Below are 135,504 nucleotides of genomic sequence, written 5' to 3' on the forward strand. Positions count from 1 at the left end.
CCAAGGGCGATGGGTAATTTGGCTGTATGCATTAGTCTTCAATGTTGAACAGTCATTAAGGAAAAGCCTGAATGTTGTAGTAGATGCTTGCCTTTTGCATGTGTGTCTTTTTTGGTCCCAATGTACCACTGTATAATGCAGTGCTCTATGATGCTGTGTTATATGCAAAGCCTTGACCCACCTGCTAATCTCCAACCACAAATATTTGCAAGACGACGGTGACGGGTTCATAAATCTTCTCGCACAGGTGGGTCAAGGTTCTGACCCCGCTCGGCCGGACGCGTTTCCTCAGAATTGATATTCCAGACGGACACACTTCCTTAAAATGGTGTTCCAGAAGGACATGTTTCCTCGGGGGCAGTGTGGAGCAAGAGGCACAGGGGATCAGAGCAACAGGAAAGTGCTCTGGTTCACCTCCTGCAGTTTTGATTCACCGTGGGACAACCCCCACCCCCCCGCCATCCTCCCCCGAGGCCCAGCCCTGATTTATGTCACCCCTGTAGCTCAGACTGGGGGAGGGGGGTCTCCCTGGAGTGGCCGCATGTGTTTTTGGTTTGGAGGAGGGAAAGCCCCCCAAATCGCGCGGTTACATTTTTCTCGGTTTCCCATCCCTCTTTTTTCCCGGCGAGAGGAAACCAGGATGACGGACAGCAGTCTGGGTCTCTGGGAGACGCTCTGACGTGGCGTTGCTGTGCTGACACATATGGCTTCACTCACATTAACATAATTTCTCGCATATTCACCCATTGTCTGCATTTCATGCTGAATAAGGGAAAAAAGGTCTTACATAATCGTAATTTATGTGTTCTGCATAGGTCCCCATCCAGGGTGCTGTAGAGTGCACTATCCAAAAGAAACATCTCAGGGAGACAGAGCAGTTGATGTTTGGCTTTTTCTGCATTCTCAGTGATGTCTCTGTCCTGTATCTTCCATACTGATGTCCTCTGCACAGGTAAGCAGACAAAGGGATGTGTCTGGTGATAAACGCCCCCCCCCTTAACCTCACACTGATCTACCTGTGGTAACGTCCTTTTCAGATACCATGACATTACAGTCAATCTGTGTTTCACACAGGTGAGAATCTGTGTTGGGAAAGTTCACTCTGTGTAAGATGATCTCAAGATAAGATGATTCAACAACTGTCATTTACACCACACCATCTCATTAGCACACAGAAACACAGTCCCCTGGCCCCTCCCCCAACCTGGAAACCTGGGACCCCTGAGAGAGGCCCCCTCCAGGAGGAACAGGGGGTCCCTGCTATCACTGCATAATGCATTACAGGAATCCCCATCAGAAACGGCATAATGGTGCATTGAACCCTATGTTCCCATGGCCACATTAACAATGACAGTTAATTCCAGAGCAGGGCCTCAAAACAGAATATTTCATGCAAAAAAGGCTAGATGAATATGAGATTTAGTCAAATATTCATATGATACCATTTGTTCATTCATATGTATGACGGATACACTTATGTTCTGTTTTGCTGGAAGTCGCTCTGGATAAGAGCATCTGCTAAATGAATGTAATGTAATGATATCAAAATGTAAACATCTGTATATTTTACATGTACTCACTCATGTGAAGAACTGTATAAATACTCTGTACAGTGACACATGCTGTGTGAGATTTCAGGAATGACGGGACATGGAGAACAGGAAATCACGGTCCCCGAGTTTGTGTTGTAAAATAATTAACAGTAGCGTGTGTCATAAATGTGTCACCCGAATTTGGGTGAACGACATTCTCTTGTAAAGCAGCAGCTGCTCCTCTTCCTGGTCGTCTGTGAGAGGCCAGCAGGGAGCTGATTGTATGAACAGGTCAGATCTGCTGTCGCAGTGATGCAAGCTCAGGAAGACCGGCCTCGGTCATTCCGATGGGCCGGCTGCGGAGCGTCAAACTGTGGTCCTTTCCCCACTCTGACATGTATATATATATGTGTGTGTCAGAAATCTTGATACAGTACTCCAGTGATGAAAGATGAAAACACCGTGGTGTCCACGGCAACACGCTGCCAGCGAGGACACCCACTCCCCTCCCATCCTCGCGTTAGGGTGCATATTTTTTTTACCCCCTAGCCTGGGATGGCAACACTTATTAAAAATAAACATCCCTGTGAACACCCAGGGTGGGAGTGAGGTAATAGGAATCAGGTCGAGTTTTGATCCCTCCCTCCTCCCCCTCCTTATCCTCCACACACACACACACACACACACACACACGTGTGCATGCACATGTGCTAGAGGGAAAGCTAGCTCTCCTTGTTTGTTTACCCAGCACTGATGAGAATATCCTCACACACACACACACACACACACACCTCCTCCCGTCTGTGCGGCTGGACATCTCTCGCCTCCAGCGGTCTCACTTTTCCTGCCTTCCTGTCTCTGTCTGTCCACATCCCCTCTCTCCTCCTCTCCCCAGGGTGTGATTGTATGTTTGTTCTACAAGATCATTATCACAGCTGCATTCCCGAGGAGCTTCCATCACGCTCTGAGAAGAGGCATGGAGGGGACGCTCGGGCTGAGAGACTGCGGAATCACTGCTGAGTTTCACCGAATGAGGTTCCCTAGCTAAGAGGGGTCTCCATAATCTCAAACAGTGAACCAGTGGAGACCCCCGGCGTCCTGGGAAAGACAGGCCAGGCACGCAGATGCTCCAGCAGTTTCTAATCGTCTCCAATAGTGTGGACGCAGAGGGGGGTGGTTGTTATTGGCGAGGATGCTGCAAGCTGTGGATGGGGGGGTGTTTTTTTCCTCTCTTTGAAGTCAATCACATCCAAAGACTGGCATGGCCTTTTCCAAAACCCATTATGGCGGCTCCGAGGCTGCCAAGTCAGACGGGGGCGAGGCAATCGGAGCAGGAAGGTTTGGCCGGCTCTGTGCGTGTGGCACCGCGAAGGAGGCACGCAGATGTGACTTTTGGCTCCATCCCCGTTTTTTTGGTCTCCGGCAGTTTCCGAAAGAGGAACGTGTCAATTCAGACAGGTCCATGCGCTGCCCCAAAAGGGTGCTGTTTCAGACGGAACACACTGTTCTCCATCCCCGAGGCAGGGTGTTACATGCCCCAGTCTCCCACGCCGGGCGGCCTGGCTCCCTCAAAGATCTGGTTCCTTTTAAACAACAAAAGGCCAGATTTGAAAGTAAGCAGAGAGAGATCAATGCTGAATGCACAGTAGAAAGTGAGGTTAATTTGCGGTTTCAGGAGTCCCGGTGATGTTTGTGTTTTAAGATTAATGAACGGGCATGAAATGGCCCCATATAATTTAATTGTCAGTGCATGCTGGGAAACGAAGTTTATGTAAAAGAGAGCTCTCTCACTAGACAGGAAGGTCAGCAAAGGCCCCTGCATAGAAGACCCGAAGGCCGTAATTTATTCTTTTAGGCTAGGATTAAACAGCTCCTAGCCGAGACCAAAGACTGTCCAACTTTATCTGCGCCCCTCACAGAGGGCAATAAACCTACCCCTTTTAATGGACCAATGTTTTTCCAAGCAGCCTGCAACTTTTCCAGCAGCGGCAACGCTGACAACCCAATTAGAATTTATTTACTCCTTGCTGTAGCGAGACCGTGGCCAATGCACGATCTGCACAAAAGGGGATTGTTCGGCTTTTTTGGGTTTCCTTTTCATAAAGAGAAAGAGGCCAGAGCTGTAAGTCCGACACATGTGCTCCGAATTTGCCTCAGGGGGCATAATGCAGTGTTCCGTAGGGATGCCCGGCTCTGAGAGTCACACATTTCCGATCAGATGGGCCTGGTGCTGGGAACCCATCCCATCAGCACTGCTCGTGCGGGGGCCAAACTTCAACACGCAACATGACTGTAAAACGCAGATCCAGCAATGTTGCGCAAATAATTGCTGGAGGAGAGCTCTCCAAGAGGCCAAGGAGGTGTCCATCTTGCGCAAACACTCTTTCATTCGAACCATGGGAGAAAGAGAGTGGAATATTCAACTGGAAACCACCCGAAAAGCAAGACTGATCCGTGACTTACAACAAACGTTCTCTCTGTTAATTATAAATCCAGTAGGTCACGTGCACACAGCCTGATTGCGTGGGACGGTCCGAGGTGAGGGGCGCTTCTGGCACTTATGCTGCCATCCTTGTGTGTTTGCGAACAAAATCATAATAAATATCAGCGAACAAAGGCTTAAGCAGAGCCATTTCCTGCTGAATTCTGGGAAAAGCACTGAGGCCCCTGCATAATGTGTTTGTCCATGTTTTTACCACAGTGTGGGAGAGGGCGCACCTTGCTAGGGTGAACTGTCTTGAGTCCTGGCGGCAGATAAAGAGAGTGTGTCGGGGGGAGTCAGGAAGGGTTAGACAATGCTGGAAAGGGAAGAGGAATCTGGCCTCAGGTTGAACCAGGTATCATCACCTCTCCAGTGACGTGAGGCTGTTTTATGGTGATGGGGGGGGGGGGGGTGTTTGTGAGTGCCAGGCGACTCAATCGTGGCGTTACATTTCAGCGGGGCTATTTCTGTGGGCCGTGTGCAGCGCCCGCGCTCCGATCCCCGGGGTCACCACCTTCCCCTCTCCTCTGACGAGGGGAGGCTGGTGTAGAGAGCAGGCACCAAGGAGGAGGGGGGGGACGGAGGGGGGCAGAGGGGGCAGTGCTGCTTAAATTTGGATGCCACCCAAGAGCTACAAGAAAGCCTCTGGATCCAGCATCACGAGCTGCTGGAGGGACAGAGAGCAGAACAGTGGGTCTATTGAAACCAGCCAATTCTCCGGGCACTCTTTTTAAAGGGTATAAAATGAGATCACTTTTTCATATTCAGAAAAGTCAAGTAATATTAGAGGGGAAAGGAAAGGAACAGAAGCCTTTCCACCCCCCCTGCAATGGCAGCAGCGGGCGAATGTAACATTTCGGCTCAGCCTTCTGAAGTAGTGAGGGCACTACAGCTCCACCAGGTCTTTCCACCAGGCCCGGATCATCTTGATGCTCCGCTTGGGGGGGTGGAAGGAAAAAGGGGGGGTGAACGAGGAAGGTGACTGACGAAACGCTCCAACAAGCCTTTCCGTTGTGTTTCCATGTAAATCAGCATAAGATCTTATCCAGAGTGGCTTGCAAAGGCAAAGGTTCCCGAGCACAAGCGATAAGGCCACAGGAATAACAGTGCATACAGAAAATGTCAGAGCGCACCCGTCACCTTTAGGTCACTGTGCCTCTGTTTGTCATTGCTGAGCGGTCTCTAATAAGCTCCAAACACTACACACTGGCCTTTGCTCCCATAACACTAAAGAGCAGAGCTGAACATTTAAATTACCCTCATTAAATGGTGTGAGCAGCTATACCAAACACCAAGCTGGGGTGAGAGGCCCAGATAGCGTAAGAAACTTCCAAATGAGGTGCTAATGAGCTCGATCTCGCCCCGTGAAACGGGGAGATGGTGGAAAAGGGAAGAGGCTGGGTTACGAGAACATAATCGTACAGGGGGGGCAACCTTTGCATGGCCATATAGTAGCTGCCGGTTGAGTTAGTGATAAAGACCTGTGGGAAACGATTATCTCTCCAGTTAAGCCGAATTGCAGGGGAAATGTGGACTTGAATCGAACCCAGATGGATGAATGGCTCTGTGGCCAGTGAGTTCTTGGCCCTCTCTGAGACTGAAGGAACTGATTAAACATAAAAAAATGAAAACTTATAGTTCCCTCGCTCCCTGTCCGGGGCCAGCGTGTTTAACTGGCTCTCAGAGCAGCAGAATGGGTGTGATGCTACCGGCCTCACTAAGCACAAACCGTCCACAAACACCATGTGAATGTGTATAAAGACACAGGCCTATGCATGTGCGTGTGTGTGTGTGTGTGTGTGTGTGTGTGTGTGTGTGTGTGTGCGTATGCGTGCATGTGCGTGCGTGTGCATGTGAGTATGAGTGTCTGTGTGTGTGTGCATGCATGCATATATGCATGTGCACGTGATTGTGTGTCTGTGTGTGTGTATGTGCACACATGCATGTGTATGTGCATGTGAGTGTGTGTCTGTGTGTGTGTATGTGCATACATGCATGCATACATGCACGTGCATGTGTATGTCAGCGTGTGTGTGTGAGTGTGTGTGTGTGTGTGTGTGTGTGTGCGTGTGTGTGTATGCGTGTTTGTGTGTGCGTGTTTGTGTGAGATCTATAAGGCCAAAATGTAGCATTAAGTTGCATGCTACTGGAGGGAAAAATTGTTGAGTTCTTGCAGGTGGAACACAGCTCTGTGTTTCCAAAGTCAGCAAAGCGACCAGCTGCTTGATCTCAGGAAGGGACTTCAGACAGGAATTGCACCAGTTTCCGCCCATTGTTCGAGGGCATTCCTGTGCAGGCCTGGTTTGGCTTTCGCTTCCCACTGCCCAGGCATTTGAGGTGAGGCTGTGTGCCAGGAGTAGAGAATATAGGATGTGTACAGTTAAATTGCTGTCTGTCATTGTAACATCTGAATTCCACTTTCTCTGGTGAACTTTTTTTTACTCTCCAGCTACTGTTTTTTGATCATATTCTGACATATCAAGAAAAACATCTGCAGCTTATTAGTATTCTTGTTCTGTTCCCTGTTAATCACGAACTGAATTCTGAGAGTAATTCCACAGCCAGCTACCTTGTGTGGACATCTAAGTCCAATCAACAGAACAGTGTGAGAGTTACTTCAACTGCCAGCTTTCAGGGGGTTGAAATCAACAGCTCTACTGCAACAGCTATACCCAGCGCTCTCTGTGGTCATCATACATCAAACCTCTCATTGACCAGTGAAATTGAGCTTTCACTGGTCTTGCTAATGCCAATTGTCGATGGAAATCAAAAATGTCACAAAATGAAATTGTTTTACTTGCAATCTGCACATATATTGCATCATCTTTGTTCGCACTAGGAAGTCTTCTTTTAAAATAGCAGGCTAGTACTCTCCCCCTTCAGTGCAGGATAAATTATGAGTGATTAATCACTGTCTGGTGGGAACGCTTCTCTTTGCTGAAACATAAATAAATAGCACTTTTGGGCGTATATTCCTGCCACGTTGTCCAAAGGAAAACTGAAAGTTAGGTCTCTAATGGGAATATTACACGTGGAATATGATTTTAAGTAACTTTATTGTGTGTGCAATCACAGTAATTTAATGTCTTTCCTTTTCACAGAGGGAAACTGTAGAGAAATGGAGCAAACATCTATGCTGGATGCAGGTGCATTCAGTTAAACTCTGCTATTACAGTAGAGAGTCCTTCAAATCGCCATTTCAAATGAGAGCTGATATTTAGGAAAGTGTGACTGCTGAACTCTGCAAACTTGAGTAAACACATTTGCACTTCAGTGGGAGTAGTTCTGACTCAAAGGGACGTCTGCGTCGAGGGTGGCAGTTCACGCGAATGGTGGTAGTTTCCAGTGTGTCGATCAAGCACACAGGAGCCCTGGAGAAAGTAAACAGCTCCATCCGATTGTTACTAATGCCCTCCTGAGCGTGGCGCGGGTCGTGTGCTGACACGGCTTGACGCTGCAGGGGAAAAGCATCCCGTGCAAACATGTTTACAGCTCCTCGTACGCGAGGTGCCGCTCTCCGAACGTCCCAGGGGAGCAAGTGCCAGGAACAGATTCCTTTATTTCATTAAAATCCTCAGAATTTCCTGGCATGCTATGAGAAGCACTCGAGTGTTTTCGGTTTCTGAGCTTGTAAATGTTATGAAAATAAAGAAAAAACAGGCTATAAATAGCATGTGAACATCACTTAAAGTAAGTAGGTAGCACACTTCCTGGGGTGGGGGTCGAGAGTCAGTAACGAGGGTCTGCACCAGGATCGTTCCTGTTTTGGCATCTTTGGCTTTGATTATCATTTTGTGCAATAAAGAGAAATGATATCACACATGGTTTTCCCCAAATGTGGTGGTTTATTGTGCAAGCAAGCAGACAACGTTTTGACCACGTTATTCTTTGTCAGGCCTTTGCCATTCTGTGTGAGCCTTTGGGCTTCTGGACTGGTTTTCCTGGAGCCACTGTGTACAATCCTTGATGCACAGGCAGCAGCAAAACCCCAGACCCCAAGAACATTGAACCGCTGCACAGAAAATGAATGAATCAATGCAAAATTGGATTTGGCAAGCATTACACTGTGCAAGAATGCATACAGTCTCCCCTTCACTGACTGAAATCCAATGCATCGACAACGCACACCCCCTCCCCCCCAACCCCCACCCCCACCGCACTTTCCCTCAGATTGATTTTGGCCTTGTTTATTTGCCACCAGGAATTCGAAACTCCTCAAACCGAGCGAGGGTTTGGGGTCTGGCTGTTCTCTGTCCAATCCGTTCCCCTTCTCTGGCAGGGAGAATGGATCCAATTAGGCCCAGACTACTGCCGCAGTCCACATGAGGAGGCAACCCAGCTTTGCGGCCTACTAGAACTCTGGGCTCCATCGGCTGAGGTTAGGAACGCCATTCTCTCTCTCTCTTTCTCTCTCTCTCTCTCTCTCTCTCTCTCTCTCTCTCTCTCTCTCTCTCTGTCCACAGGCACCTCAGACATTGCCGGGGAACATGGCGTGACTCCTACTCTGTGGCAACCCTGCAGTTCCTCCACAAATATGAGCTCGTCTGCTGCACGAAACAGACCCGTGCTGGCCACCGTCATCGGTCCCGGGGACCGGGGCACGCGCGCGAAGTGTCCCAGAATTCCCCCTGCCGTCCTCCATGGTAATGCTGTTGCTGCTGCATTTTCACTGTGCATCCACCTCCAAACTCCCGTGACAAGGGAGAAGGAACCTCGGGGTGCTCTATAATCGAAACCAAAGCTGGGTTCACGTTCCACTGACTCTGCACAGATGCTCCTTCTGAGTGCGGCGTCGGAGGCGGCTGCGGTGAGCCAGCCAGGAGGGTGAGTCACCCCGTGGCTCCCGACCCGCATTCCCGTCCAGCGATGAGCAGCGCCTCCAGGAGGAAAGGTCGTAAAAAACGCAGAAACATCGCTGGCAGGAAGCCGCCATGCCAGTGCTCTCAGCACAGTAAAAGCTAAATTTGGTTGCGACGGGAGTATTGGTCGCAGCGTAATTTGTGCCATTGATTGTTAAAAGCAGCTGCATCCCCTTTATTATGATCCTTTTTTTTCTCTTGTTAAGGATTTTTTTTGTTTGTTTTCTTGAGTGTTGTTCTTTGATCGGATGTTTTTTTCCCTGGCTGCCTCCCGCTGCTCAGGCTCTGTAATGCGATTCAGGACTGGAGCATCTGAATCTTTTTAACCAGCTGAAAATGGCCGCCTTCTCATGATGGGGGCACTTCTGTGGCTGTTTTGACTTCGTTTTCAAAAGACACGGCCGATGCGCGGATGGGGCAGCCACGGTTAAACCGACAGTGTATAATAGTGGCTTTGTTTTATTTTTCAAGCCTCGAGGTTCGTTTGATAGGATATTTTCATAGTTCTCAGCAGCTCCAAGAGATTGCATAAGGTGTTAATTTATGTCTGAACAAAGAGAGAAAGAACTTCGCAAGGCATGGAGTGAGGCCCAGAAGAGGAGAGAATAGGACACATCATGGCTGTAAATATCTGTTGGATGGAGAGAAGGTCTCCACTGGGAACAGGGGAGGGCCTCAAATCTATATCACATCACAATGCAGTGAAACATTTCACCATGGGCATGTTTTTCTAAGGCATTTACTCTGAGAGACTTCATGAATCTCAGGAAAGCAATAACACAGTGCACAAACACGGTAACAGGCTCAGAAATAATGGCTGGAAATTCCAGCCGAATGAATGGCTGGGAGAATGCAGCAGGTGTGTGCTTTTCTCTGAGAGCTGGCGCTGATTGCAGGCAGAACGTGCTGGCGTCTGAATGAGGACAGGGGTCAGACCCGGGCCAAACCCAGGTCAGCAGAGTGCTAAGGTTGAGAAAAGGGTGAGGGATCAGGGTAGGGGACCTTCCCGAATTCAGTCAGGATGTCCACTGCAAAATGGTCCTACTGAGTCTGGGTGCAATTCCTCAAATACTAGCATAGTCCCAAGATGAAATATTCAGTATTACTAATACAGTTAGTGAATCGTGATTAACAAATAAATATACACACACACCCACACACACTCATGTGTTTACAATGTGTGTGTGTATCCCACCAATGTGGATACAAACCCTTATTTGTCCTTTCATTAAGGATCCTGTAATTTCATAACCAACCACTTGTAATCAGTGTGTGACTCCACACAGCCCCTGCAGTTAAAACTGTTTCTGCGATTAATCAAATCTTCACATCCGGATTATTTATACCGAGAATAAGCAACAGGCCCACATTCTCACTGTGTGTCTCTCTCTGCCTTATGGTGCGGTAATAACCCGTTTTTATAGCTCGCTCAGTGGTTTTTCATAAAAGCGCGTCTGGGGTCGTGCGCGTGTAGGTCATTAGCCGAATCCCCGAATCTGAGAGATGTGGTGATGTCCCCACGTGTTGGAGCAAAGCTGAAAAAACAGCAGCAAAGAGTGGCCTGGAGCCTGGAGGGGAGGCCGCCTGGGGAGGCCTGAGACTGCAGCACCAGCATCACCACAGACGAGGCCTCAAAACTCGCAGTTGCCGTGTGGAAGCTGTGGCATTGGGAAATTGTCCTAAAAGAAAAATGCAGGTCCATAAATTTCAGGAGGAAAAGAGACACAGATAATCATGATTTATACCTCGCTGTAGTATATCGCTTTCGCTGACCCAAAAGAGAACAACAAGTCGAGATGTTCAGCGAGTGAGGAGGGAGGGAACTGCTGGGAAGGGGGGAGCAGCTCTCTCAGATGTGTGGGGGCACTTCAGTTTCAAAGTGTCACTGAGGGAGTTTCGGAAATAGCTTAGAAGGTTCCTGTAACAAAAATAAACGGCTTACAGTGCAGGCGTCCATCTTAGGCGCCTTTGTACTTGAGCTGAACTTTTAAACTGTCAGTGATCACAGTCACCCCACTCCCTTAACTTGTGGGCGAGTCGTTTTTTTTTTTTTTTGCGCGGCCAGAGGGTGCTGCTTGACGATAAGGTTTTCAGATTAAAAAAAAAAACGCCCCCGGCCCCGGAGGACAGCGAGCGCCATATGGATGTTTTACGAGGGAAACCGTAGAAGCTGTGGCTTTCACGGACACCCTCTCTCCCCCTCCTCTCGGGTTACCACTGCAGAACTGGAACGCCAGCCGAGCATCAGGACTGTTAACAGGCAGCAATGCTGAGTGACAGATTGTGCTGGGAGATTGTGCTGGGAGATTGCACCGTCCTGCCCGATCCGGCGCTAATTTTGGGGTGCACCTTAGGGATGGTCTGTCTGGGACAAGGAGACATTTATTTCTTTATTTGTCTATTTGTTTGTTTTATTTATTTATATATTTATGTTTTGCTGCCTGGAGTGGAAGAGGCCTGTTTACTGCGACAGGCGGTGGAGTCGCTTGTAACACGTTTTATAGAAATAACAGACTGTGGCCTTGTATCAAAGGGTCAAATACCGAGGTTGAGCACATCGTTTCTTAAGTTAACCGTGGCAGGGAGTCAGACGTGAGGGTGTGGGGGGGTTGGGGTAGCTGTGCCTCAGCTGCCCGTGCTCTGCTGAGACCCCACCCTCCGCAGGGGTGTCTTTAGGGAGGGGGGCAGCTGTGTTTGGCCTTGTTTTCCACATGCTCCAGTGCAAGTGTGCATCCCACAGCAACTGCAGCTCAAAACAGCCCCCTCCTGCTGGGACACAGGCCCTGCCTCTTGCTCCTAGTCCCCCCCCCCCCCCCCCCCCCCTTCCCCCGCACCAGGCCCTGCAGCCGAAGGTGCAGCAGCCCCTCTCAGGAGCCCCCAGATCGCAGCATCACTCCCCGTCGCTCACTCTCTCAGGCCAGCAGGAAATTTCCGCCTTGTTTGTCTACCCCTGTGCAGAAATTCCCCCGGGCCAGCTCCAGATTCTGCTGCTTAACAATCGCCTGTGAACTTCGCTGGAAAATCATGGAGGCCCGATGCGTCTCAAGATTCCTCCAGAAACGTTCACATTCAGCCAATTTCAGCAAAGCCCACCCCATTCCAGCTCTCTCCATCTCAAATGGGAATCAGCTGTGCTTCATATCCACGGCATTAGCCGTTTTATGCGAAATGCCTTTTCTCAGCACGGCAAAAGGTTCACGTGTCAGCAGATACAGTACGGCTGCATCTGTCAGATATTATCTGTTTACTCTACACCGCATGACTAAAAGGCCTGAAATGTGATGTTGTGTTCTCACAGGGTCTAGCGGCACAGCGCACCTTCCAGCTCTGAGAGATCAGTCACAGATGAGGCATCCGCTCGTGGCTCATGGTTTGGGCTGATCCCAGCACGGAAACCGCACCCGTTCCACCCTGAGCGCGACACCGTGCTGCTGCTGCCGCCGCCCGGGAGACGGGAGGATGAGCTGAGCATCCCGATCTGGATGCTGCTGCTACCGTGGAAACCCCATGGGAGCGCTCATCGCCCCGAGGCACCTCCGCTGTCCTGTTTTGACTGATTATTCCGCACCCGGGGGCCATCCCAGTGCTTCTGCCAGCTGCATACACTTCCAGTCATTTCCACATTGAGATCAATTACACTCCAGACTAACAATGAGCGTCACAAATCATGTCACTTTAGGTGGAACACTTGGTGTCCCTCTCCTCTGCCCATGCCCCCCCCCCCCCCCCCCCTGCTTTGAGAGGAAAGGTTTCCCTTCCTAAGACCTCCTGGTACTGATTCATCAAAAACCTATTAGTGGAAATCCTCACCACCCCCCCCCCCCCCCCCCCCCCTTGACGTAAAAACTGCTCTTTAGCAGTAACTCCAACTGGCCCAGCTGCCGCGGGGATCGAGCGGCAGGTTCGTCTTTTATGAGTAAGCAGCAGTGTATTATACGAGGAGAGTCTATTTAGGTCCACACTGCTGGCACAGGCCTAGCACAGTGGCTTAAGAACTGAATGTAAGGAGAAAGAGGGGGAGAGGGAAAAGTTAGAAAGAGAGGCAGAGAGGGAGTGGGAGAGAGAGGAAGAGAGAAAGGTAGAGAGAGAGGGGGGGTTAGAAAGAGAGGGAGAGAGGGAGTGGGAGAGAGCGGAAGAGAGAAAGGTGGAGAGAGAAAGTGAGGGAGAGGGAGAGAGAGAGAGAGCGGGAAAGTTAGAAAGAGAGGGAGAGAGGAAGTGGGAGAGAGAGGAAGAGAGAAAGTGAGGGAGAGAGGGAGAGAGAGAGAGAGAGAGAGAGAGAGAGAGAGAGAGAGAGGGAGAGAGAGAGCAAGGGAGAGAGCGAACACAGCCTCTGTGGCCCTGATTTTTCCATTGCTCGATGCCTGCTTTCGCCCCGAAACTGTCGACCCCTGGAATGCAGACAAGCATAGCATGTTCTCGCCATTCTGCAAAGCTCCCTGACATTGTCATGCTTTATCTGGTGTTTTGCTATGATGGGGCACTGTGATTAGGCTGAACTGGCGCTGAGAGAGACGCTGCCAGGCTAGCTGGCTCAGGGGGACGGCCTAAGTCTGGCCGTTTTATTTTCTTACCGCTGTGATAAAAATACCTTTCTCACCCATTTCAGAAATGTTGTTTTAAAGCGGCCAGCTAGTTTGTGTTTTAGCCTTTTTCAGTCTTTTTTTATCATGTGTGATAATATGCGCATTCAGTCTTCTGGGGAAATTTAAAAAATGTGCATGAAAGCCCATCTTATTATGTGACATTTGGAGGTTTTTTTTTTTTTCAAACAATGAGTCTTTTTTCCTTTTTCCTTCTTTTCAACATGTGTTTCTAATGCAAAAGGGTAGCCTTGGAAAACACATTAGCTTCCTTATAAGAGTTTCTTTTTATGTAATGCTTCAAATTGAAATCTACTAGAGGTTTTCAAGTCTGATTAATCTGAAACAGATTGGCAATGAGATTCATAAATGTGATTATTTCACTCCAGCAGTCAGAGATCATTCAGACACGTTAGCTCCACTGACTTGTTGATACTGGCATTTTGTTAAGACCTGAATCAAAGCCCAGAGTGCCACTGTGCTGTAGTTTCTTTCAGCAATTCTTCAGCAATAACACAAACATAATCTTGTGAAACCAGCTGAGCCAGGTTCTGTTTGCCTCCATTGTATTCCACTTGTAAAAACTTTCAATCGGCATCAATGGACACATTGTGCTGCTCTGGGCTGATTCACCTGGGTGCTATGGCCTCCGGCTTTTAAAGTGCAGTAGCTTCCTTTACATTTGGCGGAATACTCACAGTTGTGTCTCCTGAGTCTTGGGCGACATGCATTACAGGAAAAAACACACAATCGCTGAAGACAATCTCCGGTTCGGGGCCAAAAGTGCCACTCTGATGGTTCTCCAAGGTGTGGTGGATGTCTGCCCTTAACGATTGCTAATTAGTCAAGGCACCTTTTGCGCTGTTGCATTTAATCCCTTAAAGCAAAACAGGTGAGCGAGGTTTTCTGTGTATGCCTGGTATTTCATCCGTAATGATTTGCCACTAAAGTATTTTATTGCCGTCTGCAAGCCATTACAGCTGGGTTACTTTTATTAAACAATGCGGCCCTCAGCGTACCTGTATTATTTTCAGTTGTAGAAGGCAGCAGGCTGTTGTGACAGGCAGAATGTATGGAGGGGCATGATCTCCACTGTGCTCGTTTTTACAGATGTCTGCTTCTGCTTCTCTGGGCTTGTAAGACAAGCACACGCACAGCAAACGTTTTGGCAGCCGCCTTCCTGTGCAGGATTCACAGGTGAGGCCTCACTAAAACCCTCCAGAGATTGACTTGTCGGGGGAGAGAGAGAGAGTATTTATGCCGGCTTCAGTCAGAACTGAAATCTCATCAACACACAAGCGCATATTTGCAGCAGGTGGGATTCTCGTTTGCTGTACCGAAGTTGGAAATAGAGACGGAACCAAAACAAGCTCTCTCTGTTGGCTTATCAAAAAGACTTACAGGGCAGTGCTGTTGGCTATGTGATGATGAATGGCTAAATGACCTTGTGCTATATTGAAGTGAATTGTGATCTGAGGCAAGGTTACGGGGTGTGATCCTCAAGATAATGAGATCAGCCAGCTCCTCTCATAGCGCTGCTGACCACAGTTAGACCCTGTGAAGTTCCTTCAGCGAGCAGCACCTTCTTGTGTTCCTCCTCCTTGTTTGCTGAGTGCTGACACAGGCTGACACAGTTTGATATGGTCTAACGTCCTGTGGAAACATCTAGAAGGTGATAATGGGCTTGGAACAGCTGGACCAACCCTTCAGGGTCTCAGGCAAGCGCCGGAATGTTTCAACCCCCATTTACTCTAGGTCCAGACTAGGTCATGTCTGTCCACTGTGACGGGGGAGGACCTTGAGCTCAGAGCCTGTGGAGTCTCTGAGGTTCAGATCCATCCGGTTTTATGACAGGAAAGCAACCTTCTGCTAGAACTGCAGTACAGCACTTGTGGCCTATACTCAGTGAATGTCACTTGCACAGTCATTTGCACATAAATGTCCCCTACCTCCTAAAAAAAAAAAAAATCTGATTTAAGACCTGCAGCTTTAACGTTGATTTGTAGCTGTGATACAGTGCAGGTAGAATTCACTGAAGGAGAAGGTGCAATACTAGAAGTGAAGATTTACTGCAGTGTGAAGTGAAATTTATTTTGAATAAGCAGGTAATAAATCAATCTAAAACAAACAGGGCGGCCAGCACATTATCTGTCCTGGAGAGGACACTAACGTCAAATAGAGGGGCATTACATAGGCATAATAGAAGGCCGTTTCATGAAATGTGGAATGTGTTGACAAAGAAAATGCATTTGCAAGGAGTAACAAAGAGAACAAATGGCTTCAGGAATGAAGACAAGATGGTTAGATATATGGATGCAGACAAATGAAAAATGTGTTCTAACACCACACAAGCAGAAGACTGTGGCTGGAGTCCAGTAATGGACATACTTTGGAATAAGAGGTAGGTGGGTAGTATAACACTCAGTAACACTAAAGGCCAGTGGAGGTATATTATTATTATTTTTTTTTATACAGTCATATAAAACCTATATGACATAACTTACACTTGTATATGGTACCATCATTACAGTACTTTTTATAGTATGGAATGGATTAATGAGCCATCTATTAGTGTAGTAATTCTGCAGAAGCTCATTACCATATATATTAGACATATGACATTTTAGGTAATGAGAATTGACTGTCCCGCCAATGGTATATCCTTCCTAACTAAACCAACTGTAACTAACAAAGACAAAACCCATCTTTTAAATTTTTCAGCAGCGGCGGCCATGTCTGCATATCGATGCACCCATATGGTACTCTTAAATCAGGTCCAGTCTCCTCTGACTCATCTGACTGGACAGAATACAGAATTGTGACGGATTTGGCGATAACGTCTGCTCATTTCACTGCTCTCAGAGTTTCCACACATATGTGGCTGATGCATAACATGGGCCCTGAGCAGAGCGCTCAGTACCCCTCTCACAGAATGCCCCCGGTTTGGATGTTTTTTTTTTTCAGTTACGTGTAAATGCATTGAAACACTGTCATTGTTGCTGATAACACTCAGCTGCAAGTTTTTTTTAATATTTGCATGTGAAACTCCATTTTTTTTTCAAGGCCATAGTTCCACTTTCCAGTTGTAATTTGCACACGAGTATTTATTAAGTCTGACCTTGATGTGTTCCCCATGCTTCCAAATGCCATTTCAATCATATCTGACTCAAATTATCCTTACAGCACATGAATTGGAATTATTGTCTTTGTGTGCCTACTGTAAAGGGCAGCTTATTCATGAGGAACAAGTGAGCAGTACAGGTGGTGGAGGAAACTCAACAAGATTTGTTCATTGTTAAAATCACTGTTGAAATAGTTAACCATTTTACAAATTGCATTGGTTGCACATTCAAATAATGCACACAATCCCCTGTAAAAATTCCACAAAAATATAATTGAAGTTCCTGTGACTTTCTGAGCTTCAGCTGTTGTAAACGAGAACTGAAAAGTATTGGAGATTATGGGACATTGACCCCAACTCATTATGCAATTTTTCGGCCCATAAAACTTCAGATTAAGACCATGTTTGAGTATTAAGGACACCGAGATTCCATTTGTGTTTAATTTTACATCTCATAACCTAGCCATCAAAAGAATGTCATTTGTCATTTTACTGCTTCTGTGAGTTTTGTGAGTAGTTTTCAGAAAAATTGGTAATTCAGTCCTGTAATGGTTTGATTTGCACTCTGTCCTTTCATACTCCCAGTTCTGCAGAAACTTGGTCTGACACTGTTGCTCATTAAACTTGAATGGATACACTTCTGTTCTTTTGTGTTGGAAGTCACTCTAGATAAGAATGGATGGGTGAATGGATGTATTGTAATGAAAAAATCTTAACCCTTCCCTTTAAATTGTTCCGCCATATCTGCACTGCTTGGTTGCAACTCAGTTGAAAGGGCTTATATAAAAAGACTGGGGCCTGTAATCGAATATCAGTGCTTTGTAGATTCTGAACAGGTGCCTGGACGCCGTGGGAGGCAACAGGACGCTGAATTTGGGAGCTGACGTGAGATTTGACGGTAGTTGGTGACCTGGCCACCGCGCCCGGCCATCACCGGGCAGAAAAAGGGGAACATGGCATTGGTAGGCTTGCTCCATGACGAGGCCGCGGGAAGCGCCGCCCCGAGCCCCTGTCCCTTCCACAGACCAGCATCTGGACAATGCTCCCAGCCTCTGAGTGCAACTGAAAAACAGACATGCTCTTCGATGTGTGTGACAGATATCTTAATACGAGCTGGCAGGGATCGCCCGACTCGAATTCCGCACTGCCTTTGCCAAGCGCACAACAAGAGAAGGTGCCATTTTACGAGACCTAGTTTTTCGTTCTCAAAAGCCCAGATTTAGCTTTGTCGATTAAGCTGCATATTTTTTTTCCACCAAGCAGCATGCTATCGCATTTCAAACATCTATTCCTTAACGAGAGGCAGGCCTGAGAGGAGCGACTGAAAAACACGAGCCAAAAACGAGGCAAACAAAGTGAAGAGGGTGAAAGCTCAGCTCATGTTTTGCTCGCTGTGAAACTGTAAATCTCCACCATAAATCTCCACCACAAATATAAATAATAAAGCCATTATTGAGGAAAGATAAATAAAATCGCTGCAGCTATGTGAGCGAGTTAGCTGCAATGCTGGAACTGTAAACCCTGGTGACATTCATTAACGTGCATGTGAAGAGGCAGCCGCGGCCAGTGCTCTGTTAAAGTCCACAATATTTTTTCAATCATTATTGCACAATAGAAACAATATCTCCAGTTACACAGTGCTTAAAACCTTGGACTGCTCCGGCTGATTTTCTGCACCAGTTCTCCACTAAAAGAAATCCCATCGAATAAAAGATAGAAGATACCCCAGGGACGGAAACTGAAAGTAAAACAAGCCAATGGAAGAAAATAGTTCCAGATTGTTCCCACAATGAGTTTCTGCAATAGACAGATATTACGCAAAGGTGTGTTTTAGCCAAAGGAGTAAATTCTGTGAGCTAAAACTATGAGCAGGCTTATACTGCCTTTGCTAACTCTTGTTCAGCTCTGACAATTGTAAAAAAAAAAAAACAAGTTGAAAAACTCCAAGTTGAAAATCCTTCAATGAAACTAGACGTCACAATACTTTCTGTGTCTATTTTCCCATGACAAATTGAACTAAACAAATAACTGCAGTTTGTAGTTCATATGAACACCTACATGTTTTGTCTTTTGCTCATCAATTCCAGCTACACTTCTCTGCAGAGACCCCTGCGTGCGTCTGAAGAAGTGATCGTGCTAAACTGGCCGAGTCTGTAAAAGCGAAATTGGGCAAATGAGCTGGCAGGGCCTGAGAGCAAAGGCAGTGAACACAGTGCTGAGGTAATGAGTCCGCCTCGGCCTGCATCTTTACCGAGGCCCAGGCCCACTTTGATATTCGGGAACCACTGCTGTTGGCAGCAGAATGCCCTCTGATTCACACTTTGTCTTTCCTCTGTGCTGCAATAATACAGTTAATCATTGGTCGCATTTCCGTGTTTTCTTTTTTTTTTATTGCACATTGAGGGAGAGGCTGTTTCAGCAGTGTGTCTAAAAGGAGGGACCTCGGGGATCTGAGTTGATCTGGTCTTTGAGGTTCACAGCGGGTACTCCTGGAGACCGCTGCATGCCCTGTCAAGAGGGCAGACAGCTCCAACAGGTGTGCAGGGCGGAGGGAACGTGTTCTTTTAACCGGTCGCAGATGGGGAAAGTGGTGTCGGGAGGCACCAACCAAAATAACCTGCTGCACATAACTGGACTATGCTGGTACTCTGGGGTAAGGGGGCCCTGGTGGGGGGGGGGGTGTATCTGATTTTCCCAGCTAATTCTCAGGCTGTTGGAGTCGGTGCCAGGCAGCGAGATGAAAAGGGTACGAACACAGCACTGTGGTCACGTGTACCACAGTGACCGCCACTCCACATTCTCTGCCAGTGTGGGACACGCGAATCTGCTAAAGTCTTAGAGCTGCGGCACTTTATTCTGGTGATTAATCTGATTCCATGAATGGATTATCGAATGTGCAAGTTGTGAAAGCATCAAAAGTCCCTCTGGATGAATGTCTCTGATTAACACATAATGATGAACAAATTAAATCAATCAAATTTTAATGATATAAGTGCTCTTAATAAAAGAACTCCATTCCATATTATCAGTCAATGTGACGGCCTCTGTGAATGCCTCAGATACATCAAGATATTATATAAGCAATATGATATAAATGATTTAAATAAAATAAATTATGTGAATGATTGTTGTTGAGAGGACCAAAAAGCCATAAAAACCCTTAACATCGGAGAGGAAAAAAATTGGAAAGCTTTCTTTCAGTCCCAAAGTTAGAACTTAAAGAGGGAATCTACTTCATCTCTTTGGGTGGGCTAATATAACTGTGCTAAGTGAGGAAGAATTTAAGCTTCAGCAGACCCAAATGATGAATAATGCCTTACCATTCCGACATTGTCTCAGCCATAAAGCATTAAGCATCGGTAGTTCACAAAAGCGTTTCTTTGTTCTGGTTTTAAAACCATACCAGCATTTCCTCGTGCTAAACAGAGACAAACTGTCCAGTGAGAATATCTCCTTCTGTGGTGGTATTTTAGCTATGAGGCCAAGTGGTACCGAACAGCTGTAACCTTCTGTGCTGTCCTATCAACGACATCACACAAAGTTATGGATTCCTTCACGGGCTTTTTGTCCGTGACTGTTCAGAGCAGAGCGTTCCCTCAAACTCCAGGTTTGAATTACAGCATGAATTCATGTCATTGCTTGCAGCTAATGGGAACATTTCATCATGGCTGCTGTTTATTTCCTTCCTGGTGCATTATATATTCCCCTTCATATATTCCTGATGTTGGTTCAGCTGGAGAGTAACCCAAAGCCCTACTGGAGCCTCAGGGAAATGTTATCTGGCGATGTTGGAGGACGCCTTCAGCTGGCAAGCTCATTTTTACACAGCAACTTGGCTGTCAAGACCCCCACATAATCAGGATATTTGTAGGTATTCGAGGACGGTAATGGCTTGCTCATGGGATTTGAAATGTGCGACTGATACATTTCTAAGTTCGCTAGCAGTGCTGCTCAGAAACTGTTCATGTCAATGCTCCACAGAGCCTGACAGAAATGTTCTGGCAGGAAAGGATTCAGAGTGGACCGTTAGTGCGTCGGTCCGCAGAAAGAGCAGATCCGTCTTCTTGAATACTTCACGACACAGAAGTAATGAAATACAACACCTTTCATCCACCTGTGTTTCCTATCAGGGTAAAACTGTAATAAATATAAACCCTGATAAATTTTACGAAGGGTAGTGTGGTGTTTTCCCAGGGTTACTCGGGCATGTGTTCCCACATGCCCGAGTAAAGGACAGCCATGGAAATATGATTTTATGGAGGGCCTCTACATCCAGGTGTAGGCCTGTTACTGACTGATCCTCTGCCTCGCTAACAGAAAAATGTATTTAACGCTTGACACTTCAATTACAATTGGAAAAAGTGAGGAAAAACAGGTCCTGAACTTAATTAAAGATCTACTTGTAATTGCCACGTTAGGCAGATTGACAAGCGAGTAACTTTGCAAAAGTTCAACACCCTTTGGCAAAAACAGGTCCTCAGCTCTCACCTGATTGAACACACATTGCCACTCAGCACGAACACATGATACTCTTCCTGTCATCCGATACTGTCTTCTGAATGTTGTGCAAAGGCACATACTGTGAAAAACAACTCGGCTGACACCCCATACATCTTTGCAGTGTTAAAAGGAAACCATTTGCTTTTGCATTGCTGGGCCATTCTTATTTTTTTTATTTCAGTCTTTCTTGCAACTGCGGGGTGATGTGTATCAAACCAGCCTGGCTCCTCATACTGTTCTTTGATTGTAACGTATTTACAAAGACCCTCCAAATGTACGTATTGACAGTGAAATGTATTGCATTCCTCTCCTTGTCTCTGTTTTGTGATGTGATTTTGGCTGTCTTTTTTTCCTTGCAAAGACACAATATATCTTCAATGCAGCTTCAGAGGATTGCTGGGAAGAGCTCCAATCTGGCAGTTTGAATAGTTTCTACAGAATATCTTTTTTCTCCTGCCTTCTTGGCCTTTGGCGGTTGGGTATGTAAGGAATTCCTGAATAAAGGCCAGACGGCTAACTGCCACACATGGCCTTTTGATGCAAACAACTTGGAAAAATATAATGATGTTAAAATATGAACAAGCAGTACTACTTTGAGTAATCCCTTCACATGGATGCGGTGATGGCGAATTCCTCTCGCTTTGCATGTATGTTGGAGCACTCCTTCAGGGTTTTAAATGTCAGATTTCAGCACTAGGAAACGGATGACTCCATGGAAACTTCCCAGGCCGACGCATAATTTGACCCACCTCCATTTCGGCAGGCACCACGGAGTCAGGAACACGCTGCCTTTCCGCGTGGGTCACCCTGTCCAGGAGGCCCTGCCAGCGGGGCCTGGACCCTCTCATGTAAGGTCTCACACCTGTGTCTCCCGGCTCTCTCGCCCATTCTCTCTCCCCCTGGCACTGCCCCTGGGTGTTTTCCCCCAACTGTTTTCAGTGGAAACAGCCACCGAGCACCACCTGACAGGAAAACGCAGCAGACTTCGGAAAATATAGCAGGCTGAAAATGGGACACGAAGACAATGTAGAGCTTGTGCTGCTGCAAACCTGTTATGCATTGGTTCTCTGGCAGCCCTGCCTTCAGTCTTGGAGCACACTTTTGCATTTATTTTTATTTATTTATTCATTTATTTTTTTTTAACAGTGAGTGATGCCAAGTTCTTTACAAGCTCTATTTGTGTATTGCTTTTTTTAATCTCTCCTTCTCAAAACAAGTTCATAATTTCTATTTTTTTTCCATCTCTGGTTTGCACTTCAAAGCTGTTGTTTTTCTTTGTGGTCTATTTTGTCCATTTTAATTTTTTGTTTCCGACATAATTCTTCCTCTTTTCTGTTTCATATGGAATTATTAAAAAAAAAAACTGACATAAAAGTCTCTGTCTCTTTTTTTTTGCTCTCTCTGTTTCATAACAACCTTTTCAGTACTTACAGTGATGTCTTCTCACGTCGGTGCTATAAATAAAATGACAGCTTTAGAAAACCTCAACTTCCTCTTCGTGGCTTTCTGAATCTTCTGAAGAACTTGTATGTTCTCGATCAGGCATGCTTCTTCTATCTAGATAAACCACACATTCTACAGGATATACCATAAATATGCAAAATGTGTATACGATGGTGAAATTTGCTAATAAACTGGAATAGTCTCATTTTGCTGTGATTAACCACAAACACTCCTAAATGACATAATTTTGTTACTAATGGATGCTACTGGAGTGCTCAATATCTAACATCTAACATGCAATGAGTCTGGAATTTTTTCTGGTTTTCAGTGGCGGCGGGTGAGCTGGAAACAGGGGTAGCGGAAACATTACCTTTAAATCTATCATTACTTTCAGCCTGTTCCCCTTTATCCTCCTTGATTAACAATAAAACAAATCATTCAAAGAATAATTGACACCAATTGTAAATAGAGCAAATGATTATGCTTGAGAAACAGCGTAGATTGTCTGTAGTTTGTGTGCTGGCGAAAGTGACAACGTGAGATTGTATAATTAACAAGGACGGCATTTATCGATTTAAGTTACTATAAATGCTCAAAATAACAAGGATGGCAATTTGAATAATTAAGTGGCAAGTAATCCCAAAGCTTTCTCTTAAATGTTTCAAATTATAGCTTTCTTGTGTTAAAAAATTCAAATTACAAAACGGAGCTAAATTTAGTTAAATTGGTTTAAATTACTGAGAATAAACTTTCAGGTTAGGTTGAGTTCAATGAACAATAACAGACCTCACAAAAGCTGTGATGTGTCTTGAACGTAATTTACATCGATAAATGCCATCCTTGTTAATTATACAATCTCACGTTGTCGCTTTCGCAAGCACACAAACTACAGACAATCTGCGCTGTTTCGTGAGCATAGCATAATCATTTGCTCTATTTACAATTGGTGTCAATTATTCTGTGAATGATTTGTTTTATTGTTAATCAAGGAGGATAAAGGGGAACAGGTTGAAATCAATGATAGATTTAAAGGTAATGTTTCCGCTACCCCTGTTTCCAGCTCACCCGCCGCCACTGCTGGGTTTTCCTAGTTATTATTCTGGTTTGATTTTTCTGAGTTTACTGTGCGTGTATGTGTGTGTGTGTGTGTGCGTGTGTGTGTGTGTGTGTGTCTGTCAGCATGATTTATGGAAGCACATGTTCAAGCATGTGCTTTTGTTAATCAGGTTACCTATTGAAGCTGTTTATAGTTCCAGCTGTTGGTCAAAATGATCAGGGCTGCGATACGTAAGGTGCATCACAACTACAACACATTGCTACAGATTTGTTAAAACTTTATATGTAGTGTAGTACAACACTGAAACATTACAGTAGCTATTTCTTTTCGGTGAACCATGACACTGTGAGACTGATATATCTGCACTTTAAGTGTGCACTGCTCAAGGTTTCGTCTACTTCCTGGCTGCATTTCCGGATTCATTTCAGCAAATGCGCAAATATTTGCTTTCAATTGCAAGAGCGAGGTAGTGTCACTATAACCTCAACCAGAGGATTGACACGTGTCTCTTCGAGGTTCCACCTGGTGAAAATGGGTGGCTTGGAATAAATATTGTGCACGTCACACGCACAAAAAGAATGTTACAGGATAGCCACCTGGCAAACTTAATATTACGGTTTTTCCGACACTCATCATCGAAATACTTCGATAAAGTCAACCTTACATAACGCTGAAAACGTGTTTAATTTAAGTTACTCTGTGCTGGCGGTCTAAAACCCCGGAAAGAAAATTCTGAAACGACTCAGCATGATCCACGATCCTCTCATAATACATTTAGTTAAACGAAACCACTTTCTTTAATATTTCAGTAGGAAAAGCGTTTGACGGGATCGCGCACGCTGGTTCTCTTGTGGTGTGGGATAAGCATCGTGCGCCTCTGTGTCTTTAAAGGCGAAGGGGGCGTGTGTGTGTGCGATAAGTTGTTTGACAGGGAAAACCAGAAAAACCAGGAAGGAAATTTGACCTCTCGTTTGCGCTCCAGCGCAGCATTGCACTGGTGGACCATTGCGCACGGCCGAGGGGGTTAGCTAGCCATCTACCCGCTAACTGGGTTGAGCGCCTAAGCTTTGTCTTCATTCCTCGCACGTATGGTGTCAGCTTACTATGTGACAACAACAAAAAATAAAGGCAGGCTTTCCGCGTGCATTTATTTTTGCACAGGGTCAAGTGTAATCAAACGGATGATATCCCTGGCAAGTTAACGTTAACGATCGCGAAGAGAAACGGCTAACCGTATTTACGGTAGCTAGCTACCTAGCTAGTTAGCTAACCAGTGCCAAACGGCGATAGAAACACTTCATCCGATCTCAGGGAGGAAGCACGACTAAACCCAAACCGAGGTAAGCGTTTTTGGTGTTGAGTGTGGCCCCCTTATTAACTAATGCGGCCATTCGGATAGTTCATTTAACAAATTATATGATATTGATTGCTAGCATGCTAGCTAGATAGCTATCCATCCACCAGCACACGCTGTTTTGTAGGAATCGGTTTAATCTTTGCAGGCTTGTTTTGCAGAGCTAAGGTAAGTATGGACGGGCGGTCGTTGATATCTGTGGGAATCATCTCGTCGAGTCGTCGACAGCAAGCTTATTAACTAACGAAACTTAAGTTACATAGTTATTAAATTATAATGGCAAGATAGATGGGCAGCCGTCTGTTGAACTGGAGTCTTGGATGCCAGTCGATATGCAGCTAGCTAGTGTTCCCACAGGCTATACAATTGTGGAGGAAAAACAAGGCCTAACAAACAAATCCTAGCTAGGTAACGCTAACAAGCTAACGTTAATTGCCCGAGCATAGCGACTTGTTCCGGTTTTCTTCTAGTTAACTGATAACAATGTTTTCATGGATGAAATTTTGATTTCTTTAGTTTGCATGCTAGATAACCAGACAACGTTAAATGTCCAGGCACATAGAGATTTAATGTAGTCAAATCACTATGCCTGGTAGCTGGTAGCTAGCCTGGTAACTACCATGTGTTAGCGGAGTAACTTAGATGCTAGTCGCAGGTTATTGTTTAATTTTTGCCTAGGTTTAGCAGGCCAGTGGTACGTTGCTAAAGTGTGCTAGCTAGTTAGCCGCTGATGTCATGCCTAAATGTATTTCACGTTCGCTATCATGGCATTCAGGCGTCTGATAAATAGTGGCTTACTTTAATGCTACTTGGCTACGAAACGCAACGTGTGTAGTTTCCCGCAGTAGAGTGGACGTTTGAGTGAATTTATATTTTAGTATGTCACGGTAATAGCAGCCAGTTTTCCTTGCTGGTCAGTATGGAACTGGGTAGTTGTACAGATATCAGAATATAGCGAATTTATGGAATGCTTAGCATCACCTAGCAAAGAACAGCACATAATCGAAACCAAAAGCAGTAGCTAGCTAGACTGGCTAACTAGCGTGGTAGCTAGCGACCCGATCTCCATTTGCAATCGGTTAGTTACATTTTAACAGCTCGACGGGGTGCAGCGTTTGATGTCTGAAACATTGTAGCTAACCGGTGGTAAGTCGATCCGACCCAAATGTTAGGCGATGACGGGCAAGGGGCCCGGTTCCATTTTGGCCGATGGTCAGTTAGTGATCAGGGGGGAGATGGATTGCTGTGCAACTACATGTCTTATGGCTACAAGTAGATTGCGGAATAATTTGCGGGCTCTTTCCTTTTCGTCCCTAGCCGTCAGAAGAATGGCGCCATTTGTGCACGGTGTCAAACATTGCTTCTTTGCAAAAACAAGTCACCACGAAAATATCCATTGAAATCCAGGTCAAACTATACACATAGGAACGCGTGTATTGGTGGCTGCGGGTGGAGAACGTGGCTTTGCCAGTTGTGTGTTCTTTACAACACCGTACAAGCTTCATCCTGTCGAAGAATGTTATTTATGTCGTGGTCAGTGGCAGTACTCTCCATTTCGCTCATACTTGAACCAAGGACCAAAAATAGGACCTTCTGCATTATAACCCTGCACAGAGAGGCACGTCGCTGTTAATGCGTTACAACTGTGCGTCTCTTTCACAGAGAACATGGCTTGGGATATTTCTTTTAAGTTTTGCCTTGATAGTATAAGTAAAAGATCCAATGATTCTTTTTTACTTTCTCTTACTCAGAGAACATTTTTTGGCCAGGTTTAGCTTGTAATGAAACCGAAAGTGTTGTATATGTCACGGACAGCACCAGTGTTAACACTTTCTTCAAACAAAATTCAGAGTTTAGGCTCAACAGCTTGTCATAAGAATTGTATAATAGCATAAATCAAAGGTCACAACTGTGTCCAGGTGCAGGGACTCAAAAGCATGACAGACCCCCCCCCCCCCCAGTCTGCGTTGTTCAGTACTAGGGGTTTTTCCAGGCATTGCACAGACATTTCACTGCATGGGTGACGTGGGTGGGCAAGGTGTAGTTCAGTGTTGATTCATAAGGTCCAGAGTTCTTCCACCCTAGTCCTGCTCCCATCTCCCCGAGCAGCTGCCTCTGAGCGTCACTTTAAGGCATTTTCAGCGCGGTGCGGAGGTAGGGTTTGCTTTCACGTCGTAGGCCTCCATTGTGTGGATTTCCTCTTCCTGCGGCGAGCGATCTGAGTCAGAGGAAGCTGTGCATCTGCTGCCGCCATTGCAGCGCTGCCCGCTCCGCTCTATCAGCTGTGCTGCCTATTTATGGCGATGCTGTGGCATATTTTTCTTATGCTCCACGCATGCCTGACACACATCAGCCAACGCCAATGTAAACAGGGTCCATTACACAGGGAGGGATGGTCAGTTTGCTTATGTGCCGAGTATAACAATAAGTTCCGTCTGTGCTTTTGAGTAAAAAGGCAAACCTGCATTTCATCCCACGAAAAAGTAGCTCAGCCTTTTGGTTCCCTGTGACGTGAGGTTGTTGAACGGTCTGCGATGTGGGTATGGATGACATTAAAGTGGATGAAGACACTACAGCTGTTCCCCTCCTCAGCAGTGAGTGGGGAGGATGCGTCTGATTGGGGTAGAATGGAAAGGTCAAAGGGCACTTGTAAAGGTGGTTATCTATTCAGACTCAGCTCAGCACACAGGATCAAGAGTGCCTCTCCTTAACTTAGTGCTTGTGACTCCAGGATCCTTTTTTTTCCTGTGTGTGTTTGGATTTGAGTTTAAAAAGGGCACCACACAGGCATACATGTTTATATTCGACAGTGTAGCATAGTGGTGAGGAGCAGAACTCGTAACCGAAAGGCTGCTGGTTCGATTCCCCACTGGGGCACTGCTGCCATACCGTTGGGCAAAGTATGTAACCCACAAATGCCTCAGGAAATATACAGCTGTATAAATGGGTAACATGTTAAAAAAACTGTAACCTATGTAAGTCGCTCTGGATAAGAGCACCTGCTAAATGCCAGTAATGTAATGTAATGCAATTCTGTGGATGCACTAATCTTAATATGTGTCTATTATCAAAAATAGAAACTAGGGATTAGCATGAAGGCTCAAAAAAGATAACCCGCGATATGTCACACACACTGCATTGTAAATGAATGTGCCCCCGGGCAACATGAGGTAAAAACTTGCATGTTGGTGTAAACTTGTTATCTGAAGGCACCCGCAGATTTTGTGAATGCATGTGATCATGGCCTGAATTGCAAGACCACAGGCTGATGCAGGGCCATGCCAAACAGGGCATAGTGGCACTTTGGAGATCTATGCATGCTATACAGGATAGAGGCCTGAACCAAAACAAGAGGTGTAATTAAAGGCTCATGTTGTACAGTGACCGCTTCTCTTTTTCTCTTTAAAGCTCAATAGTGCTGTTAAGCACTGTTATGTTTGGGTGCTCTTTTAAGCCCAGATTTTCTCTTGTGTGCAGTTGTGGCTGGTGCATGTCTTTATGATGCACATTTCCTTCTTCACCTGAAGTATATTCTTTAACAGGTGCTTGGGCAGTGGCTGAAAGTGTGGAGTGTGAAGTGTTACTATCCAAATATATTTCATTGACAATTCATGAGAATTCATTCACAGTAGCGCAGACATGACTGAATTATCTCAAGCTGTCATTGTGTTGTTATCCTGTCTGTATTGTTTAACTCTGCATTGATGAGCTGGACTGTGGTGTTACTGCAGTATAAATCCAGGGTATTGCAATGGAGTACACCAAGTCATCATTGTGCACAATAATTTAATAAACGAGGGTTTGGTCTTGCCATGGAAAACAGACTGGATTCATTGGGTTGTTGGCTTTCGGTTACTTTGTGAGTTTTGCTGCATCATAATTTAAGATATTTACACTTTCATTTATCAGCGACACAAACCGCAGAGCTGTCAGTGGCAGTTTCTTGGAACTTTCCCAGGGTTCAACATTAACAGCCAGTGACTCGCCTGATCAAACGAATGACAATTCAAAGGAAATTTAGCATTTTAGTTCACAAAAGTCATGGTTTCTGTGTGCCTGCCCTCAGCAATTGTGTTTCGGAAGAGGACCAAGGCGGGTCCTGCTGCCAGTAATACCTTAGCTCTTGACCAATAACTAGCCACCTGTGGCAGTGGAAGTGGACTAAATCAACCGCCTACCGTCAGAGTGCTAAAAAGTGCTGTTTTGTCTGCCCTCTGTGCCTATCAAAGCTGCTTACAAGGGTCCACCTTGTGGTCCCCCATTGGCCAGAAAATTCTCCAATAACTCTCAAGGACTTGATTGGGACCCAGAACGCACTGTGGTAGTTGCTCTGCTGGCTTGCATGAGAAAACTCCCTATGTTAATGTTTATGAATTAACAATAAGTGAAAGATTTAATCAAATGACTGATCAGCAGTGGCATTTACTACTGCATCACAGGACTCATTTTTGACATCGACTGGCTTACAGAAAGTTACAGGTGCAGCAAGCCACCTTGGTAGTTTTATAGCCATCTACGTATTAGAGGTTAGCTCAGCCAGTTAGCGAGATATGTATTATAGCTAGCAAGCAAGTTATTTTCTGTAGCAGAAGGTGACTGTCTGTGAGAGAGGTTTAAACAGTGTGGATTCGCGTACAGCCAGAGTCTGGGCATGCGGACACTGCTCACTAAGACACCTAATGTGGTTTCCAACAATTCACAACTGTGAAGCCGGATTTTCCACATTTGTGTATCTGAAAAGAGATGCTGCCCAATCCAGCTTGATTGAATTGCCGGACCTGTGTGCATCATGTTGGAAGAAATTAGTTTTGACGTCAGGTTCAGCTCTCCTGCTCTGTATTTACAACATATAAAGTCACTGGCAACATGCCTGAAAAAAAAAAAAGCTCTAGCTAGCAGATGTAACCATAAACTAGCTGGCTAGCTACCACTCCGCCAGCTGGGACAAGTTGAATGAATCTGGGGAGAAGAAATTAGTCATTTTCATTTTTTACATGCCTTATATCACAGTTAAACTATGACACATCCGGGCAAGTAGGTATTTATAAAATAAGTAGGTTTCGGACCAATTTGCCGAATAGGGCAAAAGAGGGAAAAAAAAAACCCTAATGTTGAACGCTGCCTTTCTAAACAGTCTTAGCTTATTGTTTTTTTTGTGTCTTTGTGGGCTGGTTTCAATGTCTTTAATTAGCTTGTGGCCGTTTGCTTCAGACTGCCTTTAGCACCTTGTTTCATATGCAGAAGTGCGGGTAGAGGAGAGATGCAGCCTCCTGATTGGTGGAAGCTGTTTTGCCGGAGCTGAGACACAGATGATTGGCTGTTGGCTGTGAATGCCGTGAGACACTGCTGAGAACACTGTGAATTGGAACACGGTGTGGTGTGAATGCATCCAGCTTGTCAAGCTTGGTCATTTTTTTTTTTGTTTTTGAACTGCTCTGTTGAATTTTTGTCAATATTATTTTTGCCAAATGTTGCATAGTGGGTTTCATGGTAATATGAAAAGATTGTGGATGGTGTGGAGTGCACATGGTCTCTGAGGCGATGTTAATTCATGCAAACTTATCAGGAGGTAACAACCAGGTGGGAGCATGCATACAAGGCCCACAGTTACCGCTTTGAAAATGCGTGTGGTCGGCAGTGTAGCATGGTGGTAAGCTTAACTTAAAGGTTGCTGGTTTGAGTCCCCGCTGGGGCACTGCTGCTGTACCCTTGGACAAAATACTTATTCTAGAACTGTCTCAGTAAATATCTAGCTGTATAAATGGATGGCGTGTAAAAAACGTAACTTATATAAGCTGGCCATTACTAAGAGTGCTCAGAGTGTCTGCTGAATGATGATAATGTACTGTGAAGGGCTGGCATTCATGCTCTCTCTGAAGGCACGAACTGGATGCGTAAATCTGCCTGGTAATATCAAAGGCAACACCTTTATGGGTGTGTTCGCATAAAACATTTGCATCTGTCTTTGCTTACTAGCTTGTGATGGTGGAAGAAATCTAAAGTTTTTGGAGAGTCGATAGGAAAACAGGATTACTGTGGGCGATGCTGATTATAAGGCAGACCTGCTCGGAGAGCATGGGAAGTAAATGTGTGTTTATTCTCCCGCCTGCACTAACAGTAAACAGTAAACAGGACAATGCTCCCCAGGTGGTGGTAAACAAGCACTGCATTTTCTGGCTACAGTGTTTTATGGGATAAAAATGACTACTTGCTGATGACTCGCTTGCAATCGGGGTAATTATCTCTCTCTCTCTGGGGTTGGCCAAAGGACTGCCGGCCCAGCTCAGCTGCAGTATAGCTGATCTACAGCAAAGACGGTGTGGTAGAAACACGTCTCTGTCCTCCTCTTTACCAGGCTGTTTTCACCTGGTTCATTTGCATCAGTTCAGAGTAGGTACTGCTTGGCTCAGCCAATTTACATATCAAAAGGATGGGCGAGTAGTGGGCATAGAAAAATGTGTTTCATTCCTTTTATTGTGAGGTGCAATGGACCTGCACAGGTCCTTCTCCAAACCGATAGGCATTAGTGCCTGCACAGGGAACTCCCTAGGAGTCCGTGAACAATATCTTGTGGATACGGTGTGTAAAGCTGAATTCTGTAGGGCATGGGTGGAGCAGGATTCTGTAAGGTCTGAGAACTCTATGCGTTTATAATACTGTGCAAACAGTGATCCACTGCCTATCGTCCCCAGGCTGTTCAGATTGTTTCACATAATGCATTTTAATTGCCTTCATGGATGTTGGAAACAAACAGGCCATATGGTGCATATACCTTAAATGGGAAGTGGCCGATGTTTCACCAAAGCGATTTCAGCTAAACGTTTCCGTTTAACCTCGGCGTTCATGGAGTTACTTTAAGATTGCTGTCGTGCAAAACCAACAGCCCTCCTGAGGCTGAAGGCAAATCAGGCTCGAGCCGAGCCGCACAGGGAGCCAGCCTCCATTCAAAGAGTGCTCTGTGATTCAGGACTTTCGGGTAAATTTGCCAGGCAGGGCTCTGAGACAGCCTTTCACTTCTGTTTACTGAGCGCCATAAACCGGCCTGTGTGAAGAAAATTATTTAAACAATTTTTTATTTTTTGGAGGTCTCTGTGCTTGTGTGGTTGCATGCCAAGAAGACTGGTGACCCCATCCGCCAAAGACACTGTAGGCTGTGCCAGGCCTGGGGGGGGGGGGGGGGGGGGCCTACAGGGTGAGCGTTTAGGTCTTTCAGTGAGCTCATTATTTTGGGAAGGAAAGTCGTCTGGTGCTCCACCTGTAAAACAGTTGATAACTGAAAGGTAGCTCAGCGACTGGACTGGTGTGGGAAATGAGCTCAGGCTGTAAAGATACCTGCCCTCCATCGGACGCTCAGGGGATTTTGTACTTGTCCCTTGCAGATAAGGGCGTAAATAAATGACCCGCTGCCGTCCCTGGCCTCCAGCTTTGCCTGTCCCTGCTCCTCTCCATCTTGGAAGAGAAGCCACCATGTTTGTGTCGTGGTGGTTAATGATCTACAGGTGTGTAAATCACGAGCCTCGGTGCGCGGTGCCTTTTTCCGAAAGTTAGAGCTCCCCCCTATGCATGTTTCTCTTCGGCCACTGAAACTACTGCCGTTATGCAGAAAGCGTTCAAGTTGCCGGCCCTGTCTCTCAGAGGAAGAGAGGTGGATTAAAATGCCTCTGTTCTGGTCGGAGGGAGTGTCACCTCGAGCATCCGAACTGTATTCGGGAGGCAGTGTGAGGCAGCCATTTTGGCCACCGCCCCCGCCTTGGATACGCCTCGTGTCGAACAAGGCCGCACTGTGCACTTAATCTCAGTGGTGCCGCTGGGTCAGGAATAGTCTCCCGGTCCAGGAACGTGTCTGAGATAACCCAGCCCGCTGAGTGGAAGAACACAAAATGATGGCTGCTATTTCCTGTTTTGAAATATAAAAAGCAAAAGTAATACTAATTGAGTAAATGTGATTAATTTTTAATAACTGCACAGTAACGTTTGGAAGTGTCAGTTGTGTTGGTCTGTTGGAAGAGGGCAGCTGCAGGGGTTTGGATGGAAGGCAAATGCAGGTGGTTTATCTCTGTAACGGCTCAGAAGATGACGGAGCAGTGCATATGTGTGTGCGAGTGCGTGTACGTATGCAACCTGTGTGCATGTGTGTGCGTGCACATGATGTGTGCAGGTGTGTGTGTATTAGGCGTGCAGGTACGTCTTTGTATGAGCGTGAATCTGTGTGCGTATGAGGTGTGCGGGTACCCGTGTGTGCGATGTCTTTGTATGAGCGTGTGTGTGTGTATGAGGTGTGCAGGTACGTGTCTGTGTGTGATGTCTTTGTATGAGTGTGTGTGTGAGGTGTGCGGGTACACGTGTGTGTGATGTCTTTGTATGAGCGCGCGTGTGTGTGCGCGTGCGTGTGTGTGCGCGTGCGTGTGTGTGCGCGTGCGTGTGTGTGCGCGTGCGTGTGTGTGCGCGTGCGCGTGTGTGTGCGTGTGCGTTTCCTTCCCCCACAGCCGTTTTGAGTTCCACACCCATTGTCTCCAGCCGCTGTCAGCCTCAGTGAAATAAACAGGTGAAAGGCGGTGAAGCAGCTGTCTCTGTGCGAGGCGGGGCATGTGGGGGTATGATTAGCCCAGATGCTTGCTGCTGACTTTTTTAGACATTATAATCCCTATGATTAGGCTGCCACACACACGGCCCCCATGCTGGGACAGCTGCCCTCAGTTATCATTTGCGTGGCTCTTCTGTACCGAAATGGATACCAGCAGTACCCTACATACCCCCCCAACCCCCCCCGCCCCAGGCGCTTAACATCAAGAATGATGCCGTTGACCCTGGTAAGATAAACCAGTTTCTCATTAAGACGTGGTGAATCTCATATGCAGAGGGGGTTGCAGTTTGAGCCACGAGTTGGACCGCAGTCTACCCGTAAGTTTCAAATAGCGCGTAGAAACCTTTTATTTTCAGCCTTATGAAACGGGCTCAGTAACAGTCCAGAGCAGATGTCTGAGGGCTTTTTGGGTTTCAGACGGGCTTTCTGTATCATCTGAAACTCCTCAGAAGAGTCCTCTTCCTCCCGTGAGGAGCTTTAGCCGCTTTGCAGCTCACAGGCCGGTCGTCTGCGCGCGGACTCGGTCGCCTTCCAAAAGATAAACATAATGACTTGCTTAAATTTCACAACATTTTCATCATGCGTCTGAGTCACAATGTAATTTTTCCATCATGGGCACTCGGAGCTGCAGAGGCCACTCCTAGAATGTGCGCGTTAGGGGAAAAGTCTGTCCGCAGCCGCAAATACTGCGCAGCCGGAGCCAAAAACAACTCCCACGCGAAAAAAAAGAAAAGAGGGAGAAAAAAAAAGAAAGAAGCATACAGCAGCTAAAGGGGATCCGTTTCAATATCCTGCAGAAGAGAGAGAAGGGCAGGGACACGCTCGGACCACCAGATGCTGAGCAAAGACTCCCCGTCTCTTTAAGGATTCTGTTTAATGTCGGCTCTGCAGTTTCCCCCCCAGCTAAATCCACTCAAATGTTTGTCGAAATGAAATGGCAATTATTTGAGCCTCACGGTATTCGGAGGAGATCCGCTTGCATGGCTCTTCCTTAATGGAGACCCTATGAGCGCAGTAGCAGAGACAGGGACACACCATCTGTACTTGTATGTTGAATTGTGATAATGTGAATAAATTATGTAAATATACCGAGCAAAGCCTTTCAGGAATTTTGCTCTCAAAGGGCCTGAGAAACATACCAGGGTATTTGGCATTAATTAAAACATTCTATTCTGGTTTGGTTGCTCATACTGCATTCTTGCAGCAAGAAGTGGTGTGTTAAGTTCAGTTCACAGACAGCTCATTAGGCTGTCCAGAATCAGTCCACAGCCCTGCTGCTCAAGTTCTGACAACATGGCTGCAAGACAAGATTCAAGGTTATATCAGTTTTTTCCCAAATTAATTAATTTTACAGCTGGAATCCTTAGATGAAGGGTAGTAACTCAATATCCAAAATATTCAGAAGTGACCTTATAAGAACATAAATATGAAATGTAGATAACACTTATTTATAATGATATGGTGTATTATATTGTAATCGTTCCATATAGCATTATCGGTGAAGCTGACTGTCACAGAAAGGGTCATAGGTTTTTCTGAATTATCTGGTTCTTGTTTCTGTTCTGTCATCAAACCTTCATATCTTTGTGTTAATATTTATGTAGAATAAAGTACACTTGGGTCTAGTTGCAGTACTGTTGTGCAAATAATCACTAGAATTCCACAAAAAAAGAATTCGTTTGGCATAACCTAAATGCAGGCTGTCAGCATATTTTACTGAAAAATGTTATTTTTAATAAGTAACTCCCTTTTTTTGTTTGTTTATCCATCCACTAAAATGCATGTTAGGGGCAAAGAGCTGCCAGATCACTCCAGAATTAAATTGCTTCCTCATAATCTCCCAAGGATTAGACTAATATTAGCAATATCTTGGGACAAAAATGATTGTTTTTAAATGCCACAGTTTGGATTAGTACGTGCCATTTGTAGGCAGTGCAGCCAGTCGATATGTTTGTGTGAAATCAGATTTCTCCACTCAGTGGCTACTCTGTTGACATCTGAAACTAGAGGGAGAAGCAGAGTCTTGCCTTGTGCTGAGCCCTCTGTGTGAGATAACCCATAAATGTGTGGTAAATTTGAAAGAAAACGACAATATCCAGGTATGCTTGTTGGTCTTAGCATAAAAGGGAAAGGCGAGTCCCGTGCTCCCAGATGCTGGTCTTAATCTGTAGTTCATGGCTCATTTCAGCATCGTCTTCATAGTGCGAGTTGTTGTTTTAATGGTCTGTGCTGGTTGATTGTCAGTTTGAGATCTCTGCGGACAGTACTCTGTTGTAACTTTATATAATGCTGTCAAACATCCCAATAAATGTCAGCCATCAACATCTCTTAGATACCATTCATTAACTCCTCTACGAGGTACTTCATAAATTCATATAGCATAAATCATGCCATTTACAGGCTGTGCTGTGATTGTGTGGCAGCCAGCAAAGAGCAGGGTCTCCTTTATCCTCTCGTCCTTCAAAGCTGTGGTTCTTTAATTGTGCTCAGAAGGAAAGAACAAAGTCTAATCGCAGCACATGAATAAGAATTTGAATGTTTAATGATGTTGCAGAGGGTGGAGCAGCCCGCAAACACTGCAGTTTACACAGCACTAACGCCATAATCAGCGCAGGCAACAATAACCAGGAACAAAGCTGCTGAAACGCTTCCCCCTTTTCCTTTATCTTTCTTGAAGGCCTCTGTCCGTGTATTTTTAGCTGCCGTTTTTCCAGAGGCCTGACGGTTTCTGTCGACTGGCGGTAGTGCTGTACTGCATGGGTCCGGTTTTGGAGGGAGGGGCGATTCCTGCTGGCAGTGATGGTGGATACTTTTTTTCAGACCCAACCCTCACCCGCTCTAGAAATACTTTGATGATTACGAAGGGCCTTTTGCATGACAGGGTCATGAACCCATATTGTTCATATAGGTTTTTTTTCTTCTTTTTTTTTGAGACAAGGCTCCTGTGGAATTCTGGGCACAGACACCTCTGACTGAAATGTTACAGGCCCAAATCTTTTGGCGCGTAGTTTCGAGCAAGAAATGCCACCTTAAGTGACAAAATGACAAAACATGTATCATGGAATAAGTACGGTCTGAGTCAGCAGGGTAAGGGGGGGGAAGTTGGCGTTGAAAACCAATGAATACTTCCTGGATGTTGGGGGAGAAAAAGGTGTTCTTTAGTGTAACATATTTTTCTTTTAATGGAGTGAGTGGTTTGTCCTCTTGAGCGCATGGTTTTCCAAAGGCAGTTTGCCTTGAAAGAAAAGCCAGTAAAAGAGAGAGTGAATTCGTCAGCGCATGCATTCCTTGAAGGTGTTTTCTTAACGCTTTGCACTCTCACTGGATGAAAGCTCGAGTTCTTATGAGCCAAGCGCACTTGCACTAGCATCTCTTCTAATTGGCTTTTTCTGACGGGCGTTTGCCAACATATCTGTGGCTTAGAGTAGAAAATATGATTCTCTCTGCTCGTTCCTGGCCCTCTAGCTTTACCTAGTCTTTAGCTTCTCTTCCGTATTTCTGCACTGTAGATTTTTAATCTTTCTAAAGAAATGCTCTTGTATGTTTTGTTGGTGTTTTCCTCTTGAAATGGTACCTAGCAACAGTTTCCTCATTTCCCATGATTCCCTGTGGTGGCTGCTGCCGAGCCAGATGTTCTGTTTGCAGTTCGGCTTCTGGCAGCCTGGTCATTGTGATTTACTGTTGGATTCGCCATTTTCCTTTCTCTTCCTCGCCCTAATTAGTTAAATGATTTAAGAGGACGCATCTGACTGAAATGAATCGATCTTGCAGACTGCATTTTAAGAAGTTGCCAAGAGCGCTTTAGATGTTGCAATTTGTAGCGCAGTGACATTTAATGAAAAATATTGGTATTTGTGGCATAGATGATATTTTTCTGTGTATCGTCCCCAAAGAGGAGCGTCGTCATTACATGGTGTTTAAATGGTAATAACAGCCCTGGGCAGTTCCCGGCACGTTCACCCTTGTGTTAATGCGTCCCACATGAGTGTGCAGTGTGCTGTGAGCGAGGGAAGTATAGTTTAACAGGCGTGTTCGTGTCAGAGTGTTAACGTTTTCTCCTTCTTCCCCTCTGTGTTCTGACAGCCACATTTGAAGGAGGCGGCCTACAGGGATGTCCAAGGCGACCAAATCCCCCTCCCGCTCTCGGTCCGGCTCCGGGTCCCGCTCCCGGTCCCGGTCCTTCACCCGGTCCCGGTCCAGAAGCCGCTCGCGGTCCCGCTCCAGGAAGCACCGCTACAGGTACCTGCCTCCTTCCACCTGGCTCACCTGCTCCCCTGTCCCTAATCAAAGGGAGGCACCAGCTTGCCGAGGGTGTTGGTTGTCCTCAGGGTCTCAGACTCGTGGTCTCTATGCGTGCCGTTAATAGTGTGTGACGACTCCCTCTCTCTCTGGGGAGATCTGTGTAATACATGAAAATACAGTGTGTGTACGAGGTGGTGCGGGTTTGTATTCTCCGGGAGTGTGTCGTCTCTGTCTGATGGTCAGTGTGATAAAAATGAACACCATCAGACAAATGTTTGATTTGAATGCATGTAGATGTAGATGCATTGATAAGATGTTGCATTTATAAAAATGGGCTTAAATTAGCAAATATTTTACAATGGCTGAAGTTGTGGAATGGTAAAAAAAAATCCCAAAATGATTAATTGAGGGTATTAAAGAGATGAGGAGGGAAAATAAAGAAGTACTGATTTAAAGAGAAGGGTCGTTCGGACACTGCAAAGTTCAGATGTTGTTTGGCTCATAGCCTGTGGAACAGGACTTGACAGAGGTGGAGTATACATGTATGTTGTGAAAGATAAAAGTTGGAAACGGTATCAATTGTCTGTAAATAAGGGACGTTCGCTACTGTGTAGCATTAGGAAAAACAAGCATGTCTGCAAATGTAACATCACGGGTCTGCGTTATCTGGAGAGGAGGTAGATCATACTGAAGGAAGGAATAGAACAGCGACTGAATTACAGTCATAAAGTAGAGAAATGGCCTAAGCCTACACAAGGAATTTTGTAGAAGCTGTCCTTTGACAGAACAAATATTTGTTAAAAAAAAAAATTGAAGAAGCAGTAGGACACACATAAAATATATTGAGAGAAAGATATGGGGGGGTGTCCAGTGGGACCCCCAGATTCTTCACTGAAGTGGATAGTGACAGACTCCAGGTCTAGAAGGAGGGAGGTCATGGAGTGGGGAGTGGGCAGGAAGGCGGTGAGGTATGGTCCTTCAGGGGAGAGAGGTTACTCAGCGGCAACCCCCAGGAGACCTGAAAGGCACAGAGGCAGCGTCCAGGCATGAGCAGAACCACAGATGTCCAGCTCAGCAAAAGCTGCTGGGAGGAATTCGGCGACTTAAAGTATCAGAGGCGGCATGAGATCAAGCAGAGATTTGGATCAGGAGGAGTTGCCAGGGCGAGAGCAGGGACTTTTTTTCAGGCAGAAGAGCAATTTCCTTTAAGTGAGAGGAGCAGAATCCAAATCGAGAGGTTTGATGTGGAGAAAGCCAAGACAGGAATGCGCGGAGTCCGTGATGGGCAGTTCATCCAAGGCTTTTCTGGTGAAAGTGGAACAGAGATAGCGGGTGGTAATTCTGAATCGCTGAGGGTCTAAATTTGTGCGCTGTGTTGGTGAGTGACCTACCTCCTTTACACAGGCTATCTGGTGCGTAACCACAGAGCTGCAACAGGCTTCCCTCTTTGATCCCGCAGCACTTTATTGACTTTTGCCACCTTTTCTTCCGCGAGTCCATTGGTCGAAAACGCGGCCCTAATTTAGGCCGGTTATTTCTGTTACGCCCCTCTGTCTGGAAAGCAATAAACACCACCCCGCGTTCTAAACAACGCCGTGCCAACGGCATCAGAACGAAACAAGATAAGGGTCCCTCGCTGAGCTCCGACACGCACTCGAAAGAATTTAATTTGTCAGAAATGCTTTTAATTGGAAGGCCCGAGCCGCCTGGGGTGGGAGGCCATGTGTGGCAGAGGTCAAAATTACAGGGCCCAGCAGCGTCACACAGGACCTCCTAAACACAGTTTCCATGGATGTCTGTGCATAACTCATTGCGCGTTTTAAGTGTGTCAGATCGTAAGCCCGCTGATGTGGGGGGGAGGGGGGGGGTTCCTCATGAATACAGCCTGTGGCTATTTACAGCCCACCATTCGGCCGAGTTTAGGGGTTCCTTTTTTATTAAAGTTTTTCTCCGTAAGCCCTCGGTATTGTCAGTTGCTTAGGTTCCAGGGAGAGAAGCAGAAACAGATTGAGCTGAGTCAGCGCACTTTTTGCTCTTTTTTTTTTTTCTTTCTTTCTTTCTTTCTTTCTTTCGTTGCATTAAGTTTCTCCCCTCCTCCCTTTTTTTTCATTGTCAGCCTACAGACGCACGCCACATTTTCTTATTTCCTGCCCTGAAAATGGGCCTTTCCTGCCTGCAGTATGAGAGCTAATCCCTAAATTAAGTGCAGGGCTACCGTGGTGTTCGTCTCAGAGCAGGTCTCTGTGGAGGTCTGGAGCTTTTAACTTGCAGGAAATTGATTGTATGTAAAATGGCTGCATCAGCACAGACTGTGCTTGCTACCGTGTAATACTACATGATTCAGGCCATATTGCGAGAGCTGCTATATATGGTGATAAGGAGCAGGGCTCGTAACCAAAAGGTGGCTGGTGTGATTCCCTGCTGGGGTACTGCGGCTGTACCCTTGGGCAGGGTACCTCACCCACAGTTGCTTATGTAAAGATCCAACTGTATAAATTTTGAAACTGCGACTTACAGTATGTGAGTCGCTCTAAGTTGGAGCATCTACGAAATGACAATAATTTAATGTAATGTTTCCTCTTGTGATGGGGCTGGTTGGACCTTCTTAAATGTGGGTCTCTAAAATCAATGCATGCTGACCATCTCAATTTGAATTATGAAGGCATTGTCGCCTCACTCTATGCAAATTGTCTGCGTTGCTTCCGCAGGTTTTTGTATAAATGCAAATGCATTGTGGGTAAGATCATGGGCACGGATGTCCCCATTGGCCCTTATTTGCAAGGGAAAGCACAGGCTTTGTGACATCACTCCCTTTGCTGGCCAGCCGTGGTGCGGTATTGCAGTGTCCGTCTGGGGAGACTGTGCTGGGTTTACGGGCACCTCTCTTCCAGGAAGCACAGTACACAGCCTTGGAGCACAACAAGACCGCCGGCATTGTTTGGATAAATGGAAATGTAGGTCGGAGACAGAATCGTCTCAGTATTGCAGTGTGAGAAAGAGAAAGCTCATAAAATAAATAAGCACCGCACAGATTTCCGTCTTTGATAAGGCGGTGCGAATAGAGTTTTACCACTTTGTAATGCAAGTGGATTAGTGGAAATATACAGCCTTAATTTAGGCTGGTTATGTTGTGCCATTTCATCTTTTTTGATGTTGAGAATTTTTATGTATGTATATAAATTGCGGAAAAATAGGTGTTTGTATTTCTTCAGAACAGCCAAAACACCCACACTATCACCACAGATAAGAGCACGTTATGACTGAGATGTAGAGAGTCATGCAAGACTTCAGCAATGTGCAGTTACACAGAAAAAGATAAAAAAAAAACTCCCCTGTGGTATGTGCCCACTCTTTGCTTTTAAAAGTTTTATTCAGAAATAAATGCAACCATCCTGTTTTGATTAAAAAAATATAATAATACATCAAACCAACAATTGGGCTATTTAGGAACGATTTTGGGCAGGCTTGTGTCTGTAGCAACGCCCCCCCCCCCCCCCCCCCCCCTTAGCTTCGAAGGATTAGAGTAGAAATGTTTCCCATCTGCACCATGTGACCGCCTCTCTCCAGCACAGAGCTCATAAGAGATAGAGTGTCTGAGAGAGCCGTGAGTCTGCCATGCTCTACCTCCAGCTCTGCGTTTGCACTTGATTCCAATGAAAAAGCGCACTGGGTGAGTACCGCGGAGCCGCGATCACACACACGCTCACGGGGGCTGCTTTTACCGCCGCACGCGGCCCAGCGCTACCGGGATTACAACAGCAAAAAAAAAAAAAAAGAAATTAAAAAAATAAATAAGGATTTTTTTTATTTTTCATTTAGCATGCCTTCGTTTCATGTGGTGGTGTGTGGGGTTTTTTTGTTTTTTTTGGTAAACGATCCTGTCTTGTTTGCCTATTCCTGTTTATCCTGGCACAGCTGGTCGATGCTGTTGGGTTTTTTCAATTGTTTTTTGTTTGCATAAAAATTGTTTTGTCTTGAAGAAATGTGGTCTGTGTGCTGCTGAGCAACTTTGGATTTTATGGTCAGGTTTATTGGCGGTTCTGACCGTTTGTGCTGTTGATTTGCTGTGAGGATTCGAGTGGTGAGAAGTGGCACATTATGCTCTCTTCATCCCTTTTTTCTGATCGCAGTGTTTGCATTAAGACAAAGAATGTGTTCATTCTTCGCCAGTGCACTGTAGAATGGTTACTCTCCTGTTGCTGAAATCCTGTTCACTTCTGTATGTTCCCCTATGCACGCTTTACTGCTTGTATGATGTGTACATTATAGTTTAATGAAATGTTTTACCCACGCAGCAGGCAGAATGTGCATGTTACTGAGTGTGTCGCGTAGCTGGTGAAAACTGAAAGATGGGAGGTTGAGAGCCCAAAGCTCTCGTTTCTTTTCCTGTTGCTTAGAGGCGTTGGCGGTGCTGCAGAGCCACCTTGTGGACATGTCAGGCTTTGCAGCCTTGTTCTGTAGCAGCCGTCAGCGATCTTAAAATGTCCGTTTTGCTCCATGATGTGAGATTTTCATGGCTAGCGGGAGAATTTAAGACCAGCTTTAGGCGATTCAGAAAATAGTTGGCACCCTGCTTGTTTCAATAAATATATCCACTGGCAGACTGGTATATGCTGTGAAACTAAAAGGTTCTTTTATTTATTTATTTTTCTGTTGACTTTATTTGGACCTCAGTGCCTGGATGTTGTATATTTGGTCATTTTCTTTTTTTTTTCTTATTTCTTTTCTTTGTCTTCCCGCCAGTTCTAGGTCTCGCTCTCGCTCCAGATCCCATTCCCCAGCTCATAACCGGGACCGGAACTACCCACGAGAGTACCAGAACAACCGCGAGTTCCGCGGCTACCACAGAGGCTTCCGGAGGCCCTACTACTACCGCGGCCGGGGGCGGGGCTACTTCCCGCGTGGCCGCTACCAGCGCGGAGGGGGCGGCGGCTACAACAACAACTACCGGCCCAACAACTGGCAGAACTACCGGCAGCATCCGCAACAGCCGCCTGCGCCGCACCACCAGCATAGCCCCAGGAGGGGGCGCTCCCGCTCGCGCACGCCCAAGAAGCGCTCGGGCAGCCCGCGCTCCCGCAGCCGCTCCCGCTACTCGGACCGCTCCTCCTCAGGGAGGTCGCGGCGCTCCCGCGGCTCCTCCTCCTCCTCGTCCCGCTCCTCGTCCCCGCGCCGCCGCTCAGGCTCCGGCTCCGCCAAGCGCGGCTCCAAAGATGTGAAGGACCGCTCGGCTTCTAAGGAGGCGGCGCAGAGTGCGGGCAGGGCAGGCGATGGGGAGGCGGAGCCGGCGGCGGGGGGCGGGGCCAGCGGTGGGGCAGCGGGGGAGGACGGGAGTCTCTCCGACAGGCCCACGGGAAACTGGCAGGGCCTGACGGACTACAGCACCAGTCCTAAGAGGGCCAGCCCGCAGCTGCGCTCCGCTATCATCATCAGCCAGGGGGCGTCAGTGAGCAGCCAGCCCAGCCCCTCCCCCAAGAGCTCCAATGCTTCCAACAGCGCCACACCCTGGTCAAATGTGGGCACTGCACCGTCCAGCAAGAGCCCTCCTGAGAAAAGCCCCACGGCTGGCTTCTCTGGCTTCGGGTTCTTTTCTAAAGAGGACCACAGGGCAGGAGAAAAAACTGCCATCTCTAAGGCTTTTAAAAAGTAAGTTTACTTAAACCCTTCTAAATGTCTTTTCTCTGATTTCTCTCTAGCAGTAAGACTGATGTTTGCCATTTGTGTGTTTTGTAACTTGTCTTTTTAGGAGACATTTTTAATCTTATCACCTGGGTTTTTAAATTTGTTCTTAAGTACTCTTTGTCCTTGTTTTGTTAACTTTTCATACTCTTGCTCAGTATTTTGTCATAATTATATATTTTTTTTGTTTTAATTTCTTGTTTATAGTCTGCGCTCAGCTTCAAAGATCCGAGGAAGAATAATATTTAAAATGGGAGTGGTAGCCCCTGCTTAATTAACCAGTCCGAAACGTGGCTGCTTTTTGCGTCTGCTGCTGTGCGTTAGATGCACGTTGTTTGCTATCCCAAATATTTAGGATTCTGGGTAAAAGGTAGGCGTAAGTATAACAATTTCATACCAGTTACGGTCGGTAATGTCTGTGACTGCATTATTACTCTGCATGTACTGTGACAAAGTTTTCATCTGAATTTAGCATTCTAGTTCTCTCTCACTTCTTGTTTCAAGTAACCCCACAAAACTGATTAATCCACCGACTGGGCATCGGTTAAATTACTGTGGCCGTTTGGTGACGCTCCCTTTGGGGATCTGTGTTAAATCACAGCTAGCTGAGACTGGACTGTGCAAGTAGAAATAGCCGACGTGCTCCAGGGAGTTGCACTGTATTTGTTGTCTTGTTCCAGACTCCCTTAGTCTGGAAGTGTAAATCACTGGTGCACTGGAATCGGGGCTCTGTTGAACTGTACATTTCCTGTTTCCCCTCCCCTGTGAGTGTGAGGTTATACATGCCTGAGCTGTTAGGAGCAAGTCATTTTAAAACCTGTGTTTCTTCTGACATTAGAAAAGATTGGCAGTTCCCCCGGCACAGGTGTAACGTACTGTGTCTGGATATGATGAAGGCATTTGATGAAAGTAGAGGTAGCTTCCGTCGTCCTCATCTGGTTGTTTTTTAAGGGCCTCCTGTGTCTTTGTGATTGGCCAGGTTCCTGGAGGAACACAAGAGTAAAAAACAGGCCTCAGAGTGGGAGAATGGGCGGGACAAGGACCCGAACGACGGCGAGGCGGAGCGGGAGAAGGGCATCTTTGACAGGGGGCCGGCCTACGGAGGTGGCTCCAAGGGCGGAGAATATGGCGCCTCCAAGGCCGAGAAGGAGAAGTACAAGTACGGGGAGGGCTTTGAGGCGGGCCCGTCGTCCGCTGGCTTCATGAAGGCGCCGCCCTTCCTCTGCGGCGATGGCGAGGAAGACGAGGAAGAGGAGGAGGAGGAGCCGAGGCCCAAGGCCCGCAAAGAGCGAGAGGGCGAGGACGAGCCCAAGCCGAAAACCAAGGTCACCCTGTCCGCCCGCGAGCTCTTCGAGGAGCGATTCGGGAAGTGGGACGACCTGGCCTACTTCCCCTCGGCCAAGGAGCGGTCCCGCAAGGAGGCGGACCCTGGCGACGACGACCTGGATGACATCGAGGAAGAGCTGTACCGCAGCCGGAAGCAGGAGAGGGCGGCGGCGCTGGCCGCTGCGCTCGCCAAGAAGGAGGCAGTTGCCCTGTTCAGGGGCTTCTCCCCGGATAAGCTGGCCAAGGGCCGCAAAAAGGAGAAGGCGGGGCAGAGCCCGTCCCCGCCCCCCCGCAGGAGTTCGGAGACCCGGGACAGGGACACGTTCATGGTCAGAAAGGATGACTCTCCTGTCAGGGCCTCTGGGAAGAGAGGGGCAGAATTTGGTGTGAGAATGGACTCCTTCAGGGACGATATTGCAAGGTAACTGCCAGACTCTCACGGTCTCAACAAATTGCTAGGCGCACTAGGAGTGTAGTTTGTCCTTTAATGGGCAGTGATGATTACTTTGTGATTTGATTCCTCCAGTGTCCGGGCAGTGCTGTCTGCAAGTTGTCTAGTTGGAGAGTGGGCTGATTAAATGAATGGCGAGTTAGTTTGGTTTCAGCATGTCCTCTCTCTCTCTCTCTCTCTCTCTCTCTCTCTCTCTCTCTCTCTCTCTCTCCCTGTCCCTCAGCTCCTCGGGGGTTTTGGCCAATGAGCGTCGGATCTCTCGGGATCTGGTGCACCCCGTGAAAAAGGATCAGGAGTTTCGCTCCATCTTCCAGCACATTCAGTCCACTCAGTTACGCAGGAGCCCCTCAGAGCTGTTTGCACAGCACATCGTCACCATCGTACACCACATCAAAGGTAACCCCCATCTGCAGACACACCCTTTTCCTCAGATAACGCACTGTGTTCAGGCCTGAACTCTTTCTTTCCTGAGTCTCGGTGCCGTTGAATTCATTTGAAAATTTTGAACCAACTTGCTGCTGTTCAGATCTTTTAAACCATTTGAACCAATGCTCGTTAAGTGGAATTTCCTGACCATTGCAGCTCCTCCCCTTTCCTCTACCCCCCTCCCCCCAGCCCCACCCTCATCAGCTAACATGGCGCCCACCTGTGTGATGTGTGGCAGCCATTTTGTGCCTCAGGTGGAGAGTGGAGGGCATTTTCCTCAGTGGGCTGTGCCATGTACTTCCTAAACACAGGTGTATTCTGAGTGCAGTAGAACTGTGAGACATTCACACCAAAAGTCACCCATTGAGGCATTGGTCAGCAGGATTCTCTGAGATCATCAAGGTTTCCTGTGCTTTCAGTCATGTTGTATTGGTGGGAACAGACCCGGTGACTTCAGGCAGTACAAATCGATGCTGAACTGATGCATTTGAGATGTGTGTTTCACTGGGTGTTTAATGTGTAATGCGAAATGGTAAACCTCTCTATGACTCAGACCAAACCTGGTAAGTTTGACTGGTTGATCTTGTCTTGATCATTAAAAATGGGATTTTTTTAAAATCACTGAACCTCAAGGATTCATGTTCAAATCTCAGGTGGGATACCTGTGAGCATTATACCTGGATTTCTGTGGTAAATGTCCACCTGTGTAAACGAATAAAATGTAAAAATGAGGAGTTTTTAAAGTTGTTTTGGATAAGGGTGTATAACCTCTGTAAGTTTCTTCTGGTAAGAGTAATAATGTTTGTTACAGATGAGATCACAGACAGAATCAAGCAGAACCTCTTTTTTATGGTTTTAAATGTAGACTTCTCTTCCAGAAATTCCTTTACTCTGAAGTCAAAAACCATAATGGGCATTAATACGTGCTGTTTGCCTGTAGCCATAGCACTCATGCAGACACACAGAGGAGAGTGTGCTTCTCCCTGTTCCGCCTATGGCGTTTCAGCTTTATCCCCTCTCACCCTACAGCACAGCACTTCCCGTCCCCAGGGATAACGTTAAATGAACGGTTTGCCATGTACCAAAGAAGAGCAGCGGAAAAGGAAATGGCGAAGCCGAGGAAAAGCCCAGAAATACACAGGTAGAGCGGCCCGCGTAGCCCGCCACGGCGTCACGGCGGAGGCCTGTGGTCTGGTGTCCTGCAGAAACTCGGCCTCATGCGTTTTTGACATTCTGAGATGCGTGACCCTTATTTTGGGACAGTTTATTATTGCCTTACGAACCAGAAGAGCCAACTGCAAAGTGATGTAAACCCCAGTTTTCCTTTCCCAGTTTTTAATCCTTTGATTAAAAAAAAAAAAACTTTGGGTAGATTTTTTTTCTTAATTTTTCAGTTCTGAGTTTTTTAGCCCAGTTTTCAGCAGCTGAACAATGAAAAGATCACAAAAGCGTGGCTTCTTTGTTGTGAGAACTGGGGTGTGTCTAACACTTTGAACGTGGTGTCTGTTTTTTGTGTGTGTGTCTTGCAGGAGAATTGATGTTTCTCCAAGTGCTTTTAAGAAGCACTCTCATCTGTTTGAGGACATGAAAGCCCCCATCGATGGCAGCTACAAGGTGACCGAACATTTTGAAATATGAAGTATTGGGAAAGAAAGACAAACAAGCAAGCAAGCAAACAATCAAATCACTCCAGATCGTCTTAGACTGCCTTCTCTCTTAAGCCTGTGCTTTTCTTTCAAAGGAGGTGCAATAAGTCTAAGAAAGCAAACGAGCCACATTCAGTTTGTTTTGTAATGCTATACCCCCTCCACGTTTGTGGTATGCTTATACTGTGGGTGCGTGCCTGCCAGAGGCATTGAGTCGAAACGTGGGGGGGCAGAAATGGAAGTGACCATTGCTCCTGTGTCCAAGCCTGTCAAAGGAGTGTCATCGTAAGTATTTTTCTTCAAAAACCTGAATTTAAAAAAAAAAAGAAACAAAGCAAAAAAAAAAGAATTAAGCCAAAGAAACTCAGAATACACAAACCCATTTTGTTATAAGGCATGTTCTGCTTTCCTTCTAAATATGTGTAAAAGTGTCTCTCGTGGAGGTCCAGAGTACCTTTTTCATGCAGTATCTTTCGATGTACAGTTCTGTCCTCTGAGTTATATATTCATGGTGTTTTTCCCCAGAATAAATGCCACATAATGTATGAATACTTGATGCTTCATCTCTGTTTAAAAGAATAAAAAAAAACTAGCACTATAATGATTAGAGATCAATGGTTATTTAGTAAAGGGAATGCTGGAATTTCATGATAAAGACATTGCCAGCAACCACTAGGGGGAGTGCAAGAGTTTTTCTTCCACTTGCTTGATTAGTGTGAAATTTAGCATGTCTGACTGTGAGTCCATTAAGTGATTTTTCCACGCTTGTAGTTTGGCATCCTGTATCCATTGAAGTGTGTTAGCTTTGTACCCCCAGCCAGATGCTTTCAGTTAATATGCTGCAGTAAGGCCAGGCAGCGTGCAGCTTGCTCCAGCTCTCTGTCTCGCTCCAGTGATTCTTAGCGGGTGTCGCCCCCTTTCTCTTCCAGGCGTATGCTTTGTGAGCAGTGTGAGAGGACAGGCCGAAACTTAGCGCCATTAACGCAAAGCCTGTCCGCATGGGTGTGTTTCACAGGACGAAGGGAAAAAAATGAAGGGCGACTCAATGGATCTGCGCCTGGATATTGAGCGCCGTAAAAAATACTCCAGCAAGGAGCGAGACCACAAAAGGGATGGTGGGAGGGACTCTGCCGATTCCAGAGCCTCCAGCCGAGAGAGGTCCACCGAGAAATCCTCCAAGCACCACAAGAAGGCCAAGTATGTCCAGTATTCTCTGTGTGTCTGTGTCTGTGTCTGTGTGTGTGTGTGTGTGTGTGTGTGTGTGTGTGTGTGTGTGTGTGTGTGTGTGTGTGTGTGTGTCTGCACGCGTGCGTCTGTCTGTCTGTTTCTGTGTGCGTGCGTTTCTGTCTGTATGTCTCCGTGTGTCTCCGTGTGTGTGTGTGCGCATGTGCGTCCGCGTGCGTGTGTTTCTGTGTGTGCTCGGCGAACTGTAACCTATGTAAGCCGCTTTGGATAAAAGCGTCTGCCAAATGAATAAATGTAATGTAATGTAATGAGACACAGCTGTCAGGAAATGTGTCTGTTTCTGGTAGCTCAGTAAAAAATGTGGGGAAATATGGGAATTGTACTGGAAATTGGCCGTATTTTATTTAAAGCAATATCTGATATTGGTATCGGCCAGGAAAACACCTTAGAGATACAAACTCTGCAATCACTGGTCCACGGAGATGTCAGTGTTAGATCTTAAACACCCGGAGGAGCTGATGTGTTGAAGGTCACAGAAACCTCTGTCTCTGAGGCGGTCAGTCGGGGTGTGTCTGTGAGGAGAGTGATCTGACAGGGAAGGCTGAGGCGGTGAGTCGGGTGTGTCTGTGAGGAGAGTGATCTGACAGGGAAGGCTGAGGCGGTGAGTCGGGGTGTGTCTGTGAGGAGAGTGATCTGACAGGGAAGGCTGAGGCGGTGAGTTGGGGTGTGTCTGTGAGGAGAGTGATCTGACAGGGAAGGCTGAGGCGGTGAGTTGGGGTGTGTCTGTGAGGAGAGTGATCTGACAGGGAAGGCTGAGGCGGTGAGTCGGGGTGTGTCTGTGAGGAGAGTGATCTGACAGGGAAGGCTGAGGCGGTGAGTCGGGGTGTGTCTGTGAGGAGAGTGATCTGACGGGGAAGGCTGAGGCGGTGAGTTGGGGTGTGTCTGTGAGGAGAGTGATCTGACGGAAGGCTGAGGCGGTGAGTCGGGGTGTGTCTGTGAGGAGAGCGATCTGACGGAAGGCTGAGGCGGTGAGTTGGGGTGTGTCTGTGAGGAGAGCGATCTGACGGGGAAGGCTGAGGCGGTGAGTGTCTGTGAGGAGAGTGATCTGACGGGGAAGGCTGAGGCGGTGAGTCGGGGTGTGTCTGTGAGGAGAGCGATCTGACGGAAGGCTGAGGCGGTGAGTTGGGGTGTGTCTGTGAGGAGAGCGATCTGACGGGGAAGGCTGAGGCGGTGAGTCGGGGTGTGTCTGTGAGTCGGGGTGTGTCTGTGAGGCGGTGAGTCGGGGTGTGTCTGTGAGGAGAGTGATCTGACAGGGAAGGTGTGTGCCCTCTCGTTTCTCCCCTCCTCCTCCCGCAGGAAAAGCAAGAAGAAGCGGGAACGCTCTCGGTCCTCCTCTGCCTCCTCCTCCTCCTCCCACTCCCACCGGGTGGGGGACTACCCCCACGAGGACATGGAGCCCAAAGAGGAGGGCTTCAACAAGGCCCGTCTGGGGCCCCGGGACTACGGTGGCCCCATGGAGAGAGGCCGCGCCCGCGGCGGCTTCGTAAGTGCCCACCCCCCAGCTACTCTCACTCCACCACACGTTACAGGACCGGGGCGGGGGGCAGGATCCTACCTTTGGATTCCCCTGCCTCTGCTGTCTTAGCCTCCTGTGCAGCTCCTGACTGCTTAAGCCTGTGTTTACCTCCGCGGCACATCTTTTTGGTTATTAGGGCTGCAGTGTAGCCCCTGCGGTCTCTGCACTGCTTTCTGATACTGATTAATCCTCCTGAACCAGTGGGTGGGTACTTATTTGGATAGGTGGGTATTTGGCTGGATAGTTGGGTATTTGGTTGAATGGGTGGGTATTTAGCTGGATGGATTGGATATGTGGATGTTACTCCAAAGACCCATCATGCCTTGTTGTTAAACTGTGAAATCAATATGGCTCAGTTTGGAATATAACGCTTCTACCTCTAACTCTCATTACAGCAGTTCAGAATAAGAGGCAGGTCCTGGAACAGGGGAAATTACCCAGGCAACAATAGCAATGGCAACCCACAAAACATGGGCATGCCAATGCACCCCAAGAACGAGGACTGGGACCCAGAGTACACCCCCAAGAGCAGGAAGTATTACCTGGTAGGTTGTGCAGCCTTTGTCTCACTCATTTTTTTTCCTTGATTGGTTTCCCAAGTACTGCGTAAAAGGAGATGTTGAGCAGAGAACATTCAGGTATTCCACCGACATTCTCTCCCCAGTCAAACTTGTCACTTGTACATAAGTGTCTTTAAATGTCCTGCTGACAATACTCTGGAAAGGATCATAATGGGTTACAGCTAACAGAATTCCAAGGTACAGCATTCACAGAAGGATGAGAGCCGAAAAGGGAATTTTCACTTCAGTGAAAAATGAGCAAAGTAGAGAGATGAGACTGGTAGGATTAGCATGGCGCTGACTTCTCCTCTGTCTGTCTGTCCTGCTGCAGCATGATGACAGGGAAGGGGAGGGGGAGAAGAAGTGGCTGGACAACCGTGGGCGTGGCCGAGGCAACTTTGTCCGTGGGCGTGGCCGTTTCATCTTCCGGAAGACCACCACCAGCAGCAGCAGCCCCAAGTGGACCCACGACAAGTTCCAGGGCAGCGGCGAGGAGGGTGAGCTACGTGACGAGGACAGCGAGCAGGACCACAAGGAGGAGGATAAAGCCGTGGGCACCGCCGGCTCCGAGCAGTAAGGGGTTAGAGAGCGCCCCCTGGTGCTCAGGAGGCCACCAAGGAGAACCTACAACATCTTTTTTTTTTTTTTTTTTTTTTGTTGTTTTTCCATCCATTCATGACCTTAACCACAGATATAATGCAAAGACATCCTCCACTCAGATGACAGGAGCAGACGCCACCGAGCATTTTTGCAACTGTGCTGAAACAGGAGCGTCTGTAAACGGAAGTGAAAACACAGTAGAGCAGAGGGAGGTGGGGACTTTTTTAACACTGTTTAATTTTCTTGACTGATTCCTCTGGACTTTTTTCAGTACAAATTGCATATTTTTATGGGACAGTTTTAATTTCAGGAGTAACTTCACTGAAGTTGTCACGGTTTTCTCTGTGTTTTCGCCTGCTGGGAAAGCCCTGTTTGGCTGGTAGTGGCGATGTTGTAATTCAGTCTGGCGGGGGTAGAATGCACCAGAGTGCAGCTCCTGCCTTTTCTGTGGTGGCTCGATCGGCCACCAGGCTCGAAATGCTAAAACAGCATTCATACTTAGCGCAGCAAAGATGATCTGGCCTTTCTGAACAAGGCCGTAAATTCAACGTGATTTATGAAATGATTAAATTGAATCTTTTGAAAAAAGAATGTTTCCTTTTTTATTTTTAAAGGGCATGAAAGGGAGAAAATAAATTTGTGCCTTAGACGTGTACAGATAAATTTATATGTAGTTACACGTATATATATGGCAGTTTTTTTTTTTTCCTTTCGGTATTGTTTCACAGTGGGCAAACAACACTGCTTCTAGGGGGAGTTTGGCGTTTGTATTTTCCTCTCTTTAGTTGATCGTGTGGGACAAGGGTAGTTCAGTGTCCTCCAGGACCCCTCACTGACAATGGGACCAAGCTGCTGGGGAGGTCTAAGCTCATATCCAACAGACTGACACGGTTTCCTTGCTCGAACAGAGCGGCACGCTAAGCGTTAGCGTTACACGGCAAAGGGAGACGTCGGTCTACGCTGTCACATAACCACAAACGTCTGGACTGCAGGCTGAAATGCAGTCCCTTCCCGCTGAGTCGTTGAGGTCATTTCATTATTCTTCCTGGGTTATTAAAACGCCCGACTTCTGTTATAGAGGTGTCTTCACTGTAAGCAGATCAGTGGATACTGTTCTTGATTCTCTTATGTATTTTTAAACATCAAGGTTGTTGTTTTTGTTTTGGTATCTAGAAATTTCATAAATGTCAAATGCTTAAGTTTGTGCCTCTTTTTATTTTTTTGAGAATTCACTCATGTAACTTTCTAAATAAGCAACACAATTACTGAAAAAAGAAACTGTGCGATTATTTGTAGAAACTAAATTATTGCGGCCTTTGTAAGCGGGAAAACTAAGGTGATTATGATGATGTATTTTGTTGGTGTAGTCTATCAATGTTTGGATGCTCTAGCCGTCTTTTCTTTTTGAGTGTGAAATTTTTTTCCTCTGTAATTTTTATTTTAGTATTTGTTATCAATACACAAGAACATGGCTCCAACACTGTCTGTCAATGCAGCAGATCTGCGGAAAGGTGACCACAACAGGCATGATGCAGTAAACTGACATTCCACTGCATTTGAATGAGGAATAAATTGAATTTAAACACTTGCAAAGTATGTTTTTTTTAAATATCTTACCTGTTAAGCTTAGGAGTAATTATTTCAAGGGATATTTTTAGTTATATCATCTTAAATGATATATTCTATGGTTTCAGTGGGTGTGGCCCAACCCGTAACTTCTGTAACTCTCTGTGGGTCTGGTAAATAGCTGTTATTAGAGATGTCAGAATATTTAACCTAATTTCCTGTAAATAGCAAAATAAAATGGTAAACTTAAAAAAAAAAACATTATCTGTTGATTTGGAATCAGCAAGATAACTGACCGCTCAATGGTGAACATTAGGGTGTAACTGTACTGCTGTGTTACCAAGTGAATGAGCAAATTGGCTATGTTCCAATCTCAGCACTGTGTGAGCGATTACACTAATGCTCACTTTTTTCCTTCTACAGCATTTAAAGGGCATCGTTTCACAGTTTCTGTTAAATATAAAATTTTATTGAAAAATGAGAATTAGTGCAGTGGATCGTTGTTTATATGAAAGACAGTTTTGTGGCTCAGTTTTAAATATTAAAAATGCAGTTGGAACCATGTTCTCGTGTATTAGCAGTGTACTTTCAGCAAGGTGCAACCCTGTCTCACTGTAGCTGTGTGTGTGTTAACTCACGTTCCCAACAGGAAGTGTAAGAGGATAGAAATGTCTGTTGAAGAGGGGGAAATTAACACAGGAATGAAGACTACATAGTGCCATCAGAGAAAATATTGCAAGAAAAAGACAGTTGCACTGTGTTGAGCTGTATCTCTTGTTCTGGATTGCACTGCATTGCTGATGCGCAGGATATACTTTGACTGTGATTGATGTTTTTTTGTTAATTGTCAACAGAGGCAAAATCATTTTTTAAATTGTTCCTGTAGCTCTTTTTTCCAGATTGTCAATAAAAAAAAGAATCTGCTTTATTTAAGATGTGGGATTTTGTTATTTGTATGACTTTCTCACTAGCATTTCTCAATGTGGACTATGTACCTCAGAATTCTTCACATCTTACCTGTAAAGGTGTTCTTGTTCAGACCACACCTGAGTGTTGGGAAGCATGCGGGAGTATGGTGGTAGCAGGGTGTGGCAAATGGAGGTTCTGTGAATTTGTGTCAAGTAGTATACTGCCATTTTTATCACCAAACCTGTGATCTGTTGAGCATGGGTGACTATGAGAGTATTCGAGGGAGATTAGCCAGTTATTCCCTTGTATGTTTGATCTTAATGACCTTCTACATATCAGGCAGTATGACTACTGTGCTGTAGTTGTCTTGCTTGCAGTATACCGTAAGATTATTTTTGGGTCTTGGAAGCCGTTTGCTTTTATCCTTTATCACCAAAGGAGACCTCAAAGCCCTTATGAAAATCTGATTTAGAAAGAAGGCAACATTCTGTGACCGCTGATCCATCCTTTTCCTGTCATTAGAGGAATTCCTGGTGCTGTATATCCCAAACTGTCTGCCCTCTGGTCATTTCGGATGTGTGGCAGTGTAATCCCAACTGACAAATGAGTCACTCTGTTTTACCACACCTATCTACACATCAGGTAATGTTTAACCAGATAATAAAAGGCCTACAGGTTCTACTGCAGATTTGATTAAAGGGTTTTTTTTTGTGAGGTCACTGTGGTAGGTTCTACAGCCCTAGCGGGTTTGTGTGTCTTGTGTAAGGGAAAGAATCTATCACTCGACCAACCCATTTAATGTCGGCTTTGCTCTACTGTGTTCTTTGAGATTTTGAGGAGCTTCCTCATTGCACACATGAATAGCACATCCAGTTCACAGCCCAGAAAAAAACGGCTAGAGATGCTCCATGGGAAAAGAAAACTGGGAATGTGTTCGAGTTGGACCAACCAAGCATTGCTGAATCTGCTTCTGAAAGGCCACGTCATGTGTGTGTGCTTGGCATAACCAAAAAAAAGCACCTTTCCTGGCATTCAGTTTCAAATATGTCAAATTTTTCTTAATATCAATCTCCAGTACATGTTGAACATGGTAGACATGTTAAATGATAATTGTACAGTATGCTACTGATCGTTTATCATTAGTTAGTTGATAGGTTATTGTGCTCATTCACAAACATGTTTTTTTCTAAAGAGACACGTATGAAATGATCACTACAGCTCTAAGGCCCATCGGTGACGAACTCCAGTCTTTAACATACTGTACTGCCATCCTCCGTCACGCAGCGGCTAAGCTTTTGTTCAGAGAGACACAGGAATCTTCATGTGCGTCACCGTCACCTGATTCAAGTTTGGTCTAGAACTTCTCTTATCTACAGCTGTCAGGCATTCAGTAAATGTGAGGGCATGCCTACCCTGAAGAACATTACCGGCAGCAGAGCAAAAGCCGTACAGAGCACAGGTCTTGTTTTATTTGACTGGGTGAAATTGATTGGTTTTTCACTCTCCCTGTCCAGCTTTTCCTGACACCTTGTTGGCCTTGTAAAACAAAAACAGTCAGCCGGGCCTAAAAGTAATTTTTCTCTCTTGCCTCCTCAAGTGCTCCCTCTTTCCAGCTCAAACCTGTCCCACCTGTTTGTGCGTCTCTCTCTCTCTCTCTCTCTCTCTCTCTCTCTCTCTCTCTCTCTCTCTCTCTCTCTCTCTCTGACCCATCCTCCTGGCTTGTCATGACTAGCAGATACTAGCAGAGGGAAGGTTCCTCCATGTTAATGTTTGACAGGAGAGAAGGAGGGCTGAGGCGGGAACCACTCTTTCTTTCAGGCAGACACGGGTTTATCTGTTTTCTGTTTGTTTTTACCTTAGTATGCGGCCTCTGCTGACTGCATAGCAGGGATTCGAGTCTTCGGAAGAGTCGCCGGGGGAATAAAGGAACGCTCTTCAGGGAACCATGGGTAAGGTCACCTGCAGCGCTTTTCTGGTCCTTGTCTTCTGAACTCTCGAGTTTGCGTCAATATTCGGCTGTTCCATACGCAAGCGACAGCGTGTCAGTGAACTAGCTATTTGCGTCGGTACTCCAAACGTCTGAAAGCTTCTTTATGACAGATGTTAAGCGTTTCAATCGCCTGTAGTGGTATATTTGCATATGCAACATAACATCCTGGCCGGATCTCTAGTGAAGTATGAACGCGTGATAGCTGTGTTTGGCGTGCTACATGCTAGGTGTTCTCTCAAAGGCCTTTTCCTGTAGTTAGGATTGTCCTGCACCATTCCAAAACAGAGGCAAAGATAAACAAACTGTGCCTCAAGCGGGCTTCCTCTGGTCCGAACATCCTGCCATTAAAAACAGTTTCACAGTGACAGCGGTAGTGTGACTCCAGAGACCAGGTTGCACTGTTAAGGTCCACAACAGACAGTGGATCATCGGGGTTCTCTTGGCTGGACAGTTCATTTTCAATCCACCTGTTGAAGAACCCCTTGGCTCTCCCCAGCCAACCTGAGAGGGGCACTACAGAGTCTAGAAACAGCTATGTAGATGAAGTAAAATGTATGTATTGTAATATATAGGCCATTTGACACTAACTAGGTCAGCAGCTGCCAAATGTTCAGACGGTCTGTTTTGCTGGATACTAGAGGCTAGTATAGTATGTGTTACTGGCAGTGTGGCTGGATATACTTGTAGTGTAGTGTGTTTTTCTGGAGGCTGGGTGCAGATATGGTATGTTTTGCTGAAGATTTGGGGAAGATACAATATATTTTGCTGGAGACTGGAGGCTGGTATAATATGTTTTGCTGGAGACTCAGGGCTGGTGTGGTATGTCTTGCTGGGGGCTGGGGGCAGACACTGGGCGTGTTGTGAAGGGATTTGGGGGTGGGTGGCTTTCGGTGTTGCTTCCTGGGATCATAGGAGATGAAAACACTGTTTTAGTTGGGCTTGGAACTTCAGAGCCATATTCCTACTGTGAAGTCAACACTGGAGGTTTTAGTAGGATCAAAGATAATGACCAGAGCTGGTAGACCCCGTAAAACTAAGCATTAAATATTACCTTTAAAGGATAAGTAACAAATGCTCAGTGCAATAAATTACATTACAGCAAGATGTGCTGTTTCATCAGTGTAAATGAAAGGGAATTTGAAAACAACTGAACTTCAGCAGAGGGAAAATTACAAGCCTGTCTTCCAACCAATAACCTTAAAATAGATGGGTAAATTATGGTATTAATACCAACATAAGATATCTGAATTTACTTTCATTATCATCTTGCTTTGAGGGATGCCCATTTCCTCTTAAAGTACTGAAAGAGGCAGCTTGTTTTGGTTTCCTTGCCCTGAGTGGCTGATCTGAGGCCTTGTGGTTGTGCATAGATATGCAGACATTGAGTAAGCATTAGAGACAGCGGGTTTTAAAAAAGGGTTTGCACTGCTGTTTCGACGGCAGCAGATCTACAAAGGCATTTCTTCTGCAAAACACGTGAAAAGCTCTCTGAATCAGCATAAAGGCCATTCTTGTGGTCTGAATACAGAACTGAAAAAAGCCGTCCTTAACATCAAGTGCACCTGTTTACTGTGGCTGCTTTGGTTCTGTGTTTACTGTAGTTGTGCTGTTTGCATTTCATAAAGTGATTGTTTAAATATAATGGGCGGCAGTGTAGCATAGTAGTTAAGGAGCAGAACTCGTAACCCAAAGCCGGTTCAATTCCCCTCTGGGGCACTGCTGCTGTACCCTCAGGCAAGGTACTTAACCCACAATTGCCTCAGTAAATAGCCAGCTGTATAAATGGATAACATTGTGAATAAAGCTGTAACCTATGTAGTTCGCTCTGGTTAAAAGCACCTGCTAAATGCCAGTAATGTAATATATATATATATATATATATATATAATAACAGAACTTGCTTTTTAAAGCTTCTCTAAAATGTCCAGGAAAACTCCACCCGCACAGCTACGTGGAGGTTTCTGTTCCCTCACACATAGCCGACAGCAGTAATAAATAATAAAGAATAAACCTGATAAAACTGGATGCAGAAGTGAAAAAGCGAGGCCCCTGTCTCCAGGTGATACAGCCGAGATCAGACAGTTCCACAGTGATTCCAGTCTGCTCCAGCTGTGCATAGCCAGACCTGTGCGAACACGCTTCTGTCCCGCAGAAAGAGGAAACATTCTGCAGGGAAGAAGCTCATATCAGAGCAAGTAATATGGTATATATGGCTGGTACATGTCAGCTGTCAAAGATGCCATTGTTTTTTGTTTTATTAATAAAGGGCTTCATGGGTAAAATGATTAAATGCGTTTAGGAGGACGCGCACAGTCACATGGCAGCTGGAGTGGGGCATTGTGGGTAAGGATGCCACTGCGCCACAGGTTCATGGGCTGGTTTAACTTTTACTTACCTCTCTTTTTCCTTCTCTTCCTCTCTCTTTCTCTTTCTTTCTCCCTCCTACTTTCTCAATTTTTCTCTCCCTCTCCCTCCCTCTCTCTCTCCCTCTCTCCCTCTCTCTCTCTCTCTCCCTCTCTCCCTCTCTCCCTCTCTCTCTCTCTCTCCCTCTCCCTCTCTCTCTCTCCCTCTCTCTCTCTCCCTCTCTCCCTCTCCCTCTCCCTCTCTCCCTCTCTCTCTCTGCCTCTCTCCTTTCCTCTCCTTCTCTTTCTCTGCTTTGCAGAGGTCCTCGTCCTCATCGACTTCGAGGGCAACATGCGAGACGAAATGACGATCCATGTGGGGGACGTGGTGAAGAACGTCACCAAGGCGACGGAAGAGGGCTGGCTGGAGGGCGAGCTGAGGGGGAAGCGGGGGATATTCCCCGCCCACTTCGTCAAGGTGCCCCGCCCCACCCGCGGCCACGCCTTCCCTCAAATCCCAGACATCTGCAGGAGATCCTCAGCATGACATCAAACACCTCCATCCCCTCAGTGCTTTGAGCAGCCCGGAGGCGTTCATCTCAGATGCTTATGTCTGGAGTCAATGCGGTCCCTTAATTCCGTTTCCTGTCTCTCCACACAGGAGGTGCCCGTGTACCTGGTAGGGGACAGCAAACGGGAGCCACGGAGCCTACGAAAATGTGAGTGCCTCCACGCCTTTAAGAAAGCCTGGCTGCCCTTTGGACGCATTCTGCTTCTAATCTGCACTCCCATCCTCACCTGAGACACTGCAGGCCAAGATAACGATAAGGCCAAAGATCTGTCACTGTTCCGCAGTGCCTAGTCAAGCAGCGTAGACATAGACGTGTTTGGGTTTGCGGGTATTCCGAGGCAGGTGTTACTCACCTGCACTGAGAACACAGACAAGCAATTAAAGGCCTATTGTGCTTTCATGCTGGCCTTAGCTGGCTGGGTAATCACAACAGAGGAGTAATTATGACACTCAGAAGGGGAAATGTTTAAAAATAACAATACCTACTACTATTTAAGAGCGCACTTGTTTTGAGGAATTAGGTGTGAGATACACACACAGAAATATGGGGGGGTTTCCACCTTTTTCCTGTGAAGTTTCAGGGTCAGTCACCTTTCCTGGTGCGCAGTTTATATTTTGAGGAACTCTTTTGGGTTTCGGTGTTAATGCACTGTCAGGTTACAGTGCAGCTTTCATCTTTGCTGCTATGATGCTACCATTATAACAGGTGTATATGCATAATGCTAATTGATAGCTTTAATACAACCTGCCTGCGTCCTCTGTCAATCATTTAAGATGATGATAACCCACTAAGAAGCGGGGTTTTATATGGCCTGCAGTATTTTTCCTGTTATCAATTTATCCTCAATATCAACAGTCATGAATACTCAAGCATAGCACATACTGTATGACACCACTCTGAAGGTTACACGACATCTAACTAGAGTGAACAGCTACTGCAGGGATCAACAGGTTGTGAAATACTTCAGGCCAAGTCAAGGTAGGATAGTCCCAGATCAGTAGCTGCCCGTGAGCTGCAGGTGAGAGAGAAGGAGAGCTCACCTGTACACTGATAGCGATTGACTGCATAAAATGTAGCATCTAATCTCTGCCTTTTGTGCAAACTGTATGAAATAACTTCATTTGTACCAAAAAACAAAACTACATACAAAATGTTTCTCATACTCACAATGATTTTATGTAATCCAGTCTCTTTAGTTGTCATCATCTTGTGGCAATGTTTTTTTCCTGTTGGGAGATGTTTGAAATATTTTCATTCAGAAGGATTGTTTCATTGAACATGCCTGCCAGCTGGATAATAATGTTTCAGCATAAACAGGTTCAAGCACATGGGTGTGACTTCACATGAGTGTACAAGAAATATAAAAATGATAATCCCCAAAGCATATAAAAGAAATCAGGCAAGGCAATATTTATGAAGCAAAGGCAAAATGTTACCATCAGGCCAACACATTTCACCTCTATCACCTCAGTGGCCGTGCTAACCTTCTCCCTTAGAGAGAAACATTTAGGGGCTCAACCTTAACCATTTGGTGTCTTCAATGACTGAATGGAAAGTTCATCTAGAGGCCTTTTCTATTGAACATATTGTACTTGTACCCATCAAAATGTTTTTGTTTTAATTTCTTGATTGAGTGAGTAGATATGATAACTGATGTGTTTTAGATATTAGTACCTGTTATCATTAATTTATTGTTTTCAGTTCTTGCTATGGTAATTAATTGTTTGAAAGTGCCAGTCCTAAATTACACAGTACCTCTCATTATAAATGACTCCTGAATATTCATTGAATATGAATCAATGCTAATTCAAACACTAGTTACTTTATCGCAGTGCCTGTCCTACAGTCATTTGCTGGGGGTGTGGGATGTCTGCATTAGGACATTAGGTTGTTTCCTGTATTGTCGTTAACTGAACCCCGATGTCCTTCCAGCGAAAGTGGCGAAGCAAACGCGAAAGTGTGAGGTGGCCTATGCGTACACTCCCATAAATGACGATGAACTGGAGCTGGCTGTGGGAGAGACCATAGAAATCATTAAAGAGGTAAATGATTTCTCAATCAAACACCTAAAGTAGGCTTCTCTGTGCCTGACATTCTGGCATTTTTTTTTACTTAGCCTTGCTAAAACATTGCAGCATTGTTGTGAGAACATTAGGTGTTGACTGGTGGTGTCATTACAGGAATGTTGGGTAGCAAGTGAATTAGTGCCAGTTTGCACACAGGCTAACAAGAGTGGGTGGTGTCAAACCATACAGCAGTATTTTAACCCCATCAGATGTGAAACTTTAACTAATGGATCAGTAAAACAACATTAATTTAATCCATTTGAAAATTCTCAAATAACTGCTCACCAGCAGCTAGACCTGTCTGAGCTGGAGCTCAAATTTGAACTATGATTAAGATACATTATTGCAGTTATTGACATAGTTCCTTATCCTGAGGCCTTGCTCAATGCTATATATTTACACAGCTGAAAATTTGCTGAAGCAATTCAGGCTAAATACCTTTGCCTAAGAGACAGTGACCCATCTGGGGTTGAACCCGCAAGCCCAGTTCCTTTGCCACTACATTCCAGTAATGTCAAGGTTCTTTGCATGATTCAGAGCAAGAAAGTACAAAAGGTGGAACCCGACAGATGCATGCTATGTACTTTCCGTAAGGGCTCTCAGATATGTGTATGTCAGCTCCCCCAACACACACACACACATACACACACACACACACACAAATCTATTATAAACAGCTCTGTTGAATTCACCTGGATTTATCAAGTTAGTCCACTGTTCTGATATAATATTACCCCATAATATGATCACCTTGATCCTGTTAAGTGATCATGTAGTCTTTCCCTAAGAAACATTTTTTCTGTAACTGAGAAGTGCAAACAGAAGAACTGTCGAACCTGTTTTTGAAATGCTGGTGCACATGTGATCATCAGGGCTCAGACCTAGGTATTTTTAACCTGAAGTGAGGAAACTGAGTTCATAAAAATGTGACGTTTCAAACTTCCAAGGTTTTCCTGCTGCAGCTGCGGGGTGACTGTGTTCCAGTGAATACCTTTTGGGCTGCAGAAGGAACCATTTTTAGTCAGCCATTTTGTTGTCATCTCTCACTGTCTCTGTCAACAGATTGAAGATGGCTGGTGGATGGGCTTGAAAAATGGGAAGATCGGTGCTTTTCCTTCGAATTTCGTCAAAGAGATTTTTGTCACCCCAAAAGGTGAGATGGCACATTATTTCCATAGACTCCAGTCATTTCCTGAAATGAAATAACTGCCCACAAATAGGGAATATCCACAATTGACAAATGTCATGCCACGTGCGAATGCGATAATCATTCCTAAGTGTAATCTGTCTTCCCAGAAATAAATGTGTAATAATATACTAATGTATACAGAGAGTATTTCACATTTGTGGATGGTATTGCTTGACATTATTGCTTCTGTTGTTTGCATTGTTCTGGAGAATGGTTTTTATTTCATATCTTGAACATCCTTCCCTCCTGTGGCCTGTCTTATATGAAGTAAATGCACACAATATTATGGTAGATAAATGTTAACCTCACGGTATGCTCAAATAAATATGAACTGGTTAGATCCTGATGCTTTGATACCTTAAGAATACCTTTGAACAGTGTTTGACAAAGCATACAGTATGTGCCACATTCAGAATTGCTTGTGATTTTTTCCTATCCTGATCCTCCTTTCTGTTGTTTTTCTAGATGCCAAAGTAAATGAGGGAAAGTCCCGGCCGAAGCTCTCAGAGGCAGTGTTCAGTAAGGAGGTCGGTAAAATGCCACCATTTTTGCTCAGAGGCCCCACAGGAATTAACGCTGGTGTGGCACTGAAGGTTCTTGTGTTTTATTGCAGATAAAACCACAACAACAAAGGGCAAGTGTGAGGAATAAAGTCAACACTGGTGGGTGTCCCTCGAATCATCCAACGTGCACAAAGCCAACTTTAAAACATACATAATACATTTTAACGGCTTAACAAACAATCTCGACCAACCCCCCGCAGATATTCAACATGACTAACAAGCAGCTTTTTGGTCTTCTACTCTCTGAAATGACTGGACTTCAGGAACCTGGTTGTGTTAAAAACAAGAGTAGACATGACTGACATCCCAAATTAAATCTAGCCAAAATAATGAATGAATTTTGCTTTAACAATGCATTAACTCCTTACCTCCTGTTCCTTGTTGGATTTGCGTAGCACCAGGATCTTTTGTTTGTGATCTGGGTGGGATGATGTGGGGGACAGGTGCCAAGGAAAATAAAGATGATACTTGGTTTTTGGCTCGCAAATAATAACATCATCGATCTACCTTTATAAGGCACAAAGTATTGCCCTTGGGGAATGAATGTCCTTGTAACTATTAGATATATGTGTCCATATCATATATGTATTAGAGCGTGAGGTGAAATTGTATTTGAAAGATGCTTTGTTGGACATACCAAACACCCAAAAGTAGATAAGCTAATTAACAGATGTTTGGTGCAGTGTGGAACAAACGCTGAAACTATGTGAACACTGAACTTTTCATCCGCCTTAAGAAGGAGGAAATCACTTTGTTCTGTATTGTACGTGCTTCTATTCTGAGACACAAGTAGCAATTAGCATGACTCTGACACAGGATTGCCCGTAATTCCTGAACCTCACCCCAGAGGCAAGAAAGGTGTGACCTGCTGGAATCTTCATCATAGCTGGTAAATTGTCACCGTGCCTTAAATAACAACAGCAATCTAAATGCAGGGGTTGACCTGACGTCATTTCTCCCTTTCTCCGCAAAGACGCAGTCCCACGCTTTCATGGTTCCAGTCAGTAGTCTGGAAATGCATGTAAAGAATGGCATGACTCCAAGCACAGAAGCTTTACATATGTTTGAGCATCTGACACTGCATAATATCTTCCCATATGTCTTGTGTTACAGTGAAGGAATGCTGTCAGGTTATGTTTGACTATACTGCGGTTACGGACGATGAGCTGAATCTGAAAAAGGGAGATGTCGTTACAATCATAACCAAGGTAAAGGTCTCCCGAGAAAAAAGGAAAACCAATTCTGTGAGAATAATCAGCAATGCAGTTGATTGTTATTGCTAAAACATGAGAATGAGTGCAAGAATTTAACTAAACATTTGATTTGCCTTACACTGGCTTACATGAGCAGAGAATGCCACCTAATATATTCTGCCTGGGCAGTTATGCGTGATTTCACTGAAGTGTTCTTTTTCCTGTAAGTCTTGTCAAACCAGTTATGTAGTTCGCAAAGGACATGAGTGAAAAGTGTTCCGATCAGCTGTGCCACAATCCACTCGATGATGCATGCTGCAAACAGCAGGCTGTGATCCAAATCGGATTGGAATGGTGCAAAAAAAAATGTTTAAGATTAGCAAAGAGATACCTTTGATGCACCAACGAGAGCTCTGTTTAGGTTTCTGTTCCCTCCGAGTCCTGCTTTTTTTTTCTCCCCTCAGTGAAAGATCACAGAGGGAGAGGGATGTTTGTTGGTGTCCCTCGGCGCATTGAGATGTGTGTGTGTGTGTGTGTGTGTGTCACGCAGGAGACGGAGGACGAGGGCTGGTGGGAAGGAGAGCTGAACGGTCAGAGGGGCTTTTTTCCCGACAACTTTGTTATGGTGATTCCGACGGACACCTTCCAAGTGAGTTGGACAGCAATGCGTTCCCATGGCGACTCGGCCCGTCTTGCTGCATGGGAACTCCCCCCGACTCCAGCTCCGGGGGATTCCCGGTCTGACCGCGGTGACTGCAATCGGGGGCCCCTTCCAGGCAATGATGTTGTGCTAAAATTTTACACAGCAGCTGGCCAGAAGAGTAGATCCTGGCCGATGTGTTGGGTAGACCAGACGTAAATAGTGTGTGACTTGGTTTGTTTCAGTTTTCTGTTTCTGTGAGCTGGAGCGGCATGTTGGGCCGGAATGACTTAGCAGCATCTCTGGTGTCTGTGGTTTTGGAATGAGGTGCCAGGTGCTTCTGTCCTGCTTCTGGGACAGTGTGTAATCACTGGAAGCATCACAGCTGCACACCAGCGGGAAGAAGGAACCAAACTCTTTATTTTTTCCTTTCTTCCTGTAGCCTGGAAGTGGGAGTCAGCCCCCAATGAGGCGTGGGACAGAGCGACACTCAGGTAAGCACTGCCTCTGTCTGGAAAACTGGCGCTACCTGCTCCGCGTAAGACGTCACTCAGGTAAAAGTGACACGTCATCAGGTGGCTTCCAGAATGCCACAGGGCCAGGTGTCCCTCGGAAGTAAGTCACATGACCGCCTGAGGCTGTTTTCAGTAGAACCACAATGTATTATTTGTGGTTGCTTTGGTGCATTATAGTTGCAACAGGATTTTTAGCAGGGGCAGTTTAATATCCAAGTGTGGCTTGGACATGTTAAACCACCTCTTGTACGTGAGGGTGGACTTCTGTGAGAGATCAGTTTGTCAGCTGGACTCATCTTGTACCCAGATGACGTTCCAAGGAGCCGTCCAGTCCTACTGCTGGAAACCATTACATCACTGCTTCAGCAGTGTATCTTCCAGATCACAGTACATTTATCCACAGTGCTGAGCTCATTAGACAGTGAAGCAGTACCACAACTGACATTAAAAGACATTTAAATTGACATATTTCAGTTTATGATTACAGGTATCTGTAAGTCCCTCTATAATGGCAGGGCAAATGAACACAGTGTAATTGCTACACAGACAGACAACAGATAACTAACTAAAGGATCGCTTTAAGTCAAGGAAGTATGTGTAGCCATTCTAGGTGTTTCCATGCAAGTGATCTATATCTGTTATGACCATTTATGGGAAAATCTGTTTCAGGCAGCATAAAGGAAATGCATACTGTGCACTCTACCCGTAACTACACACACACATAAACACACACACACACGCACAGCCCTGCACTGCACTTATCAGATCTGATCATGGGAACGATCCTCGGCGTGTGTTTGTAATACAGAAAGAGTGCTCCCTCTTGAAGCCAGCAGCTTTGTTAGTCATGGGGGATTTCACTTAGATTTCTCTTAGTACTCACTTAAAAATGTCTGACAGGAACTGAGGTTCAGCTGCAGTACAGCAGCCAACTCTGATACTTTGATTTTGATCAGGATCACTAAGCAGTGCTATTTGCATTGCACATCATGGAAAAAAAAATGTTCATGACAGAACTGTCATCTGGTTTGAATAAACCAGGGGACCATGAGGTGACAGACAGATGTGCACAGACGAATACAGTATCCACACCAGCCAATTTCCGCCTACATCTGCCCAACTGTGCGTAAAAAAACACACACTCAAAATGGCAACACAAATAGAGGAAGTTCAGACTGATTTCACCCAAAGGCTGTTTTCAGTGCTTGTTCTATTGCAGCTAAATATCTTTGAACGTGTCAAATAACACATGAGAGTGGTGAAACATGAGGCTGTTGTTGTTGGGGCAGACGCAGAGAGAATGGCGTACTGTAAAAGGCAGATACTCGGGAGATTACCGGCCCCCTCAGGGCAGCCGGAGAGCTGCAGCTCGTGTTTATCCTCACGTCTTCTGGTTTGTTTTGTTTTCCGCTGCTTGCCGCCGAGTTTTGAGCTGAAGTGTTTGTTTGTACTGTTCATGGTTCTCACAAGCAAACATAAGGCTAGCCCTCGCGTTGTGGCCTTTGTCGGGGGGGGGGGGGGGGTTCGACTGTGTTCCCCCTTCGGAAAAATCGAGCGGTACAAGTACGCCGTCGCGCCTTGCAAATGCACATGGAGTGTGCCAAATGCAGAAACTGCCAACGTTGCACAATGCTAGCCACGCTTAGCACAGGAAGTGGAATCGTCTTAAACCTCTGTTATCTAAGATCTCTCGAGCACAGCTCGGAGTTGCCTTGCAGCCTCAACTGCCACTGCCGGGTGTTTATTTTTTGTACACTTCTTCAATGCGCCGAGCAAGCAACAAACTGGTGGTGAAAGTGTTAACTGTGCTTTACGTAAAGGCTTTGTCGTTAATTGTCTGCTTCCTGCACCAGCTGCACGTGGGCCAAATTAAAAAAAGAACAGCACGAGTAATCACGTCTTTCTCAACTCTGTCTGTGTGCAAACAGGCGACGACTAATGTGTGGCTCAATGAGGGATTCCATGTAATAAACGCGGTCTAGGTGTGCTCTAGTCATAAAAGATTTGCTAAGTGGGTTGCATATACTAAAGCGGTCAGATTGAATGATTAAATCTGCGCCTTGGACCAATTTAGATGTAGGCGAGTCCCCCTCCCCTACCCCCCCGTCCCCACCCCCACCGCTGAGTCCCTTGTTTCCGGTTGTGCCGGAGGAAGACAGAAACCACAGCAGGGTCATGTGACCAGCCTCTGGGGCAGCCGCGGAGCGTGGGGTCGGCACAGCGTCACTCCGCAACTTCAGCAACAGCCCAGGCACTCTGCCTCGGAAGAGAAACTCTGGAACGCTGACTGCTAGCGGAGGTTTTCTCTCCCCGATGGTACCTGTAGGGTAGATGCTTCTGGAACACCACAGGTACTGCTGAGGTAGGCTGCACGTTCTTTCTCTCTCCTTGTCGAGCTCCTTCAGAGTGTAAGCCTGGTTTAGGTCTCTGCACCTGCAGTGGGCGGTAGATTGTGCAGGTATTGCTGTGATGAGCCGTGCTTTCCGCTGGTGTGAGTCTGCTTTAGGTCCCTGCCTTGCTTGACCTGCCTGAACTCCGACAGACGCATGCAAGACGTTCTTTCGGGTTCCCCCTTCTTGCACTTCAAAGCTGTAGTGAGGCAATGTGGTTCCCAGTATGAAGAAATGCTAGCCTGCAAGGGCAATCTGCCTGGCACTGTATCAGAATCAGAATCAGAATTAGTATGGGGAAGGCCTCTATTTACAGACCACTCTGGCCCTCTAGGGTGGGGGCCACGGGTGGGGGGGGGGGGGGGGGGGGGGCTGGGGGCTCATTCTCAAACACAAACTTTACTTCTGTGTGAGGTCAGGATGTCTGGAGGGAGACGTGGTGACGCTGGGGAATGGTGGCTCTGTTGGATCGGGCCCAGCTGTGACCCTGCCTGCTCTGCTGACACGCACAGACATCGGCCTCCGCTTTCCCATGTCTCTGTTCACATGGACACACATGTAGCGCAACCGCTCATTCCTGCCACAGAAAGCGCGTGTAGTCTGCGTGAGATCTTAAGAGTCGTGGAAAAAAACGGAGGATCGGGTACTCGCCCATGTGAGGGAGCCCTGAGTTTGACTCTGGTGGGGCTGTCTCTCAGGCTGTCAGCGCCAGTGTTTGTGTGTGACTGATGCCTGCCTCTCCTGCTGTCTCTGTGCCCTTCCAGTCAAGGCAGAGGCCTCGCCGATGGACAAGAAGACGCCGGAGCACAGCAGCTCAGACCCTGCCTCAAAGAGCGACGCAAAAGGTACAAAGCCTTATAATACGTGATTACATTACTGGCGTTTAGCAGACACTCTTATCCAGAGCAACTTACATCAATTACAGGTTTTTACAATGTTATCCATTTATACAGCTGGATATGTACTGAAGCAATTGTGAGTTAAGTACCTTGCCCAAGGATACAGCAGCAGTACCCCTTTGGGGAATCAAACCAGCAACCTTTCGGTTACGAGTCCTGCTCCTTAACCACTATGCTGCACTGTGTTGTAAAGTTTATGTCAATTGTATGCAAGGGATTGGTGAAAGAAGAGTGGTGTGCAGGTCAAACACAGTTATGGCCTGAGTGGGTGAGTCTCTCAGTGTCAATCATGCTGTTGAAAGTCATTGAATAATAAAAATATTTATACAGTACCAGCCAAAAGTTTGGACACATTTGATTAAGATAACGGGAAACACGCGTTCAAAGACTTTTTCATCTAAGGACTTATGCTTGAATTTGTTTCTTGGACAAATATAAATATATTTCTTGATGCCTAAGTTGATGCCTATGTGTGAATTTCTTTCCAATTTTTTAAAAATATTTTTGGCTCCTTTGAAGAATCCAAAATATAAGATAGTTTTGATTTGTTTAAACTCTTTTTTGGTCACTACATAATTCTATTTGGTCACTACATAATTCTATTTGTGTTCTTTCATAGTTTTGATGTCTTTAATATTATTCCAAAATGTGGAAAATAGTAAAAATAAAGCACAAAAGTTGTGTCCAAAATTTTGACTGGTACTGTACATATACACTGTTATCATAGATATACGGTTCATTCATAGTGCAATAAGTCATAAATTCCTATCTCAATACCAAAATAAATTTATTCCTGCAACATGCTTTGAAGGTGGCTTGCCTCAGGGTCTGGGAAAAAATTTCTATCAGATAACAGGTACTGTGTGTAGACTGCGTCTCCTGTCCCGAAAACTGGTTTGTTTATCTGGACAGAAACATGCAGGCGTGAGTGTGCTGTTTTTTCGAGTCTTTGTGTGGTTTGATGTAGAATTCTTGCACTGCAGCCAGCTGGCCGTATAAAGCAAAAAGACAGAATTACAAAACTGAGCTGAAAGTGAAACTGAGTTTCCTCTGCCTGTGTGCTTACATCTCAGACACACATGGACAGAGAGCTTGATGCTTCACTGGGGTTTTTTTTTTTTCACAATCAGTCACAGTTCATGATTCTGTGTCTGCTGTTGTCAAACAACATGTGTCTGTTTATTGTCAAAAGTCGAACGCCATATTTAATGGGTGGTAAACAGCCAGTACAAGAGATGGAAATGAGTCTGATGTTATTCTGGAACCTGCATTTTGTGAATACTTTTGGACATATTTGTTTATATCAATGAAGAAGCTCTTTATGTTAAAGTAATGACAAACTTCTTCTCATGCGAAGTCAAAAACTAACGTGTCACTAATTACCTCTACATTGACACATGCAAAATATGCCTGTAAACTGTGTTTTGAACTCATTTTATTAATTAGAAAATTATGAATTTATTAACATCACATACATTTAACATCATGTTAGATATCTTCCATGTTAACTTTCATATGACAAATAAGAAAGTCCTCCAGACTCCTGATATGATACCTGCTGGTGTCCCCTAGCAACAGCCTTCACCTGTGTTCTCTTGTCCAGGGTGTTTGAGTGACACATTGTAGGATACAGCAGGGGCAACCCAAGTTTACACGTAAATAGCTCTTTTAAGTTTTGTTACAACATCGTGTCTAAAATGAGAGCACTTCCTGGAGTGTTCCTCCGGAGGAGCTGCAGGGGAGCTTTTTGTCCTCATTCCTGCAGGAGTCCTGCAGCTGTCAGTCACGTAAAAACACTCCCCTCTTGGTTTTCAGGTGGAAATCCAACAGTAAAAGTGAGTGGTGAGTGGTATAAACATGCAGTCTTTGTTCAGTTCTGCCCATGTGAAATCGTTACTGATTTTTCCTCATCTGGGACTGTAAACGGCTAGGATTTCCGACTGAGTTTTGCCTGTAGGAGGAAACGGTGAATATTATGTGATCAAATGAAGGGCATTGTCACTATGCGTTAGTGTTGGAAGTGTGATGAGGAAGGCTTTATGAGTGCTTTAAACACACTGAACGTTGTTAAAAAGCCAGCCAGACCTGAGAGGAGATTCCAGGCAGGGAAAAGCATGAATTCCACTAATACCATGCTGTGTGTTTCTTTATAGATGAGAAGACAGACTCTAAAGACCTGAGGAGTGACCCCCCAAACAAAGTGATGCTCCCCGGAATGAGAAAAGCACCCCCTCCCCCAGTGAAGGACAAGCCACACAAATTTCTGCCAAACAAGTAGGTGAAATGCGGTACCCCTCTCAATGCCCTGCACCCCAAACGGGTGTTCTCCCAACACAGCGTCCCTCTCAGTACCTTTACCCTTCAACTGGGCAATGTCCACCTGCTAAATGAAGCTAAACCCCCCCAGATATACTGAAATACTAAAATTCAGAATTGCAATTTACGCTACTTGATTCAAGTAAAACTTCTCAATCCAAATATCAACTTCTCAGTGGACATGCATACACAGCAGAGTATACGTGTCCCATTTTATAAAACTAAAAGAAACCTCTGTCCCAGAATAAATATTACCCCTATGTCTGACTGTCAACCAATTTTGGTTCCCCAATTTGCCTAGTTTTAGTAAAGATGTAATAAAGATGGATAACACTTGGTTTTGTATTGTGAAGCACTTCCCCATCATTAGTGAATTCAGCTCTACGAAAACGTAAGGAGAGACTCAAAACAAAGGAGCCATTGAAATCTGTAGCATGTAGTTTGATGGAGTATCACAGTTTAGGAAAACAGGACGACAGACACACGCAGCACCAGTTCCTGCTTTACTGACAAGTAGAGTAGAGACAGTCCTATTTCAGGGCTGATGAAGGGAGAAGTCAGCGTGACCAAGATTGAAGTGGAAGTAACGAGTCACTCTGGTGCAAAACACAAGAGCTCTTGCCTCCCCCTTTCCTGTTTCCTGCAGATCTACAGGCAAACCCCAAACCGAATGGAAAAGAAAAAAAAAAAACACAGAGCCTAACTCATTGTAATTTTTCTGACATTTCACTGAATGCTGCAGAATGTCAGAAATTTTTTTTTTTTCCAAAAATCTCTTGCAAGACATGTTAAGGCTGCTTCTGATGAAACACCAGGGCTGTATTTTTCCTTGTGTTGTTTGCGATGTCTGAAGGTCAAAAAGACATATTTGAGAAGGTGACAGTTAACGCTATAAAGAATTCAAACTATTATAGTCATCAATCTCAGTTTTACAAAAAAAAGTGCTGTTAAAAAATGGCTCTTTTTTTTTTCTTGGCAAACCACATTAACTGACACGCATCACACCATGTGTCACAGTGAAGTTATCAGTTTGAATGTTCAACGTATTTGCACCTGCGACTTACAGCAAAAACATTATCACAAAACTGTCAAAGCTGCAGAGAACAGGAAGTCACATTCAAATTAGCAGTGTATTTTTTTGTACCTAACCAGAGTTTTTACAGTCTGGAAATCATAAAGACGCGAATACAGTACAGTTAATGCTGTAATGAGTTCATTAAATAATGTGTTGAAATACCATGATAATTGCCAAGATCTCCACTGTCGTGATGTTGATGTTTCAGGATGTTTATTGTTTGATCACCCCTTGTATTGAGAATCAAATGTAACATGCTTTATATGAATGTTCACATGACTTTTATGGCGTTTTAAACTGCTAGAGTTCCTGTTTGATAAACACTAGGCACCTTATCAACAGGGAAACTCCCCCCCCCAACACACACACACACACACACACACAAGCATGCATGCACACACAAACAAACACACACACATACACAAGCATGCACGCGCGCGCGCGCACACACACACACACACACACACGCACTCACACCTCTTTACAATTCCAAAAGTGAGCTATTTCAACTGATGTTTGAGCCGTGCATGTGCATGTGCATATCATACCTTTGTAAGCCTAAGATAGATGTCATTTAGAGGAAGTGGGAAATTGGCTGTTCTTTAAATATGCGCAATTACTTCTTTCTGCAGGACCAATGGAGACCCTCCCTGCTCTTCACCAAAGCACACAGAGGACAAATCAAAAGAAAAAGGTAAGCAGATTCATTGCATGCAGCATTTGCTAGATACCATTAACCCAAGGGACCGCATTAAATGGCAGTGTGCAATATACAGTAGTATTGTGTAGATTAATGTATAGAAGCATTCATTTGTATCTTATAGTTGGAGAAGTTTATATCTGCCCATGAATTCCCACTATCTAAGATATAAAATGGCATAAGGTTCATTTGTAAATTATTGAATAATTACATTATTCAATAATTGATTAGTATATTTATTAGAAATGTGATTAGAACATTTTAAGTTAATACGATTATTATGAAATGATTATTGTAATTATTTTTAAATTTCCTCTGTTAATGTGATGGATCCTGTATCACACTGGTCGAGCTCTGAAATGGCACTCCAGCTCAGGTGATCTGGTGGGTCTGCGCACTGTAAGCCCTTGATTATGTTGCTGTTGCAGAGGTGGACCAGCTGGATGGAGTGGAGGTGTCCTCAGCGAAACTGAGTCACCCCACGGCTAACAGAGCAAAACCACCACACCGCAGACCTCCGTCCACTCTGGCTGTTGGCCCACAGGTAAGCACAGAAACTCAGGTACCACTACACAGGTAAGCACAGAAACCCAGGAATTGTAAGCCCAGGCCCACAGGTAAGCACAGAAACTCAGGTACCGTGAGCACAGGCCCACAGGTAAGCATAGAACCTCAGGTACTGAAGTTCACAGCTGTCGAAAGCGCAGGTCTACATGTACTTGCAGATAATGCAAAGGCTAATGCCTGGGGAGATGTCAGTGATATGAAGTGGATGCACAACTTACTATGAGGCCACTGATTTCTGCCCTGCCAGGCTAGGCATCTGTATACAGCCTTGGAGCTGAACCACAGATCTGTCCCAAAATTGCATGTGCTCCGTGGCTGTGCTATGGAAAGACGATGTGACAGTTTTATGGTTGTATTGGAACCCTGTATGGTAGGTCAGTCAGCGGCACTGAGTCAGGCAGCGGGGTCCTGGTGAATGAAACTCGTAGGGAGTTTCCTGTTCAGTCTTAGTCAGCATGACATGGCTGTGAGTCACTCAGAGAGGAAAAGGAACGCTGTGTGGAGTGGTTTACTGTTCCCAGTGAAAATGCAGTTTCAGCTGCTTCATATTTTTGCTGTGTAACCATTACATGGCCTGCAAGTTTGTCCTTACAGGGTCCTTTCAGCAACATTACATCAGTAAAATTTGGGTCAGTCTGCCTCTGATTTTGTGCAAACTTAAGTTCTTTATTAATTAACAGGGCCATTCATTTACATGATCTAACATTTATGATGAAATTATGACAGCTGAAAACTGGTTTTGCCACTGGTTTTGATTGTGACTGATAATAACCTCACAGGACTCAGAAAACCATCTGTCCTCACCCACGAGGAGTGAACAGCCCTTCCAGCTTCCCAAACTGTCATCACCCCTGAAGCCAGTCGCTCCCAAGCCAGGAGCGGAGCCCAAACCCGACCCAAAACCTGAAGTGAAACCAGACCCCAAACCGGACCTGAAACAAGACTCCAAACCCGACTCTAAGCTCAATGGCAAACCCGGCCTCAAGGGGGTCCAGGAGAATCAGGGTTCCACAGAGGACCTGCGGGCGGAGGTCCGAGAGCTGAGCATGGCCCTGGAATTACTAAAGAACCGGCACCAGTGAGTACAGCACCACCTGGTACCAGCTCTGCATGCACGGGGTCAGGGGGGGCAGCAGCTAAAGAGCAGTGTGATCTGGAAAAAACGACAACCCTCTCTTACATTTTTATCCATGAACCCCAGTCGAATCCATAAAGCAAATGGAATCAGTTTAGGATCACATTTCAGAAACAAAAACCAAAAGGTTGTAGTTTCCTTAACAGTCAGATTTATTACTGACATGTGACAAAGTTTATGTTTTCTGAAAAAAGTGAAGTGAAAGTGTGGCTGGTCATTTAAAGACCAACTGTTTAGCTAGCTCTTACCAGGCATACATCCAAAAGCATTTCCTCATGTTTTAATAGTTTAATAGTTTTAATAGAGGATGACGTTATGCATATACCCAAAGAACTGGGATAGGCTGACAGACTATCTAGCCTTTGTGATGTAATGTGCAGTGTCTTTATCTTGTCCAATCAGGAGTGACATTGAAGAATTAAAGGAGGAGCTGAGGGAAGAGAGAGCCAAGCGCATGGCATTGCAGGTAAGAGGACCTTTGTGCCCGTTCTCTTTCTCATTCAAACAGAATTAAAAGAACAGCACTGTCTTTATGCAACAGAAGAGTTACCTGAGCTGTGGAAAGTTTGTGCTCCGCTTAAACGGTCCTTCTGTATTTCCTCATGTTGTGGTTGTGCTTTCTGTGATAGGACGAGGTGCAACTTCTGAAGAAAACAATCCACCACTGATGACGCAGAACAAAAAAAGGGGAAAATTTCCTTATTTTTTTTTACCACATTACCTCTACCTACAGGAACTTGATGGATTGTGTTTTCCACCATTACAACAGATAAGAAAAAAAATGGGTACCTATTTCATGCCAAAGGCTGAACACTGATGGCTTTTGTACCTTAAGATCGGCAAGGTCACAGAGGTTCACCCTGATACTTGGTCTAGTGGGCCAAGTTCTGGGCTTGATGAACAAAAAGAATGACTAGATCAAAGACTGCCAATAAAGAGAGTGTTTTTGTAGTGTATTGATGAAAACTGTGTGTCGTTTGCAAAATATGCAGATCTTTGAAGCTGATACTGTAGATGTTCCTCTGTGACATGACTAGAAAATCTTTCTCAATATTCTTCTTACTAAACTACTGCTCAATAATTTTGTCTGTCAGGGTGGGGGCTTTTACATTGGGCTTTTACTACCTGTAAGCTGAAAAATATGAAATATTATGCAACATGAAAATGCCATTTTAATTCCTGTGTATTATACTATGTGTAACATGTCATGAATATCTAAGTTCACATAAGTGTCCTTTTTCATAAAGGAAGACAAAGACCATGCTTTATCTTTTATACAAGTTAATCATTACAATAAGTATTTATCTGAAAGATATGGACAGTGTCCAGTAAATATGGTGTAAAAATAACTGAATAAATTTTTAAAAATGTTGCAAAATTATAATTCTCAAACTAACGTGTCAAGATTTTTGTTTCATATTTGAAGAAATATTGAAAGACAAAGTCTTGAAACAATGAGAGAAGAACAAACACATTCATCTGAACATATTCCAGAAAGTATTAATGAAAAATGAAAGTCAGAAAAATATTTTTAGGTCAAGTTAGCAAAATACCCAACACCTGTAGAACTTGTATTTTTTAGTCCATCTATCCCTTTTTTGGGAATCACCGTATTGCACATTAGGCTTGTGTCCTGTTCAGCTCAGCGGCAGACTAATGAGCCATCTGTATGATTGTTTACACTGAAAATGCATATTAGGATGGAGGAGCATGTGTTACCTTGGCCTCATCAGTGGGTTCCACCACAGAAACTCCTCTCACAGACCTCCTTTAAGCCTAACCCTAACCAGTGCTCCACTGCTAAATATAACCTTGTATCTGATGCTTGACGTAATCAAGCATAATCAGACTCTGACTCTGCCGTGTTTATAGGTAACCCTAACTCTAACAGACCCCTAATTTCAGCCCTAACCTTAACCGTTAACGCTAGCCCTAAGCCAAACCCCAACCAAAACCTCAACCTCGTTACGTACCTTGACTTCCTTTTCAACTCAGGAGCTAATAAGCCCTCAGTACTGTTATTCACACAGAAATGGCATATTGGTGTAGAGACAACCACTACCATAGCCTTGTCATTGGGTTCCACAATGGAGATGCCTTCCCTAAAGCCTTAATGAAGGCGTAGGGAAGGCATCTTATTCACTTCAGTGGGACAAATAGGTGCAACATCACAGAATATGTACATTTGAAAAACACATACATCTGATTTCCCGTGAGTGCACACAAATCCAAAACTGCTGGCTGTGATCAGGCTCGCCGAGTTGCTCAACAAGATCAAGTAAATTTCAGTTGTTGAAAGTCCCACACCCCGTGTTTTCTGCAGAGCACAGCTATAAATACTTTTAGTCTAAGGCGCAGTGGGATGAGGCAGAATCCCACAACATTCCTTTAGCATGACTGTAAGTCACATACATGAGTGTAAACACTGCTCTTCTCTTCTCAATCACATAAAAACTAAACTAAGAAAATGTATAGTACCCCAAAGCTGCAAATTGTGTTTTTGATTATTCAGCCATCTTAGTATTGCCACATATGAGGACCCCAGATGAGTAAGACCAAGGTTATTTCATGGAATAACCAAGCTCTATGTTCAGGTGATAGTTATTTAATCTTGTTAATCAATTAGTTCTGATCATAAACCGCAGTTAGGAATTTATTAATCTGAGTGACGTTGTCTTAAGTTAAACTACAGGATTTTCTGGTTTTCCATTCCACCTCAAATTGGAATCGGTTCATCTGAGTCACTCATTGGACGAGAACCGGAGTGGCCTGTTTTCTCAGGAGGAACCCAAACAATGCATACGTGTGCAAAATCGGAGCTCCTGGTGAATGCACAAGTTTTGCGTCAACATTCTGAAAAGTTCAATAAATCAAAAGCCCCAGACAACACCTGAACATGGGCCAACCCCCCATTTTAGGAAGTTACCTGGGTGCTAAAGGTCACATGACATAATATTCCTGCAATTATTCTGCCTATTTGGGAGTATGAAGCAGTTTTATTGCCATGTCTCCTGAGAATAGCTCCCAGAGTTCAGTTAACATTTTTTTGTGATTTTGGTCCACAAGAACATTGAGTAGTCTGAAAGCAAATGCATTCAGCTTCAGTTGTAAATGAACCACTGAATGAAATGGCAGTGACATTTTTGTCTCTGTTTCACCGTCCTGCCCTCTGAATCATTTCCACAGACAGATGCAACAGTTTTTCACACTTATGTTAAGAGTTTAGTGACGAAAGCACCGTGCGGGAAAAGCAGGAGTACAGCCCATAGTGTCTCTTCTACATCACACCCGTATGTTTCTGCTGCAGGTAAACAGCAAACTATTCGAGCACTCTTAATAAGTCCACGTGAAACTGATAGTATTGTGCTCTGCTATATTCACTTCATCTGCAAATGAGTGAACTTGGTGTGAAAGCAGCCTAACAGGAAACCACTCCAAACGAGTTCAAAATGAAAATGTTGTTGAAATATCGCCCTCTGCTGGCAGCTAGTGGGTGAGGTCACTGAAGACCTGTCAGCGGAATTTGTCTTGACAAGATGCATCCCCAATGAACTGCTGTTAATTTTACCAAAAAAAAAAACCTGAAACAAAATACCTCCGACAACTCCTTGAATATGAGTATTTCGCCAAAATATTTAGATTTTTGTTCAGCTCAGCACTTACCAAAGAGTTTGGCTCATCAGCTGCAGTTAGTGTGTTTCCACAGTTGATGCTTGTGTCTTTTTTACTTGCCAAGGCATTGACCCATAAGTAGTTTTCAGGGACCTGCTCCGGACACTGACGAAACATCTGGGTTGGCTTTGTGCAGAACTGTCAGCAGAGGCTCCAGAGCACTAGCCTGGAAAATGAAACCATGATTCTATAGACAGACACCATAGGGAGAGGATGTGGTCAATCATTTTTCTTATTCTTCTTTTCAGGTTCAGGAAAAAAAATGTCTTAAATGCAGTTGCAATATCACAATAAGCAGCTTCATTTTCAGCCAGCTGGCTGTGTGGCTTTCCCCTGTGTTTTGCAATCTATTAGCATGGACTGCTAGTCCATTTACCAGCAAAACACAAAAATCTAGATCAAATGAAATACACTACCAAAGTGTTGCTCTCCTAGTCCAGTGCCATGTTTCAGGTTAGAGTCTCTCTCATCGTTAGAGGTCTTGTCATAAGCCTGGTCCAAAGACCCATAGTTATTTATTTTATTTATTAATTTTTTTTAATGCTAAGCATATGTCACCATTCCTACTTAATTTTAAGTCACCCAAAGAGTTGCACATCAAGCTGTTGCTGATATCCTTTGTGTAGTGAATGATGATGCTGCCATGTATGCCAGCGATGTTGTACGCTGGTTTTCTGGCTGCAGTGCATCCTTGCTCCAGCAGATGGAACCATGTCACTAGAACATAGCATCCATCCAGCATCCTCCTGCCATAGACTTACTGCATGGACACTTTTTTTATTTATAGAAATTAACTACTCAAACCATAACTTCTGAAAACAATACATACTCATATTTTTTAATGTGTTTTTAGATAAATGCTGTGAAGATTTGCTCACCGAACATGGGTCAGTTGACACTGAGAGCCCATCAAACACAAACATGTTTTTCTTATTGATCACCTGGTTGTGCTGGCAATACTCATACCAAACTGTAAAATGGCACCCCAGTCAGGCAGACTGATTGGAGGGGAACTGAAAATCAGACCCATGCTGAAAAATCGGTTGACGAAACTAATATCAAAACTAAACACTTTTTGTGCTTCAAACAACTTTGCAACGAGAAATGACATTGTAATCGTGTTAATTCAATTTTTAAAGTGTTTTTTTATCTCATTGAATTCCTTCCTATGTTTAATTTCATCATATGCTTGGTATGTTCAATTCTAATTCTGTACAAATGACCGGGTGCTTGAGCCGTTTTTGTGTTTTAAAAAACCAAGACCATCTGTACGCTGACCGAATGAGACAGGAAACAGTCCACTACATTCACCCCCCTGACCCCCAGTGTCTCCCTTCAGGTAAACAACAGCTGCGTGCCGAAAGATCCCCTCTATTCTCATGCTTCTCTCACACCTATTACTTACGCTGGCTCGTATTTACACTTTAGCACTACAGCTGTCTCAGTATGCTGAGCAGTAAATGAGAGAACATTAGTCACGGACTGCACATGCACAATGCAAAATCCTCCATTTAGCATCTGAATGGACCGGACTGAATGTTGAGAATATGACTCATACCTGGGCTTCCAGCTTTGTGCTTTTCCGGAATAATTACACATTTAATCGGTCACATTTAGGAGAATCATGGCAAAATATGGTCTCCATTTCTTCTGTAATTGCCACCACATTCACTAAAGAATCTGTAATACTATACAAAGCATGCAATCACACATTAAATGTGTACATATTTGTGATCTCAATGGACCTAAATTAGCGTGCGCATGTTAGATTGTTAATGGTTGCAAGCTTTTCTAAAAATAAAAAACATGTTTCATATTTACAAATGGATTAAAATAGAATTAGTAATATATAATAGTGCAACCGTTGAATACATACAATTATTTTGAAACATCCCCTCAAAATCAGGTGCAGGTCACGTAATCTTTGAAACTACAGCAGCATGTTTTAAATTGATGGCATTGGGGCACAATGGTTATGCAGTATTAAATAGCTTAGTAAATCTAAATAGCAAAAAATAGCATCTAAAAGGCTTTAATTTTGCTTTGTAAAATCATGGTAAATACATATTTTTTTTCCAATTTGCCTCCAAATTCCTAGCAATCAATTTATGCACATTACATGTCTTTCAGTTGTCAAATCAGTAAGGAGCTCATAGGACATTGTTTGCAATACCGCTTATGTCCATCTGAGGGAAACAGTGAGCTGTTCTCACAAAATACTGTAACGCTGCTTCAGATAGGTTCATATACGCTGTATGGAAAAGTGGAGCCTTGTTAAAACAGTTGGTTAAAAATCTACTTGTTAATGGAAACTGTTAAACTGTTAATGGAAGCTTCAAACATGACCGAGGCACACTTCCTAAATTACTGACGTGTTTCGGCCTGGTAGCCTTCGTCAGGGTCTGGGACAAGCATCACACGTGTTTTTTTTTGTTTTATTTTTTTAATGGGGTTCCAGTATGAAGATGCCAAGAGGATAAATTATTTAGAGAGTGTGCCTCAGTCACATTTGATTCTTCATGTTAAGTTGAGCCCATCTGTAAGATCACCTTCATATGACCCAGTTTTCGGTGCTTCCATGTAGCACTCCTCCCCTGTCTTTGTATTAACTGTTAGTGCGAATGTCAGTTCTAAATTTGCTAAATATTTGTAAGTTTACAGACTTAAATAAGGAATGTCCACTGGCTGGCAGTTCACTTTGGCTTAATTACGGTAATATTGTGGCATTTCCTTTGTAATCTTTCCAGCATCTGTGGTATTTCTTCTGTAAACCTTTACATGTCCAAATACATTTGTCTACACTGTTTGTGTTCAATCGCTTCATTACAATCAAAAAGTGTTATTTTTAACCCAGTTGTTTTTGCCATAATTTAAATTCTGTAATGTAAAGTATGCAATTTCTGCTCCATTAAAGGCAATCGAGTGAAAAATTGGAATAAGCGACAGATGAGTCATGCTTGTTTAAACTCACAAACTGTACACTAAAGGATTGCAACCAGATTTAGGACACAACAGTTTAAAGGTTTGATTTTGGCCTTCTCAGCTCCAGGCTTGTGAGCCCATCCTACACAGGGAAATTTATGGGGGTTCTCAGGTGGCTCAGCTGGCAAGGGGTTCATCCTGAGCGCATGCTGATACCTATTCCTGTCCAAGTTTGAAATTGGCTTTATTCCACTGTGGATTGGAATCCACCAGCTCTGGCACCCTTTATTCATCAAGCGGCGGTGCATTGCTCGGATGATGTAGTTGGAGTAGTGTTTATCATCCAATGAACACCCACTTCACTGTGGTTCATTATGGGACTTGTAGTCTAAAAAACTGCCACTGGCTGCCAGTGAGATGGGGCTAATGCAAAAATGAATGCAATTCCAAAGCAGGGTTGCATAAAGGGGGAAAACAGCGTAAAAAAAACTATAGCTGAAACATCAAACACCATAGAAATAAATAGAGAAAGAAATGAAAACCAACTCCCCTCGTGCTGTAACCAGCTCTTTCACTACAGTAAAAGCTGAGATGTTTGATCATGAGCCAATGTCTGTGTTGCATTAAAAAGCATTTCATGACAGAAAACAACAACAAAAAATGCATATCCACCACTACTGAGCCAAGGTATGCGCTCGCCACCAATGCTAGTGTTGTTGGTAAGGTGCTATTTTGGGAATTTACTGGGCATGAATCACAAAATACATCAGAGCACAAAAACCAAAAACAAAACAGTTTAAAACAAGAAGTCCTGGAAAAGCTTGGCAAAATAAGTCGTGTGGATGGCTGGATGGAATATTGCTACCGGTGAGGGATACCACAGTTCAGCATGAACGTTTCCTGTGGAATAGTTTGGGAAGGTAGGTGCCTATACTGAAGGTAAGTCACTAGGGAGGCTACATACTCCGCAGTTCTTACTGGTCCAGCTAAGAACATCCTGTTGCTTTTTGCACAACTTGTACAAAGTAATTCCATGTAACTTTTATCTGAACAATGCAAGATCAAATTCTGTATCTTTGGCATGTAGATGAGTACTAGGTAAATCATACATCTACTTTTCTTCGATATATTGTTAAAAAATAATGAAAGTTATGAAATGATGAGTCCAATCCAGGCAACTCATAATGAAACTGAAACTGAAATATGATAGAGGAATGCAGTAACAATTTAATTCTTGGAATCAGACATAGATTTTTGAGGGGGGTGTGAATTTCCTAAAACCCTTAGCGTTCCCCACAGAATGTGGCAACATGGAGGGCCTCCGTTTTAACGGCTCTCCGGGGGCCAACTCCCCCAGATAAAGCTGCAGTCGACCCTGCAGGATTCAGGTCCTGGGACTCCTCGCCCATGACCGTGTCACAGCATCCACTGTGTGGCTCTGGCATCGTTTGAGAAGCCTGTGGGCTGGAGAACACATCTGGGGAACATCTGGGACTCATTTCGGCTCGGGGGCTTCTGAAAATGCCATGGGAACTATTTTTAAAAACTGCCTTCGGTGGAGTTGAATAGATGTTACTGAGTGCGTGTTTCCTTAAGGACTTATGAGCTCAAGTGTTATGAACGAAAATGACTGTAAATACGAAGCCTTGTATAGCTGTGGTTCTTTCCCTTCATATTCCCATTACTAAGCATATTTATACGCTACAGCACAGTTGTATTGGGTCTTTGATGCCGCCTTTTGTGTACTTTGATTTCAGGTAATATGAGGGGTAATCTGTCAGGATATCTCAGGGTAAATTTGAGGTTGCCTGGGCAAGTCGTTTTAGAATTCACAATGAAGGCAGTGATCCATTAAGCCGGTCTCTTGTTTAACTATTGCGGGATCCTTAACGTGCCAAAGCCGCACTCCTTGGAAATAAGCAGCCTTTTCATAAATCTAGGACAAAAAGTGTTTTGAGAATGCCACAGTGGTGTTACTGTAAAAAAAGGCAGGGCACACATAGTTGTAATGGAAACACAGGAAGCAGGGAGTCAGAAATAAAGGATGACGGGGGCAGAGGTCAGGATTCTGTAGGAAACAAGCAGATATACTAAAATTAGCCTATAAGGGGAGCCAAGTTTGTGAGGAGGAACAGTTTAACTCCGTCCAGAGGAAATGGAAAATGATCAAACGAGCTGGGAGAGGACATGTATCCAACCAGCTGCCAGCTGGGAAAAAAAAAAATGTATATCCACTTTGGCCAATCAGAATGCTGACAGCTTGCCCCTTCCCACCAGGCCAGTGGCCTGGACCACTCAGCTCATAGCACTGGGGCAAGTGTTCCGGAACACTGCAGAAACAAATCACTTTGCGTTTCCATGCATTTTAACATCCCTGCAATGTTGACCCTGCTCCATGATGGGTTACATTTGGGAATAAAAAAAACCCTTTCCAGAGCTACATTCTCTCCAGTAGTTCTTGGTTAATGTTTAATTGCATTACCTGGTATGAAGGTTTCAGCGAAAAATGTGCACACTTACTCACAACCTACCTGGAAGGGCAGGAGGTCTCCAGTGAATTTCAGACGCCTGCCACTGGGAAGAACCAGGGGACCGCAGATACCACAGCACCTCTGAACATTAGCCGGGCATTAGCCTGTCCTCCTGACGGAGGAAGCAGGGTGTTCAGGCTGGTGGTTCAGCGGGCGATGTGAAAGGAAACTGTACAGTGTGGAGGAAACGAATCGTGAGGCCATGACATCACCGCACTTATTTATGAAGTGGCATTTTCCCAATGCTGTTCTGGAACCACAAATTATGGCCTTACCCACTCCGAGGACATGTTAAAGATCCTCTCCTCGGAGAGCCAAGAGGCCGTGTCTTTCCCACGCTGTGTCGTAATTCACTATTTACTGTTCTCTGCCTATTTATTTTGGAACATTTTAATTGCTGTTTCCTCATAGTAAAGCGATGGAATTAGTCTGGTTCCCACTCAGGGTCTGTTTCTCAGCCCTGATAAGTGTGCAAGGGGTTGCAGATTACATCTTTGTAACACTGTCTGGAACATGCAGTCCCTCAGCACAATCAATCCAAGGCATGAGTCTCACACACATGTAAAACATTACCTTGTATGCATTTATTCAGAATGTAATAGCATAAATTCTTCCATAATTGTGTTTACATGACCAAAAACTGTACTGTATCTATGTAGTGATATGAACTGTAATTGGACAATGCAAATATTTACACATCTCAACGAATAATTGTATGTTATATGAAATACGCAGTTATAAATAATGTTTTTTTTCATAGGTTGACATTTTTATCTCTATCCAAAATTCCACAGAAATTCAGTTGAGGATTTACAAAACATAATCATTGGTCCAGGTTTCTGGAGAGGGATTCCCATTTGGTCATAAATAACTGTGTTTAAAACAAAACCAGGAATGGAATATCATACAAACGCTTACAGCGGAGAGGCTGCCAGAGTCCTTCATGGAAAGCCAAGCAATCCAAACCCACAGGAAGAACAACACTACTTAAGATTCATGTAACATCACTCAGACTGATAGCACCAGAGCCACAGCAAACCTCCACAAAAGCGATGTGAAGTTTGTGCTTTTGAAACACTTTATCTAATATTTCAAATTTAAAAGTCTTGGGAGACAAACACCAATACAAATCCCCCTAGTACTAATGGTGACAAAGTGAGACTACCGTGTGTTGTCAAACACTGACTCATACAACTCAATTAATCAACTTTGCAGTCACACTCTCCCATCATCACCTCAGAGCAGAATCACTTCTTTGACTGAGATGATTCAGGAGAGCTTTCTTGCCTCAATGCCATATACAGACAGCAGGTTTGACTTCACTGGACGCGACTCTTCCTGCAGCTCTATAGCCGAACAGGCTTTGGCCCAATGAAAACATGCCCTTAACTTGCTTTCTCCAGTGTGATGAGTTCTTTAAACCCCTCAGCTGTGTAAAGGAAGTTCTTGGCTGCTCCCATTCCAATCAATGTCTTCCCCCCCGTTACATAAGTACTAAGCTACACTGGTATCATACACGGCTCAACTGACGGACTTTGGGACTGTTGTTTCGACGGCCAAAAAAACAAACCGTTTGCCATTTTAGGAAGGGGGCCACACGCTGACATGTATATTTTCACACAAGTGCACCAAGATTTGTTTGGAGAGCCAGCACTTTGTTCTCGGAATAAACCCCTCATTCAATCTCACATAAGTTAAAATGAGCTTTAAATGTATTAGCAGTAAAGGCAGAGGCTTTCAAGAACAGAAACCTGGAATCGATGAAATGTCAGCAGAAAGATGTGTCTGCCTACAGAGACAACGTCCCAGTGTTGAGCTCCTAAAGGTGACTTCAGTTCACACGATAATTAGACATAGATGGGTCGCTGTCTCACTATGGTTTGGTCATGAATTTAATGGTGCTTTGTTTTATTTTCACATGATTTGTTACTTCATTCTGCTGGCCTTAAAATGATAGCACACCACGTTGTTATTTGTCCAATGGAACCGGCTCTGCTATTCTGTTATTCCAGACCTAGATATCAATCATTTGCATAGATGTATCATTCTCCAGAGTACAAAACTGGACCTTACATTTAGTTATAAATCTGCGTTTGCTTCTCTATAAATTGAGGATACCTTGGGTTGTTTCATAAAATGCTATCCAGACTGCACCACTGAATTTAAACAAACATATCTCACTGAAACATGAAACTGTCTATAAAATCAAAACTATTCTCTGAAAGTGTTTATCTTTCCAAGACATTCCAAGCCAAGAACAAGGATGATCCATAAACGCTTGGTATGTCAGTCCAAATGCTTTCTCCAGGTTTGACTCTGAAACCAGCTCCAAACACCCTTAAACTGTATTCTAACTGCGTGCTTTTATTTTCTCCTTTGAAAGCCAGTGGGGTTGTATAAAGGCCCAAGGAGTGTCTATTAATACCCCCTGGCTGGGAAAATGTTTTCTCTTCTGCAAATACTCCAAGAAAAAGGTCCATCTCACTGCGATCCAAGAGGCAAAGAGGAACCTTTTTTTCAGGGGTTGGGGGGTTGTGGGTAAACATTAGAAAAAGAACGGGTGGAATGTTCTGGATCTGGAAGGCCCAGCTGGTGTTTGTTTGGACTGAAGTCACACAAAGCCTGGGATGGTGGTGTTGTTTTGCCTGGGTCCAGACTGCGTTCTGCTCTGCGGCTCGACCGCAACACCACGCTCCTCTGCTTTCACGGCTCTGAAAAGAACATATCCGCGAGACAGCGCGCTAACATTCAACAGCTACAGCCAACGGCTTCTCACGAAGGCAGCCTCGGTTTGGGTAGCTTCATCACCACGGCTGCGGCAGCAGCATCCCTTCTTAAAGGCTTTGACGAGCGGACGATGCCTCTTTTGATTAGCAAGGGCCCTGGGATATGTACCCAACAGGTTTGGTGATTTTCTTATGGCATTTTGCTTTCCTTTTCAAAGAAAAAAAAAAAAGATAGAACCAGTAGTTCAACAACATACCGGTACAATACAACATAAATCTGTGCAATGTTAAAGCTATGAAATACAAAAAATTACAATAAAAACATTTATATTCTTTTTTTTTTCAATTTACAATTAGGACTGCACTTATTGCACAAATGCGGACATATTTTGGTCTTAGTACAGATGTTTTCAGTTTAGATGGTTTTATAATCACATCCAGTCCACTATCCGGTGACTAAAAACAAGGCCACTGGTTGGTGTTATAACGCGTCAATAAATTAGGTCCTGGATAATTCTGTCACTTCATCTCATCAACAGACGAAGATGAAGACCACATGTAGCAGGGCTGACAGTGTCCCTGGCTACAGACAGCACGCATACCTCTCCACTTCAACTGTCATTTTGATTCAAGCTTAGAACAGCAACAAAAAAAGCCCAGATCTTTATAAAAAAAAAAAAAAAAATACAAGGTCAGAAAACATCATGTGAAAAACCATGTGATTTCTGACATAAGGCAATTCATTGTAAAAATGCTTTTCTAAGGCACTTCACCTGATATGCAAAATTGCTGCTGGTCCCTAAGGGTACAGCACAGCACCATTGTGGTGTCCCGATGCTGTGGAACCTCTCAGATAGCTGATGAACTCCAGCTTAGTGTTTCTGTAGAGCAGTGCCTGCCCTGAACTCAGGGGAACGATCAATAACCCATAATCTACTGAGATCTCACTCAACCACATGCCAACCGTATACTGAACTACCTCTAACACAACACGCGCTACGATTCAGGGCCAGAATCTGGAATTAGAGAAAGCACCTATTCAAAAGCACCACTGGCCCCTAACCTTCAGAGATTGAGTGCAGCATGTCGTAACAGTCTCTCGTGGCTACGCCCGAGTGCTACTCCCGTGTGTCATCTGTAGTGGGCGCTAGGGAGCAAAAGAGATAGCACAACTGTCTAATGATGCCCGCATCATGTTCCAGATGACTGTGAAGAGCCCCGGTAAGGAGGCGAGGGTGAAATGCAGCAGGGTTGGCCCCCGAGAGCGTTCCCGTGCCGGAGGGGTGCGGGGGCGCGGGGTGGGGGGTGAGAGCGGAGGTCAGTAGTAGTGGACCCGCCCGATGGTGCCGGTGCCGGTGCCCAGGATGTCGGGCTGCCCGTTCCTCCAGATCTCCCTGATGATGCGTTCCCGCTCCTCCAGCCGCTGCGCCCGCTCCAGCTCCTCCGCCGACGTGAACACGTTGACGCTCAGCGCGCCGTCCGACTGGTTGTGGTTGCCCATGGCGATCTCGGTGGTGGGCGCAGGGGCCTCAGGGTCCTCCTCTTCCTCCTCCTCCTCTTCCTCGCTCTCGTCGTCCTCCTCCTCGCTGAAGTCCTTCAGCCGCTTCTTCTCGGGTGGGGCTGTCGCCGTGACAATGCGCGGCTTGCAGGAGATGCGGATGACCAGGAGGCAAAGGGTCAGGACCAGCCCGAAACACACGCCGATCACGAAGTACAGGCCGAAGCTCTCTGGGTTCGCTGCAGGGGCACATGAGACAAAAAAGATTTCAAAAAAGATGAGAATTCTTGAGTCCACTTCCATTCCTGACAGGTTATATTATATTACATTACATCTAGCAGACATTCTTATCCAGAGCAACTTCCAGTACAGGAGAACAAAAGTTTATCAAACCAGTTTATATTAGCAACAGTATTAGGCCAGGCTAACAGCACTAAGTATGCCCATTTTTCCCTTTACTCTCTAAACTAAATCACTCATTTGGATTCCTTCCACATCCTGTCTGGTCATAAGCAATGATGGGATCCCTCAGGCCCAGCAGCTGAGGAGCCACATGCTGTCAATCACTGACTCATATGACCCAATAAAAAGACTGTACTCTCCATAGCAAAGCATTATGATTGGCTCACATTGGCTCCACCCATTTTTGTGGGGTTTGTGAAGCCTCAATCCACCACCTCTTGTCAAAAGCAGCTGAGTTGTGATTGCGGATGCATGCGAGACATTCAAAGCTTAGACATCAGCTGCAAGAGGTCCCTGTACTCAGGCATTACCCTGGAGGAGTACACAATGTAAGAGACCCGAAAGCTGTGGAGCTCCAGGAGGGGCTCGAGGGTTTTGAGGGAGGGGCTTTATGGAGACAGATCTGAGGGAGGGGCTTTAGGGGGAGGGTTTGGGGGGGGGAGTGGTTTTGGGGGAAGGGCTTTAGGGGGAGGGGTTTTGGGGGAGGGGATTTGGGGGGAGGGGTTTGAGGGAGGGGTTTGGGAAGGGTTTTGAGGGAGGGGTTTTGGGGGGAGGGGCTTTAGGGGGAGGGGTTTGGGGGAGGGTTTTCACCTTTGATGTGAGCATAAGCAGCGATGCTGTTGCTCAGCAGGTCCATCTCTTTCCTCTTGGCATCCATACTGGCTGTGTCTGGGGTCTCACACTCTCAGGCCTGCAACCAAAACACAAAACACACCACATCAGAGCGATGCGTCCACCACCACAACAGAGAGCACGCACGTCAAGCCGGGCAGGGAGAAAGGCTAGACACACAACGATGTCCCGCTCTGCGGCGAGTTGGACCATCCCTGACAAACATCAGCCAAAACACAGAAACACACACACAGAACCACACACACACAGAAACACACACACACACAGACAGAAACACACACACACGCAGAAAAACATACACACACACACGCATGCACACGCATGCACACACAGACACACACAGACACACACAGACACACACAGACACAGACAGACACAGACACAGACACAGACACAGAGACACAGACACAGAGACACAGAGACACACACACACACACACACACACACACACACACACACACACACACACACGCGTGCGCAATGGTTTGGGTAAGGGGGCACATGGCATTCTCATGACCTCAACGGCCACCCCCCTGCTCTCCCCCGGGCACTGAAACACTTTCCCCTCACAGTGCAATTAAGCCATTAACGAGGGCCTCCAGCGCGCCGTTCCCTGCACTTTCACATGCGCTGAACACACAGCCGTCTCCATCTGGTCAGGTCCCCAGACGGCAAACACACCCTGCCGTCTCAGCCTGCCGACGGGGACGGAGGAACACAGCACTGTTAGCACACCCTGCCGTCTCAGCCTGCCGACGGGGACGGAGGAACACAGCACTGTTAGCACACCCTGCCGTCTCAGCCTGCCGACGGGGACGGAGGAGCACAGCACTGTTAGCACACCCTGTTCCCTGTGTGCCTCGCAGGCCTGCTTTGTCAAACAGCGGGTCACTCCGCCCACTGGCAATGAGGCCTGCTTCCTCTACCAGCCACCGGGACAGCGGGCAGGGCTGTGGGGGGGGGGGCGGCCGGGGTTAGGGGGGGGAGCAAGTGGGGCGCCGCCTGTTATTTGTCTGTCTGTTTGCTCGGTGGCTTTAATTATCCCCGACAAAAGGCCACCGGGGACAGGCCGGCAGCTCATCGCAGTGACGCTCCCCTCCGCCACGGCGCTCCCTGTCCGTTCAGCCAGCGACTATTGTGTTCCCGGCTGCCTGGCCCAGCCGTGACTCCCGCGCACCCGCGGCAGAGACTCGCGGTTCCCACAGAAACACCGCGGCAGAGCCGGCTCGCCGTGTTTGCTGGGGGGGGGGGGGGGGGGAGAGAAAGAAGCGGCACAGTTCCAGGTCATGAGAAATCGCTCTCTCTTGTTATGAGACGAATGAGAAAACGAAAATTGGAGCGAGAGAGAGAGAGAGAGAGAGAGAGAGAGGGAGAGAGAGCGAGAGGGGCAGCTACCCTGAGGTAAGAGTTACTGTTTTATACTGAGTCAAACTGAGGCCTCTTCCCCCTCGACCCAGCGCAGCCTGTTTCCAATCTAATCCAGAGTACTGTACCCCGAGGTCACGCACTCCTGCTGGTGTTGCTGTACTTCCTGTGCCCCCCCACCCCCTTCCTTGTCATATGGGACTTCCTGCTGACTCTGGTCTTTCTCTCCCACCGCTATTGTTCTCCCCTCAGTGATGACATCATCACACAGCACACGGGCCAGGACTGGAAACACCGTCAATGGATAGGAACCTATAGGAAACGCTCTGACCTTTCCGCTGTCCGCGGCCGGGAACTGGGAAATTACCCTATAGGAAGCTCTCTGACCTTTCCCGCCAGGTTTACCTCATCACCCTCATCAGGCGAATGCTGTGTGCTGTATACGAGTTCCGCACAAGAAACGAAAAGACCGCCACGACATCGTCATGACATGCAACATCACCTGAGACCGGAAGATAGGTGGAGTCACAGCATATCATATATCAGATTAAGAATCATTATAAAACATGTCTTTGTTGCTTGTCTTCCTCAAAGTTAAGCACGTACATGCTGATGAGTTATGGATAAAAAATAGTCTCATAGGCTAAAAAGTAGCTTTCTCATAATAAATGATGAAGTAAGTAATGCAACTCTTACCAAAAACAAACGGGGGGTAACAAGTCCACAGCTGTTTAATCCCAGGTCACGGTGTGACTGGAGGTGTAGACGGTACAGTGGAGACTGGGTTATTTTCTCTCTGTCTATCTCTTTCTCTCCCCCTCTCTCACTCTCCCAGGATCTATCTGTCTCTGAGTTTACTGAGCTGATTTGACCATCCTGAACTGACAGCAAACTGAGCAAAAGACACACACACACACACACACACACACACACACGCACATATACACACACATAGCCACAAACACACACACACACACACACATAGCCACAAACACACACACACACACACACACACACACACGCACACACACACACACATAGCCACAAACACACACACACACACACACACACACACACACACACACACACACACACACACACACACACACACACAGCCACAAACACACACACACACACACAGCCACAAACACACACACACACACACACACACACACACACACACACACACACACACACACACACAGAAGTCAGACTGCATTAGGTCCAAGCTCGCTGAGGCGTCTGTAGTGCAAATAAATGGTTGGCCTGAGCTGCAACCAGGGAAGCCACTGAACTAAACAGTGTTGTGCAAGTTCACACTCCACAAGAGCTAGCTCAAAGTTCAGTTCTCACAGATTAAAATGAACAAGTTCACATTCATAGTTCACAATTTTGAATTTTGAACAAGTTCACAGTCCCAGTTCATTTCTTCCATTTTTTTTAAATGAGCTGCTCTGAGCTTATCTTTTTCAGTAGAAGCTCCTCCTACCCATCCATCCCCAGCCCCCAGTCATTGCCACTTCCCACTGGTTGTGTATACTTGTACATTCATAAGTTGTGTATTTTACTAGAGGAAGTGCAAAAGCAAATGAAGTAATAAAAAGTTCAAATCACAAAGTAAATTCCTTTGTTACTCGCCACCACTTGCACTAGCCATTTTGAAAAAAATGTTTAAGCTAGCCAGTGTTTACAGTGCACCATATACCCTGTCATATAAGGGTATTGTCCAGGGACTACTTTATGTGTACGTCTACGTGCGCAGTGATTGTTACGCGGGATATGGGCAGTTGGTTGCGAGCTGTCGAGCTGTCTAGCTGATGAGTTGCACTGATAAAAACGTCTCAAGTATGGAATAACGCCGTCTGTGTTTATTCATCAGGCAGTAACTTTAACGCACCCAAGGATTCCGAATCTCGCGCAAACCTGAACGAGCTCAAGTTCATGTTCTTTAGTTGCAAACGGATATGTTCAAGTTCAGCGTTCACCGAAAAAATGAGCACATTCAATGAACGTGCTCTTTTAACGCGTTCATGCACAACACTGGAACTAAAGTTGTGAAGAGCTGCAGACAAAGCCATCGGGCAGCGCGGGAGACACCCTCAGGGGTCCTTTCTCTCTTTCCCTCATCTGGCCTCCTCCAAAATAAGCAAAACCCACACACCAGGTGTTAGCTTTTGGCTGGGTGTACCAAACAGAGTGACTTTACCACCAGGGCATGTACAGATGAGGTCGTTCATAAGTGTACAGTCTCCAGATTGTGGCCAGACACATTCCAGGCTGCTACACCTCCGCTGCGGGAGATTTCATAAGCTCTTATCAGCTGACTTCAGCAGGTGACATAACTGTTCCTGTTGGGCTCACGATACCACAATCATTAATCCTTCCCTTAATATTTAATCCTTGGGGTAACAGGCCCGTCTGTGTTTTCCTTTTCCACTTTGAGAGACAATGTCAGAATCAACTGCATATACATAAAATAGTTAAAAATGGTTATTTAAATATTTTCTGAAGAAATTCTGCACAGGCTGTATTTCATTTACTGCAAAATGTTGATTCCCTCTCTTAACTAATTGTGAAAAAGACATTCCAGGCAATTACTGTCTCCTCTAGTTTCTCCATGGGGTGCTCTTTAAACCTTTGTAATCTTTGCTGGCAATACCCATGGGTATGCTGAAAGTGTTTTCCACAGCTCTCTGTACACTCTTAGGAAATCAAAATGGATGCACTGTCTTTCCCTTTGCTTTCCACGGATCAGACCAGCACTGCTCAGCAAATGTAGCCAAGAACATGCTCCCAGCTAGCAAATCCAACAGCCGCTATATTTCTGCGGGAATATTAGCTCTTAAAACGCCAGATGGAGGATGTGCTTCAGAGAAAAGTGCGACGCGGTGAAATTCTTCTTGCTGGTTCTGTGGACAGCGTAAAGCTGCCAGCCTGAGTTGGTTTAACAGAGCCCTGTGTTTTCTGATGCAGATTTTGATCTTGCTGACTCCTGGCAGCCCGGGCGTCCGCTGTGCAAAACGGGATGAACCAGCCGCCCAACGGAGGCCACGGCCGCTCCTCTCCGCCCCCCCTCCCCCCACTGGGATCCACGGGGGGCGGCCGGCTTTGTTTCGGTCCAGACAGCGGGACTTACGGCACTTTCCTGTTGGGTGTCCTTCCTTTTCAGTTAGGCCGGTGTTTGAACAAGAAACATCAACAGTGTGTCCCGTCAAATAATCCTCGCTCCGCTGTTGAAAAGTTCACAGCGCAGGCCATGCTGTCTTTGCTGAGCACGCCCCGGAGGCCTTGCGGCCATTTTGCCTAAAGAGCAAGTTCCTAGAGAGAGCCTAAAGGACTCGTCACAGCTAAGCACGATTTCTTTTCTGTCGATGAACTGGGCCAATGCTGAGCTCATCACTTTGAGAGATTCGCCTCTGCAGAATGCTGGCATTCGTAACTGTAGGGTGGCGAAGGCCAATACCCTCTGTGCAGATAATATAAATACTGTTTATGATAACTCATTGTTGGGTTGTTTTTTAAAACCCAAGGAACACATAATTGCTAACCCCCTGGTTTAGGTTCAGTCCCTTTGTCCCGATGACTAAATCTGTGTTTCTGCGGCAGATGTTGCCCTGTGACTTCACGAAAGGGGTTTTCATTACCCACCCCGACCCCACCCCCCCCTATTTGTGGCTTGGAGTAGGTGCCGAAATATTTCTGTCTTGTAGGCCCTAATTAGAAGAGGATGTTTTCAGATTGGAAGAAGTTTTGCGGTTCCCCCGGAGTTCAAACGCAACCTGGAACAACAGTGTTGCCGTAAACAGAACTTGGGGCGAACTCTGACGCATTCTTGCGAAAGACTGAAAGTCGTTACCCAGAGGAAAGGATGGAGACCTCATCCCGAAAACCCTAGGAAACTGCTCCAACATCAATGGCCCCGCACGACCAACACGTTTCCCGCACATGATGGGATGGCGCCTCTCTTTCCCTGAAAACTCTCCCAGCGGGCCTCTCTCCCTGAGTGAGCAGAGCCTTAGTCATCCCTCACTGACCTCCTATCCTCAGATTGCCTCGTTAATACGCTCGTTTCCTTCCTCCGCTCAAACGGCATGCAGACCAACTGGCTACCACTCAAGGCACTGTGATACCAATGGGCAGGAGCTCCTGCTAGCAGGGGTTTGCAGTTCAACCATAAAACCCCTGCACTTGCTACACAGTACAGGTCAATGGAAGCTCAGCAATGCATTGTGGTTATTTGAGTTCAGAAACTTCAGAGGGAGGCAGGGGTGATGTCAACCGCCACTAATACTACAACGCAGCTTCTCCTCTTTACAATAACCAGCATCAGTCAATGGGAGATAAGGATGGGAGGCTCCAAAAACACAACATGTTGATTTGGGCCCAAAAAGTGTCAGCCAAATTGATGTTATTTTAATATAACCAAAGCACAACATATGTTCCAGACGGAAGCCAAGACAAACAACATTGTCATGCAATTAAGCCCGGGACGAGGAAGCTTCCATTTCAGGCACCGAATACTTTTGGTTTTGAGCCCAGCCAAATGGGAAGAAATGAAGGGCTGACCTCTCGTGTGATATTTCGGTCGTCCGTTTGTGACAGACCACAATAGCGTTTCCTTCCCCAGGGATTTGTCCTGTGGGGTGACTCCTCTCTGAGGCCAAGGGCGAGCCAACGCCCTTCTGTGGTCAGGCCCAATGCGGCGGCATTGTCTTTCTGCAGCTGGGGTCGCTGCAAGCGCGAATTAAAATGTCCGTCTGGGTGCATCTCAGGGTGGATGGCTTCTCAGCCGCAGAATGACAGGGTCTAATCTCTCAGGCACGAATCGCAAACAGAAGCCCTTTCAGACACACAAACACCAGAAACGAAAACCCATTCATAAACAATTTGACCGCATGACTCCACGCCACATATTATAAAACAGAATAACAGCCGATGAGTGGAATTTATTTAAGGAGTTAGCCATAATTGAGTCCCAGAATAACTAAGAATAAGAACAGAAACACACAAGGAGGGGTGAAGAAGGAACTGTTCCTCACAGTAATGACAAATTCGGAGCCACAAAAGCACAGGGATATTTTTGATACCTAAAATTCTTCTGCAGCCGCAAAAATTCCTGGCACAAAGACGGGCTCTTTGAGGTCGGCCTGGCAGAGAACGCCACCACCACCCCCCCACCCCCCACTACCCACTACCCCCCCTCTCCTGTAAAAATTCTAATTTAATTATATTTCATCATATTTTTTCACCCCCTTAAATGTTACCATATGTAATATGCTGGCACAGACAGAGCAGATGAAAGGTATCCACACTCGGTGTGAAACAAAAGAGCATTATTGCACTCTTCAACTTTGTCCTTAAGCACATTCAGCACAGAGTACTTTTCCATGCCGAGAAGTCTCGGTTACAGAATCTATTTGCCGGGCAGAGTCAGAAACCGATTCACCACCCGTACCGAGACTCGAGAGACCTCTTGTGTGTGCGCTGCTGGCTAATGCACGGACAATTTGAACTGAGACCTCAAAGCTAGCGTCCTGCTGAACAGCGGAAATTTTGTATACTCTGACGCAGCCTACCTGTTTTTTGTTTCTCTGGAAATAATGCTTAATTGTAATGACACAGAGAAAGGCCTCAGGTGATACAGTTATCTGAGAAGGAATGACCTGCAGCTTTAAAGAATGGCCTCTGTAATGATTTTGTTCAAATACATTCAGTGATCTGAGTTCTTGTCTTCAGACCCTGTGTGCAGCTTTAACTTAAAGACCTGCGTGTTGACAGGTCTGCTCTTAAACCTGCTTTGATGAAAAAATAAATCCTAAATTTAAGCTATCTGCAGTAGATTCAGTAGCCTGTGACACACAATTATTTTGAAAGAGAAAAAAAAAAAACATTTGATATAGTAGACCAAAAAAATTATGTGCAGTATATTTCTACAGGCCACTGTATTGTCTCAAGGGGGTATTTCTACTATAAGCAGACCAGAAATCACCTTAGCATCAACTGCAGCCAGACGTGAACCACGAACAAAGGATAATGGAACTTCAAGCTTTCCCCACAAACCACTGAGGTGCTGGGCCTGATTTTCCACCTGATAAACTGAGACACATAATTCCTTAAGAAGTGGGACGGTTAGCCGCGGCTGCTAAAGTGTTCAGGGTGCTCATATGGAGAAGGCATCTGCCGTGTGACTGGCCCGGGTTTTTACAGCCCTGGCGAGGTAAGGCCATCTCAGAGAGGTCTCTTGTTGTTCGTGATGTCTGGGCTCTGGTTCAGTGTAAGCTGAACGCTAGCGTTATTGCCCCTGGCCCTGTTATTTGCCAGGGTCTATTACTGCGGGGGAATTATTTATCTTGGACGAGAGTCAGACATGTGGACACCATCAGCTCCTTGACCTCCCACTCTTGGTAGAATCGACCCCAGAGATGGATGGCAGCTGCTGGAATGAAAAACTTCGCTCATTAATGACCCAACCCCCAAACAGGACATAGAGAGCAAGGGTCTGGATTAACATATCTCACATTTTTTTATCAAAAGCCTTCACTGCCTTCTTCACAATAAAGCTCCTTCGACTGAGCGCTTACACCCTAATTATCCATTTTCATTGTGCCCAACACCAACCGCAGAGACTGGCTCAAGCTTCACCATTCCTTCGACTGATGGTCATTCGCATGTCACGCTGAGGCTACCTGCTCTAAACGACTGCTACAGAGTCTTTGGTTGCATCCTGTTTTTAAAAACAGAAGGTTGTTGGAGCAGCAAGGTGAACTTAATGTAGGTAACAACCCACGCAGCGCAAAGTTTCATTGCTTCATCTTTCAGCGGATAGGTGCGTATCCGTGTTTATGATGGGTATCTTTCCTGAAATTCTCTTGCCGGAGGTGGTGTATTCACATAAAATGAATGAAATAAACTGTAGTACTCGCAGGGACGGATGATGGAAAGTATTAAAAGAGGTTGATTATTATGTTGTAGAGCCTTGGCTAATCTGTGAAATTGTATGTTACAGTAGTTACCCAGGCGAAATATTCAGACTTTCAAAAACCCTTCCATGTGTTTCAGTTTTCTTTCCTTGTTACTTATACTTACAGTGGGTGTTTTGCCTGGAATAACACATCTCTGAATTTATAATATTAGGAGGCGAAAGTGGTGCCCGTTCAATAATCGCTGTAAAAACATGTGAGGGAAAACACTAAGCCTCTTGTGGAAGAGCCGCTGCCTCTGACAAACTCAAGTAGGTATTTTTGTGACACGAGTAATGAACCAGAGCTAAATCTATAGTTACCAGGGGTCTCGAGACGTGGGCTGCGGGTTAATGAAGCCCAGATGTGAAGCTGACGGCAGACACAGACCCCTCCGCTGTGTTAATTCGGAGGGAAAAGGGCACTCTTTATCTCCATTTCTGCTCCATCATTCATCCAGCCACTTTTCTCCCTTTTATTTAGCCCACCGTTAAGAGGGCTTAAGCAGGGCCGGGTCCTACACATTCCCTGTATAAATAAGCAGAGCCAAAAACGTAAAGTAAAAAAAGGAAACTCCAAAAAACTCCCAAAAGACTGAGATCAGTTCCCGTTCTCAGGGAAGATAATGAGATCATTGAAGATAATGAGGTTTTGTGCCAGTGACCCCTTTGGAAAAAAATCAAATCAGGCCTTTAAAGTTACAGTAGCCTTTATAACACATCTATAACATGCCATTTAAGTATTCCATTTCCTTAAGCGTTGCAGTTGTTCTTATCCTGGGTGAGTTACAACACTTAGGGTCACAGCATATTCTGTAAGCCCTTTAAGCAACTGGATCATTCTCAGTAGAGAAACTAAGGTGAATTGCCTTACTCAAGGGTACAGCAGAGGTGTCTAATCCAGGATTCAAACCCACAACCACCCAGACTCACGTTCTTTAACCGTTAGACCACAAACTGCCACTCATGTTCCTAACAAAACATTATTTAGGACATGCTTTATCCCATAATTACACAGTTCCCCAGGAAAGGTAGGAATCGCTCAGCTTTCAGATCATGTATCAAATGTTTCTCACCTTCGTCTCCACGCGCGCCCACCCTTGACCATGTGATGTAATACAGACAAAGGCCTCTGATTGGCTGTCACCCCCCCCCCCTCCACACCACCCCAACACCACAGTAACCCCCAGGTGATCCCAGAACCAGCGTCCACAAATAGAACATGAGCTCAGAGGTAGACTGATGCGGCCCATGTGCACGGGCCCAGCACACCTCTGGTCTCTCTCGCATGGGGCTTTGATTACAGCGTGACATGAAACATGTGTTTGCCTTGTGGCGGGAGGGAACGGTTAACTCATTCCTGCGCACAGAGCGAGCTCAATGCTCGGCGACGCCCGGAATCCGTGCAGGGAGCGTCACGCACGATTCTATACAGCAACAGGCAAAACAGCCAAAGGATGCGGCTCCGTTGGGCTCGGAATAATCCGTCCGATCAGTATTAGCTCATAAAGATTTGATCGCCATGTACATAGTGAAAGGCCAAGTGTTTCAGACACTTCAGACAAACAATGCACAAAAACCACAAGATTTCATGGTCAAGTCCATCAGATTACTGGTGGACATGCATGTAATGTATTAACATGCTCCCCAATCGATAGATACACAGCTAATCCTGGCCTGAGCATACACCAGTGCATAGACCATTTGGCTTGGTCCCAGTGCTTTGTGCTCTATGCTATGTTCCTAGATGGATTTAAAGAAATATGCCACGGTATCTGAGAGACCAGAACTTGTTTAATGTTCTTCGAGGGTTGTTGGTGGAAGCTTAGATAAACTGCTGAGTCTTTTCTATGCTAAACACCCCATAAACCTTCGGGCAGGAAGCATCTGGGCTGGAGGAACACTACCCTCCCCCAACAACCAGATAAGATAACTAAGCAGAGCTGGGATCTTGCGGATCACTTTAGAGAGAAGTGAAGCTGTTTGATGTTCCTCTCAGCCCCCCCCACCCCCACCCTGGCCTTGTTAGAGCATCACAAAAGCATGACTCCCTGAAAGGTTCACTCCTCTTCTCATATTCTTTCATTTGTTGAGTGAATGCAGAGTTTCTCTGTAGAATAAACATCTGAGCTTCCCCAACTGACCCCTGGCACTTGGCCGTCTCTAGTGCAGGCCAGATGATCTTATTTAAACATTCTATATCGTTTGCTTTGTAATGAAGTCCCCCTTCATGATACTAAGCTAATGATTTATATGGAGAGTGCTATATAAGAACTACACTACAGCGTAATAACTACTTCATAAGCATTCATGAATATTTATGCAAAACGACATAGACTTTCATTGAGTGTTTCACAATCTATGTCATGTGTGGCTTTGGTGAACAAAATGAGAATGCCAGAAATTGATGTCATATGGGTGGTGACACAAAAACTATGATGCTCTATTTCAATTTCCATAAGCATTCATTTTTATGTGCTAATTATGAAAGTGCTTTGAAGTACTCATGTAGCACCCTTCACAGACAGTGTTGCCAATTAGCATAGAAAGTGTTAACCCTTCTAATCCCAGTTCCACACATGCAGAGTTATTGGTTTGACAGAGTTCATATCTTCGAAGCCGATCAACATCCCCAGCTGTCCAAAGTTTGGGTGTCACTGGACGATTGGTGTCTTGTGCTGTGGTCGCATTAAGCAGCTTTGCTGCTGGGGGTTTTCACTGGCATTAACTGACCCTTCTGACCTCCAAATCCCACAGAGTATGCTAACGAACAGTCAGATAACAGTCAGAAACAGCTTGGGGACTCGGGAGAGGGGAGTGAATGGTGAGTAATGGGAAAATGCTGTGAGATAAGAGGTTGGTTGCGATGGTTTGGAAACACGCAGATCGCATTCGGAATGCATCAGGGCTGATTCACCCTGACCCCGTGCCACAGATTAATGCATCACTGTAATGCAGACATGCAATGGCTACTGCGCTCGGATGTTATGGGGCTGATCTCTGCCTTGTATCCTTGGTGTTCTTGACAATCCTGCGCATTGCATAGAATGCATATATAAATAGTAAAACGAAAATAGTTAAATGAATGAATGAATGTGCTAAAGGACTGACAAGCTTGACATTTAAAATTAGATTTTGAGCTTCTCACTCTCAGTTCAGGAACATCTCCCAGTGAAAAGGTTAAGCGCATTATCCTCAGAACCGGTTTCTGTGCGACAGAATTTAATAAAGTTTGCCCTGACGGCTTTCTTCGCTGCTCATCAGGGGACGGGGCTGAGCGAGACCGTGAGCATTTTGACACGGCACACACGTGGGACCCCTATGTGTTAATGAAAAGGGGGACCTGCACTTTTTACAAAGCGTGACGGGACTCGGGCCCCCAGCCCCCGGTCGCCCTGCCGACTGCGCCTGGGAGTGCACGGAAACGTGCTTGCTTTTATTGCGGCAAAGTGTCAACCAATCTATCACCGCCCACCACCGGGCGGCTGCGGAGAGAGAGCCGGGGGTATTCCCGCTCTCCTTGTGCTTTCCTCCCCGGGACCAGCCCACGGGATCCACGCTTAGAGGCTCTGTACAAACCACTTCTCCGTCTCTGAGGGTCACCTGTGAAGATTGGCGTGTGAGATCGGGGTGCACTACTATCATTGGGCAGGGGGGGGGTGCAGAAAGATGACTGAAACTGCTGTCTAAAATTCAGCTTGTTCCATTCAGTGTGGCTGCCATTCAGCCTTCACTCCAAACCCCCCCCCCCCACATGTTTAAACAAGGCGGTAGACGGTAAACCCTCTCGAGCCCTCCTGGCACAGTTTGCTGAGCTATTAGGTGACGTTCTCAATTTGTTTTCCTGCAAAAGTTTCTCTTAACTGCGGAGGCCTCGGCTCCTAGCAGCTGAATGCAAAAACGGAGCAAGCGGAGCAAGGTTACGGCTCTTCTCATGAAACTGTCACTGTAAAACAAATGCGCACACAGACACGCACACACACACACACACACTCACACACACACACAACCACCTCAGAGCGTTTCATTTCGCCGAGCACTGCACGGGAGCAGATTCGCTAAGGATGCGTGGTGTGTGCCAGACATCAGAATTTACGGCGTACGACAGCTACCTTTCAGCAAACAGACAGCACGTTCCCAGCACTGAAACGAGTTATGAAGTGTTTTTATTGAGTTCAAAGCCGCAAAAGCTGAAAAACAAAGAAATCAGCTCAGTGTCCCTCGGGATGAAGCCACTGACGGTAGACACATTGTGCTTTGAACTGTCTCACACAGTGGGTGCCATTTCGAATTGTGTGCATGAAAGCTTTGAATCAACAAACAACAGACTAATCACTTCCTACCTTAACCTACACAACAGCTCAAACAGGACACCGCAGAGGATGCAACAGGACAGGGGGAGATGTTAGTGTCACACTCACCTGAGTCCAACAGCATTTTCAAGGTGTCTCTGAAATGACTGCGTGCGGGTTCTTTTTGAGCTGGTCAGGTCCAACGTCCCCTGTCAAAACTGCAGTCTTTCCAAAACAGAAGCGCATACACACGAGAGGAAGGCTAAGGAAGCACATAAACACGTTCTCAACAAATAAATAAAAAAATGGGAACTTTCCCAGATGTTTAAAAAAAAAAAAAAAAAAGGACAGGAAGGAAAGAAAAAGAAAATGAGCCGTCCTGACTTTCGGCTCTGCTGCTCTTTCTTTCGGACTCCCCTGACCAGGAGTTCCTGGTGAGTTAAAATCTCGTGGCAGCAGAGGAGAGCCTTCTGGAGTCTGGGCAGAGGTGGTGACTTCCTTTTCGGAGAAAGAGACGGAGTAACGGAGCTCTCTCCCGGCCCGACTCAAGCGCAGCAGGAAAAGCTGTCATACAATCCCTCTCAGGGAGGAAAAAAGAGGAACAGCCAAAAAAGGGCAGGGTTTGGGAAGGGAGAGGGGGGCCGTGGGGGTGTCCTTCCTCTCCGTTGTTAAGGAAACAGTTAGGAAAGCCAGCTCCAGAGCCCATTAACTAAGATTTTCCACACTGAATAAAACATGACAGGAAAAAAAAAAGAATGAGAACAGAGGGATCTATGCGGGCTCTGTCGGGGTGTGGACCCATTCAGCCGTCACACTAATTAAACGTGAAAAGACTCGGGCGATTTCTGGCCTTTAGTTTCAATACTTGGATTCAACTCTGACACTTCTGAGCTGTTCATTAAAAAAAAAAAATCCTCAAAACATTCTCTGGAAGAACCCGTGCAACAAAACACAGTAAACATGTCATCTGGCTCTCATGACAACTCCCTTCCTCCAGGGGCTCTCTGATCGCTAACAGTTGCGGGCTATGCTTACCCACCAGTGATTTTCAGTAATTAAGATTAGCCGTTCGAGTCGTTGCATTTTCCAGATAGAAACAGACCTCTTTGTGCAAAGGGCAGGAGGAGGGGGGAGCGTGCTAACGCTTTATGACCCACATGTCTGCACGCATTCCAGAAAACTGCCATCCTCGCGGCCGAAATGCAGGAATGCGCATCAGTCTCAGACCTCCATACCAATGGGAAATGATCCATTTCTTTCTCACCACTCTGTTTGTGATGGAAAGGATGACGTCATTGTGTTTGACCACAGCGCGACCTGATTGGTTGAGCTGCCTGTGAATATATTGCATTTAAGCCTGCTTTGTATGATGAGGTAATATCTCCTTCAAATAGAGCAGCCCCAGGTCTGTAAATCTGTTTGGTGTGCACACCTGGAGCTTGACTGTACCTGCCTAAGCTTGGCGTGTCTCAGACAGACTCTTCAGAAGCACTGAATGAAGCAGCCTTTCATCGGTGAGGGGTCTACGTCTTTCTGGGAATCCCAGACAACTTCAGAGTCCCGGTCCTAAACCAACCCTGGGCTAGAGAAGGAAACTGCGGACCAGCCTTAATTAAACTCATATGCAGGGCAGGGTGAACAGGCCCACCCCACAAACACCCCTTTCATAGCGGAGCCTTCCAGAGAAACTGAGAGAAACTAAAAAAAAAAAAAAAAAAAAAGCTTTTTCTCCTTGTAAAAGTGTGTTTGACCCAAAAGCACACATACAGACACACACACTATCCATGGTTAGCAGGGTAGACACTAATACAAAAAAAACCCCACTATGATAGATCACTCTGAGAAGTCAGACTTGTCTCTCTTTTGTCACTCGTGGTTTTTGTTCTGCTCTGAACGTTTTTCGTGGCCCTGGAGCCTCTGTCTGTCTGCATGCCGAAGGCGGCGAGCATGGCGGCCCACCATTTGGAAGCACAGACCACGCACCGGCAGGTCCACAGGGGTCTCTCAACTCCCCCTTTTTCCAATTCGAACATCCTCCGCCGATTGCCGAGTTTCCCGTCCCTAATCAAGGGATTGGAGAGGAAAGACCGTAACAGTAGGGGCAGAACTCCAGCAGTTCTTCCCGGGAGGCTGGGGGTGGGGGGGTTGAGGGTGGGGGGATGGGGTATGGGGGGGGGCGCTTGGAGAACTCCATGTTCTGAAGCTCGGCCCCCTGTGGTCGTCCAGGATCCCAGAGTTTTGCTGGGTCGGCAGAGGCCTCTGCTCCAGCTTGCATTCCGGCCTGGACTCCCTCACTCTTGGCAGGTGTCCTCTCGTCTCAGGGCCTGATTTACAGTCCAATGTGAGGTTGTTTAAATCAGAAACGGGGGAGGGGGGATGGGGGCTGGGTGCAGGAGACGGTGGCTGACAGGCCTAACACGTTTTGGCCCGGCTTCCACAAACCCATTACCTTTTTAGCGCAGCAGGGGTAATTACTTAAGCATTCTTTGATACTGAACACAGCGATCTGAGGTGTATATCACAAGAGATGTTTTTTTTTTTTGAGGTGGGGCGGGCGGAATACATATTTTGTTTTGGGATTCAGAGACCGGTCCCTGACAACTGAGGGAAGAGGAAAAAAAATGCTTATCCTTCAGAGGTATCAACAACAGGGACTGCGTGGAGATTCCTGACAAGATAGCGCTTGTCCACCAAGCGTCTCGCAAAGGTGAAACGAGGTGATACAGATGCACAAGTGGGGGAGGGATATGGGCCAAAACATGGCCACTCAGAGTCCAGTTACACAAACATCATATTCCACCTCCTTCCTGAAACAAACACCACTAAAGTGCTTCATCTACTTTGAAAATAAAATAAATACAACTAAATCTCACTGGCTAATCTCACAATGAGTAGGATTAAGGACTGACTACCGTAAACAGGAAAAAGTCCCTGTGATCCACAGAGATAAAACAAATTAATTTTATAAAAGTCAAACGGGTGGCTGCAAATGCATTCAAACTCATTGTCCCCTTTATTGTTATGATTATTAAATTAAATGTATTATACCGTTTTTGCTGTGACTTATTTAATTAACAATATATCTAAATTTCTTTTTCTTTCTTGCCATGATGATCTGTGTAATTACTGTATTCTTTCACTGCAACCTCTCTGAAGTGGAGGTGGGGATGGAATCTCTCGATAGAAGTTCCACCTAATGTTAGTGGGACAACATAGACTGGGTTGGGTGGGAGATCACGTACAATGACATCAGACATATGCTTGTGTTTGTATATGGCTGTAGATTTCATGGCTCTCTTTATAAAAAGATTCCCATTTGTCAGTATGCTGGGATCACCCAAACAATGTGTGCAACTGACTTCCTGAGTGACGCAGTTCCTGGATTTCCCATTGTTCTGTGAGTGCACTTGGACTGTGTAAGACACTCTGAATGACAACAAACTGACATGGACCAACATTCATACACACACACACACACACACACACGCACATGCACGCACACACGCACTCTCACACTCTCACACACAAGCACGCGCACATGCACATACACACATACACACATATAAAAATGCAAAACACAGTCATGCATATACATACACACATGCACAATCTAACATAGCTATGTTGGCTTGGGTGATACTGCTGTTGTAGCATTAAGCAAAAGGAAGACAAACGAGTGAAAAAAAGTGTTCGTCCACAGTGAGCCATTCCTTGATACACTGTACTGCAGCTGGGTAACCTCCAAAGGAAATTTACATAACTCTTTTATTATATAAACACATCTCACTCTTAATGCATGTTCCAAGGAACTGATCCTTTAACTGGGCTGACAGAGACATTGCAGAACCAAGAAAAAGGGAGAAAGATGGAAAGAGTTTGGGGGAGGAGGCAACCTCAACACATGAGAACTCCCTGCCAACAGTTGCCTTGGCGTCTCTCTCTCTCCCACTCATTTTCGGCACTCAGAAAACCTGCTGACAAGCCCATTGCTCTCTCCCGAAGGTAAAACCTACACCTTTAAACATGAAAACACATGTCGCCCTTCCCCGACCTGGCGCTGTAAAAGAGACATGAGGAATCTGCCAAAACCTCTAACGGGACCCATATGCTTTCTTAATTAACTGCTTAATAAGAAGCAATAATGGGATCCCCGCTCTGCTACCCAACCCACCACCACTTCCCCACCCCTTGATCCGTGCCGAGATCACGCATCCTCATCTTCACTCCCAGAAGCCCTCACTCCTCACTGGTGGTGTGCTACCAAGTCCCGGGGGGGGATAGAAGAGGCAGCAGTGGGGCGTAAACCTCCCTCCGCTCTCCCCTTACCCGCTAGAAAACTGGGACCCTGCAGTTCTTCAGCACCCTGCTCAGCCCTGCTTCCTCACACGGTTCAGGGCTGCTGCACGTGGCCGATTTTCAGGGTGCTGGCCCAGGGGTCAGGTAGAAGGGTGGGTGGGCGTGTGGCGGTCGGGGACGGGGGGGATTTGAGGAATGGGGGTGGGGGGGGGGGTATGGGGGTGGATTCTGCTACGCCTGTCAAGCTGGGAGTTGGAGGAATGGCGAGTGGCAAAGGGAGGTCTGTTTGCTGTTAGGCAGGAGGGCTGCAACAGGAAATAGCTCTGGAAAAGTGACGCAGTCCCTGTGCAGTGGGCCCGGGTCCCGGAGCGGCAGGCTGGCCTGTTAAAAGGCCCCAGTGTTTTGCTCCCGAGTCTCTGGGCATGGAGTTTAAACTGGAACACGCAATTACATAAACAGTTCAACACCCTGGCGGCCAAGCGCCTTCTTCATCTTTCTATCCCTCCCTTTTTCTCTCTCGCTCTACCTTCTCTTCTCTGGTTCCTCTCCATCTCTCTCTCCCTCCATCTCTCCCTCTGCTTACAAACATTACTTTTTGCTTAATGCTCATATGCAGTGACTTACATAGCCAGCAGTTTTACATGTTATTCATTTATACAGCTGGGTATTAATCTCTGCCTCTCTTTTCTCTCTCTCTCTCTCTCTGTCTCTGTCCCTCCCCTCTCTGTTTGGTGAGTCTGAGGCTGGTGTTGCAGGTGGGCTCATGGGCAGCCTTGCAGACTCTGAATTCCTGCTGCTCAACTTGTCATGGCAATGAGTGAATCGCACCAGCTTTGTAATTAGCTGCCGGCTGTGACAGGTTACGTCGTTCCACGGAAGAAATACCAAGGAGGTGCTGTTTGAGTGCAACGAGTCCCCTGCGGTGAGGGCCTGCAACCCTGAAACTGGAGAGTGAGAATAGGGTTTCTTTTTTAATTGTGACCATGTGACCATGAACATCACAGTGATTTCTAACACACCCAGAGACACTTCCAAGCACCTATTTGGAGTTTGAGTGTGCAAAAACTCAACCTTCACAGGGCTCCTTGGGTTAGACTGTGGGTCGATCCGTAATTGCAACCAAACGATGCTTGCTTCAGAATGCAAAGAAAAAGAAAGCAATTTGTCTTGAATTGCTGCCTGTGATTGATCCAACCTCAGATTACCCCTGAACCGACGGTGTTTTTTTTTTTTCCTTCTAAAAGGTATAGTCTGGTAACCCTCACAATTCTCAGAGATAATTCCAAGCTCTCATCACAGGCGTTTCAAGCACTGACTCACTGCTGATGGTATCTTGATTGTCTGCTAAGACCCACACAGAGAGCCGTGTTCCTGACGTCTGGACTGAGTGTCAGACCCTCGGCAGCTGTTCTGTGGGGCCCGCGGCTCGTCCCCCATTTCCCCAACCGCCTCAGTCACACTTCCTGCCTGCATGCCCCGCCAGCTGCTCGCACCCAGACGAAGGCAGCTCTGCTTCCGATTGGTCCGTTCGCATAGCCAGCCTTGAGGCACCGGCAACCTTGCCCCCTCCAGACCCCACAGCGGGACATTTTAAGCATTTTATGAACCCCGGCGTCAGGCATTCACAAGGCCAAAACAGCAATTAGATTTAGGGCGGAAGGGGGCAACTTTCTGGGGGGGTTGGTGGGGGGGGCACAGTCTGAAGAAGTGAATGATTCACTTCTACTATTGTTCAGCAACCCCACCCATCTCCAGAGAGGTGTTTACGGGCCCCTTTTAATCACAACCTTTCTTTTTTATGGGGAACAGTAAAAAATGCAAAAATAATTTATATGGGTGAAAAAAAAAAAGAAAACAGTGATCCGCCATGACCATGCTCCCCAGAGTCGATTATACCCTAAGAATGTTGACATTAACTACATCCAAAAACCAGTTAACAGACTTAGGAGAGGAAGCTTACATAAGAGTGTATCCGGCTCCAAAAACAATTATGTATCGGTCTGAGACTGAAAATAGCAAGGTAAATAAGCTTATAGAACTGCACATTTCACACCCTCGGTCAAGGAACATTTGAAACCTCTTTTAAAACTTTAAAAGGAAATCCACATTCATTGTCAATAAACAGCTACAGCTGTTAGACACCTGAATGGATTAATGTAGAAAACCCAATTTTGGATTAATTTGTATATCAAATAAATAAAAGCATGTCAAATATATGAGGTTAGTCATGGAAAGCTAGTATTGAATAACAGCTGAACATGCATCAAAATAAGCATCCATGATTAAAAAAATGGTATTTTAGAAAAGGTATGGGGATTTCATATTGTACTACATACCACGCACAGACTGCTAGTTCACTGCAGTGCCCCCGCTACGGGCAAAGCAGCAAAGGATACATTTTTAAGGTCTTTGGAATGGCCTGGCTAGGAATCAAAGGCTGAAGTTAGACTGGACCCTCTGACCACTACAGGTCAACAAAAGGTTAACTCACCTTATCACCTGTCACCCGTCTGACTAATGAGGTGGTGTACTGCCTACACAAAAGTCACTCCAGCTTATAACACTCAGTCAAGAAAAATCAGCAATCAAGAGGCAAAAGGGGTAAGCTACACCTTTCTTTTGATGCTTGGTATGAGTTTTCCTTTCACATACAAAAGAAACAGCTTATATCTGTTCGTGTCCGTGCATGGTGCATATGACACCTTGACATACGCGATCGGGTGACATCAGCTGTGAAGGACCCTGTTGTTTTGAAGGAACAGCTATGGGGTCATTGATTCTAACAAGCCACTCCCTTGGATACAGTCATGAAGTCATGCAATGAAGTCATGTGAGAGGCCTTAGGCCAGTGCCTTCAGTATCTGCAAACAAGCACAAAACTTTATTACATTCATTTTTTTAATCTGAAGAACAAACAGTATGTTAGATGCATACAGTACCACACTACACTATTTTTGACATCCCTCTTTTGAAGGTGCAGCATTCTTAGGATTTTAATCTGTAGGATTGTGAACCTATAAAAACTGGCATTACAAAAACAAATAAGACTGGAAAACAACAGGACAAAAGGCAAAATGTAAACCGGATTTTGTCCTTTGAGCCCAAATGTTGTCACAGAGAATGCTGTGATCAGATCTCTGGGAAAAGAAGAGTTCATGAAGCCTACATTTTGTGGTAAACTACGCAGGGAACGTGAGACTGTTTTTGTTTATGACATACGAGCTGGTCCAGCACAAACAAAGCCCTTGGCCTGGACAGCAATCTTCATCCCTCTAAGGAAAACTGACCCATCGCAATGACAGACTCCATCTGCAGGCACTGAAATCAGAACATTCCGGCCCCTTGGCCTTAGCCCTGACAACCCCCCCCCCCCCCACCCCCACCCCTGTTATCCCCTTAACCTTGCCCCTCTCTTTGATAACGCTCCCATCTGAAAAATGCAACATGCTGCCTCACCCATGCATTTTATCATCTCCCAAAATTAACACTCTCCAGAGAGTTACAGTATTCTATTCGACAAACAAAAAAAGCTGGGTCATGTTTTTCCTGGCTGCACTGATTTATGAACCCTGGCCTTCGAACTCAGATTTTAATGCTGGAAATTTTCTCCCACGCTACGCTGGCACCACTGCCCCAGCATCGAAAAGTTATGCCTTTCAGGGTGAGTGAAACATCGATAGCCGACACAGGAGCTTGTTTCTCTGAATGGCTTTAAAGTTAGAGATAAAAACATGGCAGAAAATGAATTGGGAGTCTGTAAATGCTTTGACCCTTAGTGGCAGTACTCCTCTCCTGAGCATCATAAATGTAATGTTTTAAACTGTCTTTTTTAACTGCCTTATGTTTCATGCTGTAAATCCAGTAAAATACAGGTTAAATAGAAATAAATAAGATTTGGGGTCGTGTCATTTATCAACATCAGACATTCACTTTGGGGTGGTGTCATGGGTCATTAACTGACGTTTAATATATAAAATATATAAACAAGCCAGATTTGAACATGCAGAATTTTAGAACACCAATGGCATTCACTCTTTGATGGGATGGTGAAGCAGGCAATAGTGTTACAACCAAGCTCAGAAAGTGTTTGTTCAGCTTTGGCTTTTACAAATATGCAATTACAACACAAACCAAAATGTCAAATATAGTTGGACATTATAGGCACTTCACACAACCTAAAAAATCATCACATATTTTACCAGGTTGGCTCATGATACACGTCAAACATGTGGTCACTGCAGAGAGCTGATGTGCAGCCCACACTTCACTAATCTGAAAAATGTATGAAACCCGGCCTGAGGAAGCCGAAAGCACACGATAAGAGACAATTGTGCAAGAGCCATTGCATCAGTGTGGATTTGATCTGCAAAAAAATCTGCAGCATGCATCGGATTGATGAAACACAATTTCAACACATGGGAGCTGAATAAGAGGAGAATGTTAAGTGATTTGCAGACGTTTCTCTGGAGGGTGTTTTCACAGTGATCTAGCCTCAGAAACTGGGAAAACAAAAACAGCAACTAATCTCTGAGACCGAGACATCGTCAGATGTCGACAAAATATTGCAGAAGAGTCACTAGAAAAATCCCAGAGATCTTATAAAATGTTGTTCTTCTGATTCATGCACGGGGGCATTTCCTGTGGTCGAAAATCCAAACCATTTCATTTAGTCACAAAGGAGGCTTTCAGATTTCAGGCTTTCAGGTTTACCCCTCTCTGTACAACAGTCTTAGATGTAGTCAATCTTCCTTGAAGCCCAACGTGGCTGTTTTATGTCCATTCTTAGTGAAGTTGGACTCTAACCCAGCTATGAATATGAGAATAAAAAGAAACGACTCCAAGAGCTGGGGGAGGGAGTGGTGGTGAGGGGAGGGAGTGGTGGTGAGGGGGGGGGGGGGGGGGGGGTGGGGGGGGGGTGCGCTGTGTTTGAGGAGAGATAAAGACCCAGGTGCACATCATCTCAATCTGCGGATTTAACCGGTCACATCTCGCACCCTTTAGCACTTGGGAAATGGCCACGGGCGGCGAAGAGCGTCTGGCAGATACCACAGCTGTGAGTCACGGGGCCGAGTCCCGTCTGGGACAATCGCACCGGGCGCGGCGTGGGTGCTGCACGGCCGTCTGTGCTGTAATTTTCGTCTGCACGTAAACAAGCAGGGCTTGGCAAAGGGAAACCGGTTCAAGCCTGTTTACGGCCCCGCATACCCCTGGTCAGTGGCTAAGGAGCTGGTGCAAAATAGCTTGAGGAATGAAGCCATTTTCCAGCTCATTTTGTTTGCGGTGCGTTGGCTCTCCTTTCCGAAAGGACATGCCCTTCCTGATCCTTTTTCAGTCCGCCGTCCCTATGATCTGCTGAGGGTAATGTTCTCCAATATTCTAATGCCATAAGTCTGATAGGTCAAACTCACAGGCTGCATGACAGGGTCACAGTTGCTGAGTTTGCTCAAGTGATGCGGCTTCACTTTGCTGGCTTTGGCCAACATCTGCTGGTGCACCATCTTAAATACTCCTCAACATATGCATGGCCATACAAATTCAGAGGAAACAATTAAACCTACATTACGATAAAACCTCAACAAAGAATGAAAATTTTTTTTTTTAAAGAAAAAAGATTTCTGATCCACTCTTTAGACTTCATTGAGACAGAGTTTAAGGGATTCTTCCACAGTGACAGCAATCTAATCTCTGTTTGCATGCACATTACTAAAGGCTGAGGGGAGTTTAATTTAGAAAGAAGCTATTAGACAAGCCTATTAATAAATGGCCTCCCTAACCACCTATAATACCATTTTCATTCATCAGGCGGCTTTGAACTGGTGCCACACACTTTAAGGAGTTTTGTGGCACCAGTTCAAAGCACCTTCTCATTGAACACAAATCTGGCGAAATGCACTAGGAAAAGAAAAAACTAAAATAAATCAGGAGAAACGACCAAAAACAACCAGCCTTGAACCGAAAAGAGTGGAGCGAATGAGACAGCCCTTTGCACAAACTCAGGGGGCAGACAGAGGCCAAACAGATAGGAAAGGTCATAAGGAACGTCACAGAGGGGACACACAGGTCAGGGGAGTCATAGTTCACCAGACAAGGAGTGATGACCGATGGGCCAGTTTGACCTGCTGACTGAAAATGTCTGTGGTGGTCCTTGACCTGTCACATGCCTCTCCAGGGGTCTCTGACCTGCCAATCAGTGCCCAGATAATCTCCTGGAGCCGCACCCTGGAGCTCATCTCTTCCTGGATCCTCCCACTTCCTGTGAGAACGCAGGCCTTAGATCCACCCGCTGCATAACAGGACAAAAACATTTACACAGGCCATGTACTGCATGTGCAATACCTGCTACACAGATATGAGCTAAAATCATACCCTGCTGTTTATACTGTATACACTGGATACACTGTTGTTTACTGTTGCTTAATGCAAGTTCCACTTGCCTATCCTGTCTCAGATACTGTGAGAGACGGGGAGAGCTGAAGATATCCAAACCTGGCTCATCCTCACACAGAGTCATCCGCTCACAGAGATGACTCCACGCCCCACGCCAGGCCAAAATCAGCCACATTCAAAAACTCCAGCATTTTTTCATTAAACCTTTTAATGCTGGGATCAACAGGCACCACCTGGAAGCAGCCTACGGTTCACCTGGCGCTGAACTCCCATCCATCCACACGCGGTAGCTGTGTATGCTGGGGGGAGGGTGTGTGTTTGGGGAGGGGGTGCAGGTGCTCCTGGGAGAGGAAGCCAGGCTGGGGGGGATCCATTAACACCGGTGCTCACCCTCTCATTAAGGTGCTGCTGGGAGGAGCATCAGTGGGATATAATTACAGATAATGACAGGGGGATGCTCTGGGCTGCTGATGGAGGGGAGAGCCAGGTTTGCATTAGGCTTTTACCCTGCAGGGCAAATAAACCTCGGCTGATGGAGAGACTACATTGTCACTGATGTCCACACACATGTATACACACACACACACACATACACACCCTATCTCCACACACATGCATACACACACACACTCATACACACCCTATCTCCACACACATGCATACACACACACACACACACTCATACACACCCTATCACTGTCTCTCAGTCCCTGAGCATCTTTTACATTTCATTACATTATTATCATTTACCAGACACTCTCATCCAAAGCAACTTGCATAGCTTGGGGTTTACATGTTATTCATTTACACAGGTGGATACATACCGAGCAATTCTGAGATATGTACACCGACAATGCCCCTCCAGGCAATTGAACTTGCAACCCTTTTGGTTACGAGCCCTGCTCCTTACCACTGCGCCACTCTGCTACAAAAAGTGATTTACTGAAACAGAGATTCTGTAGCTAGCTTTGTGGTTCTGGTTCGCTACTTCAGCATGATCATTCATGAAGGGCGTGGCCAAAGAAAGTGCACCCAAATCTAGCAAATCATCATGGAGGGGGCACCGCCACTCTGGGACCTTCAAGACATGGAGCTACACAAGCTGGGCGGAGCACAGAGCTCAAAGCTTCCTGTTCCAGGGCCCCTGGCCTTATTCAGACTCCCTCTTCCTGGTGCTGCCACCTGGGACAGCCACACTGTCAGCAAGGCGAGCCCTATTGCCCCACAATCTACCCATCAATAACTGTTGACTTACAGTTAATTAAAGCAAACAGCCAGGCGAGTAACACCAGACGGAGACGGTAGCCCTGGTGCGCTGGCCAGGTCATTAGTGCCTGCCGGTGAATAACCTCACGGTAAAGCTCAGAAACCACCCCCGCGCTGATTAAATGTGTGCTCCCTGCACTTTCTCCTCCCTTAATTCTTGTTGATGTTGTTTTTGTTGGCTCACGGTCCACACACACACATTAAACAAGGGCTCTACACCAGGCCGAATGAGAAAACACTCTGCACTTTGACACAAATCTGCTTTGCTATAAACCAGTCTGATTTTAGTTACAAAGATGAATATGAGGAATATGAGTGTGTGTATTATATATGTACACAGGATGGATCAAATACAAATATTGTAAACACCAATCAATATATGAATATTCATTGACTAATTAGGAGTAAGGAGCTGGATAACCCTTTGCCTTCAGAACAGCTTCAATCCATCTTGCAATGCCATTATACGAGTCTTGAACCTTTTCTAGCGGAATACTGGGCCATTCTTCAAGAATGAAGGTGTTTGACTTCATCCGGTGTTTATGAAACTCCTGTTGAATCCGTTTAGTAGTGTATGAGGGTGTTACAAATTACATCTTGGAATATGAGAACATGCTGACAAAACAATTCTTGCACCATAGGGTGCACCTGGTCACCTAAAATGACTTAGTATTCCTTGGCAGCAATTCTACCATGCATCAGACACAATGACTCTTATAAGATGGCTGCCCACACCATAACAGATGCACCACCATGTTTAACAGTTGGGAACAGGCAGTGGGGATTGAAGGCTTCCTTTGGCTGTCTCCAAATGTAGGAAAACCTAAAAGATGACTCAGCAGACACATTACTTTCTTCCACTGCTCAGAAATCCAGGTTTTGTGCTCATAACACCAGGTTGGCCCTGGTTATAAGTGGTTTCAGAATGGAAGCTCTACCATAAATGTCAGCTTTGTGAAGCTCACAACATACAATTTTGGTTGAGAACTTGGTCACAAAGGTATAGATTCAGTTCTGTGATAACTGAAACCATTGGTTTTTTTTTTTGCTTTTTAGCAACTATCCTGCTAAGTGTCTGTCTATCCCTGTCTGTGAGGTTAGACTTGCAACCACTGTTCTTGTTTCCTCATGCAGTTTTTCCTTGTTTGGAAAATGCCAATTTTCTAAACAGTTCCCTTTGACACTATATAATCTCATTCAAAATCTGTTAGATCTCTCATGTTGCTTCAGAAACTCAAATATTAAAGTGTTGATTTTGAAACATGCTTTAAAGCAGAAAGATTGTAATTAGTGTTAACACTAATATGAAACACGTGTGTATTCCTTTTTAATTGCGATTTAGTCACTTCAAAGTGCGAGTCCTTTTTGATATTATGTTTCCATTATTTTGTCTTCCCCCTGTACATATGTACACACACACGCACACTCAACAAAGCCTCCGTGTCATCGGGAAATCCTGGATTTTTCCATAAATCATTCAGGGCAACATCTGGTTTGAAACTCCTGCTCTCAGCCGCTCAGTATCACCTGAATGCCTTGCCCCCGATCTCCACCCCTTCTGTTTTATCAGAGCATGTGCTGGTGTGTGTGCACCAAGTCTCATGCAACCTGTGTGCCCGAGCATAGAAGGGACCAGCTGCTTCAGTTTACCTGTCCGATCTCCGCCGCGTTCTTCCAGATTGCCTGTGACTGGAAGACGTCCTTCACACGAGGCTAAACGGCATAAACAGCAAATTAATGAAGACATATTTTTTCCAGACCCTGCTGGGATCGCACAGCCATCGTTTTGCACAGAAACTCTCATTTCGCGCACGAAATCTATCAACGCACAGCCGTTAGGAGTATGTCAGGGATGTATTTATGCAGTGTCATTAGGGGAATTGCATAGTTTTCTTAGCTCTCTCTCATAGCAGTGGAATGTAAAAAATACTACTCCCCAAAGTCAAACCATCTGCCTCCTGTAATCTTTTTTTTAGCCTGTCAGAATCTGTTTACAATAAAGTCTTGGGACAAGGAGAAAAATGTACATACACATTGGACCATACGTGTGAGATATACTCCTGAAGTCCCTAGCTAAAAGTGTCCCATTTGTATTTTTACAGTCCACTCCCCCAATCGCAGATAAGATGAACAGATCCTCAAATGCAAACAGGCCAATGGAGTCTGGCCTGTGAACCAACAAACTCGACAAACACCAGAGAATACTCTGCCAGCTCTCTTGCACTGAGAGGAAGAAAACGCCAACAGCTTTAACAGTCTCATCATCCACAAAGCCTTTCACTGCTCGGGGTGAAACGCGATAAACATCTTTTGTAACAAAATGCTTTCCATAACTGCAGCTGCACATAGGTATGTATCTGTTTGGAAGTTCATCAAATTCTCTGGAAGTGTAAATTAATACTTGAGCATTGATTCATATGTGGCAGGCCGCTTTCAGTCCATGATTGGTACTTCCAAACCAAACACTATTCCTGGATTCAAACGGCAACAAAATATTTCTCCAGTGAAGCCTTGAATGGGTTTCAAACACCAGCTCCCAAAGCGCACTTAAATTCCTTTTTACGTGCGCCTTTTTTTTTTAAAACTTGCTTTTGGGAACAATCCCACGGTGTGGGTTTCGGAAGCTGTTGGAGAGGAGCTGACAGAAAGCCCTTCACTCCCAAAAGCTGAGGGTCCCGAGGGGCCTTAATGTCACTCTTCCTGACCAACTGACCAGCTGGCTTCATACACTTGACCAAGCTTAGCACCAAATCAGGCTGTTTACTAAGTGCAATTGCCAGATTTGTTACTGCGCTACATTGGTACAAACTTGAATGTTTTTGTTGTACTAAATTCAAGACCTGTCTTAAACTATACTTTATTCGTCCCAAAGTAAAGTCATCACGATAGTTGTGAGATCACATGAACAGGGTGATATGACCAAGACCAGACGCTTGGCTGAAAGCATGGAGCCTGTGCTTGCTGCTATTTTGTCCATAGTGATGGCTTCATTGGACTGCTCAGCAGCAAGCTCAAATCAGAGGTAAGAAGACCTGCATTGCGGTGACCCCTGACAAATGTCACATCCATGCACATCCTTCTGGCTGCCTGTATACCTGTGCACACTCACAATCACAACAAAGTCAAAAATTAAGCCATGTATTTGCTGTGCCCATGGGTAACTGAAAGTGCCCGCATCCCATAGTGGATGTGTGTTATGCCATATTAAGGAGAAAAGAGGTGTGATATGTTGTGTTTGGTTTGGTAAGATGCACGTCCACATGCAGCCTGGCCCACTGGGACCCACACCAGCATCCTTTCGTTTGCACAACTCAACACAGATACACACACCAATGTTTGTGCCTGAATCCTTTGCCTTGAACTGTGACACTGAGGCATTTCAGAAATCCTAGCTTGGGCCAAGTCCAAACTCGTGACAGCTTCCAGGTCCCCCCTGTTAAACAGATGGTGCTGTTGCTGCCACAGATCTGGTTAGTTTTGGTTTGACTCAAAAGGCTCAAAGCTGCTTTCCACTAAGACAAAGACAGCTTTTTTTTATTTGGGGGGGAGAGGGGGTTGATGTTCAGACAGTGTCGGTCACAGATAGCCAAAGCCAATACTCCTTAGGTGTGGGGTTTTCCTAGGTTCACCCCAGGACACTGTGATGAATTAACAAACCATTACTGATTCCAAAAATCCCCAGGACCTGGATAGCTGCAGCAATACTGTTTACGGGGCAATAAGTAAGGCTTTGACACTGATCCTCAGTTTGGTAAGGAACCCTTTGCAATTCAGAGTAAACATAGCTGACACCTTGTTTAAAAAATATATAATAAAAGAAAACTTGTGCTGAACTGCATCGCCAGCGATTTGCCTAAACGACTTCAGTTTTGCTAATGTGCCCAGCTGTAAACAACCTCTAGATCATTTGCAAAACACTTGCCAGACCCAGGGGTGTCAGCTGACCATGCCAGGGGATCGTTTACAACGTTTCAATTCTTGCATGAAGAGGAAAACAAAGCCAAACTTACCCTGCGACGGTGGATATGCAGCACCTTCAGACAGCTTTTCGCTTTGCTTTCTGGTCTCCTGAATACCTTTCCTCCTTCTTCCTTCCTCTTCTTCGTCCTCCTCAAAGTGCTCATAAGCCAAGGAGGCTCCAGGCTCCTCTTTCACTTCCCCTGAAGGACTCTCCGCCGATGTGTAGCAGTCAGCTGTTTCAGACGTGGCCAGGTGTTTCAAATGAGTTGCAGAGTTGCCCGGGGGGGGGGGGGGGGGGGGGGGGTTGGGGGTTGAAGGAAGGGGAGGAGGGTGATTGGTTAATAAATAACAGAGGCAGAAGTGACTGGCTTTAATGCAGGACTTAGAAGTAGGATTTTCTGTTTTAAATCTCTCTTTTAACACTTACAGTAAAACAAAAAACGCAATCCAACACTGGCGCCTACTCACAAAAGCATTTTAACAGACCATGGAGTAAAACTTTATCGTACTGGCAAACATCTGGAGTGGTCTTTTTTATGACTTTGGATCTAGGTGTAGAGTTTTGGTCAGGAGTGGTGTCACAACCATTCCCTCCTCTGATATTTCTTCAAAAAAATCTGTTGACAAATTACTTTAGGTTATGGGTTAGCATACACAAAATCTTTTAAACAGATTAAAGCAGATGTAGTATGCTAAGGTAGGGGAGTTTATGTGGGAGGCTATAAAATATTTCTGTAAGCTGAAATACCCTCTGGTAGCTAACTTCAATTAGCACAGGAAGAGATCCTATCAGATAATATTCTGGGCTTCTGAAATGCTTTGCCTCTCCTTATTATTTTAGGATTGGTTACATGAACAGTCAGGGTCACTTCCAGCGAAAAAAAGAAAAAACAACAAAAGATAAGGCCTCTCTGGTACATATTTTAAAAAAACATTTCAGGAATTCCAGGAAACTGTGAAAAGATCAGGAAATCAAGCGTTTTTAAAGGAGTGATTACGCTATTTTTCCTCAACACGATATTGTATTTACCATATATATATATATATCATGGCACACAAATGTGTCCTCCTTGTCAATGTGTTTCACAGCTGCCTTTTTCCAATAAAAATCAACAAGCGCAACGCTGGCAGAGGGATTTTGATTTTCATTATAAAAAAAGCCTAGAAGCTTTAATATTTCTCATGTCTAAGTCAGTCACTTACAAACACAAAGGTCCTGATTTTCCACAACATATGAAAATCCATGGGCTGGCAGCCAGTGCTTTGGGCAATGAGGCAGAAAGGCTGTTTGCTGACAGTATGGGAGGGGGGTGGGGGGGCAAAGGGGAGGGGGGGAGGGGGGCGCTGAGCGTTTGGGTAAGTCAGAGATCTTGACAAATCACATCCTCGCAACGTGCGAAATATGTTCCGTCCTCAATATGAAGAGGCAAGCTTGTTTGTGCAGTAAGATACCTTGGGTGCAATACATTTGTTTGCTGTCTTTTTATGTGTGTCCTGTAGCATATGACTAGATGATTAACTTATTTCTGCTGAATCCTATTTCTGTGCAGTTTACTGACCAACAAGCTACCAACAGCACACAAATTTCTAATAATATCCAAACTGTTCCCTATGGCAAAACACCATGGTCAATATTTATGTCCCTGTCATCAGTTAACATCTGCAATCACTAAGGAAACCTTTGTATCACTGTATCTTGTCCATATAGAAGCTGCTGATATCATAAAATCACATACTCAGATTTAAAGCACAGTTCCACATGAACAATAGTCTCCTAACAGCCAGAACAGAGCCCACAATAGAGCTCTGAGTGCCGCCGGCTTTGCGTCATTGGGGTAAGTGAGAGGGGGGCTCGGGGGGAGGGGGGGACTGGTTCCTGATGTTGTGCAGATGAAAAAGCACATGCTTCGGTGCTGTGATGATTGGGTCAGTGTTGCCCCGGGCAGCGCCTCGTTGGAACACTTTTTTCATTTGGTGAGGTGATAACGCCGCCACAATCAGGATTTTCCTGTGCCACATGGCCAGGGCACGGCAGGGCAACCCATTCAATAAGGGCCCGTCAGACGCACACCGCAGAAAGGTGTGTGTCAGCGTGTGACCCTTATTGCTTGTTCTGTAAGTAACACGTGAAAGGCAGGGAAAGGTCGGAAAAGGGGGAAATTTAGCCATTTTGATTGGGTCATGGCTCAGAAAGGTCATCCTGTCACGGGGAAGCAACACCCTGAGGCTAAGTGATGAATATCTAACTCATGACACTGCAGGCCAAACAGAAGCAGGGAAAGCCTTTCCAGACTAAGAAGCTACTGTCTCTGACTGCCAGTCTGCTGAACAGGCTACACAAATCAGCCCCTCTGACCCCTGGCCATCTTTACTGTGATTGAAAGCAATTGTTAGGCCATTTGCATGCAGTACACCATTGCAATTAACAGAGCTGTAGAGACAGTGCAACCCCACAGTATGGATCCCATTTTAAGCAACACTGGAATGCTGTTTTTGTCCAGAGATTGGCTGAAGAAGTAAGACTTAAGTAATTTTAACTGGTGGCTATAACAATCCATGCAAGGTCACGAGCTGTCGAACCCAAGACCAGTAGAACACATCTGAAACAAAGCTCTGCCCACTGAGGAGCCAAGAGACGGGGGTGGGGAGGGCGTGTGTACAGTGGCAGTACCCTGCCCTGCCCAAAAAACACCAGGGACAGAGCCACGCCCCTGTCTCAGAGCGGTCACCCTGCGGTCGGGTAAGTGCCACTCAGCGAGGAACGGTTTGTCCCCTTTTCCTGTAGCCAAACCCGACGGGAGCCACCACGATTTCCCTCCAAAGCCCGCAATGAGCATGTGGATGCGTTCCTCTCTCAGAGCAGCGCGGCGCCCAAATGCGCTGTAAAAATAGCCTTCCCGCCTCACGCTGTGCTGCTGCTGGAGATGTTTTTCCCTCCTCCCTGACACGATTTACGGCCTCCTCCTGCTCCTCCTGCCCCTGAGAGAGCAGAGTGTCCAGGGGGGGTGCTGAGGGGGTGCCGGGGGGGGGGGGGATGGATTCCAAAAATCGGACCACTCCGTCCATCTCGTCCCCCTCCTGGTCACAGTGTTTTTCCCCCGTGGGTAGATCTTTTTTCGTGAAGAGAGGAGCTGGGTGTTTACACGGCCCTTAGTCATTCAGTCAGTGGTTATAGCTAACGCCGTGGGCCTGCAATCTGGTTCCCATGAAAAAACAACACCATGCAGTCTCTCCTGGGTATGGAGTGTGTTATTTAGCCTAAAATGGCATGCCAATGAGACCTTACGAGTGTTATAATTAAAAAAAGCATAACACCACCAGCCCTGAGCTAGCTTTAGTTGTACTCCGAGGGAGATAGAGATGCTAGAATAGATTCAGTGCAACAAAAAAAGTTTGTTCCTACTGACAGAACAATATACGCACCACAGCTTTAACAGCTCAAACATTCTGCTCAATCTTCCTATTACAAATCTAAACTTGAGTCATCCTGCTCTTTGATCTGTCCCCAAAACAAGGGCTTAAGAGATAAAGACTCTGCATCTCAGAGCCTTTGATTACAGAGAGCGTTTATGGAAGCTTTGCCTCTCCCCCTTCCGATGGCGGGGTGTGCGTCCCGGAGGAAGTCCCAGGACTGTTTCTAATCACAAGGCCTGTGCCACGCAGCTGGGGGGGGCGTTGTTGGGGGTTGGGGTCGGAGTCCAGGAGATGTGAGAGAGGGGTGCGACTGGCCCCCTCACCAGCACCCCTGCATCCAAACCTTATTCGACTCCCAGCTCTCTCAGTGCTCATCCCCCTGTCCCAGCCTGCTTGCTGCCAGCGGGCACTCATTCTGCCAGGGCTTTTTAAAGATCCCCCAGTGCACGTCAGGCAGCGGCCGATCCCCCCTTCCCGCTCGGACCCAGCCTCAGCTGGGATTTCAGCAGGACGGGCTCCAGAATCCCTCACGCAGCCCAGCTCTCAGAATGCGTTTAACACACTCATCTTCATGCATCAACATCAGCTTTTATTCGGGTCGGGGAAACGAGGCTTGGCTCTACACGCCCGAGGGGATCCAGTACAGCACAAGATCGTGAAATTAAGTGCCAAGGAAAAATCCAGAGGGCCGAACGCTTTAACAAGCAAGTGCCTTCCAGCCGCCCTGAAGACTTCTGAAACGCATGTTTCTAATCATAACTTCTTCTCAACTTCTAAATGTACATTTATCCAAAATACTTTAGTGTTCTCCTAAAAACAGCACACAAGCAGGCTTTTAGCAATTTTGCTGTATACTCTTTCAGGCTTCCTACTGCATGCCAAACACCAATCAAATCACCACATAAAAACACGATCGCTGTCACAGATCTAAGTTACTCAGTTGATTAAGTTCAGCCATTATTCAAGTGCGTCAGTATTTTTTTTTTGCTCACAGTGAATCAGGTCAGACATAACTAAACAGCCAAATGATTAATTGAAAATGGCCCTCATAACCTGCAGGGTTTTGTCCAAATCTGCTTTGTACACACTATTTGCAGTCCATATTTAACCACGATTATGGCCTGTATGAAATGAAAGGTCATTTGCTAAACATGTATGTGCTTTTCTTCCATACAATGCATTGACTTTTTGTCCTTTTGTTTTTTTGGCGGATGAGGGAAAGAGCTAAGAACCTTCTATTTGACAGAGCACTGTTTGTTTTAAGCATGGCTGAATACTACATGGTTTTTTTTTTTTTTTTTTTTTTTTTTTTAACCAGACCCTCAGTGCTGGGTTTTCCCAGCATGGGCTATTCCAGGAAACCGCCCCACGTCTCCACGTTCCCGCTACGCGGGGCGCTTTGTTAAAGCCGGCAGCTAGCTGACTCATTATCTCTGTGAAAGCACTGGAGCCGTTCCCGAGCTGTTCCGACATCGGACACATTAGGCCAAGCGTTTAACCTCTGCGGTTTTAGCAGCGGGAGCCTCTTTCCCGCCGTTTGACGAGCGCTCCCCCCCGACACTGAGGTGAAGCACAGCTGCTCGAGAACCAGGGAGGGAGAGGGTACCCTCAGCAACACAAGCAGATTCAGCTAATAACTTCTGAATGTTCGGCTTTAAACGTGGCTGTGCGCCAGTAACTGAGGCCACCATAATACATTTCAAATAAAAAGAAACATTCACATAATCAGTGTTATTGGGTTTTTTTTTTCCATTGTGGAGCCCAGTTCCATTTAATTAACTCTTAATTACCAACTCTTAACCTTAGTTAGAGGGTCAACTCCACATCTGCAGCAAGAACAGTCTGTTTTTCCTGTTTGTTTCTTTGTGCTTTGGTGTGACCATTTGTCCTCAATATTTGCAATGCCACTCCTATCGCTGCAGAATCATCATATTATTATATATTACTGTGTCAGAGCCTGCAAAATTTCTGTTCGATGGACAGTTAAACCCCACGGAGGGTGTCAATCAAACGGAAACCTCACAGATCACATGACTTCACTGCGTCCCCATCTCTGCATTTAAGAGTGGGTATCCCCTGACATGGGCTCTTCAGCGGTGACAGCTATGCCACTTAATGCCTTGCACATGATTTTATAGGATGAAAACATAGACTGGCTCAGAATTTATCTCAACCGCGTTGGCTTTGCTCTCGTTGCCATTACATCACTATTTACTCAGCCCGTGCCTGTTTCCAGAGCTGCTTCCACAGATTACATATCACCCATTTACACAGCCGGACTCTCACTGTAGACTCTCACTCAGGTTAAGTACAGTACTCAAGCGTGCAACAAGTGATGGCTCACCTAGGAAACAAACCAGCAACGTTCGAGTTGCAGGACCTGCTGCTTAATGCTCACCTCTATGCTGGCATGTGGATGGGGCCTCACTTAACACGCTAGCAATGCACACACACGCATGCACACACCCCCACTCCCCCACAGTCAGACAGGCTGGGGTGGAGGGTGAACCGTGCCGTGCTGGAAGGAATTATGGGGCTCCGGAACCCCCCCCCCCCCCACTGTCTGGGTCTACCTGCCGTGCCCCGGGTCTCAGATGGCAATTCGGGGTGAACAGGGCCCCGTTTAAGGGTTTACCCCCCGGGCCATATGTTCACAGCCAGTGGCTTGTTTGGCAACGGCATCTCCAGTTCAGCACTGCAGGATTGCTGGAGCTCCTACAGACGCTGAGACGGTGCGATAGTCTCTGAGTGGAAACTGGAATCCTGCCCGAGACATGAAATTTACGCTCGGAGCGCTCTTCGGTCATAACTTCATCACGACTAGCGAATGCTAACCCAGGGGGGATGAATGGACCTGATGTTTGCTTGCATAAACTCTCAGCAGGGTATGAAATATCCACAGAGGACCGTGCATTACCCACGGCTCAACTATGGATAAAATATTGATGTGCTGTGAAAACACTTACGAGCAGTGGCTGTAAACTCCGTACAGGGCTGTGCAATGCTGCAGAGTCTGTGTGGAGCAGCGCTCAGATAGATGAGTAGGTCTCTGGATGCATATATTGCATGAGACACGTTACAGCTCCCCTGGGGAAAGAGAACCAGATTTCAGAAGTCTGACAGATGTGATTTAGTGCAGGGACTTTGCTAATCTCAGCCTACGACTTTACTCACCATCAAACCGGTGCAGCGGAGATGGCTACGTATCAAAGCCACGATTTACAGGACTCTGCAGCCACAGGTAAAAGGTGCATTAAATTCCACAGTTTCAGGGGCCGTCAGTGAGAGCGTTTATGGCCCCCGGGCCTTGATTTACAACAGGGCTCAGGGTTTCTTCAAACTTGGGCCAGGATGAGAGGTGAGGTTCTCCTCCCTAAAACTGCAAAGCTAATTCCTTTGTGTGCACTCCAAAGCACCACCATCACAGAGAGCGCTGGCTTGCTAATCGCTCAAAAACTGCAGCACAAAGGTTGTGCGAGTGAGAACGCGTGCGTGCATGTGTGTGTGTGTGTGTGTGTGTGTGAGTGTGTAACTGCTCTCGCCCTTCGCTACAGTGTGTGTGTGTGTGTGCGTGTGTGTGTGTGTGTGTATGTGTGAGTGTGTGTGTGAGTGAGTGTGTAACTGCTCTCGCCCTTCGCTACAGTGTGTGTGTGTGCGTGTGGTTTTTTCTGTTTTTTGCTCATGAATGGAAAAGAGAAGAGAGGAGAGAAGTCAGCGTTCTCAAGGTGCATCACATGATCTGACTTCCTTTGTCTCATCAGAGGTGCGCAACAGAGATCACCACCCACGACAACACAGTCACCGGAAAGAGAGGGCCCATCCAAACACCCACCCAAACGCCTACCCACATCAGATCGGTTTCTCGTTTGCAGTCACCTGAAGGGTGGCTGTTGCACGCACTAATATCCTGTTCCTCCTGATGAGCAGTGAATCTCTGCTACAGGACTATTGAGGAGATGATGGTGGGGTATCTCTGTTCCAGGACATTTAGATTTACCCTCAGCCATGTGGCAGACGCTCTTATCCAGACAGACTTACAAAGCCGGGGCACATAAGAGGCTGTCTGAAGCACCCAGAGGCTTTTCCTCTCATTCTCTCTGAAGGTCTGTGGCAGCTCCGTGGGGAGAGGAGATGAAACCCGCTTTGAAGGTTCGTGTCTGGAGAGGGGCTACATTTAAAAGACCATCAGCACAGTGCTTACAGTATAACGCAACTGGGAAAGCGACACTTCAGGGGAAAAAGGCATATCTTTGCCTAGCCTAGATGCTCACCATCTTGGCCTGGATAAAGAACTTCACCATTAGAGAGAATCAGCTTTACTCAGAAAAGACTGCTGTAAAATGCCTACCGTGAAAACTCTACATTTCTACCGCCCTTGGGCCAGAGTGAGCCTGAATTCCTCAACCCAACCAAGAGGGAGCGCTGGAGGTCATTCAATCTCACACCTCAGCAGAAACATTCATGCAGTCCCAAATGAGTGGTTTATGATTCTAGTTTGATTCATGCTTTAACTCTCATTTTCAGTTACAAATTCAACTTTATTTCAACTTTTTTAAATTTCTAACACAACAGCGTGAGTTCCGTACTGCTGGAACTCTGTGTGGAACTGGTACTGTTGTGCTGAGCTCCAGAGTTAAACACAAAACACATCAGTTAGATTGAAAAGAGGATTTGGAGTAGCACCAGTCAAGCTATGTGATATTTCAGTTTAATCACCTCATAGCATAGCATAGTAAAGTGGACTCAACTGCGCTTACCTTACAAAATAAATAAATGTAACTTTTTTTGGCAGAAACCAGTATAAAATAAACAGATCACGTTGTTCAACCAAAAAACAAACCTCACCAAAAGCAAATCATTTGTCCAGTCTGGCTGAACTGGGGCCTGGGTCGAATATAAACTGGAGATCGTGTGGTCTAAGCGCAGCGATCATCGGCAGATGTCCACTTCACTGCCTGTGCTCCTCCACACGGCTTTGGGCTGGTAATTACCCCCTCCCTCTGCCCCTGGACAGTTACGCAACAGCATTCTTCTGCGCATACCCCCATGTGACGGGGGGGCGAATTATGAGCAGATCGGACACCCGGGCCGGCCCGAAACGTGTCAGATGCTGACAGGCCGCTGCTTGTTCTGGTCTGCGGGAGGCTGCAATAAGAGCAGGAGTTATGGGCTGCCAGAGGCTGGCCTCTCCTCCTCTCTCTGTAGAGGCCAGCGGGGTGTCACTGAACCCTGCGAAAAAATCACACACGGGAGGAAGGATTGGAAGGGGGGGGCACAGCACCTGGGTCTGGTCTGTTTCCTTCGATCCTGGGGGTCGGGGGTTGGGGGGGCGTCGGGGAGGTGTTGTTCTGCGCCGTCAGGTTTTCAGGAGAGACACAGGCTCTTGCTCTGGTCCACCGCTTGGAAAATCTTCCAGTGAGTCGGTTCTGCTTCGCTGCGGGTCCAGAGTGCCTCCGACACGCTCTCACATGTCAACAGCACAACACCCAGTCACATTACGTTGCCAGGAGACACTCCACAAACGACAACTCCTTTGAGTCAATAACAGAATGAAGTTGAGGCAGACACAGGGGTAAGGAGCCACAACAGCCCCTATAAGATACTTCAAAACATGGGCCTGTTTCTCACTGTTTAAAAGCAGTCGCCTTAAAAGAGGCAAATATTCAAACAGATGTGTTAAGCATAATTATATAAAAGACTCATTTATAGAGTCATATACAAAAAGACCATTTTTTTTTAAATCACAGCTATGCACAAGCTTGTGACACCAGAATGTTTTGACTGCACTAGCCTCCATCAGAGCTCCGTAAAGTCACTACAGCTGGAGTCTGAAGCTGTTGTCTAGCTGTCTTTCACTCATGAACAGTGGAACAGCGGTTAGCGTGGCCGTGGTTTGGGCGCCCTACTCTCATGGGTTTCAGTTGCAGTTTGGAATCATGAACAGTTAAATATTATGGAATTATTGAAAGGATATTACATGAGCGGGATACTTAACCCCTAATCTGAAATCCGCCCTGGTCAGAAAAAACCGCAAACATCGACGCTTGGGTTCCGCTTGTAAGTCGATTCTTTTCAGTGGCACCTCTGAACAGAAATCATGCACCACAAGAGCTCCCCGCCTTACCCCCCTGAAGGATTTATGAGGACCTTCACAACTCCATTACCTTTCGTCTCGGGTTAAAACCCCTTTGGTCAATATTTTATAAGCAGTGGCCGTGGGGAGGGTTTTAATTCTCGTTTTATTATTCTGTCCTGTGTTGCCCTTACAGTTTAGTAAAAGAAAGCAAAAATACAGAGAGAAAGCAATTCCTGACCAACATAAATAAATTAGGGGAATTTCAGTTAAACCAGCGTTCTTTGATACTCTTTCCAAGAGCAGATTTGGCAGACCACCGCTGTGAAAGCACAGTGCGCTTCGTCGGGGGCTGCGTTTTAAACCAGCGGCCTGCTGTGCCCCAGAAGCCTAGGGGCAGAGTGAGCAGGGCTGCAGGAGGCCTGGGTGCAGACCTGGGCTTGGGCTTGGGCTTGGGCTTGGGCTTGGGCTTGGGCTTGGGTTTGGCTGTGCTAAGCTCACCACTGGCTACAATAAATGCACAAAGCCACAGCATTACATAAAGCCTCACAGCATTTGAAGTCAGTGAGAAAAGGCCTGTATTTTCCCGACTGCACATACCCTCTGTGCAGGTGGTGGTGATCAGGTGGCATCTTTAAATGCAGTCATGGAGTATGCACAGTTACAGGCAGGTTCAAGATGAGCAGCTCTGACTGAAGGCTTCAAAGGAGAACACCGATGGTTCTCAGTTTGACAACACAATGTGTTTGACTCTATTTTCTTATTTTCCCAAAGTCAGAATGCTGTAAATGGGATTAGCAGATAAACATGATATCAGTTCACATATTGATAAAACATCAACACTGTATAAGAATTTGGACACATGTGTCCATGTCCTTATACAGGCTAAATATTCATTATTGAGACACGCACTTCTCAATACTGAAGTCTACGGGGTTAACACAGAAAACAGCAGACTTCAGAGTGGTAGTGAGACAGCACACGCGCACACAAAAGAACAAATAAATATTCCTTAGCTCCCCTCCTGGGCTCACTGAAATACAGCAGCAAACTGAAATAACTAAGACAACACAACAAACTCAAACAAAAACCCTGCTGCTGCCTTTTTTTACTTTTCTTTTTAAGGCTGTTTTTCTCCTACTCCTCCTCTCTTTTTTCATACGTTTTCCCTGCTGGCCTGGCCGGATTCCCCATCCCATCCCCAAACTGTCCAGCACATCACCACTCTGTTTACCCAGAGAAACAAACCCCTCCCTCCCCACCTAAGCTGGTGTTAGTTAAGCATTTTGGCTGCTGTGCATCTCTCAGGTTGGTCTTATTCCCCTGTTGTAAAAGCACTTTGATAGGTATGATGAGGTGATATATTCATGCAATCCATTATTACTGTTATTATTCTTATTAGTATTAGACCTGCCTGATCTCCGTCTGCCTCAGGGTATCACAGAGGAAAGTAAGCTCAAGCACTGTTCTCCGATACTTTCCCCTCTCTCTATTCCCTTCATGTTTGCATTACAGTAAATCATTGTGGATAAAAAAAGTATACAGGCACAAATGATGAAACATAATCGAAATGTCTACATTGTACAAGATATATATAAAATGAGAGAATCGCACCTGATATGACAATGTGCACTGTCACATGGAAAAATGAAAAATCCATACAGAGAATCAAAGACAAGTTACCCCTATTAACTCCAAAACTACTTTGTGGAAAAAGAAGAAGAAAAAAAGTTTCTCTCTTTTATCTGGCCAAGTACCCAGCTAAAATGGTCATGAAATCTCATGAAATGTTGCTGCAATGTGTCATTGTTGGTGCTGCTGGTACAGATGTATTGGGAGAGCGTTAAGTTGGTGGCTCGGGCGATTTGTGTCATATGACAGCCGAAGAGAGGTATTAAAGCAGAGTGCCTCCTCGTGGGTCTATTTGCACACGGCGTGAGGGGCGGCCGGCTGTTGTCTTTGGGCGCAGAACAAGGCCACCGCTTTCAGAGGAAGCACGCGCACACCGGGCCTCTGACTGCGCCAGGAGCACAGCGCACAGCTGGAGGGCCACACACACATCTGGATAAGCTGGGTCATTTGCCATCGCGAGCCAGAAAAAAAAAAAAAAAAAAACTTCCTCATTTCCCTCCAAGTGGAAAACAAACGCTAAGGGGGCTCAGTGGTGACTGCTTCAGAATGCGACCTGTGACTTCAGACAGAGGGGGACAGGGACATCAGCAGATAGCAGCTCCAGCTGTTGAGGACATATACGACATCTGGAACAGGCCCGGTCCCTGGTGATCGTGGATGTCCGCTGCCAAATGTGGCTCTCTCTGCTGAGGAGGGTGGGAACAGCTCTCCTGTGGACGGACACATTGCCAATCATGACATGCTCTGACGGGCGGCCTCCGAGGGCCGGGCGGGGCCCTGCAGCGCAGCAGCATATCCGCCGTAACCACAACAACACTTGTTGCTATGGGGACGGGCCGTGGGATAAATACACTGTTTGGCGGCCTCTGGGTCCGAGACCCCCCTCGAGATCACATCATCTGAAGCCTCAACCTGACCTGGGGTCAACCGCCTCCATTGGCAGAGTGCTCCGTGCCTTTGTGTGCTGACTATGAGCCTCACCCCAGATCAGCTGTAAGAGCTCTCGCTGCCTGTGTCCGCTATGCTGTAACTGACCGCCAGGCGTAGCTATAACCTCAGGCTTGCTCCTCGATATGGACTAATCCTCTTACTGTACCACTGCTGCGCATGCAAGTCTGCAAACATCAAACAGCAGCCAAGGCGGCTCTCTGTGAAAAGAAAACCCAGGGAAAGTATTTGGCTGGCCATATCCAGCATTTCTATGTCAGCCTCAAGCAGGCCGCTGGCACGGTGCGTGTCACATGCTCAGTTCATCTAAGTAAACACTGTCCCTTTGGTTCATATAGAAATGTTTTTAAGATCTTTCCTCTCAAAAAACTAGAGAGCTTGAAATGTTAATTCCAAGGCATTTTGAATATTAATTTCAGGCTTCATGTAAATGTAAAACTACTACTGCAAACCAGTGATTTTTTTTTTTTTTTACGAAAAACCCATAGTGTCCTTTAAGCAGACTGTGATATAATCAGGGTTGATTTTACATGGAAGCCTGAAATGAAATACCTGGAAGTCTGGCATCACTTAGGGATTGCTCTGAAGAGACACGGCAGCTCAGGAGAAGGCACCACTCCCTGATGTATTATGACTGGAACTGTATTTTTTTTAATGTCGAGATCATCTGTTGGTGTGCAGCGCAGCCAGCACACATCACCGAGCCCCTGTTCCAGGACGGTCACTTTGCACCTGCCTGGCTGCAAGCACCTGGGCAGCAGGTTACCAGGGCAACATGCGTGAGATGCCAAGAGAGGACAAAGGTATTGTCAACCTGCATGCGCAATGAGAATTGGTGCACAAATCCCAGCAAATACGCTCACACAACGCTCACACAATGTCTCAACAATGCTCCTGGCTCAGCGACTGCAAGGAAACTTTTGATGTGATATCTTTTGACGTTTGCATGCACACGGCAAAAGATATCACATTTTCTTTGCAAAGATACCAAAAAATGTGCATGTGGTCAATGATTTTACCATATAAGACTGCTTAGAGACATAGAGACATTAGAGAATGAGCCCTGCTTGCCTCTAAAAGAATCCCCAGTGTTACCCCTGTTTTAAAATGAGACTTTTTGGGGGGGGGGGGGGGGGGGGCTATTTCAAAGGGGTTGACAGCACAGTCATAACCATTAGTAGTTTTGTCTGTTCTGTTGTCCACATGGGGGGGTGGGTGAGGGGCAGGCTCGGCGCCCAGAGAAAATACAGAGGGGTGCACTTGCAATCAATGGGGAGGTGGGGGGGGGGGGGGGGGGGGCACAAAACGTCATATTTTAAAAAAATGTAATAAACACAATGTAGACATCGAGATATAAGGAGACAATCCCTAAGCAACCCCATAGCACCGGCCCTGGAGAGGGGCTCGTCCCACTGCCTAACTCCACTGAAGAGGACATGTTAAAACCAAGGCAGAAATTACACACGAGCCGTAAATCATAACGTCTGCTCTCACCCTCCCTCCGACACACGCAATCTCTCCTTTGTTCTCTCTGAACGATAGCATAAACCACCCATTGTTCCCGTGATCGCACCTTAATTCTTTTTCCTTCAGAGTTCCCAAACACCTGAGCGATTCATTTGCCTTGGATTATCTTCAGAGACCACTTCTCCCCTGGTCAGGAATGACATCACCTGTTAATTACCTGTAATAGAGAACTTGTAACAACAACAAAAAAAAACAAGAATAAAAAAAAAAAAACAAAGAACCAAAAAAAGGAGCTCCTGTCTGTAATTCAACTGAAAACCTCCAAAGATTCATCATGCTTCTGTCTTTTTTTTAATGCAATTGCTTGCACAAGCGTATCAAATGAAAATTAGGCGCCTGCCGGGTTATGAGCGCTCTTCAAAGGCAGAGCCCCGCCCACTTGGGCCTGTAACGTACCCTGCAGCAGGAGGGGGTATCCTGTTTGGGCAGGACTGCCCCACCAGCACCGCAATGTTCCCATCTAACAGAGGGAGCCTGGGGCTGTATCTGCACCGCAAGCCTCTCAGGTGCTCTGCAGGAGGTCTCCGGGGGAGGTGGGAGGTGCTGTGCTGGCCTGTGCATGCAGCCTGTGCGCTTCTCCCGCAGAGCCTGTGCATGCAGCCTGTGCTTCTCAGCAGATCCTGTGCATGCAGCCTGTGCTTCTCCCGCAGAGCCTGTGCATGCAGCCTGTGCGCTTCTCCCGCAGAGCCTGTGCATGCAGCCTGTGCTTCTCAGCAGATCCTGTGCATGCAGCCTGTGCTTCTCCCGCAGAGCCTGTGCATGCAGCCTGTGCTTCTCCCGCAGAGCCTGTGCATGCAGCCTGTGCTTCTCCCGCAGATCCTGTGCATGCAGCCTGTGCTTCTCCCGCAGATCCTGTGCATGCAGCCTGTGCTTCTCCCGCAGATCCTGTGCATGCAGCCTGTGCTTCTCCTGCAGATCCTGTGCTTCTCCCGCAGATCCTGTGCATGCAGCCTGTGCTTCTCCCCCAGAGCCTGTGCATGCAGCCTGTGCTTCTCCTGCAGAGCCTGTGCTTCTCCCACAGATCCTGTGCATGCAGCCTGTGCTTCTCCCCCAGAGCCTGTGCATGCAGCCTGTGCTTCTCCTGCAGAGCCTGTGCTTCTCCCACAGATCCTGTGCATGCAGCCTGTGCTTCTCCCGCAGAGCCTGTGCTTCTCCTGCAGAGCCTGTGCATGCAGCCTGTGCTTCTCCTGCAGAGCCTGTGCATGCAGCCTGTGCTTCTCCTGCAGAGCCTGTGTCAGCCTGTGCAGGTACTGCTTTGGGAAATATCTGCAGATATCACAGGGGGGTCTGTACTTTGGCAGCTGCTCTGACTGGAAAGAAAATCATATTCATATGCACACTGGCATGTATTTTTGCTTTATCAAAATAAGCCACCTCTCAGCTGGAGCTTGTTAAACAGCCTGTGCTCTTAAGCGTATTTGAAGCTGGTCTTACTTGGGGTTCCTGAAGGGATGTCAAACACATTTTTGGATTCGCTGAGAGACACGGAGTCTACTTTTGGAGAAAAGGCACCACCTAGTGGACAAAGAGAAAGAAGCACTCTACAGTGACGCCCCAGTATGGCCTCTGGGGAACTAGACGTGGATTCTCAGAGAAAACTTGGCCATGCTGTTGATACCTAACAAAAGACAACTTCCCACTCTTATTATTTACACCGAACACTCAATTACATAAAAGAAGCCAGTCTATTTCCATATGAAATTTTTTATTGCTGACATGCATGTAGAGATCTGATGAAGTACAAAAATATGTCTTTTATACAAATTTGTTTCATCTCTATACAATTACCCAGTTTCTTCTGATACTCGTCTGACCAAGCAGCTCTCTGTGCCATAATTTCTGCCTTTCAACAATTTTTTTTAATCAAATCTCTTCCAACATCATGATCCGTTTTCCAGTTTAAACAAAACATTAGGCATATCAAATACTGATACACTGCAAAACAATCTTACTCTTTCCATTATAAGATTATATGCATTAAAACAAGAATGCATGGGTGATTAAGTGTTCTGAAAATCATGCTGTTACCATTCTTCTCAAACGTTAAGATTCTTATGTTGGGAAAAAAAGATCTTAAGGGAAAAAAAAATTGAAATTACGTAGCAAGAGAAAAATGGCAGTCATAAAAAGGTTTTCTCTCTCTTACAACAGAAAAAGTGAGATGTTTTTGCAGTGTATTTTTGAGACGGTAAACTAACAGCACTTTGAACACCAATACTGTCCCGATGTGGGGTTCACCGCCCGTTTCTGACATGGCACACCTCGCTAGTCAAAAGCATGCACCGATCATATCTCGACATGGAGCAACAACACACAGATTTCATGCTGTAAAAGATGCTTCAGTTTCTTCCACACCGTCTCCACCCGACGCTTATCGACTGCCTTCACGGGGAACATTTTTGACAATGAGATAAGACAACAGGCAACAGTACAGACATGACTGCCTTTTCTTTAGTAATGGGGACAGATTACACACCTACATCAACATTTATGTCATTAACCTACATAAATAACATGGTGTTGTGCGCTGGCGCCCTCTGTTGGTCAGATGGAATAGGGGCCGCAAGTTACATCATGAATTAACACCAATCAACACCAAGGTCGACTGTTCCACAGGTGGAAAGAGGGCTGCTCTGTTCACTAAATGCAGTTTTCCCAACTGAAAAACCGACACAGACCCTTTTAAGTTTTAAACTACAATACTGCTTAACACTCAACTCTGGAGATTCACATTGCTGTTAGAAAAAGCAAACATTTTTATACACGGTGGCAAGACTACTCAGAATGTATGGGTACCCTCTGACCACGAGGTCAGGGCGAAAGGGGGGGTCACAGATCAAACGATGTCATGTTTTCCAAGATGGCTGCTGACTGGTTTGCACTGGATACACCCACAGCTGTTCGTTATACACAGATGAGACAGTGCAGCATCGTATGAATCTGATACATTACACAGAATTACTCAAATAATTTTAATGTGCAGAATTTACTTAAAAAAATAGACCTATGCAAAAGTTCTGTCTTACTATTAGTGTAGCTTAATTAACCACTGGTTTGTGGCAACCAAATTTTCAAACCAAACAAGAAAAAAAAATCTTCTTCATTGAAGATAGCTGAAGGAAAAGAGAAATCACAGCGATAGTTAAGAGTTACCATGTTAAAGGAATCTGTGAAACAAACTTGCTTTGCAGACAGGGAGGAGAAGGTGGAGTTCAGAGTCATTACTACACAGTGAATAAATAAAATCACAGAAAATGAAAAAAAAATGTCAGAAAAAATTTCTAGAACCTATAAATATTTCCACTCATGCAGTTTGTCAGTCTTGATGCTTTGTCACTGAGCACAAAAAAGCCATATGTAAGTTCAAAAGGAAAAGTCTGAGGATGAGTAGGATGTCTTGATTCTTTACAATAGCTTGGACAGTCTGGGAGAATTCTCACTATGCTCCTGCTGTAACGGGCCTGGGGAACCGGTGTCTACCTGACCTACCAGCCCATTCCACGCTTAGTGCCCACTACTGTAAAGCAAAAGGCTGTCACAGGAAATCAAGTAGCCTTTGTCAGAGAGACTCCGGTCCTCAATAACAAACAATGAGTTGTGGTTATAGGAATTACGGTTGGAATTCAATTTCTACTCAGAAAATTCTTGTGGCAAGAGGGGCATTCAAAGTAATCGGATAAAAACTTGGCTTTAAGGGGTTGCAAACTACCGTACATTTACTCACAACAATCTTTAATACCACTCTGACTGGGAATTTTATTCGATTGAGGGTCGACTTTTCCACTCTCTGTCAAGGCGGCTCGGTGTGGGGGAGACCCATGGCTCACCTCGCATTTCTCAAAGAGCACCTTCACCTGAGCGGAGAGCGTCGAGAAGCAGCACAGGTACAGGAGAGAGCCGACAGGGCGTGGGGTCTCTGGAGCCGAATACCCGTCTGAAGGGGCAGCCGCACCTCTGCACTCTCAGCTGTGGCCAGATCTATTAACTGTATGTTAGATGTACGGTCTGAACCCCTCAATGTCAAAGCACTCAGAATTCAGGGGAAAAAAGTGGCATGAGGAGCTACAGGAACCAAAGAACACACAAGGTGAACTCTGACTCTGAACGGAGCCTGGATCCCTGCATCTGGGGTACCACCACTCTGCTGTGGGACAGAATCACCTCTGCTGGCTCCCCAAAAAGGGCAACGCCTCCTCAAACGAGCACCGCCGACAGTCTACCCACTCATTCACATTTACACGTTATACCTGTACCATGGTGACACGCACAGTTCAGAGGGACAAAACTACACATGGCATAAAGTTAAACATAATAATAATAATCATAAAAACCCTACACACAGGTGGAGGGGTGGGGGTGGGGTTTTCCTTGGCAAACAACCACTTTAAAGAAGCTCCATATTTGGCTATAAATATCGAACAGAAATAGCTCATGCTGGCTGATTATAATCAAAACAGTCCCGGGAAAAAAAAAAAAAAAAAAAAAAATCAAAACATGCCTCATTAATGGAGAACACTTGGAATTCACAGAGCTCAAAGCCGCCACTGAAATCCTCTAGAACGTGGCATTTCCCCCCCACCCATGTCTTGGCAACCCCAGTTTTTTTTTTTGAGCGAGTGAAAATAGCTGCCGAAATGCAAAATGATTAGAATCATATCAAACCTGGAAAAACCATAGGAGAAAAACATGCATTCTGCAATATATTTAATAAACCAGAAGTTGTCAGTGGCCTGAATGAGTTTTTTTAAGCATCTTTAAATGCGACTGGCTAGGAAGGGCAGAAAAGAAAAATGCTACCTTTTTTATAAAGAGAAAAATAATAACGAAGCTTATTCAGATTGCGTGGGGGGAGAACGCCACCAGCGCCAAACCCCACGTGACATAACGCACCAAAAAAGAACTCTGCTAATGCTTTGCCACTGGCGGCAACTTCACCTCTGATACATGATTCCTAGTTTAAGAAGACTGAAGGTCGCTGTTAAAAAGAGAGAGACAGAGAGGTAGATTTGAAGTTGTGGTTACAGAAACCGATGCAGATCGTTTTTTCAGGGAGAGGAAAGCTGGACTCGTGGCAGTGTGACGTCCGTGGTCAGGTGATCTGTGGATCGGAGG

The 135,504-nt window shown here is 45.7% G+C and overlaps 3 protein-coding genes across 6 annotated transcripts; 2 read left to right on the top strand and 1 right to left on the bottom strand.

Annotated features, from left to right (window-relative positions):
- Nucleotides 1-24,526: 24,526 nt before the first annotated feature.
- On the top strand, nucleotides 24,527-53,622 carry thrap3a (thyroid hormone receptor associated protein 3a). Of its 3 annotated transcripts, none has more exons than XM_036538351.1 (11): nucleotides 24,527-24,914; nucleotides 37,596-37,751; nucleotides 42,498-43,400; nucleotides 44,413-45,180; nucleotides 45,434-45,606; nucleotides 46,666-46,777; nucleotides 47,166-47,250; nucleotides 48,298-48,479; nucleotides 49,824-50,010; nucleotides 50,439-50,588; nucleotides 50,935-53,622. In XM_036538351.1, the coding sequence occupies exons 2-11, from the start codon at nucleotides 37,624-37,626 to the stop codon at nucleotides 51,178-51,180; spliced, it is 2,934 nt and encodes a 977-aa protein (XP_036394244.1). In that variant the 5' UTR covers nucleotides 24,527-24,914; nucleotides 37,596-37,623; the 3' UTR covers nucleotides 51,181-53,622. The 3 variants fall into 3 exon arrangements, with proteins under 3 accessions (XP_036394244.1, XP_036394246.1, XP_036394247.1); XM_036538353.1 differs by having other exon boundaries at nucleotides 50,442-50,588; XM_036538354.1 differs by lacking the exons at nucleotides 24,527-24,914; nucleotides 37,596-37,751 and adding an exon at nucleotides 41,340-41,424.
- Nucleotides 53,623-55,395: 1,773 nt separating this feature from the next.
- Nucleotides 55,396-75,144, top strand: sh3d21 (SH3 domain containing 21). Its single transcript, XM_036539246.1, has 17 exons — nucleotides 55,396-55,627; nucleotides 58,331-58,488; nucleotides 58,672-58,729; nucleotides 60,515-60,624; nucleotides 61,711-61,801; nucleotides 62,303-62,364; nucleotides 62,451-62,499; nucleotides 63,514-63,608; nucleotides 64,144-64,242; nucleotides 64,676-64,727; nucleotides 67,903-67,983; nucleotides 70,191-70,311; nucleotides 72,061-72,122; nucleotides 72,557-72,672; nucleotides 73,475-73,773; nucleotides 74,233-74,296; nucleotides 74,460-75,144. Exons 1-17 carry the CDS (start codon nucleotides 55,624-55,626, stop codon nucleotides 74,496-74,498), a joined length of 1,560 nt encoding a protein of 519 aa, XP_036395139.1. The 5' UTR covers nucleotides 55,396-55,623; the 3' UTR covers nucleotides 74,499-75,144.
- An 8,971-nt stretch (nucleotides 75,145-84,115) lies between these two features.
- Nucleotides 84,116-116,907, bottom strand: eva1ba (eva-1 homolog Ba (C. elegans)). Of its 2 annotated transcripts, none has more exons than XM_036539736.1 (3): nucleotides 116,849-116,907; nucleotides 88,233-88,332; nucleotides 84,116-87,418 (listed from the first exon to the last, which is right to left on the bottom strand). In XM_036539736.1, exons 2-3 carry the CDS (start codon nucleotides 88,297-88,299, stop codon nucleotides 87,000-87,002), a joined length of 486 nt encoding a protein of 161 aa, XP_036395629.1. In that variant the 5' UTR covers nucleotides 88,300-88,332; nucleotides 116,849-116,907; the 3' UTR covers nucleotides 84,116-86,999. The 2 variants fall into 2 exon arrangements, with proteins under 2 accessions (XP_036395629.1, XP_036395628.1); XM_036539735.1 differs by lacking the exon at nucleotides 116,849-116,907 and adding an exon at nucleotides 101,019-101,433.
- Nucleotides 116,908-135,504: the final 18,597 nt, after the last annotated feature.

The sequence above is a fragment of the Megalops cyprinoides genome, chromosome 10 (assembly GCF_013368585.1).
Source record: "Megalops cyprinoides isolate fMegCyp1 chromosome 10, fMegCyp1.pri, whole genome shotgun sequence".
Taxonomy (NCBI): Eukaryota; Metazoa; Chordata; class Actinopteri; order Elopiformes; family Megalopidae; genus Megalops; species Megalops cyprinoides.

Bases quoted from the DNA above. Each gene is read 5' to 3' on its own strand.
- thrap3a (XM_036538351.1), top strand. From the start codon at position 37,624: ATGTCCAAGGCGACCAAATCCCCCTCCCGCTCTCGGTCCGGCTCCGGG. The intron at 48,480-49,823 runs GTATGTCCAGTA...CTCCTCCCGCAG, and splicing joins AAGCACCACAAGAAGGCCAA to GAAAAGCAAGAAGAAGCGGG. The intron at 50,589-50,934 runs GTAGGTTGTGCA...GTCCTGCTGCAG, and splicing joins AGAGCAGGAAGTATTACCTG to CATGATGACAGGGAAGGGGA.
- sh3d21 (XM_036539246.1), top strand. The intron at 58,730-60,514 runs GTGAGTGCCTCC...ATGTCCTTCCAG, and splicing joins GCCACGGAGCCTACGAAAAT to CGAAAGTGGCGAAGCAAACG. The intron at 61,802-62,302 runs GTGAGATGGCAC...TTGTTTTTCTAG, and splicing joins GATTTTTGTCACCCCAAAAG to ATGCCAAAGTAAATGAGGGA.
- eva1ba (XM_036539736.1), bottom strand. From the start codon at position 88,299: ATGGATGCCAAGAGGAAAGAGATGGACCTGCTGAGCAACAGCATCGCT. The intron at 87,419-88,232 runs GTGAAAACCCTC...GTGCCCCTGCAG, and splicing joins TGCTTATGCTCACATCAAAG to CGAACCCAGAGAGCTTCGGC.